Genomic DNA, 111,181 nt, shown 5'->3' on the forward strand with positions numbered 1-111,181 from the left:
TTTAGTGTGTGGAAACAGGGACAAAACCTGGATTAGCCAAGAGAAACAGGAGCAAATCCCCACCCCACGGGAAACAAAAGTTCTCGTGCCATAATCATTGGGTTTTTGAATGATGATGCTGCGTTAGGTATAATAAAGGCGTCGTTCCGCCTTTGATTGGCACCAAATGTCTCGGTGTAAAAAAGGTCCATTTCTCTTCTTCCTCGGGAGAAAATAAAAGTTAGATGGCAATGATGAAGATTTATTCGAAAGAGGCTTTTGATGTTTAGAAAAGTTCGAGGCCCCTCCAAGCAAAGACCGAACAATTTCTGATCTGGCGATGGAGTCCTCTTTTCCTTCTCCTTTTTTCCCCTCCCCATTTCTATTTTTCCTTTCTAAATGTAAGAACTCTATTTAGATCCGTGAGGAGAATACTTAACAGCATTTCTCTTGCGAAACGAGCAATTGAAAGCGCCACGCAGAAACTTCCACAGAAGAGACTATAGAAAATCAGGCTTAATAGAGCTTGAGATTAAGAGTGAATTTGGCTTTTGGAAGACCGTTCAAGACCCAAAATTCCACGCATAATGTAACATCATACAAAAGTTAGGCATATATGGGCTAGATAAATTCTTCAAGTTTAGCTAACTTCGGCATATAAGGCGACAACGACGGTGAACACGACAGCAAAATGGTCGGTTATTTTACAGAAAAGGGATTATTCGTTAAGAAGAACCGAGTCAGCAAATAAACAAATCGAAGGTGCCAAGTATGCAATCGCATGGCCAGTATTGATGATCGACGAGACAACAGTAGAAAAGTAAAAACAAAAGAGGTCGATTTGTATCGGACCACGTCACGCAGCATGCTGCACGGCGATGGGGACGCTCATATGGGCGAAAGAAAAAAAGGGGGGCAAAGCCAAAAGACGTGCATGCAAAAGCGCCTTTCTTTTTTTCCCCCTCAAAGCATATTCGAGGTCTATCCTTTTGTCTGAGAGCAAAATGGACCCACTGGAAATCGAGTGTAATAGAAACGGTCTTCGTAGATCTGTTGCTGGTTTTTATTTTATTTTTCCGAGGTTTTGCTTTTTGTGAATTGAGGTTGTTGTAATAGCGTTGCTCGACATGCTTGAATGAGTGAGTGTGCTTCAAATCAGCAAAGGCTTGTGTATGGTGCCATTCGCCCCTTGTTTCCGTTTTCTCTATGGAAGATTTATGTAGCATCGATCGATTAGAGAAATTCAAAATGACAAAAGTTTTGAAATCACTAATATGAAATTTCTACATTTCTCCTATTCTTTCTTCTTCTTCTTTTTCCGTCTCAATTCAGGTTTCCAACATGAGGTCCCACCAACAAGAATTGATGCCCCTTCAAAAATCAATTCATTAAGAAATTTGTGGCATCATTACCAACTATTCTTTCTAATTCTAACACTCACCTGGCTTCATTGTAGCTTTTATTTGAAGAGCGGGCGTTTGGACCACGCCTCTACAGTTTTCTCTTGAAGGAAGGAATCACTAGTTATCTAGGCGCTTTTCATCACTTGGACATGATAATTGGTTACGGGGTCCTAGAATAGAAACCTCTGCAATGCTTGTCCGAAAGTATTTCATACGCTCTTGTTTCCCCGTCTTCCACCCGCGAGTTCTTCCCTCGAGATTGACTGATGAGATGGTCCCGAGTCCCGAGTCTTCAACCCTCGTCTTGATCTCGAACACGTTGCGATCCACGAAGGAACCACGGGGTCCAGAACCGAGATGGACGACCCAAGTCAAATAGCGGGGCAGGGAAAACCATGTGGAAGCCCCAACGTTGACTAACAATTATATCGACCGCGAATTTCTCCCTGTCCTATTAAATATTCCGCCAACGCCACCGCCACCGCCACGGCCGATAAGCTTGACTTTCGAGTCAAAGAAATGGGGACCGAGTCAAAGTATGTAATGGGCACGTGCTGCGCACCACTAATGGAAGTACGCGTTCTTGAAATGATACCGTCAATGTACGAAACGCACTATCGGGTAGTGTTGAGCTGTCGAGAAGAAGAAAGGACAGTAACAGATCCGCTTCAGTTGCGTATTGCTATGCCACGTGATGATGCTGAACCCCCTTGGCATCTTCAGCAAGATCCCTGTATAAGATCTCGTCCGATCAGCCTTCGGACTATCGGGACGGGCAACGTGGAGAATGGAGAGAGACTTGAAATCAAAGAAATCAATTCAAAGGCTTTCGGGCTTATGTTCGGTGCATGTTTTTTTATATTTGTTTCAATCTTCAGTCACTCCATCGTCGACTTTGTCATTTACTGCCGCCATCGTCAGCCAAGCCACCACCATCAGCTGACGACCCACATCAACCCCATGAAACACTGGTCAGTCGGGTTTTTTCAAGGAATCAAGAATGCTTTCTTCATGTTGTCGAAAGATCCCTGACCAGAATAAAGAACGAAGTTCTTGAAAGATCACACCGGCACAGCTTCCCAATGGGAAGATAGTTGCTTGGGTAAATAAATGAGACGGAAGCTCCATTCAAGAGATAAAGACTCCATAAGTTTGAAGGCTCTGTTAATATAATGTTATCAGTAAACCATCTGGTCGACTAAAAGTGGCTAAGACACTCATGCAGTGAATCACAGGCAAATGGATACCCGTTTCAAGACCATTGCAACACCTTAGCATAACACATCAACGATTAAATCGTCATTGATCGAATCAGGCAATGGAATTGTCTAGATGATGAAAACACACGCCGTAAAGTACAGGAGTGTTTGCTTTATCCTTTCCAACTTCCGCTGTAAAGACCGAGCAATGGTTTCTCCCTTTCTTCAACTCTCCTTTTCGCAGCCTCCCTTGCTTTTAGTGCTGCTTCTTCCTCCTTCGATATGGCTTTGGGCTTCTCGTGTTGTCTCTTCCTCTTATTAACAGCAAGAGAAGAGGCGGCTCCTTTAACTGATCTCATGGGATTCAAGGATTTCGAAACCACTGGCCCAGGCGCTGGTGCATTTTGTGGTTTAGCCATACCTCCTCCTGAATCTTGAGTTCCCTTCGAAGATGACGCCAATTTCCCAGAGATAGGTTTCCCACGTTTGGGATTCCCTGAAGTTTGGACCGCCTTGTATGCCTCTTCCTGTGGCACCCAATTTCCTGCCACATTAAAAAGCAAAGTTTAACATCAGTGATCCAAACATCACTCGTGGTTAACTTCTCTTCTTAAACTCCCCTTTTTTCCATAATTAAATTTTCCCTTAAAATTGATTCGGTACCTATAGATTCAGAATAATAGAAGCCTGATTTAGGATCGTAGTAAAGCCCAGTGCTCTGGCTATAGTAATACCCCGAACTGCTGTCATGCTCCCATTCTGCAAAAGTTTAGAGAGGATTTTGATTGGAAAAGCAACAGTATTGGAGAAAGATAGATATCCAGATAGGACTATTTCATGCTTGAAATATAAACATCAGATGAATGCCAAAGCTCAGAGAGATTCATTAAGAAATTCTTGAACTATAAATAGATTTAGGCTCTAGACATCACATGCTCCAATTGCCTATTAGGTTAGCATGAAATTGAAAATGCATACAAATGAAAATGCCAAACAACTCGATAGACACTTTAGTCAGTACACAAAATCAAGTCTGAAATAATGGAAAAGCATATGGCTGAAAGTGTGATCACATGTCTAGAAAATTATTGATCTGAAGCTATTCGTGCTAACTTGGCCTGCTAAGAAAACTGTGCCAATAATAGTCTAGCTTGTTTCCCGCTTGTTTAGTTAATGAGATAACCCTTAAAGGATCACAGTGACCTCACTTTTCGCTTTGTGGGATCAAACTTCAACAACAATGTGACAATGCTTTGATTTCAAGCTATGACAATAGAATCAAGGTATAGACAGAAACTTCTCTGTCAAAAGATTGCAAAGAACACCATGGCCCAGAAATGCTCTGAGAGCATGAATTCCTCTCAAAAGGTTGAAAAAAGTCCAAGGGCAGGGGCATTCCCCACAAAAAAAGTGAAAGTGATCTTTAAAAAAACATTTGATTCATTCCTGCAGCTCTCAAGTTCTCAATACTTACCCTCTTCACCGCCTGCTTGAACATCTAGTACACGGGCACTAGTCTCCCTAGCCTCCTGAAGATTTTCAACATCCTTCTGGTAGCTACGCTTCGCTTTCTAGCATGAATTATAAACAGCAGATATTATTATAATAAATCAAGAAAACATTTTCTATGCATGTCATACAGCTCCAGGAGCCATCTTATCTCAACTAATTTTTTGTTACATCACAGTGGAAGTGGAACGACACCTTTAAAAAGTAAGAGTTAACCCTTGACCTGACCACAGGCAAAGCATAACCTCTTTATATGCCGAGTGCGGAAGAGAAGTCTTACCAACCAATACTTACTGCTTCAATTTGTTCGATGGCGCGAGCTGCTTCCTTCTGCTCCTTATCCTTGGCAGCCTTCTCCTTCCTCATGTCATTGAGCTTCTTGGCCACATTATCCTTGTGTCGCTGACCAAGTTCATGGTTTCTAATGGTAGATGGATTGTTTGATAGGAAGATTTTGCAGAAGTCGCACCATTTATTACCCTGGCTCACCCAATACTGGAAAAGAAAAGGAACGGAAAGAATGAATTCCCAAGATATAAAGATACCGAACAATCTGTTGCGAGATGAGGTATCCATAATTGTCTAGTTGAACGTGAGAAGTACAAAAACACATTAATACTTCAACCATCAGAAAGAATCGTGGCCATGAAAATACAGTCACAAGAATTCCAACAGATAAAAGAGGAGTTAGCCCAGATTGTGTCAGAACCAGATCCTAAAATTTGGACATGTTCCCTAATACGTAATTCATTCGGAAGAAAATGTGTCTATGAAGCGCCCAAGGGCAGTCAAAATACTTCAACCATCAGAAAGAATCGTGGCCATGAAAATATCAGAAGACAACGGGTCGAGTGAACTTGGATATCGAACGGAATTAGAATGTGAAAGAGAAATCCCATCCATGGCCCGGGAACCAGAGCTCATTTATTCTCTCTAGACTTGAAGGGAAGGAACGTGTAAGCTGATGACTTATAGAATAATTAAACTCTTCTGATTTATCATGAATCCGTAATGCATTACAACACCGGACACGGACCCACCGCTACTCTTCCGATTCAATTCACTCATAGTTAGTCGATGATACCTAAATGGCTACAACGACGGGCAGTTTCGTTCCGTCGACGAACAGATTCTATGACGCAATCGGCAAGCGAGTCATTAACAGGCCATATCGTAATCCAAAAAAATCATAACTTCCAGCTGAACCGCACATCGTTGTCCCGTAGAAGAAACCAAAGGGCTAAGAATTTCAATATTACCTCAGTCATGGCTGCGAATCGGGGTTTCTTGGCTTCCCGGTGGATGCAAAAGGGGCGAAATTGCAAGAATTAGTGAATCGCTTGATGAATTTGAGACGATGCTACAAAAAGTTGCTGAATCCGGAATCTGGAAAAGTAAGATTGTTTGAGAGCCCTAGTCGAAGGCGGGCGAGGTTTGCGATTTCTACGGGGTCTTCCACGGGCACGCCGGGGGGGGGGTGGGCGGGCGTGGACGGCGAAGCGTGGAGCGAGAGGCTTGCACCGGGCACCGGGGGTGGCGGAGGAGGCGGAGGGCCGTGACCGGGAGTCGGAGGGAGATGGACTGGGACTTGGGAGGGACGTTGGTGGGGTCGACGGCGGTGGTGGAGGGAGGTGGCGAATTGCGGGGACTCGGGGGCGGTGTCGTGTAGGGGAGGGGTTGCTATGGCCTTGACTGATGACCGTAAGGGACATATATACATATACACAACATATATATGGCAGGTAACAGGTTTTATTTTGGGCCCTATTTTCTTTTTTCTTATCGATTTTACTCTACTTCTACTCTAACATCACTTTTATCGTATCTTCTTAAAACATATAAGAGTCAAAATCCACACCTTTCTTATGGAGGTATAAGTAATCTTACTTTGGCAAAAATTGATATTTTCCAAGATGATTATCCTTTGGGAATTATATATTGTAAAGGTAATGAATTACGTTAGGTAATACTTGATACATCTTTATTAATAATCTTTATATGACTACAAAGAATGACAAACTTTCGCAAAAATTGATATTTTCCAAGATGATTATCCTTTGGGAATTATATATTGTAAAGGTAATGAATTACATTACAATGAATACTTGATACAGATTTATTAATAATCTTTATATGACTACAAAGAATGACAATCTCGTTTTATAATATGAATGAACAAATTTCATGATACAACCAAGTTATTAATAGGTCATATTATGAAAAATCTTTAATTTCATGCTAAATCCAAGATCATTGCTAGGCAATGAAGTTTCTTGGCCTCCCGGATGAATGTTAAAAGGGGGAGGTTGTAAGAAATTATAAATCGCATTGATATACTTGAATGATGTGATGAACACTTATTGAATTCAAAAAAGCATGATTATTTTAAGAGTTCTAGATGAAATTTGACCTATTTTATCACTTGTTGTGAGAAAGGTTGATCGTGTGCGTTTGCTCTTTATTGTGGTATCATAAGCAATTGAAAGCTATTATGATGTCATTTGAGGAAAGATCCACTTAGGCTCCGCATGCAAACGTTTCTTTTCTCATGGTTTCTGTTCTTTTGTTCCCCTAACAAAAAAAGAACAAAACCCGTTTTAACGCCACATTGTTTTTGTTCCCGAATGGTTTGGGAATAGAAAGAAGCAAAAAAAGTTATTTCTTCTTCAACAATTTCTAGAAATAAATGTTCGATTTTCTTTTTAATTTTCTTTTATTTCCTTTTCTTGTCGTGACCACCGTCAATCGCCCGGAGCCACCGCCGCCGCCGCCGTCGCCGCCGCCCAATGGCCGGCGGCGGCCGGCGGTCGTCGGCGGTGATGGGCCGTGAGCGGAGCTTGGACGTGAAGGATGGCGGCGGTCGTGCGGCGGCGATCGGCGAGCGGGCGGCGGCAACCGGCGGCCGGGCGGCGGCGGCGGCGATCGGCCGCAATCCATTAAAAAATGAATAAATACAAAAAAAAAAAAAAAAAATTGTTGCGTTATCAAACGCATTTCTATTCTTTTTCTATTCCAAGAGTAGAAATTTTGTGTCGTTATCAAACGGGTTCTTTTACTCGAAATTATTCCCCTGAGCAAAAATAAAAAGAACCATTTCTAAAAAAAAACTCTTCCCTAACAGAAGTGTTTGCATACGCAGCCTTATTTTGCTGACAATTACAAACCAACTGAAAAGCTGGAAATGCTCAATAAGGTTGAAGTACAACAAAAAAAAGGATTGGAGGACATGACCGTTGAGAAAGAGACCTTGGTCAAAGAGAGAGGCTGCTCTGAAAAAAGATTGAAGAGGGAGACCAAATTAACAGAGACTTGAGAAACTTGATTTATTATAAAAGGGATTCAAAAACCAGCTCTGGAGCTGCATCTAGAATTCGCGAAAGGCCACGTTTCAGGTATGAAAGACCATCAAGAATTAGCAGAACGGAAAATTGCAAATCCACTCCCTAGAAGTTACCTTGGAAGAGAACTAGGTCTCTAGCTTCTAAAACGTCCGAGCTTTCCTCATGACATTGAGAATGCGCACGAGCGAATTCAAGACAACATCCGTAATTCGGCAGAAAAGAAGATAACTGTGGATGGAAAGAAAGGGTCTTTTGGCTCTGACAGAAGTTCATCAACATCAAGTACGTCAGAATGATTCATCAACTTTGGAAGACTGCCAAGCACAAATAAACTGGAATTACTTGAAATACTGCAGACGAGTTTTTTTTTATTTTTTATTTATTTTTAGTGCAGACGAGTTGATGGAGAGGAAAACAACTGACTGAGAAAAACATACGGTTAAAAGCCGAAGCTGCAGAATTTGAAGAAATGTCAAAAGCCGGAGAAGTTGAAATTTCGGCTTCGGGGATAGTGAAAAGGAGTCACTCTCTAGGAAGAAGGATTTAATTTCATAGTTTGGAATCTTTACAAGCCCAAAAAGGTTTAAATTGGACGGACGAATTGTTTCGTACGTCGAGGGAGGATCTGGCCGAGTCTCTAAGATAATGGATCAGGTTGACGCGGTGCACATTGAACTTGGATTTTTAGGAAATCAGAAAACCGAATTGGAGCTGCAGCTTGAGAAATGTCTGAAGAGCTTTCAAGGAAAAATGGTTCGAACAAAAAGCTTGAAGTTTGAATTGTTCATGAGCCAAATCGAATGATTTAATGGGGTGAATTGTAAACTGGATAACACGTCTGAGCGGATTGAACCACGAAAGCCTGTGAAGTTGGATTAGTAAAGAAAATGGGAAATTTTCCAAAAAATAAAATTTAACTTAAACATACTTTCTCAAAAAAGCCTCAAAATGATGCCCGTCTCAAATGACTCTTCAAATCGAACCAATATGATCCAAATGACCCCTGCCTCACTACTAGCATAGAAGACACATTCCAATGACTAGGAACGTCAAAAACCGAACGGAAAACTGAACCAAACCAAAAAATTCGATTTTTTTGATTCGGTTCTCATTCGATTTGGATAATATTAAAAACCAATATCTTTTTAACCGGTTCGGTTAATTAAATCAAATCGATAAAATTTAAAATTTTAATTTTCGCTCTTTTCTTTCTTTGTTAATTTCAAAAGCAAATATACACGTTTAAGCTTGAAGTCCCCTGTTAAAAATTCAGTTTCATGTCTACAAGACAAAAAGGCTTATAATTTTTTACATTACTAATAAAAATGGGAAAAATTGTCCAAAGAATTATAAACTTATTTTACTATTGTCAATTTAGTTATAAACATTTCAACTTTATCAATTGAATCTTAAATAATTGAGTTCATTTAGTCAATTTTGATAGAAATTTGTTGACTTGGTTGTTGATACTAACATGGACAAATTTTATTGATTTTTTTTTATATATTTTTTCAAAATTTTAAGCTATTTTGTTATGTTTTAAATTTTTTTTTTTTTCTCTTTTGTTTTTATTTACTTCTTTTTTTTTTTTTTTTTTTTTTTTTTTTTTTTTTTTTCGTTGGCCGATTGTCAAGCCTTCAAAGCAATTGGCCGATGCCATGATCGGCAAGGGTCGGCCTTACCTAGTTCGGTGAGGTCGAGCCTCACCAACGGTTGGTGAGGGCCGGCCTCACGGGCTTTAAGCGAGGTCGCCCTTCGAGATCCGGCACCTCATGGGCCTTGAGTGAGCCTTGCTTGCGAGTAGCAAGCAGATCCCGATGAGGGCAACCTTGCCAGAGGCCAGTGAGGCCAACCCTCACCAATAGTGGCCTCTAGCTGGTTGTTAAAGGCCGAACAACTTGCTAGAGGAAGATAAGGGAAAATATAAAAGAAAAATATAAATTAAAATATAAAAAATAATTAAAAAGTCAAAAAATAATAAATTTTATCCACATCAATATTGGTTATGCCACGTAAAATGATTAATGTCCATACCAAGTGAATTCCAGCCAATTCTTAATTGGCAAAATGTTGAAAGATTTAAAAATCAATTAGTAAAATTGAAATGTTTAGAACTGAATTGGTAAAATATAATAGGTTTAGGACATTTTAGACAATTTTCCTTATAAAAATGTCACTATCACAATGCCGAGACAATCAATGAAATGTTCATTTGCTTGGGCTCTAACATTAGTTTCACTAATTTTAGACTGCTCCACCATTTTCATAATTTGTACATTCACAATTAGTAAATTACGATAGTATCAAATTTATTCATCTTTTTTGTAATTAAAATTAATGTATTGGTGCCATTGATATTTCTAATTATATCCACAAAGATATGCAAGACCAATTCTTCTCCAGGCCTATTATGCGAATTCATAATCCAAAGTATGCAAACATGGATTGTGTCCTTGCGCCTTCATTATCTAATACATGTATTGTACACCTAATATGTTACATTAGATTTCATGCAAAAAATAAGGATTTGGTGTCTTTTAAAGTGATTAAAAAATTAAGTAAAATGCTAATAATAAGGTAATTGAATCGCTATGGAATTTAATATTGCATTTTATTTATTTCCACATGGTAACATTCACAAAATTGTTTTCATTTAGAAAAGTAATAGTGGTATACTTAATTTATTTTTGCACCTAATTAAAATAAATGAAATTCTTATGAAAATCAATGAAGATTTTATCCTAGTGGGCAAAAGACAATTGATTGGAAAATTAATCTTATAATATATAATAGCCAAAAAAAAAAAAAAAAACCAAAAACCAAAAATAAAAGTGAAAACCAAAATATGAACTGAACCGAACCGAATTGAATCGGGTTTCCGTTTGGTTTCAAATCAAATCAGATTTTGGTTTAGTTAAATGAATTTCCTTATCACTTCCGTTTAATGAATCGAACCAAACCGAACCGAACCACTTACACCCCTACTGGTTAAGTAGCACCGACACTGACATGCAATACGTGATATAGCATGGTGACACGGCAACATTTCATGTTTCAAGAAATAGAGAATTCGACACGTTGGAACACGTTGTATATATTTTGATATATACATAATAAATTATCACTTTAATATTAATAAAAAAAAAGCCTAGAATGAATTTACAATAAAACCATTAATCCACAACTTATTAATATTATTCATTGTTTCAATTTGATGAATTCAACTCCATTACAATAATTCATAAAATTTGGAGAAAAAAAAAAGCAATTCACATTTTGAACTCGCGTGTCAAACGTGTTGAAAGAGCAAAGAAAAAAACTTGGGGGCGTGAATTGTGTATTGCGAGAAATAAGAATCAGAATAGAAGAGAAGACCATATATATATATATATATATTATTTCCCCATTTAATAATTTTATTACTATTCTTATTTTTTCATATATATTCATTTTACCCTCATTTATTAAAAATTTTAAAAATTAATTTCGTGTGGGGGTTTATGTGGCGGAGGAATTAGGATTTGGGAATTTTAAAGATTTTGTTTTAGTTTTTCTTTTGGGGGGGTGTTGGTGTTGGTTTTAATTGGGATGAAATGAATTTTCAGGAAAAATAAGGAACACGTGATCGGCACGTGGCCGTCGCGAGATACTTTTCTTCGTCGGCAGTAAGATAACGGGTCGTTTGAAATACGACGGTCCAATTTGGAAATTATTTGGGATAAATATTACTCGGAGAATCGTTTTTGAAAAAAATGCGTTCAATCTGGGACGCATCTCGTAGTTTTTCGAAAGAAAAAAAAATAGAAAAATAGAAAAAAAAGAGCTATCAAGGTGGGAGCGGGAGGCCCGTCCCGGGTCGGCCGTTCTTTAGCGCCGAATCGACCCGTCATCGAGAAAACATGAGAAAAAGCCTGCTGCCGTGCCCCCGGAGATCGCGAACGATAACCGCCGCGGTGCCGCCGCCCCCGCCCGCGGTGCCGCCGCCACAGCTATGTGACCGACGACCTCCTCGCCCCCATTTCAAAACCCTAGTCGAGCACCAGGATCAGTCGCAGAGCTCGAGAGACATGGATCAGTCGCTGCTGCTGGTGCTCTCCAACCTGCTCCACCTCCACAACCACCTCGACCCCACCACCTCCCTCCTCTCCACCACCTCCTCCTCCGCCGCCACCCCCTCCGCCAGCTCCCCGACCTCCCTCCTCTCCTCCTCCTCCGCCGCCCCGCTCCTCTTCTTCACCATCGCCTCCGTGCTCTCCTACGTCGCCTCCTCCTCCGCCGCCTCCGCAAACCCTAAGTCCAAGGGTAACCCTAATTCCGGTCCCTCGAAGGCCGGCCCGCCGTCCCCGTCCTCCGACTTCTCCGTCGCCGCCTTCCGCGCCCTCTCCACCGAGCACATCTGGTCCCTGGAGCCCCCGCTCCGCGACGCGCGGTGGCGCTCGCTGTTCGGCCTTTCGTACCCGGTCTTCACCACCGTCGTCGACAAGCTCCGCCCCTTCATCGCCGCCTCCAACCTCTCCCTCCCCTCCGATTACGCCGTCGCCATGGTCCTCTCCCGCCTCGCCCACGGCCATTCCGCGAAGGCGGTGGCGTCCCGCTGCTCCCTCGACCCGTTCCTCGTCTCCAAGATCACTAACATGGTCACGCGCCTCTTGGCGACGAAGCTGTACCCGGAATTTATCAAAATCCCGGTCAGCCGCCGCAGATTGGTCGAGGCGACTCAGGCCTTTGAAGAGCTCACCGCTTTGCCCAACGTTTGCGGGGCTGTTGATGGGAGCGCCATCAAGCTTCACCGACTTCCGCGAGACCGGGTTTCTTCAAGTTCTTATAGATGCAAATATGGTTATGATTCGGTTTTGCTACAGGTCGTGGCTGATCACAAGAAGATTTTCTGGGATGTTTGTGTTAAGGCACCTGGTGCGACTGAGGATGCTACTCATTTTAGAGATAGTTTGTTGTACAATAGGCTCACTTCAGGGGATATAGTCTGGGATAAGGTGATAAATATAAGGGGTCATCATGTTAGACCTTATATAGTTGGGGATTGGTGTTATCCCTTGATGTCTTTTATGATGACTCCCTTTAATTCGAAAGGGACGGGCACTCCGGCTCAGAATTTGTTCGATGGGATGCTGATGAAAGGGCGGTCTATGGTGGTGGAAGCCATTAGACTTCTGAAAGGGAGGTGGAGGATTCTTCAGGACTTGAATGTGGGTCTCAATCACGCACCACAGACTATTGTTGCTTGTTGCGTGTTGCATAATTTGTGTCAGATTGCTAGAGAACCGGAGCCGGATACTGCCAGGGAGCCTGATGAGATCGGTGCACCAGCTAGGGCGCTTGAAAGTGAGAAGTCGTTCTTCTATCATGGGCAAAACTTGAGGCAGGCGCTGGCCGATGAGTTACACCAGCGACTTTCGTCAAGATAAGGAGATCACTTGTCATCTTCTTTTGTGCTGCGAGAATAAGGTCTCTTAGTCCTATTAGCTTCAACCTGTTCCCGGTGATGGGTTTGTTTCTTACGTTTATTGACCTATCAGAGGGCATTAGAATATCTTTTGTGGAGAGTGGAACCTACATCTGGTGCAACCTCTTTGTATGTCGTTAGGATGCTGATGCTAACCTAGGAATGTACTTTAAAGATTGGTGATTGTATGTACTCTAGAATGCAGTAATTGCAACCATTTATCTGCACCTGAGAGTTCTTTCATCATTTTCAGAAGTTCTCTATGAGCTACTTGTTGACTTTTATGATGTTCTCTTACTGGCTAGAAAGAATGTTATTAGCTTCCCCCTTGTAAAGGAAAGGTTGTTGATGTGTTAAGTTGTTGTTAAATGCATGTGGTGAATAATAGTTTAGAATTTGGTCTTGGCAAAGTGGCCGTAATGATGATGCAAATATGGTATATTTCGCTTAGCCATTCCTACTTTGTCTGGGGTTGAATTAGCGATCGCTAGAGACTAGAGGTCTTAAGGGAAGGGAAGGCCATTTTTCCTCTTGCGGCCCTTTGGTTGTAATTGGAAGCATTTTATGGATTTGTGATATTTATTACATCTCCAGTTCTGCCTTGCTGGGTATTCATGAACTAATTATAGCTGGTCTCCTCGAGGATCTGGAATAGATGGAAGATTTATGTCCACAGAAAGCATTAAAAGGCTGTCTTTATTGCTCTCTGCTTGTCTCAGCAGGACCAACGAATGGGTTTTCACAGAAGCAGATCACTTATTTTGTGTGGAGATAGTTTCCTTTAAGACCCGTCTATGCCTTTCACTCCAACATCTTGGACACCTTGTTGAGCTGTTTACTTTGGCCAATTGGCCAAAATGGCTCATTTTTGCTATAACCTTCTTTTTGCAGTCTTAACAGGATGCCTAGCTTTCGTTTGTCGTGTGCATTTTAGTGCTATTGCCAAGTTTGGGAAAGGTTATGGACAGCAAAGATGACATTATCGAACGCATTCATCCTGGATACAGGGTAATATGGATCATAGCTTACTTAACCAAGGACTTTGTCGTCACCTGAAAAGATCATCTTCTAATGTGCCATTGATTTGTCATTGCAAACTCATGCATGGTAAATGCTAATAGTAGCATACACAAGGTGAGAATCTTCCAATGTGCCGCTGTAATCACATATTCACTCTTCAACTGTCATTGCATGCAATCCTCATTATTAGAAGCCTTCTCTGTAGAGCCATTCTAGAATATACACAAACATGGTTGTCTACCTTCTGCACGTGAGATCATATGCCTGTGAGCTGAGAAATTGACATTGCTCCCTTCCATCCCCGTAAAGCTGAAAAACAGGTAGCAAATATTTGCTTGCCTGAGGATATTGATAACAGTCCAGGATCCCATTCAAAATTTACGCATTACATAAACTTCCCCATCTAATTTTCTATGCCTAATAGGATTTCAAGAAATTTTTACAATCAGCATCTGCCTCAATGAAGAGCTCGTCAGTTATCTATGGGCAGCCGAACCGAACTAAAGAAGATAGTGTCCTTGCTTTCGCCGACAAAGGGCCTTTCTCAAGTTCCTCAAACATGAAAATTTTAAGAAATAACGCAGTCCACGGAGGATGAAGTACCTTTGGTAGAGCAATATTGTACTGTCTTTATAGGTCCAGTAGAAAGGGCAATTGAGACATCATGATTGGCCCATTCATTGTTTTGAAAGGTCTGGCTCACATGCGCCTGGATCTATCATGCAGAGCCATGATTCGTACCAATCAAATCATAAAAGTCCATGCCCATTGTGAACCAGTAGCCCTCTCTCTCTGTCAGCAATATCTCAATCTGCATAGCAGATTAGAACCACAAAGAGGAAGTTTACTCAACTCAACCATCGATCCAGCCACAACTAATGGAAACCCAAATTTTGTACCAGTGAATGGGGATGTTGTTCTGGTCATGGAAAGGTGGCCATTCCCTTGCATATTTTGAGGGTGAAGGATGTAGAAGTCACCTGTCTACTGAAAAACATGATTTTGATCAGCACAACTGCTACGCTGGGGAAGATCTGCAGAATCATTCTGACGCAATAAAAAGGGTAATTTAGAAGACATTATGATAACAAGAGATGATAAGCATGAGTCCAACAATATATGCACGTGACTCCTATGCTTCATGAATCACTAAACGATATTGTAGATCTGCTTCTCCATGAGCAGACACTGACAGAGCTAGGAGATGTCCAAAGGACATTGAGAAAATGGAACAGAGGAAAGATTCCATGGAACACTTCTCCACAATACTAAACATGAAGCTTCGCTGCTCTGCCACAAGGCATACCGCTTGTTGGTGATCACTTCAGAAAGTACATTAAACACTGCATTTGTAGTCCTTCCTTGTAATAATGTACATGCTTTCTCTAATGATCACTAATGAGTCAATTTTTAGATAAGAGTGTGCAATCAACAAAGTCTCCTTCAAATCGAACAATGAAGGAAACTTGCAGAAACTATTCATGAAGCTTTTTTCTCGCAAAGTCACAATCAAAGTCAGCAAATGAGAAACTTACAAAGTGCAAAACATGAAAATAAGTTCGGGAAGGATGTAAAATAAGGGATTTTTATAAAACAATTTTCACTTCAACTGTAGCTTGATGAGATTATGACAAATAGACAGAACAAGAACATGATCCTATCACGCTCATTTGGAACCAGAGTCCAGTGAATTTTACATCATACAGTCATGGATGGAAGAATATGCAGATTTATCAGAGAGGAATTTTAGACACGGTCAGACTGCAGAAACATTACTAATTTTTAGAACTCATTTGTTGATTTTTTGGTGACAGTATGTCAATAAATGGATCGGGTTTAACCAAAATCAAAATGAAATGCCAAAAGAGTATTGGAGAAGTGATAGTAGGTAGTTTCAAGACCAAGATGACTTTCATCCGCTTGGACTATGTGTCTGGGATTTTCTAGCGCAAGCTACTCACTCATTTCACTACAGCATCTAAACAACATACCCTAGAAGGAATCGAACTTACACGAGATGCCAGCTTCTTTTCTCACTGAATGCAACCGCTTGTGCAACATTTTCTTTTATGATCACAGCTAAAAATACAAATTTGACTTCTATGCTTCAAGAATCACTTCGTGAAAATTCTCTGATTCTCTGTGAGTAGATGCCAACAGAGCTAGGGGATGTATAAAGGACCATGAGGTAATGGAACAGAGGAAAGATTCCATGGTCCACTTGTCCAGAATTTTAAACATGAACCTTTGCTCCAAAATCATGGTCCTCTTCCACAATGCATACTGCTTGTTGGGGATTATCTCCCAGCAAATCATCCAGCATAGGCAGTTCTTCCACTATTCGGAAGGAGGCCATCCTTAGCCATTTCGGAAAGAACATTAAATACTGCATCCATATTCCCTTCCTTATGGTTGATATCAACAAGCACTTTAGCAACTTCTGCATCAGAAAGCTTGCAGCTCTTCATTGTATTGTGTATAACTTCACTCAACTTGTCATTCATCTCCCTCTCGTGAAGTGCTTTTATCAGGGCAGTGACAGTTACAGTATGAGGAACTAGGCCAGCCAGCATCATTTCTTTGTACAGATTGAATGCCTTTTGTATATTCCCACCTTTACAGTGCCCATGTATGATTACATTATAAACTGCTTCACTAGGCCTATGGTTCCTCTCAAGCATTGAATCTAGCACCTGATCTGCTTCCTTCATCAAACCCTTCATACAAAATCCCTTGAGAAGAGCCAATGCACTTTTAAAGTCAACATTAGTGCAAGTCTCTATAAGGGTATCGTAGGTAACATCACCCGGAACAGACTCATTGTAAAACAACTTGAGCAAAAGCCTCTTCGCTTCTCTGGTCCGAGCTTGTTTATTGAGTCCATTGATAAGAACGCTATAAGTAACCACATCTGGAAGAAAACCCTTTTGTATCATTTCGTCATGCAAATCAAAAGCAGTCTTAATATTTCCTTCTGCACATTGAGCGTCTATGAGGGTAGTGTAAGTAAACTCATCAGGAACCAGGCCCATCTGAGACATTTGTTGAAATAGTTCACAAGCTTCAGTCAATCTTCTTTGTCCGCAGAACCCCAAAATGAGTGATGTGTAAGTGATTGCATCTGGTTCTATGCCTCTCTCGATCATCTCTTGCTTCAATTCCAAAGCCCTCTCAAGATCTCCATGTTTGCAAAACCCAGATATGATGGTACTGTAACTGACCACATCTGGTGAAATCCCCTTATGCCCCATTTGTCGAATCAACCCTAAAGCCTCTTCCATTCTTCCCAGGAAACAGTGTCCATTAATTAGAGCATTATATGTCACTATCGTTGGTGAGAACCCCTTATGAGTCATCTCATCCAAGATCTTATATGCCTCTTTCAACAATCCCTGTTGAGAGAAGCCGTCGACTAACGTCGTGTACGTCATTTGATTAGGACAAAGCCCCCGAACATGCATTTGATCAAAAAACTCCATCGCTCTGTTCAAGTTCCTAGCTTTACACATACTATTTATCAAGGAAGTATAAGTGACAACATTTGGCGACAACCCGTTCCTCACCATTTCCGCATGCAACACAAGCGCCTGATGGAAGTTACCATCCTTGCAATAGCCATTTATGAGTGTATTATAGGTGACTTCATCAGGAACAAAACCCATTCTGCTCATCTCATTCAAAACCTCACTTGTCTCTTTCATTTGCCCTTCTCGGCACAGCCCATTAATGATCACATTATATGATATCACATTTGGTTCCAAACCCTTCAACGACATCGATCGTAACAACTCGTATGCTTCATCCATTCTTCCTGACTTACAATATGCATTGATCAATGTGTTATATGTAACCACGTTAGGCAGACAACCATGCTTCTCCATATCATGAAAGAAGTGCAATGCCATTTCCAAATTACCAGCCCCGCAAAAACCCCGCATCAGCACGTTGAAAGTAAACACGTTCGGCGAAACTCCACACTTGATCATATCGCCATACACCTCTTCGACTAATTTAACCGGTTGCCTACACCTAATCATGGCATCTAGGATCGAATTGTACGACAACACACCCGGCATGAAACCGTGCGACTTAGCGAAATTCACCATTCGCAGAGCTTTATCGGCCATATTGACATGCGAGTAAGACTTCGCCACCAGATCAAACACGGCGGAGCTAGAATTGCACTGATCGTGCGATTCTTTGAGGTAGGTGAAAACCAAATTACCGGTCTCATCATCGGTGCCGAGAGCGAGGTCCTCCGCGACCGCCTGGGCCGTTTTGTACAGCTTGAAGCGGGTCAAGATGTGAAGAGCGAGGCACTTGCACCGGGGGCCGAAGAACCCATGCGGTTTAGCCCAGCGGAGGAAATTCAGGACCGAAGTCCGGTCGTTCTGGCACTTGAGGAGCAGGTACGAAGCGGCTTGAGGAGTGAAGGCGGAGGAGAGGGAGTCGAGGTGACGAGGGTGGCGCCGGAGGAAGGTGAGCGCTTTCTCCGCGAGGACGGCGTCGGACGGCGAAGGAAGGGTAAGGGAGCGGACGGAGGACTTGGGGATTGAGAGTGGGCATTTGGGTTCTGCGAATTTCTTCTTCTTCTTCTTGCTCGAATCGGAGGGTTCTTGAGGGTTTAGCAGGGGCTGCTGCGGAGGTTGAAGACGGTGGAACCAGAATCTTGCGTCGTCCCCGTGAAGTCAGTAGCAATCCCCATTTATTACATCATCGTACAACGAAAGGAATGGCAAATTTAAGGTAAGTTTCATACAATTCCATATATTTCTCCCAAGTAATTTATATCCGTTTCATCCTGCAATACGTTTTAATTGTTTTGGTTAATTTTATGATTTATGTATTTCACAGAAAGATCATTTTGCTCGTTATTTTGATAACACAATATTATGTCTCAAATCCTTTACATGTCACATTAAGGTGAATATTTATACTGATTTCACCAATAGTACATTTTCAATTTCTTTTCCTCTTGATTATTCCAAGTGGGAAAGATGTTCGAAATCATTTTGGTGATATAAAATTATGCGGATTCCTCAAATTTTGAATTGCTCAAGACTAAAAATAACAATAAAATATGAAATATTAAAAGTAAAATTTTGAAAATATAACTTAGTATGTATCCATCAATAGTTGATGCCCCATGGATCATGAGCATATTTGTTAATATTTCATCTTCAAGTGAGCCGTTATATTTCACATAAAGAAAGGATGATGTGTTATTTCACACGGTAAGTATTAAGACGAGATGATGAAAAGTTTCTAAAGCGATCGATATTTTATGATATGCAAAATAACCTTTCAATATATCAATATTTAATAATTATTTAAACATTCAGAGTAATCAAAATTAAAATATTCGAATACTTGAGTTTGACAGAGATAGTTCCTCCACGCAATTAATTTCATTGAAAAATAAATATTAACGATTAATGTTACTAACCCTTTTTGTGATGCAATTAATCTTTATGTATCTCGTCGAAAGAAAGAAAAGGACTGGATGCCAGTACACAAATTTCACAAAAAAGAGTTTTTTTTTTTTGTCTAAAATCTACAAAGAGCATGCAATTTGATTTTTAGGAAAAAAATTTACTAATTAAAAATAAAGAGCAAATTCCACCAAACTCGTCCTAGAACTATTTTTTGGTTTTTTGTTTTCTGGAAGCGTTAAAACTAAAAATCACTGGCGATGAAACCTGCTCAACAAAACTAATAGCAAGAAAAAGGGAAACATTAGGTACGTTCCAAAGAAAATTTCCGTCACCAAAGAGCTCGTGTCACGACACGTGTCCCGGCCTCAGCTCGATCTGCTGGAACTTACTCCGTGAAGCAGCGAACTGTATCAAACTCACCGCCCCCGTGTCCGCCATGATCGAGAACCAGATGATCAGCCAAAACCCTAGCGAGAGAGGAAATCGCAGAGCTTAGAAAAAGGGAGGAGAGGGAGGAGAGGGAGGAGAGGGACAGCGGGGCGGAGGAGATGGATCTGGCGTCGGGGCGGGAAAGCGGCGATGGCGACCGGACGGACAGGGGGAAGCAAGATTCGCCGCCCGACGATGACGTGTGTCCCATCTGCTTCGGCGACTTCACCGTTCCCTGCAAGACCGTCTGCGGCCACTGGTACTGCGGTGAGTTCTCTGGCTCTCCTTCTCTCTTTTTCCGCGGACGAAGCGCGAGCAGAGTTGCTGAAGCAGGACACGCCGATTGCGTGAAATCCACGCCTCTGATGATGACCGCGTCGTAACGCGTCTCGAAAGCGTCGTGTTGCGTCGTTTCGATGCTATGTGAGGTCAAATTAGTTCCTTTTCGAACGGAAGCATGAATATAAACCCGCGGGGGCGGGGGTGGGGTGGGCAATGGCCCTTGGCGAAGTCCCTGTGATGCTGTCTCTGGATCGTACATTGCGAGGGCTCTTTCCGAGATACGGCTCGTGGTTACGGTTGATGGCTACAAGTTTTGTGCTTTTTTGTGAATGCAGGCAGTTGCATTTTGCAACTCTGGAATTACACCGCCACGTCGGCGCCTTGCAAGTGTCCCATGTGCTCTCGCAGCATTTATAAATTGACACCGCAGGAGTCGCTCCTTCATCGGCGCGAGGAGGAGATTGTTAAGGTTCTTACAGATGTTCATCGGTATAATCTCCTTTTCATTGGCGGGGCAATGGGCTTTGTCCAGGTTTGTATGAATCTATGAGCCTTCATTTGCATCTAGAATATGGTAATGTCTTAATCTGAGAAAAGATGTCTAGGAACCCCCTTCCCATTAAGAAATCAAGGGAGAAGGCTAACAAAAAGTGGAAGTAAAAGAAGGGTGACCTTTCTGAACCATACAAATTAGTAATTGGTGGATTTGAAACATGTTGGTGCATTACCTATACTAGTTTCTTGTTTGGCCACCGAGAACATCTCATGTAGCATTTTCTTAATGCCTTACTACATATCGAGAGGCCTTCTGACATTATTGTCCTCCTGCCCTTACAGAAAGTGTATCAGTTGCCATCGTATGTCAAGAGATACCTTCTAGCGATGCTGGATCCAGATAGGCCTCATCCCAGTGTTTCTGAAATTCGCCTTATAGCAGTAAGCCATCCTTCATTTTAAGCCCAATTTTCAGTCATGATATATATCTCCATTTTTGCTGCTGAATTTGGTCAAGGAGTGATGCCCTTGCTGCTCAAATGTACAGCATAGTTTTGTTGCTGATGCCTGTGCTTGTCTACCTTAAACTATATTTTTAAAGGAGCTACTTTTGGTATACCAATGTGCATATATCCAATATAATCGTGACTCATCATTTTGTATATTGACTTTTGCGTACCTTCTTTGTATGCATGGCTTTTCCATTTTGGAGAAGGGTGTAGGCGGTCTACTTTAGAGAGTGGGAAAGTGTTTGTCATGACTTGTCATTTTCCCTCTTACTGGCATTATCCATGAAATCTTTTGTTGTTTCATTGAATCTGGTGAACACATAGAATGCATGAGTAAATTCTCTCAGTGTTGTATCATTCAAGTAAGTGGTGATGACGCGACAGAGAAATGACAAATAGCTTTCTGAGTATGGCAATAATGAAGATTCTGTCTCATAGAAACATCGGCTTTTCTTTCCAATGCATGGAAAAGCAGTTGATTGCATATCTTCTTGGTGATGTAATCTATTTATTTGAGGAGACAAATTGTGGATACTTGTTTTGCCCTGACTTCAGGATTCACATAAAGCACCTCTTAAGCCTCTCCATGTGCTTTAGCAGTTGTTGAGTTTGTGTAAAGTCCATCAACTTGAAGCCTGTGATCATACTAGATTTCTTCTATTTAAAGCATATAGAAAAGTAAAAGGAAGTGATGCAGATATGAGCCCATATTGCTTTTTAACGCCAGTACGGCTCAGGACTTCGAAGACCAAAGGCAATAAAAAATAATATAACTATCGAGGGATGTTTATTCTCAGTTGGTCAGCAGTGAACAGTAGACTTAATACCAGTACAGCTGAGGGCTTGGAAGACAAAATACAATTAGGAGAAGATATTGCTAGTGATTGAGGTTTTATTTACAGTTGATTAGTGGTGAACAGTTGACTGATCATGGGAAACTCACTACCACAGGGCCTCCTAATGATAGGCCTTTCTGTAGGGCCTAGTTTAGATTGAGCAATGTAATTCTGAATCTGTGGAAAGTATTATAGAAGATGTGTCTGGATAGGTTGTGGGCTAAAAGGGAGTGCCACTTGTATAGACAGGGTTGCCCAGCTCTTTTATTTACCTTTCTTATAAATGGTTCTATGAGATAGTTTTAAACCATGTCCGTCAGTCTATCAGACCCGCTTCTCTTTCAGCCAATGATTGACTCATAATAAGTTATACTAGGAACATGCCAATAGGTAATCTTATGTAGGGGCCTTTCTTATGTAAATGAACATGCCAAATGGGTGTTCAAAGTCATCACGTTGCATAGCAATAAGCAACTGAAGTGGAACTCTTACTTTCATGTCTTCTTCTGAGTGGTTGGATACGTTGTATCATTCCAAGTTGTCAGAATTTGTTAGTCTGCCATCTTGCAGATGTAACTTAATATATATGTTCCTAAATAGTGTATTAGATGCATTCATGGCATCTAAAGCTGGTGCAGCCATGTTGGCAAATGTTTTTTTAGTTTGTATGAATATATTCAGGAACTTTTTATCAGCTAACTGTTTGAAATGAGCTCTTAGCATTTGGGCTTCTGTCTCATGATTTGCAGATGTTACTGAGTGCTCTGTATATGGCTACACCATTTGACTTCATTCCGACAGGTGAGTTTCCCTCACTTGAATGATGAACATCAGTGTCAGGTCATTCTTAACAAGACGCAGTAGATAGTTGACATCTTCTATGGTGGGAGACAAACTTCTTTGATACCTTTACTCCTTGATTATTTGATGCTCGTATGCCCTGCATACTGTGGTTGCAAACCTTGTCTGGTCATGTTACTTTTGCTCGTGGTGACTGGTTAGGAATTTTAATACAAGTTAACTGGAATGGGGTTCCAAAAACAGGAAAAAATGGACGAATTGCAAAGGCTTTGCTGACAAACCCTGCTCTTATCAGCAAAAATTATTGTGTGACCCATCTCTGTCATAGTTTAGTTGTACCCAGACATTGGGTGAAGATGTTCGTTTATTTTTCCCGGGTTCTGTTTTATTATAAGAGCTTTTTGAATTAAGAAATCAGCTGAACCTTGGAACTGGGAAGAGAAGGGGAAAGAAAAAAGGAAGGCGTAGTCTGTGGCGTGCTTCACTTTTTTCTTATGTATGGAGTAGACAACACTGCAACCGCATCTTTGATGGCCGTTCTTTTTCCTTCTTCATGTCAACGCCAATCTGCATCGAAGGTTTATACAGCCGTTCTTATCTAAGAAGATTTGCGATCTGATAACAGTCCATATTGCCTCTGTCGTACAGGTAGACTGGGTATTGTGAGAGTCTTTGACTACACTGCCGTTCTACTGTTTGTGATGCTACGTCTAGTCGGCTTTTTTCAGAGACGACGGCTTGCCCGTCGTGTGAGGGAGTTGGGCGACACCCAACTCAGACATGAGTAAACCGCGAGTGTTTTCCAGGTGGATTCTGCAGCTTCTTGGTAACCTGTACATGTGGTAAGAGTTGACACAAGTGTGGAGTCACTAGGATGGGGTCTGACATCCCGTGCTTTGTATATAAATACTATTACAGCGTATTTACCGCTTTACTTTCATCATGAATCGTTCCGTCGGTGCAAAATTTTTAGCTGTGATTCTGAAAGAGAATGTTGCCTAATTGGGTATATTCAACGAGAAAAGAAACTGGCGTCTCATGTAAGTTGGTGTCCCTTGCGGATGTTTCTAGTTCGATTCCTTGTGGGGGACGTCGTGCAGATGCTGGAGTGAAACGAGTGAGAAGTTCGCCCTAGAAAGTCTCGGACATGTAGTCTAAGTAGGGCCAACACATGATGCGATTTTTAAAAATGAAACGATTATATATATTTTTATTTATACATGACAAATTATTATTTTTATTATAAATTCGATCAAATTGTCATTTTTATGATTATTCGGCACGAGAGGGCTCAAGCGGATTGTTGAAGAAATGGGAGTTTTTGGATGGAAGAAGGGACTTTGTTGGTGTGAGAGATGGACGAGAACGAAGAGAAGGTCGTGAAGCACAAAGCCACCGATTAACTAGGTAACGCCAATCGATTACAAGAGCAAGGACGAGGCTGTGAGAGGGGGGGCCGGAGGCAAGGCACGACAGAGTTGAAGGCGTGGAGTGAGGGACAATCTGAGGCAAGGCATGATAGAAGACTGGGGTTTCTTCTTTTTTTCCAATTCCTTCTTTTCCTTTTTTGATGGATTTGCATTTTGATCCTTAATTCATTGAAAATATTTAAAATTGAGCTCTAGCATGTCGGGATGTCAGACTCACGTTTAGTTGATGTGTCCAAAGCGTTAATCCCATTGTCTTATACTTGTTGACCGTGTGTTAAACACTGACACGCTTCCAATGCCGACCGGAGGCCCTGGAAGAGCATTCGACACTATTTCCATATGAATTTAACATTTTTGATTGGCAAGATATATTTGACAACTCATGAATTCAAGAGTATGTTTTAATTCACAATTTTCACATGGATTTAACATTTCTAATTAGCACCATGAGTTTGAGTCAAATCTAATGTCTTTTTAGCATGAACATTCGAAAATTTATTAAATTGAGATGAATTGAGCATGTTGAGTAAATTGATTTTTTGACGCAAATCAACTTTTATGTCGCTATAGATAGAGGTATTTACTTAATTTTCTGAAAACTGTCTAAAAGGATTCACAATAGATGTAATTTGTGAAATGTAATTATATGACAAAAGATAATGAGTGAGACTTGTAATCTATCACATCATAATACAAATAATAATATAAATCTTTTTTCTCTTCTTAATAGTGACGGAGCATGACATAAAAAAAAAAATGCATACTGAAAATTTATCTGAATTGATTTTTACCTTTTTTAATTTTAATTAATCAAAATTTTGCGCCGCAAATAATTTACTGTTCCTTAAAATCTGAAATGCTTAAAAACTCTCACAAAATCCAAATATATAATTGTATATTCACGTAAAACTTTTCCATTTATCGCAGCTCCAACAAACAGAGGAGCGACGAGCAATCGTTTCGTTCAAACTTCAAATTCCCGATCCTCGAACCGGGAAAACTCCCACAACCCCTGCACGCATCGCGCAGCTTCGGCGGAGCTTGTAACTGTCGCAGAGCGGCGCATCCGCGATCGCCGCCGGAGAAGAAAGCTCTCCGGCGACCTCGATCCCTCCCCTCACTGTAGCGAACACCAGATCCGATCTTCAAGTCGAGCACGCGGTCGAAGAACAACTCCGGGAACAGTCGCTCGAGGAAGCTCGCGATTAGGGCGAAATGGGACCGCCGGGGGCCGTCCGCGCGATCTCGCAGGAGGCGTTCGATGATCTGGTGAGGGAGAACATGGAGGAACTCGGCATGGACCCCGCGGAGGCCGTCCAAGACGCCATCGAGACCCTCTCTCTTCAAGGCGTCGATCTATCGGGTCTCGATCTCTCAATCCCTCTGTTTGACGATCGATCCGCCATTCGTGATTTTGTTTTTCCTGTTTTTCTGCGTCAGGACGTTATCCTGTTTGGTTCTCGCGCTAGAACAGAGACGCTAGTAGTCGGTTGGCGCATTTAAGGATAATTGATTCTCAGTTGAGCGTTTTATCTCCTCGTTCCGCGTATGTACCGTAAGAAAACCTTACGCTGGTTGTGGATCCTGTCATCGAAGAATGTCGAGGGAAATCCTTCGTCCGATGTGTAAAATCTATCATGTTCTAGCACTGGTAGTAGTGCTCATCTTGAGTTCTGATTGTTGATGCTTTGAAGTATGTGCGTGTTCTCCACATTTTCTTGATAGTCAGACTGGGATAGTGGATTGGATAGGTTATTGACATTGTTCTCACTGAATGTGGCCGTAACTGAATGTCTCAGGGATTGTGACATGCGCACCAGGAGAGAGCGGTGCCAAGGATAATCCGGTGATACAGTGCTTGGATGGGTTGAAGTGCATTGATTCGGATTTTAAGATTCAAATTCACGATAAAGAGGTGCACAGTGAGTTGGTGGCATTATTTGATCAGCTAGCTCATTTGTGTGTTGAGGAATCCGGAAATGCAGCCATTGCCATGAGGAACGGTGGAGTAGAATTGGTCTGTTCGTTCTGTTCTAAGGTCCCAATTGAGTGCGACCGTGTTCTCCTTTCAAGTCTGAAGGCATTAACACCAATGCTTTACGGTAAAAGTGCTTAATCATTTGTTGTTCTTGTATATGCTTAATTTTAGCAAGTAGACCTTTATGTTGCAGTTTGTTGTAATTTCTTATAATATGATTTCTAGCTGGCCTAGCTTGATGCACATTGCATTCACAATCATACCACCCTTCAACCCTTCAATCCATTGTCTCTCTTCTGGTTCTGGCTCATTCAGGAAATGATCACGTAGGTTGCTCAAGAGCAGCTGCATTAGTGGATATTCTCTAATCTCTCTCCTCTCTATCCCCCCTCCCCAAATTGTCAAAATTACCCCCCTAGCTCCTAGTTAGCTTCTTAAGGTTTTAGGCACATGCAGATGATAATCCTTTCCTAGGAAACAATCAAGGCAGCATGGAATTATAAAACTGTCCCATGATCATTATGTTCCAACTTTTACATCTGTAGCAAAAACCTAGCCATCATTGTCCCTGATCAGTCTATAATAGTAAATGCTGGACAAAATAGACTAATTTTCTTGAGACTGTTGGTTTCAAAAAACTCTGATTATCTAAAATTGATAAATTTTGTTATTGGAGCATTTCTCTTTAGCAAAGCTTCTCTCACAATATCTTCTTAGCCGAAGAAGGCTCTGTTTTTACCATTCATGAGCCCTCAGACAAAATGCTGTTCTCTCGTAAAAGTTAGGCTTCCTTGTTAATTGAATACTTTGGCTAGTGTATGGTTTCTGTGAGCTTGGTTGATTGCTTTACACTTTCTTCTCTTTGACAAATGAAACAATGACTGAATTTTCTCCATTGCTAGGTATCTAGTGAGAGAAAACATCCAGAGCACCTTAAATTTTTTATGGCTATGAAATGAACAACTCTAATGAGAGAATGGAATAATTTGAGCAAGAAGAGATAAGACTTAGAATTAAAATTTTCTATACTCCAATGGGAAGAGCATCTTTGAGTCACGATCCTCATGTATTTCCAGTTTGGGAGTTTTACTTGTGCAGCCTTGGTCCAAGGGTTATTGCATAATTGATATGTCCCACTAACTTAGCCTTTCATTGGTTAAATTGCTTCATAATACATAGTGGTGTGAGCAATTGCAACTTTTACATGGCAGAACAAATGAAGTTGTCCGGATTGAACTGGTGTTTCAAATTTGAAATTAGGTGTGAGGGCATGATGTTGCAATCTTTTTTTTCTCTCCAAGAAAATGTTGTAATCAGTGTCTGCTTTTTCCTTTTGCTGTCATTGTTACATTACAAAGTCATTGCAGGTCTTATTCTTATCTAACATGGTAGGGTTTCCTACAGATATTCAGAGCACAGAAACATTTAAAAATAGTGATGGACCAAGAATTGTTGTGGATATTCTCAAAATCAGCAAAAATGTTGAGATCTTGGTTAATGGTTACGCGCCGTTGCTGCAGCTGCCACTGGGAATGAGGTCCTCAAGGAATCCTTCATGGAACTGAAAATTGATGAGCTTATTATGCAAACACTAAGCAGGCAGGGAGAAGCCTGCATCCAAAGTGTATATGACACCATACGTGCTTTATTAACGGCAGATGATAATCGTGTTGTGGCTTCTCAAGTGAGTGAAAAACTAGTTTATCTTATTTGTCTTTTCCTTTTTTGCCTTTTAATATTGTTCACATCATTAGGGTTGGACATAAAATGGGAAGTCTAGTGTATTGTAGAACTGCTAGGAAACTGGTAGCTCACCCGTCATGGAGTCTGTTTTTCATCCGTTGATAATAAGGATTTTTTTGTCAGTTTGATGATACTGTAACTTATGCCGATGCCGATTGGTTGTCCATTTTGCAATTTTCACAGTGTTTCATTTTTTGAGGTTATCAGTGTAATTAGTCTTTTGGTAAGTAATAGATTCACGGCCTTCTTCAAAATATACAAAAATCAGTAGAAAATTGCAATAATGCTTCGTACGTTATGTATAATCTTAATTCAAATAGGTGATAGCTAAGCTGAAACTGCCATAAGATTTTGTAGAGTGGTTTTTCTGATGCAACAAAATGCAGGTGTATGGTTATGCTCGAAAATTTGCAAAAGCTGGAATCGCAGGAGCCCTGGTAGACTCACTCCACGAAGGGATTACCTCACCCAGTCTAGTTTCAGCATGCATTGCCTTGAGGTCTATTGCTGTCAATGTATGTATCCACTGCTTGATCAATCCACTTAGTTGCTAGGGATATAAATAATTTTCATAGGTTTTGTCCATTCAGCTGCTTCTGTACTGCAGCTAAATTCTGAGGCTTAAAAATTAAGTATTTAATAGGATCTCTTCAAAGCGAAAGACTGGTTTTCCAACTCGGGATTATTTTGTCTTTCTGAATGGTGAAGGATGGTGAAAATTGCAGGATGAAATTTGTAAATATATTGCAGAAAATGGGGGCATTGATGCACTGCTCCGTTGCATTGATGACAGTGGAGAGCAAGGCAACAAATCTATAGCCAGAGTCTCCTGCTCTCTCTTGTCTAAGGTATTTAGCGCATCGACTCTTTTGAGGATTGGCATTTTATTTTATCGATTCACATGGTGGTGGAGAAGTGTGTTACTCATCTACACAGTAATGAGTATCACAGCAAACATATTTGAAAGGTTCCCAATTAATATTTTTTAATATTTTTCTGGTCATTTTAGTTACCTAATAATATTTAGAGACATATTTTTCAATATTTTTCTGGATGTTCTAGTTACCTAATAATATTCACAGATATCTACCGGCAGGCATGAAAGTCGGAATATTAAATTCAAGCTATTCTCAAAGAAGGAAGGGTCTAGAGAGAATGAGTTATTTTTATCCACGTGACAATCTTTTTGGCTTTTTTCGACCATCTCATGCTCTATTTCTCTTTCTGTGTGTCATTATAATTGGTCCTATTTGTAAATAGGAGTTCTATACATAGGTAGTGTTTGGACGAGTCAACATTCCCTGTGCTTTCCTGTACATGTCAGCTCAAGTCTTGTTTGTATAGAGTTTCCTGCGCTTAATTCTTGTCATTTTCTGGCTCGGGGATCAGTTTGAGTTGCCGGAGGTTTTTAGAGTAACCGGAACTGGAAAACTGTAACCTAAGAAGTGGCATAACAAAATGGAACCAAACAATCTGCTTCAGGTACTATGGAGGACCGCAGCTTTTTCTATATCCCTCATTAGGGTCTCTGAAGAGTACTGTTTGAGTGTAGTTGCAGCTCTGACAAACTGTTCGACTGTTCAGCTGTACCCTAGACTGGAGAAACTTTTCTACCAGAGTCCTGACTTTCTTGACTATTTTAAGTGAACTAATAGAAAACCAGATCGAATGCCTTAAAGTCTCCTATTAGATGAATATGATGAGTACTATTTATGTACTTGGCGCTTGTTGAAGGTTCTAAATTTAATTGTTCCATTAGTTGGCAGGAAGTGATGCAAACAAGAACGCCATCATCGAGAAGGGTGGATTTGATAGGCTCATCAGACTGTCTTCCCGATTTTCTGAGGATCCTTCAGTTCTGCAAGAGGCAAGAAAACTATAAGCTATTGTCTTTATAGCTATTCTGATAAATTCATCTATCCCTCACGCTGGTGCAACTTGATATCAGTAACATTTAAGATGATTTATATAAGAGCTTTAAGTTCAAGCATTAGCTTCATTTATACCCTAAATGCAGATGAGTTTTGCCCATTTAAAATTGCATTATCCAGTCATTTCAGTATCATAGAATGTCTTCTAACATAATACTCTTAATGGTGATTTAGGTTATGTCTATAATATCAGTGCTCTGCTTGAGATCTTCGGATAATGCAGCCCGTGCTATTGAAGCAGGAGCTGGAGATCTTGCTATGCAGTCCATGCAGAAATTTCCTTTAGCACAGCAATTGCAAAGGAGCTCCTGTCTCATGATCCGGAACCTTGTTGTTAGAAATGCGGAGAACAGGTAAGTCTCATGGTCTACTAGTTGTGTAAAGAAAATGTATAAATTTCCTTAAAGAGCGAGGGAATTACATATAAGAACAATAATAATCTGCAAGTATGACTTGTCAGAAATTATTCATGCCATGTATGAAGTGATGTTGAGGTTAACTTTGGCCTTGAGCAGGACTCTCTTGCTTAATAATGGTATCGAGAAGTATATAAGAAAAGCAAAGCAAAACCATGAAAGCTGCAGGGATGCTGCTACGGACGCACTCAGAGATTTGGGGCTTGATGACTACAACTTGTAGACCTTACACTGGTAATAGATTTTCGAAAGCATTTGCAAATCTCGATTGCCACTTCACTTTTATCTTGTTGATCTTAAGATGACCTGTTCCGAAAGTTTTGGTCAACTAGAGAGTCGCTTCGTTCATCTTATATGTTTCCCGAACGTAGTGTCCATATGCGCGGTTGTATTTCTGAAGCGCTTTGTTAAAGGCGAAGTTTCTATCTTAAAACCCGAGGAAGATCTCCAAATATGAACGTCGGAGAAGAGCTCAAGGGCTCTCTGGGCAGTACAAGCTTTTGGAACGGAATAATTCTGGAAGCTGTTCGACAAAGAGGGCATCTACATTGGGAATGCGCGCCACTACAAATTTCTTGGCGATGTTTTCTTTCTTTTATATCAGCCCTTTTTTAATGCTTTTGAAGGATTTTCTTTCAATCTGTTGTAATTTCCTAATTTGGAGGAATCTCTAGGCGTGTCAACAGCTTTAAGTAATCTTAGAAGAATTTGGTTCATAGTAAAGTCATCGTTCCTTTTGTGTTTTGGGTCCGAGCCTAAAATCCTCTTAGTAAGGCTCAATCCGGCCGGTGTAGGTCTGCTCAGTTTGGGCCGAGATCACCCTGACTCAATAGAGGCCCACATTCGCAAATTCGGGCCAGGTTCAAGCTCAATACGGCCCAGAACAGGACCCATGCGTCCACACTACGGACCCCATAAAGCCCCCAAATTGGGCCCGAGCATGAATCTATAAAGCCCAAAAGATGGCAAATAAGGCCCACGTTTGGCCTCGGTTGGCATAAGTACAGGCCCAATAAGACCCATCGATAAGCCCAAGCCTGGGCCACTCGACGCCCAATTTATCCAAAATAGGGCCCACACTAAAGCCCAAAGACCGATCCAGTAAGGTCCACGTTGCAACTAAGCCTCGGCCCGAAAAGGCCCAATTAGTCGCCTAATCCAAGCCCAATAAGGCCCAAAAAGGACCAAGTCGAGCCCACATTGAACCCATAAATGCAGAAAATAGTACCAAACCAGGGCCCATGAGGCCCAAATTCTGGTGTAACCTCAAGCGTGATAAGGCCCAACATATGGAAAACAATGGGCCCAAACCTGGGCCCCGCAGGACCCAAGCTGATGGTCCAATTTTAAATCCCATAAACCCCGACATTGGGCCCAATAAGGACCACCATTAGAACTCAAAGCCGGACATAACAAATTCCACGTCGGTCACAACCTGGGCTCTGTACGGCCCAATTTTGGTCCCAGTAAAGGCCACCGTGTGGCCCTAGCTATTGGCCTCACCCAAAAATGGCGCCCAATTTCGACCTCATCTATAGACCCCAATTCTGGCCCAACTTCCCCGACGGCGAATATAATAAAAGCCCACGAGCCCATATGGGTCCCAACCCAAACTCAACAAAACCCATCTTACAACATTAGCTGGGCTGACGGGATCTGGACCACAGGCTTCGCCCACTTGGGCCTCGAGCGTTGGGCCCAAGATTGTTCTTATTCTGGCCCGAGTCGTTTCTGGACCAATTTTGGGCAGCAGACCCACACGAGTGCCTCAATTAAATTCGGGTCTGAAAGATGCCTAAAGTTGGGCCGATAAAAGCCGAATAGCCCGGGCAGTAAAGAAGCCCAAATTCGGCCCAGATCAGCAAACAGGTTCAACTTCGTACCAGAATCGAATAATAGGCGACTCGAGCGCAAATATAGGCCCTTAAATCACCGAAGGGATCAGTTTATAGGGTCAGATCCAATGGATAGACCGGAAAGACGGCTATGGATTCCGATTCAATTCATGCTGGGGGGTCACACAAGTGGTCGACATCAATGGCTAAAGTATCCACCAGGAGAAAGGCCCTGAAACACCCAACGCCCCATTAGAGTTAAACCGAAACGACGTGGAGAAGTGACTAAAAATGTCCTGGTCATGCCATTTGGGCAACGACGATGGTCCCCCCCCGGGTGTAAAACAAAAACTCTTATCCTAATGAATTTCAACTCTATTTAACTGCAAATAAAAATCTTGATCTGATCCCTGCCTCCAATCTATACAGTTGGTTTGCCAAGAATCTTTGTGCTTTCCTCTGCAATAGTAGAGAATCTGCCAGCCAAAAAGAAAACAAAAGGGTGGAACTATTAGAGTACCAACCTGACTCAATAACTGCGTAAATAGCTCAACCACAATCCAAAATTCGGTTTCAAGAACTTTTCAGGAGGTTAATTTTTCCCAAGTCACAAGAAAATATTGCACGTTGACAGTGCATGTGCGTGTGGGCGGACGTAGAACAATATCGTCGACGGTGCATGTGCATGTGGGCGGGATGTAGAACAATGTCAACCCCAAAAATTGCGAAAACACAACCACAGGAACCGACATCACATCGTTACAGGAACAGGATTACTACTCACGTAAACATAAAACAGGGATCAAGTTCTTCTGGACATTCTCATTTTTAACTTGGAGGAGAAACGGACATCAATAAAGGTTCTTCCTGGAAACAGGGATAGGTATCACAGCAAAATCAATCTCTTCTCCACAACGTAAACTCAAAAAGCCGCCACTACATTTAGATATGCCCCCTCAATAGTGAAGGCTGCAGAGAGAAGCTTGCCATTGCCCAAAAAAAGAGCATGACGGAACAGTACAGTATTAGAAGACAGGTAGTAGCATGTATCCTATGAGACTCGGACACTTTCTGAATACCTGGGCCAATAGTTCACAGTGGAGTAGAGAGAAATTATAATGGGAGGTAATATGCAGACCTGCTATAGAAACATCTTCCGATATGCCCTCTTCTCCTGTTCGCGCCTCTCAAAAATCTGTCAAAAGATAAGGGGAAATGTCCAGTTCAATATGTAAGGGAAAAAGTTCAGTTTAATATGATTTGAAGCTCCTAGATATTGACTTTAGCAATTAAGAGCTAACCTTCTTCTTGGCAGCATTAAGCTCTTTCTTGATCCCAACTGGAAAAGGTGACAAATAGGAGGAAGAGTGAAAATGGGATGTCAACCAAAACCTCAACACCGCAATATATCATGATTTCAATAGTTAACATTTCATCATCTGATTAGCAAGCAAGTTTCTACTATTTCAATGTGTCCACCCTATTTCTCCCGTCAAGCACCATAAAATGAGACAAAGGGGCACTCGTACACATGTACCACTCCTGATAACCATGTTTGGCCAACACAATTACCAAACCCAAATTGGGTGATTAAAACAATTGTCTAACCACCACCAAAACAATGATACGAGAGACAAGACTACCTTGGTTTTCCACTTTTCCTTAAGCTTAGATAAACAGTCAGGGGGTCAGCTAGTTAAATATGGATTTGTATACTTTGGGGCTTGTGGTGAGCTGTAGCCTTCCCACTTGTTGGAAGTTAATGGTTACTTTTTCAAAACGAAAAAACGAAGAATTTACATAAATTGTAGTCCAAAATTGTTCCTTACCATCATTTGGCTCCAACTCCAACGCCTTAGAGAAGCTTTCCGCTGCAGCATCGATATCATTAAGTTCCATATGAGCCTGACAGATGAAAATTAAAAATATCATGTTAGATTGCAAATGCATCTGTATGCATTCATCCATGAGAACATAAACATAGCAGAAAATTTGGCACAGTTAGGAAGGTGCTATTTCAAATATCCAAAGAATACAAAAAACTTAGAAAAATTCATGGTCAGACAACGGCGGAGACACTGGGTCAAACTAGCTAGCACACAGAAGATACCCATGAAGTAGAATTGTGACAATCAGTAACTTCTCAGACACAAATTACCCAAATATTTGCCAGAACTAGCTACCACACCACCAACCTGTCCCTGTCGAAAATAAGCTTTTGCATTGTTTTCTCCATCACGAACAGCAAATTCTGCATCTAACAATGCTCCCTTGAGATCACGTAGTTTCAGTTTACAAGCCTGTTAGCAATATATAGAGCAACTATTATCAGACCGTACTTTTAAGGCCACTATTAAAGGAAGATCGAGCAGAAGCATGCATGAAATTCAACCAGTAGCATTCATGTCCTGATAACTCTGAGTAGAAAGAAACTACTCAGAGACACCGAAATAGCATCTCTAATATACTTGGATGCTTCTCCGAAGAAAAACCAAAGCAGTATACATAAACTAGCAGATGGTCATACAAAACCGTCTGTGAGAAAGAAACAACACATCCATGCATGCACAATCTTTGGAATATCAAATTTGTAACCTCCAAATGGAATCAGAATCCGAAGAAAATCGAGATGATTCACATAGAAATTGCAGAACAGAATTGAATTTTTATAAACTAGCAGATGGTCATACAAAACCGTCTGTGAGAAAGAAACAACACATCCATGCATGCACAATCATTTGGATCCAATAGATCAAATTCAACGATTGTAACCTCCAAATGGAATCAGAATGCTTCGATAGAAATCATCGAGATGATTCACATAGAAATTGCAGAACAGAATTGAATTTTTATGGTAGATACAACAATATAGAAAAATTAATTCAGCAGAAAATTTTTGCAAAGTATTATTCTCTTCAATATCCTGTCTGCTTTGTACACAAAGAATATTTTCATCTCAAACATCATTGATTAAAAAAACCTGCGATTATCATTTTTTTTTTTAAGCTAAAAACTAGTACAGGACAATGACCTAGTAGATCAACAGTAAAAAAATATAGAAACATGAGTTTTGCAACTTACAGAACTATTGGTGAATATCTGTGACTTTGTTTTCCTCAAAGATGAACTCTCAACTGCAAGATGCCCGAAATCTTGATCACTTCAGGATAGAGTGAACTAAATCAAACAATATACTATCAAGCAAGAAGACAATAACCTTCATCAATCCCTTCTTTCTCCCAGCAGATATCCAGATAGCGCAGGGCCTTTCGATACTTTCTGAGAGCCATTTTGTAATCTTGTTTCTGCTCGTATTAGATAAGCTCTCAGAATTAGCAGAGATGTAACAAGGACAAAAAACAATGTATCAAAGACCATATCAAGCAACACAAGAAAAAAAGATTGGTCATGGAGATATCCTAAAGATGAGCCTTGCACCACTCACTGAGCAGTAAATGAGTATTTAGAACACTTCACCTTCTAGAGAATATAGAGACATTTAATTGTGAATCTGACAATAATTTAGTTGCACCTATTACCTTATAACTTCCATTCCCGAATGCCTTGATAGAATCTACAGCATCCATCCACCAAGAAAGTTCAGCAGGACTCTCATCAAGATCTGCAGGCCAGTCTGGGTAAGTATCGCCATCCTTAAAAAAATTTCTAATGCCATCATCCGCCCCAGCAGGAATTTCTCCACAGTCAGCGATTACAACATCAACAGTTGGACAGTCACCAGCAGCAGTTGTAACATGCTCGACTGATCGGACCACTCCCATTCCTTTAACTACCCTCCCAAACACAACATGCTTTCCGTCCAGATGCGAAGTGCGGGTTGTTGTGATGAAGAACTGGGAGCCATTTGTGTTTGGGCCAGAGTTTGCCATTGATAACATTCCCTTCCTTTCATGCTTCAGATCAAAATTTTCATCCTCAAATTTCAAGCCATAGATAGATTCTCCCCCGGTACCATCACCAGCAGAGATATCTCCACCTTGCACCATGAATCCTTTGATAACACGATGAAAGCGAACCCCCTGCAATAGATCCAGAAGAAGCATTGGAAAGGGACTATAATCTCTTCATTTAGCCTTCCGAACAAGAAGAACCATTTAGTCACATTGTAAATGGTAGCGCAGGAGCACTTCATTGAATAAGGAAAATATGAAGTCAAATTAGGGAGTCAAAAAAAAATTCTACCCTTACAACAGGGAGCTTTCAGGAATATTAGCTGCTGTCGAGGTTCAACCAATGTACCATGAACTAAGATTTATAGATAGATCAAAGAATCTGTTGTCGAGGTTCAACCAATGTACTATGAATTAAGATTTATAAATAGATCGAAGAATCTTCTCTAATCCCACGATATGCAGAAATTAACCAAAATTACCTATAAATAAGTGGCAAGCAATAACAACTCTATTATCAGATTAATGAAATCTAATAAACAAAGTCTGAATCTGAAAAGAGAATAATTTAATGGCTTCATTTGCAAAGAAAACAGAGCTCTCATCAACTAACTCAAACCTATTGCTATCTCCATGAACACTTATATTTGCAGTCATCAATGATACCTCACCTTCTCTTCCCCACTACAGCAAAATTACAAGCACTTCTGAACAATTCCCCATCAGATAGCAGACCTTCAGTGACACATAGATTCAGAACGCCTCGAAACGCTTAGTCCCTGTCAAAGGCAGGAACATGTTCGTGCAGTGAAAGGTGAAGTTTCCACATCTAGTCAATCTTTCCGGACCAAATCACACATGCATTGAGCGCTATCTCCGCACATCAGCAATCGCCGATCATCAAACCAATCAGAGCCGCTCGCACAACATCACGACAACTCACTCACCCCTGCCGCGCAACACCAAAACAATCACACCGTCCGCAAGCATCAATCCCTCACGACCAAAACCAGAAACGCTCCTCGAATCCGCGACACCGCTCCGCGTCATCGAGCATCGAGAACCAGCTCCGTTCGAATCGAAACAACAACGAGGGACCAGCACTCCACGGCGCAACCGCGCGCGCGAACGCCGACGGACAGGCCTAGAGCGAACGGAGGGGGAAGAAGAAGACGACGACGACGACGACGACGACGACGACGACGACTCACCTTGTAGTGGAGGGGGGCGCCGGTGTGAGGGCCAATGCCCTTCTCGCCGGTGCAGAGGGCCCTGAAATTCTCGGCCGTCTTGGGGGCGACGTCGGTGTAGAGCTCGCCGACGATCCTGCCTTCGAGCTCCCCTCCGATGCTGATGTCCATGAAGCACCTCGGCTTCGCCATCTCCCTCTCTCTCTCTCTCTCTCTAGACTCTTCTCCTCCTCCACGGCGGGAAAGAAGGAAACAAACCAAAAAAATAAAAAACCCTAGCGAAGCAGCAGCAGCGATGGCAGCAGCTGCCCCCGTATTTATAGCCCGGCGCGGCGACTCAAAGCGAAATCGCTGCACAATGTCAGTCCCTCCCTCCCTCCCTCTCTCTCTCCTCCCTTCACTGCGAAATATTTAAATGCGTCGCTATCTCTCTCTTTCTCTCTCTTTCTCTAGACGCTGCCTCTCCGGCGCGTGAGCTGCGGGCTCGCGAATGGAATATGCAAGGGCTCTTATCAACTCTCTCTCTCTCTCTCTCTCCATCTCCATCTCGTCCTTTTTGCCCCCGCTTTTTTCTTGTCTGCTTGCGTCGACGATGCACCTCGTGACGCGTCTAGAACTTTCTCCCTCGAAGGCTCATTGGCCACGATGCCGCCGGGGTCAAGGCCGTTACATCGGAGGAGCTGGAGAGACTGTGCTGCTTCCTGTTCATACCCCACAATGATCCGTTGCTTCAGCGAGGCGCAATAAGTCGTCAGACATGTTGAATCAGATTGAAAATTAGCTATCCCATATTCACTCCTTTCAATGTTACATAAATTTCGCGATCCGTACTCGGCTTAATTCATATTAAACTCATACCTAACTTCAATTCATGTATTGATGTGAAAACGCAAGATTAGGTGAGGACAAGAGAAAGTGAAGAAATGTTATAAAGTAAAGTTGAATTCTATTATGTTATTTTTATCTTAACATTCTAAATTTGTTAAGAAACCCATTTCGATCGGTCTAACGCGAAGGCATCATTTTCATCACCAGTACAGGTTTTACATGCACTGCAGAGAAATCATGGAGGAGAGATAAGAGATTATATATCTGAGCAAGAGTCCAACGCCAGAATCATTTTGTACGATTTGAAAATAGAGACACCTACGTACCCCCCCTAGTCATGGGAGTTCCCATGATATTTACACCTGCTACCCGATATCTGGTTCAGCTTTTTCTTTTCGGCGGTTCAGAAAACCGAATCCCGGTCCACGCTTGGTCCGATAGACCTGAGTTTGGATCTTACGCGCATGCGTAGATACATTCGCACGCGCGCTCTCGAAGCCATCGAGGCGCTCGCACTGGGCGCTAAGAGAGGACAAGAAGAGAAAAGGGGGACCACGACGGGGGGACGAACCGGATCCACCGGAGGGATGGCGCTTTCGCCGGGGCTCTCTCGATGATTCCTAAGCGAGGTAGTTAAAAAGGGGCACGCTCCTTGTCTTTTGGGGTGCGGTAATTGAGTACACGCAGAGATGACTCGTCTCTCTTCTCGGATTGGCACCGGGCTCCGATGCTTTTCGCTTGCGGATCGGCGTCCTTCCATTGATCGTAGTGGGAAGGTAGGGGCCAATGCAACGCCAGTTTCATGTAGCTGATCGAGAGGCTCTTTAGAAAAATCGCGGACGACGCTAGTGGGGCGGAGCTCACGACCATAATCTTCGTTTGGAAGTGGGCTGCCCCCTGCCCAAAACAGGATTGAGCACCTAATTTCTGTGGGCTGTTTAATAAAACAAACGAAAACCCGGGAGTTACAGAGAAAAAAAGGTAAATTTAACCGGGAGTTCTCTCCAAAGAATAGAGTTAGATAAGTTAGGATACATGCATGAGTGAATCATAAAAGAGAGAATCCTACATCGAATAATAAATATTGTATATAGAATAATTAACATATCATAATTGGTTCATGACTCATTGACTTAAGTTTTTGAGTGAATATGAGTTCAATTAGATATTTTGATGGGCTTGGATTTGCTTGGCAATCTCCTCAAATAAAGGTATTGGACTTCTCTTACATGCTCCCAACAAAAATTATTTTTGAAAAATTTCACTCTTTTACTTTAAAGTCCTATGTTTCTTTCGACACCACTATTGTGTCATTCTAAACCAGTTCTCAAGTTGAAAGAAAGTTCAATTTTAACTTCCATAACGGTTCTAGATGCTCAGAGATATTTCTCTAAGATTCGTTTTGTTTTACGGAAAATGACTTCCGAGAAAACATTTTCCAAATTTTCCATCGTTCGTTTTACGGAAAATGAATTACTCAGAAAAATGTTTTCCATCATTAGAAAAAAACAACCTTTTAAAGTGAGGAAAACGTTTTCCACTTTTGAGAAGTGAAAACATTTTCCATAACTTCTTTCATCTTGCTTCTTTTTACTAATACATTTTGGTTTTATTTTTATGCTTTTTTTTTAATTGAGTTTTTTTTTTTATTTTTTTTCTTCTTTCTTTCCTTTTCATCTTCTTCTTTTGGTGGCGGCCGGCGGCCGGCCACAACCCCGCCAACTTAAGCCTCGCCCTAGGCTAGTAAGGCTCCACCTAGCCCACTTTGCCCACCTTTGACTAAGGTGTCAACGGTTTGGTTCGGTTTGGTTTTTTTGAAAAATCGAACTGAACCGAATCGAAAAAATTTAGTTACAGAATTGTTCGGTTTAATTCGGTTTTTTAGTTTTTCGGTTTTTGGTTTTTAACCTTTGGTTTTCAGTTTTTTTTTTTTTTTTGGTTATAATTTTATTTCTCCACTTTTATTTGTTGGTTTGGTTCGGTTCGGTTAACTAATAAAAACCGAATCAAACCAAAAATTTCGGCTTTTAATGAAAACCGAACCGAAAAAACGAATTTTTCGATTTGGTTTTCGATTCGGTTATTGACACCCCTACCTTTGACTTAATATATCATAATTGGTTAATGATTTATTGACTTAAGTTTTTTAGTGAAGAATAGATCCAATTAGATATGTTGATGGGTTGGGACTTGAACTCTCTTTTGGTGATGTCCTCAAATAAAGGGATTGGACTTCTCTTACACACTTTCGACAAAAACTAATTTTGAAAATTTTCACTCTAGTACCTAATTTCACTCTTTTGCTTTAAAGTCCTTTGTTTCTTTTGACATCACTATAGTGTCATCCTAAACCAGTTCTCAAGTTGAAAGAAAGTCCAATCTTAACATCCATAACGGTTCGAGAGACGCTCGGGGATACTTCTCTTAGCGTTTGAGTGGGGCTATGGAAGGTAGGAACTATCTTATCGTGGAGTTGAATTTTTATTTATTTTTTATTTTTTTGTGGGGTTGCAAACTAGGCTGCCGGAGCTACTCATAGTATCATGTGGGCCTTCTCCACTTCCTGAATTCATTCTTCACTTTTGGATTGGAGAGAGGAGGTGGAGCCGACGGAAGCTTTGATGATCCGGTACCGGGTACTGCAAATTACAAAGGCCCATCTAAGAAAGGAGAGAAGGCTTTCTGGGCCCAACACGATGCGATCGGGCCCACGAAGGGCTCTCGAAAGTACACGGCTCGTTCTGCTTTTTCTTGCTTCTGGTTGGATTTGAGGATGGATGATGGAAACGACCCGACTGGTCAAAAGGAGCTAATCGAGAGGTGGGGACGGACTGACAGCAGAGGCGGCCCTAGGGAGCGGAAGCGGTGGCCGGGACACGCAAAGCTGACTCCATCACATGGATTTTTCCTCCTCCAACAATAGTCCAATCCTTTCGTCCTTCCAAGCCTTTAGCTCCCACCAAACTCGGGTGCCCCGAGCCTGACCTACCAAAGCAGATCCTCGCGACCCCGTTTGTTCTCCCGTGATCAATCGATCGATGTCTCGAGTAGGAAGCGACTTCTCGCATCTTGCAATAACATAGAGAGCGGGCGCCATTAGAAATGATTACCGTGACTAGCTTGGGTGGTGGTACCACGCGCAATTCCGACTCGAAAGGCCATGTGATGCCAGACGCGTTCGCACCAAATACGGTCAATGGTAGCCAATGGCCGTGGCTTCTTTCTTCCTTCCACTGTGGCCGAAAAGGCGAGACAGATTTTCAAGCCGATGACCCCCCCACTTTGGCCCACCTTTTCGCTTTTCCTTTTCTCAGTCTTTGGCAGGTACCAATTTTCCCTCCCCGCATGACTTAATGGTCTCTTTATATTTCGCTCGAGAAATAGTAGCTCTTTTTTCTATAGCTTAAAATTCGTACGAACATATATAAATATATTTACGAATATATACTCGAATAGATATTCGCATTCGCGCGAAAAGCAAACCGCGTAGCTAGTAAAATCCTATTTGAAAAAGCTGTGCTCTGAATAAGTTAAAAGAACTCGGAAAAAGAAAGGAAGGACCGAACGCCCTTCTTTCAAAACGACGATTTGCGCAGGCCATCATTGCCCGTGTATTATTCAAAGGCTTGGAGAATCTAGAGCCCAAAAATGGCAATTAAGCTTATAAGACTCTGCCATTGTCTTTTATGCTAGAGTTAGAAAAGTTTCACAATGCCATGTGCAACTCAATGCAGATGGTCAGAATCCGCAGAGGCGAAGAGGCGAAGAATAATGAGTACATTCAAACATAGAACTAGAAGAGCTTGTTGACCTCTTACGCAGAAAGCAAAATATCAATCGTGCCACAACATTTTGCAGTAGCTGTGTCCTTGAGATGCCGGATGAATTCTTGAAAATGTTTACCTAAATTGGTCCTGCTGGTCCTGTGACTAATCTAACGTTAATGTTTAAGCAAAAGGAATTTCTAAAGGTGGCGGAAAACCCGAGTTCCTCAATGAGAGGAACCTCTCAGGATGTTAGAGATTAGAGAAATCGATCATTGAACATTTCCAGATCGCCGTCGCAGTAGCCCGGCTACAGTTTCTACCAAAAGAATGCAAATTTCTTAACTGAAGAAAACAATTAAGAACGCCACCAGCTATCAAATTCAAGAGAGATCCAGCTTTAAGAGAGAGTGGAAAGAACAAACTCCACAGGCGAATGAGATTGTCGAGACTTTAAGAAGTGCCATGTCCATGTTGTCTCCTCTGCAGCTGAGGCTCTTCCAACTCCTCCTCCTCCTCCTCCTCCTCTACCTTAATCTCCTCCACGGCCTCCTCCTGGGCCGCTTCCTCGGCGCCAACGCCAACGGCGGCCGCGGCTGCGGCGCCCACCGCCGGCCGCTGGGGAGGGGGGTCGACCCTGCCGTCGAGGCAGGCGGAGCACTTCCTCTCGATCCACCCTTCGAAGTCATACTGGCCGTGACCCATGATGGGCCTCCCGGAGCACAGCCTGCCGATCATGCCGGCTATCACTCCCAGCACCGTGATCACCGCGAGGACCGCAATGACCGGCCCGACCGAGCCGCGGCCGGCGTGGGAGGTGTAGGCCTGGGCCGTCACGGGCGTGGGCGGCGGTTGCTCGTACAGCGGCGTGGCGGTAGACATGCCAGTATCGACGGCAAGGCTACCGAGAGAGCAAAAGGACCCAGGGGTGTACTGGGTCGTCCTCAGGGAGAGAGTACAAACAACCTGCGAGGTTCTGAAAGGGTTTAAGAGGTTCGGCGCAAAGATGAAAACCTCGGAAGCGGTGGGCTTCGGCGGATTAGGGAGATGGAAATCTGCTCAGGTAGACATCATGGTTCATGGGGATTGGAAGTGCAGAAATTCTTTCACTGGGTTTCGGGGCTTTAGGGACAAAAAGTTGGGGAGAGAGAAGTCACCGCTCGGTGAAGAACTGATCGCAAAAGGGAAAACTTTTTTCCAAGGGCTCCTCAAATTTTTACTTTCTTCCCCTCTCCCTACATTTCCACCTCTCCTTTTGCTTTTCTTTCCTTGAAGAAAACAAAAATTATTGGGAAGAAGAGACCTAGTTGATCTGTGATGATCTAAGGGTGAAAGGTAAAGCGTGCACTGTGCACAGAGAGAGAGAGAGAGAGAATGGAGGAGGGGCAAAGCCCAAGAAACGTCCTTTCTTTTTTATTATTGTTTTTGATAAAATTATGGAATGTGGGAAGAGCTTTCTCAGGACCTTTTCTAGTAAGGGGGGGATTTATGACTTTAGGCTGCTTGAATATGGCATAACCATCAGCGGTGCTTCTTGTCTTTTGAGGTCATGCACCTGATCTGAAACGGAAAGAGCGTTATCTTTAATTCCCGAATTAAGGTATATATTCTTTGATAACGGAAAAGAAAAAAAGAAGGAAAGAACTTGCATTTGAAAATTGAGGTATCAGCCCTCTTTCACATTTTAATTAGACGTTCCCGGAACCTGAATTTTCCATTCTTGCGGGAGGGGATGTTATCGTTCCCGTTATTTTACTCTAAAGGATATGTTTTTTGGACATAAAGAAAGAGCAGTGAAATTTTTGGTGCCATTAGCCTCATCATATCTTATGACTCCTTGTCTCTATCATTTTTATTTGTCCCTTCTTCTCACGCGTAGCAATAACAGTGAAAGGAGCAGCAAGGCTGGGTACTGCCTGTCATACCCCTTTTCTCTTATCCACAATAAAATACGAGAAAAGAAAACGACAAGGACAAGACACGATGCGGTGTTACGGTATGATGTTGCAACGCGAAGAATCGATTTGAGCACCTGATATGATGAATCCCAGTCTCCTCTTGCGCTTCACTGCTTTGAAAATTGTTGAGACCCCTGATGAACGAGTCGTTCCAAACGAGAGTGACTTCCTACTTCCGATAGTCTCCAAGAGCAAGAGAGGGGAAGATGGTCCAATGGCGATATTTGCTGATCAGCTTTGAAATGGGCCCTGTTACCGCCCCGAGGACGGTGCAGATTTTGAAATTGGGGAGGACTGTTTATATGTTAGAAAGGCGGAGGCATGTTGACAGACGTCGGAGGCAGAGAAAGGCCAATAATCAATCTTCAGGGAGAATCTCGTCGCCAATCAGAGAATAATGTCTCTCTGGGTGACGATGTCGATCAGGACTCTTCTTTGATATTCAATTATTTGGGCAGATCCGGCTAGGTCAAAAGCTTGTATTCTATAGAAAGAGAGAGAGAGAGAGAGAGAGAGAGGGGATGGCTGGTCAGGCATCTACAGCTTTTCCCTTGTATGTCCTTGGAATCCAAGCACTTCCCTGTCGATCTCACCATCTTTTTAGATTTCGACAGCATTTATGCGATTTAAAAACTTTTTAAAACAGGAAGTCCATGCTTCAAAAGAAAGAGGAATATCTACATCTCAAATGTTCTCATTTGATCGTGTCTTTGCACATCTAGTGATGATGGGACAACCAACGCTTTAAGTTATCTACTCAACATAGGAACACCAAATCGATAATTTACGGATGTCACAACTTTGTTTTAAGGCAACAACATGTCCCATTTATTTCATTAGTCCACTTTAGTTCACGGAGCCACACTGCTTCCTAATCTGCCCACTCTGCCCAGTGAGAATTCCAACATTGCCTAACTTCAACATGGAAGCGGCGAAATCATTATAGAACAGCGTGGGGTTGGTGGTGTAGGAATCGACGAGTGGGGCGGCTCTCGCGTCAGCGATCAAGGCTTGATCCGATTCGAGTAGGCCCGAATTGTTCACCAGGTTGGCGTAGTAGTAGTTGTCGAATTTGTCCACAGTGGAGTCGAGAGGAGCGAGGTTGGTGTTGGAGGCGTCTTTATTGGGGCATGTGCTCTGGAGGCTCGATAAGAGGGAGGTGTCCAAGGTCGGGTCAGGCTTGCCGGACCCTTTGAAGTTGAAGAGCCTCCTCTTGAAGGTGAAACACTGGGCAAAGCCTATGGTGTGCCCTCCTAAAAGTGATTTTGAAAAAATGAGGACAACTCATTAGACTCGCTTCCTTTACATATACAGCGCTTCCAAACATACCTTGGTTATCTCGTATCAATGAAAAAGACATGGATTTCACGTCTTTCTTATTGTGATCGTGATCATTAATTCTGTCTATATTCTGTTAGACCAAAAATAGTTCATATGACTTTATTTCTCTGTGGTTATTGCTCTTCTGGCCTTGGTATTGCTCGGAGAAGTCTGCTTTTTGTTCACTACTATTGCATGCAGAGAAAATTAAGTACCTGAGAGGACCACAACATCCTTCAACTCCAGACCCTTTGAAGTGAACTTAGCAATGATGTTATCCAAAGGCTCAATAGGCGACGGTATCTGTTCATTGGCCGACTTGTCGCTAGCCGTGATTCCATCTCTTCTTCCCAATAGTACGGCCCAATAAGGTCCACCTGACTAAAACTCCATCAAGGCCAATTAGTTTTTCATTAAGTGCTTATTAGCTTAGGAGCCATGCTCAACTATTGTATTCGTGAAGAAGAGAACTGGGGTTTATTAAGGTACCATATAGACGGCTTCTCTTGCAGCTAGGGTGAGTATATCAGTGCACGAGACGGTGAAGGGGCAGAAATTCTCGAGGTCGGCTTTTATAGCGTCGATGACTTCAAAGCCTCGGAGAGAGTTGCGATTTGGCAAGGCGTTCTTCTCGCCCTTCATGTCTACGGTGTCATCAAGAAGCACGGATCCTTCGCAGCCCTAACATCGATGGTGTAGTGTTGTTCAGTGTCTAGGGATAACATAAGCCTCGAGTCCGGTCACATGCTTAACCATGTCACGATGTTAGGTAGCAATGCAAATGCGAAACATATGCCGTCAAGACTTTTCCTAATAAAACGTGCTGTACATGTCTCTGCTAAGTCGCCAAACCGAGAAGAAGCGACAGAACCTAAAATTATCATCGAGGAAAAGTGCACGCAAATAAGCTGCAATCATGACGACACTTGGATCGAATTACTTACATCGACGATGCAGTCATGAAAGTGTAATCGAAGAAGAGAGGCAGCAATCCTTGTATCTTTCTGGAAGGCTGCCCAAACGTTGGATCTGACGATCCATTGCAAGCGAGGGCACGATCCGTCATAATAATACGGAGAGAGCTGGCCTATCGGGCTATGAGCAGGGAAGCAAGAGACTGCTAAGATCAAGCTAATCAATGTGATTTGGAATAGCAAAAGGTGCTTGGAAGCCATGGCTTGCTTGACTTGGCTGTGTGTGACCAGCGAAAGAAGGGATGTGGGCTAATTTATAACCAACATTAGACGAAGTTCTATTGGCTGAAGATTAACCGTTGTGACTCCACTATAGTTGCTAAAACCTAGTGGCCACATCTACAACTCGAGTTTAATTAGCAGTATTGGCAGTCATGAGCCACTTTTGACATAATTTCTTTCTTCTCTTTTTGATGACGTGAAACTTCACCTTAAAGGTGATAAACTGAGTTCCCTAAATATCTTTTTTTTAGATGTATATGTAGTTGTATTAGAAAGTGTCACATCTAAAAACTGGTGTGATAAGCTGAACATTAGAACATTAGACTTTTAGGTGGGTCGCAGGCCACGCCGATGGAGATGGGCCCGACCTGTGGCTGAACGATCATGCCAACTTTAGGCAGGTCTTCATCGGCGGCAACAGCGCCGGGGGGAACATTTCGCACACGCTGGCCACCAGGGTTAGGTTGATGGGGATGTTGGCGGGCGTGAGGATGGTGGGGGTCATGCTCGTGCACCCATACTTCAGCACCGGGATCGACCAGATGTGGCTGTACATGTGCCCGACGTGCGGTGGGCTATCGGACCAAAGGCTGAAGCCGGCGGAGGAGGATCTGGTGAGGCTCAGGTGCGAGAAGGCGTTGGCGTTCGTGGCGGGGAAGGATCGCTTGGGGGAGGTTGGGATTGGGTACCTTGAGGAGTTGAAGAAGAGTGGGTGGAGAGGGAGTGCGGAGCTGGTGGAGAGCGTTGGGGAAGAGCATTGCTTTTTACCTGTTGGATCCGAAGAGCGAGAAGGCCGGCGAGTTGAGGGACAAGTTCGCCTCCTTCATCAAGCACAACTGATCCATCAGGTCGGGAAATTCGAATAATGTTTGATGTGTGGGATCGATTAGGTCTCGTTGTTTGGTTGTTTCAATAGCCTGTGTGTGATGAACCTGGATGAATGGATGTCAACAATCTTGTGAGTTTATCTAATAGTTTGACCGTCGTCAGCTTGATCTCAAACAGCATGGCCGCCTTGATCATAGAGCTTCAACTTGCGACCATACCGGCATTGTCAACAACCTATGAATCACCCTCTCTCTCGATTTTATGGTCGTTTAAGATTTGTGTTGCCCAATGTGGCATTTATTGAGTTAATACCACAAAAAACCCTAAACTAAAACACTTCTAAAAATTTTATCCAAAACTAATTTTTTTTATTATAAAAAAACTCCACACTGATATGTATGTGACAAATTTACTTAAAATTAATTTTTTTATAATAAAAAATCTCAAATTAATACACCTATAACAAATTGAAACAAGAGCCAAATTTTGAGCGGGGAGACCGCACATGAGATGCCCGCACTTGTTCTTCACTTCATAACGTGGAAAAGTCTGTTGCAGTCGATGCAGATCCGTATTCAACTAAGCAATTGGAAGCAGCTCCTTTACTTTCTCATTCAAAAGGAGCTGGAAAAAGCACTTGCTTGAGCATGCTTTTCGGTACGTCTCGTGCTTGTCCAATTACGTTTGTTTATACGAAGTGGAAGGTTAACTCAGCGATCACATTGCTTGCTTCGGCACTATAGATTTCATTGTCATTAAGCAGGGGATGACATACGAGGAATTTTCGCGCCTCGTGTTTGGATCTAAATTTCCTTGGAGATTTCATCAAAAAGGCTTCTCTTTTCTTGTCTTTCTTATCATTCTTCTTGTTCTTCTTCTTCTAGCTGGACAATTTCATCAAAAGGTTGAAAGGGTGACCAGCTGAACTTGAACAAGCACCTCAACGATCAACACATATCCCCTTCATTTTCTTTTTTATTGATTAAGACCCGACTCCAGAAAAACAAAAATCAGCTCATCTAATTAACCAAACCGACCCGACCGTTCTCTTTACAATCAAAGAAAAGCAAGAGATTTCTCACTTGTTCCCTTTTGGTGCGGGGGAAGAGAAATGGAGATTTCTCAGTTGACGCGATATTTGATGATGGCAAATCGATTTGGAAAGGTAGTGTGGAAACATTAAACAAAGCGCACGTGCCAAAAGGGTTCTGTTAAATGAGGTCTTATTTGGAGAGGGTCGGACCCTAATGACATCTTAAACAAAAAAAGTCAATGAGAAGATAAGGGATGAGGAGGAGGAGGAGGAGGAGGAGGAGTGATAGGAGGGTTTCATGTTGATGCCAGTGGAAGTACAGATGTCCACATAAGGCAGGCTAAGGATAGATACTTCAATCAGCACTTTGCATTATTTTCTAAAGTTAATTGGCACTCAATTTGTCTAGTGGATTGAACAATTGGAAAGACGAGACAAGAGGTGCACCACTTCAGTACGGGTGCTTAAATTCATTATTGCTTTATCAAGTTCCTTTTTCACTTAAAAAAAGAAAGAGATAAAGCGATTTAAAAGAAACTTTTTTGGCTGATAGTCATTTTGGCATGGTAAGTTAGTGCTCGCAAGTCAGAAGATTAGATTATTGTACTTTTCCAAAGTTTGCCCACTTTCAGTTTTTTTTTTCTTTTTTCTCTGTGATCTTACAATTTTTTATCTTGAAATTTGAAGAGTGACCTTTCAATGTTTGATCCTGAAATTTGAGGCTCATGCATTCTCTATTCATACATTTATGTTTGATGTCGACATTTGAGGATTGTGCATTCTCCATTCATACAGTTACTAGAAGCATACGTGTCTATTAGACTATTAAGAGTTTTTTTTTTTTTTTCATTCATGTGAACTTGGAATACGAACTTATTTTTGATGAAAAAATTTCGACAAATTGCATGTTGCTTCGCATGAATCTTCCTCTTTTCGATAACATGGGAAGGGCAGAATTCAAAGTTTATTTTATCCATCAATGTGAAAAATAGAAACTCAATAATAGTTAAAAAATTTCTAATTTCCGTTGTTATTTGATATAGGGAAATTTTGTATACACTCAACAAATTATTGCAATATTGGGAGAAGATAACAAAAATCTTTCAGGGAAATGCTTTATAGTAAGAGTGACAAAAAATGTTAAAATGTTCAGTCAATAGTTTGCAACATAAAAACTATTTTGTTATAAGAAATCCCATGGTGTTTAATGAGGCAAGTACAAATTCTCCTTGAAAACAAAATGAGTGGAAAATGTAAAATAAAATAAAATAAATACCCATTGTAAGGAGAATGATTGATTTATTACAAATTAAAATACCATATGTCCCTTATAGAAATAATCTTTAAAGAAGAGCTTTTCATTATGTAATTATAAAATATAGATGCTAGCAGTTATAGGGATACAAGATGGCTTTAAATGGAAGGCTGTTGTTTAAAGGGGCTCAGTGGTTTTGTGAAATGTAGTCAATTGATTAGTACAGCAGACGATGGACATAGTAGGTCGCATGAGCAGCATCTAGCTCCTCCCCTTACTCTAACTAAGTTTACTTCCTCATTGACATTTCTGTAACTTTAACTTGATTAACACCCTGTCGAGAGGTTCATCCATACAGGACTGATTTAGAGCCGACCTCCTTTCAAACGTTTCTTGTCCACGATCAATCCTGGGTACATTGAAATTCATAGCCTAGGATGTCTGGATTCTGAATGGGGAGGTAAAAGAAGGGCTGCAAAAACTAGCCGGTTGGGCTTTTTCGGGGTACTAAAACGTGGCCACCTATGATTGGCCCCCTCTCACTCGCCGCCCCATTCCATGCATAAAGCCCTATCCGTTAGCTTCTTCTTTTCCTGAGGTTGAACATAATATTACCTATTTATCCAAAAATATGGCGTATCGTCCGAAAGGACATATGGATGATTCTTGAGGTTCGGTGACAAGGATCCTCCAACCATGTTCGGTATTCCCACTGATGCGTCAGATACGTTAGTAATGAACATCACACCCACCCTTACAGGCAGATTAATCAATAGATTTGATGAATGAGAACCCCCCAAAAAAAAAAAAAAAAAAAAAAAAAAAAAAAAAAAGAAAACACGAATGGGCTACAGGATCTCTTCCTCAAGTTCATATAGTGTGAAAATACTGAATCCTTCCTGAAATGATGTGCTATGATGATAGAAGGAAATTGACATGTTGTGACGATAAAAGACGAGGCAGGACAATTCTAATGGCGTCTCCATCTATCTCGCCCCAGCAAGAAAGAAAGAAATCACTTTTCAGGGAGGAAGATTCCCAGACAATCCCTAAGAATGATGCACTGCCTTTCACACTTTCAACTAAATAAAGATAAGGATATGCTGGGAGCAGTGAAATTTAGGTCATTGCATGAGAAAAAATGCAGAATTACCATCATCGAGTCAAGAAACTAGAAGCTGTAGTGGAGAACTCACCTGCCATTCAATCTGATGAGTAATAGACTGCAAGTTCACCCATAAACTATTCTGGAGAAATGTCAATCATATCGAGAAACTCAATCAAGGCCTCGATGCTTCTATATACTTACATAGCAAGAAATGTATACAGGTATAAGGTCAGAATAAGATTGCCAAAATAAGCAGAAGAAAGGCACAATAAGAATTAAAAATTTCTGAGTGAAGAGAACTGATCCTGCAAAAATTGATAGCCTCTGATCCAACCTTGTACAGAAGTATGTATGTCTGGCATGTGTGATATGTAATTGTCATTTGCTCCTTTATGTATATACCTTTTTTTATCTGAAAAACTTGTGCTGTAAGAGTAGGAAAACTCATTTCTTAAGCGTATCAATTTTGCTCTTCAAGCTATGGATCTCGCAGTTCTCTATCTTCTTCCATGCTGTCACTGGCAGTGTGGGAGGTCAACCCGGGATTTCCCAATGTGAAATGAACTCTGAGGAGAAGGAGATTGGGGACCGGTCATCTTCAAGGAGTCACCAGAAATATCCATTGCCATCTGAAGAACCGTCTGAATGCCTGATTTTTGTGATCGGAAAGCTTTGATGGGATGTCTTTGATTATGAAGCCTATACTTCTGCAATCAGACAAACCAAGAATTGAGCTTAAAAGACTTATTTTAAAGAACAAACAAGTTATTCATTGGTTGCCCCTTCATAGAGATATTTTCACTCTCCCTAAAAGTCAATGAAACGCAAATAGAAGAGATGAGAGTTTCACAAACCCACTTGCAGATGACTTTTGACTTCATCATTAGTAAGGCCATCGACCTGCATCAGTTCTCTAATCTGCTTTGGAGTTGCAACTGCAGAAGTTAAGTGTAAATTATTAGCTGCTTACAAAGGAAGTGATCAAAGAGTCGAGCACCTTCTTGTAGTTATGTCACAACATTTGAGTTTCAAGGAAAAGAACAGATTGAGTCGAACGTCTATATTACAAGAACCAGCATATATCTCAACATCTTTCCATTGTTATGATGCGAACAGATATGATCGTACTAGTCTTCCGGAAAGGAAATTCCATTCTCTAGAAAACTCAAATATGTGCGAAAGTAGCAATCGGAAGTAGACTATGGATAAATTTGGAAAAGGAATTAAACTTCTTGCAATTTCGATTTGGAACAAGAAAAAACCCTTGCTAATCTCAAGGCATCCTCCTATGTGAGTTGGTGGTGTAGCTGAAAAAGTAAAGAACTTGGGAAAGGTTTCTTCCCTCTAACACGTTCAGAATAGATGAAAGATGTTTTTGGTTCCGCTAAAGAATAGATAAAGGATGTTGCAACTTGCAGGCCTGAGGACAATACACGTGTTAGTGTCCACGACCCACATGTTTGGATCGAAGGAAAACCCAATCACGCAAATAGGTTAGGCTCCTGAACCTCCTCTTAGACAGAAATGAGATCACGGTTAAAGCGACCAAAGCTGTTTAGCATCACAAATTCCTAACCTTGCGGGCCACCCAGTTGCTGCAACGCATCGAGGAAGCGCTGATGCAGCTCGGGAGACCAGGACCGCCTCCGCTTCTTGGCAGTCTGTTGGTTTCCGCCCCTCGAACTTGATGGAGCATTGCAGTCGACCGAGGAAATCGTCCTACTGCGACCACTCACTGTACCGGTAGAAGAAGATGATTCTTCGCTGGGGTTCTTGATCCCAACCCCGAGGGATAAAAACCCATGCAACGGAATCTCCGCCAGTTCACCTGAAGCCATAGCTGAAGGGAACAAGGGGTGCGATTGTCTTGCGTCTGCATTCCTGCTCTCACAGGTCCGGAATTGCGATTGATCTTCGCACGCGGCCAGCTTCTGCTCTTCAACAATCTAACGCAGCACAACATATGAATCGGACACTATCTAACCTCAATTCATCGATAAGCATAATTTGGACAAGGCATGTCGTTCCTGAAACCTCTTTCGGCTCTTGAAATACCTCAGTCTGGAGTTCTGCTTTAGGGTTTTCGTTTAAATCGAAGGAGGAGGAGGAGGAGGAGTTCTCCGCAGTGTCCACCAGCTTGGGAGAGCTCGTCGTGCATCTCCTCTCGTCTTTCGGCTTCTCTCCAACCCCTTCGCTCCCGCCAGCATCATTCTCCAACGGGATGAACTGCTCCAGAACCGGCCGAGCGCTCGGTGCACTCGGTCGCATTGACCCGTTCTTGAGAGCCTCGATCGCTGCAAGATAGAGAAAAAAACCAAACACCAGAAACCCCATTAGTAATTCCCCTCCGGGACTAAAAAAAATTCGATAACTCTCGCGGGCGGCGATGACTTCACTCGAGCTGACCGACCCTCGCTTAACAGGAGCATGCAGAGAGGGAGCTCGCGCTTGAACGCATCGATCTTGTCGAGCTCGCCCTCCAACCTCTCGACGAAGTCGTCGAGCCTGGAGGATCCGTCGCCCACGTCGGCGATCTCCGTGAGGAAGTGGCGGATGGTCCTGGGCACGAAGGGCGGGGGCGGGCTGGAGTCCGAAGCCGAACACATTTCCGGGCCACCGCGTCGATCGCCTCGCCGCCGCCGCCGCCGCCGCCGGGAGAGAGACTCGGTCAGATCTTGAGAACAGTGCGGTGATGGGGAGAGGCGGGGGAAGATTCTTGGTTCTTTTCGGGCAAGGAAGGGAGGAGGAGGGGAAAGAGGACACAGTCGTCGCGTTTTTTCTTCTTTTTTTCCCTTACGGAAAGATTCCTGCTCGGGTCGTCGCGTCCTATCCACCCAATTTGCCTCCTCCCCTCGGTTCTTTTGCTATAATTTATGTTTTCAAACTGGGCCATTCCCCCTTTTTGTTTCTCCGCCAAGTACAATGTATGTTACTTTCTATAGTTATTTTATTTTATTTTCTCATTATTCTATGATCGGATAAAATTTACCGGAAGATCGATTCTGTCCTGTCCTTTTTCCTTTTTCATTTTTCTTTTTCTTCTTTTCCGGGTTTCCGGTCGTTTTGCTGAAAGCAAGTCAATTTATAATGCAAATTCTATTTCTCTTAAAAGAATTTCTCTGTATATTTTTTATTCATGAAATAACGACTTTTAGAAAGTTGAGGCAATTCGTTTCCACCCACTTCAATTCCTTTGCATTTCCTGGGCCGGACACCACGCGGCATAGTTCGCAAGTTGATCCTTATTCCATTCCGTTTATACCGGCATCATTGACAAGTTTTAGGTGGGCGTGGGTCTATAATATCCTTTTTCCATGTTTCACACTCACATCTTTCTTTTCCTTCTTTCATAAGTCAATGCATATCTTGCCCCGATAACAGCAAGATTCGACCAACGTTCCTTAGATTCTAAGGGAAAAAGATCTTTCTACAAGAAAAATTCTTGTCCCAGTCTCTGTTCCATCCGAAGAGGAAATCGACCCTTTAAGGCCCCATGAGCCACGACGGAGAAATTCAAATTGGCTCTATTGAGTATTGATCCATTCTCGATCACATCACCAGCTCCCCCCTCCATCCACCCGACGGTGCAAAAGTCAAATCTGGCGACGACATGTACGGTACGTTGTTCTTTGAGCTGAACAAAAACTCGAAATTTGCATAATGTATACAGCTTTCGACGTGCGCACTAAAGGGCCGTTTCTTTCGACGATTTTAACCTAAAATCTAACTCGGTGAAAAAATTAATCTCTCTGAAAAATTATAAAAACAGCCATATCTGACCGCATGTAAATATTAGTATATTCTGAAAGGTTCAAAATATTTCGCGCTAACTAAAATTTCGGAAGATCCAAGTAAGAATAACAAGCGCTAGACCCTTGGGTGAGAAGAGTCCAGCATCCAAATGACATCTAGGAGTGCAGAAAAGCCCTTTCTTTCACCCAAATTTGTGGAAGTTCTCCCAACTAACCTAAGTGAATGAGACCATAAAAGATATCACCGCTAACCAGACAAACAAAGTTTGTAACGGACCTGAATATCCGAATAACCCATTATAGTTTAGGATAAACAACATAAGCCACATCCTCCTGAAAGAATGGAAATCGAACCTTTAAAACTGGGTCCGCAGCAAAATTGAAGAAAGAGTAACCATACATATCACCGTATTGTTCCCAAACTCAAGCAAACAGAGTGATCTCCAGACACTTCTGTTGTGACGTTTATGAAAATCAGATGAATAAAGGCACTGGCAGAGGTCAAGGAATAGAACAACAAAATGCCAAGGGCCATATATATTTTCAGTGAGGAAAATACAAGCTACTGGACTGTGATGAGAAATTTGTTGCTAAACAAAATTGCCCACCTCTTGCGGGCTTCAAATATGTACATTTCAAGTAGCCTTAGTCACCTGCCTTTGACAAAATGCGCCGTGAGAAGCTTTGAGACTGAGAACCCATTGAAAGAATCGACCTCTAAAAGTTCTCTCAGTTTCTCGTCACATATAACTCTCCTCTTATCCGATGGATCCTATGAGAGCAACAGAAAACTTTGTCAGAGCCAAAAAATAAAATATAATTTCTTCAAATCAATGTCGGATTACAATAACAGTACTAATATGTTCACAATTGAGAAAAATAAACACCTACTAAAACATTAACTGGACAAGTCATACACCACCCCCGTTAAGTTGTGGTTTATCACATGATGAATGTCACCTACTCAGCAATATCAAATCAAAAAGGAAAGATTCCGATATGTAATAGCCACCACATACCTGCAAATCATTTTGTTTTATATAATCCCACATTCGCTTTACGACGTCAGCTCGAGATAATGCACTTTCACCTGTGCCAAAGAACTTCACTAAAGCATCTGAGAGGGGTAGGGGGGCAGTAAAACCAGAACCTCTTTTCTTCTGCTTTTCATCTTTCTGCTCTTCTTCATCTGGACCGAGTAAATGAACATATAACTTTTCTAAATGACTAGAATTAGGCCGTTTCTTCTGTAGGGTTGCACAATTCAATAATACATGGAACCCAAGGGTGGTGAATAAACCACTAACCAAAATATTAATCATCTCAAACAGTTAAACTTTTCACCTCACCTTCATCTCTTGTTGCCTGACATCTCTCCTCCTTTAGAGAATTCTTCTCAGGAGCTGGCAATCAGAAGTAATGAAATAACCATCTTGTTACCATGAGATCAAGAAAGCATAAGACAACATTGCTATAGAGAAAGGCCACATGATTGTAAGAAAAAATTCAAGAAAACCATAATCTTTTCCACCTTCAATTTCATTTTGCATTCTTTACTTTTCACAACCATTATTTTGCACCCTGAACTTTGTAAATAGACTTCAAATTGCATCTAACATCAGATAACATAATTTCCATCAAATTGCATCTAACATCAGATAACATAATTGCCATTTTACTTTCAAAGAACCAGTCGCTTTTCTAAGCCATCCACAAAGAAAACCTCGACCAAAACCGTAACTGTAAACCACCGACTGCTGGACGCCTTGTCGCCTCTGACAATAGCGACACACCAGCAGCCTCTTGTCATCAGCCCCCATAGCAAGGCAGCCACGTACATGTGTCTCTTTCCCAACACCCTCTAGGCCTTCTTTGCAACTTTGTCACCTTGGATAGAAGACTATTGACCATTGCCACTCTCAACTCAGAGGGTGAATGATAGCCAGGATGTCAAGTACAATCCGGAGATTGCATAACCTCAATCAGCAATATCCAAGATCTGACAGAGCTTGCGAGCAGACAAGGTGAGAAAGGGGCGGGGGTCGCACATGAAGGTCATCTAGGCAAAGGCTGCTCTCCGAGAGAGAGAGAGAGAGACAAGGGGGTTGGGGGAGGAGAGAGAATAGCTTCAATGAGTGGAGGCGCCGGCAACTAGGTTATAGTTAGGGTGTTAGTGGGTTCTTGCTTGGGGACTTTGGGCTTCTTCTCCTGATTTCTAACAAAATTGAAGAGGAAACTAGTGGAACCATAGAACAAAATGGATATAACGTATATTGAGGCCATTCAATCTGTGTCTTTTAGATACCTCAAGTTAAAAGTCAATAAAATCTTCTCACATTATTATCTTTTCTTTTTCGCATGGTATCTCATGCTATTTCCAAAGCCCATGCTAAATTCACAACAAAGTGATTCCAATTTAATAGCATCATCTTTTCAAATTTCGCTCGCTAAATGGTTTCTCTATTTTACCACCACCAAACAGCCTAGTCAGACAAGCAAGTAGCAGAAACATGTTTACTCAGGTAAATTTTGATAAGCATTTTTTTCAGACAGACCAGAGACAAAGGCAACGAAATGAAAACGAAATATCATGTGAACATCTCCTTTGGTTGTTGCACATTATAATGAAACGAGTTAAAAAAATTACCTTCTCCACCATTTAATGGCCAAATATGCTTGGAAAGGGCTTTATTCATTTGAAACATGTTGATAGTATCCACACAAAAGAGGGACCGTAGTGATTCATCACAAACGATATTTTGCTTATTCTTTGGATCTTGCAAGTTATTTGCCCGGATGTATGCCCAAAGCCTCTTCACAACCTAAAACAATATATCATAATATTAATGTAACGTATTTTGGACCCTGCATTACTTTCCTTGGGTCAAGGATGTTTCATAACGAGATGGGAGGGTGTTTTCAGGCGAAAAGCCTATTGCAAGATTTTTCAAAAAGTACTAACGTTACCTCTGGTCTAGCCAGATCAGGCTCCCCAGTGACCACTTGAAGTTGGGGAGAGAGACTGCACAATTTATTAAACCCACCACCTCTTTTCTTAACTCCTTTGTCCTCTTTAGAAGACCTAACAGGTAAGAACACGAAGTTGTTAAGTAAAAGCACCACTAACCAGTCTACAGTTACCTATCACCACAACGACATCACTTATCCATAAGTACAAAACTGAAGTCATCCTAAAAAGAAGCCACAGATGTCTCCACTAAAAGAACAAACTAGAACACATATGTAAAGCTTGACTATAAACAGGCCTCAACCTATAAATTCCAGCAGCACAACATATATCACAAAATCCTGCACTACCATTTTAAGTTAAATTGCATGAACCGATCATGAGATTAGAAGCACCCTTTACCATTCATATAAGATACAAGAAAGCCTACTTGCCAAGGTCCCATATCTCCATTCTCAGTATAATATTGGAGTTGGGGGACTCTTTTGAACAAACAGAAAGTACGGAACCATGGTAAAAGTTGGTGCTTTGACTTAGAGGGCTTAATGCCAAGTAAAGCATAATAACTACCATCTGAAGCACCTCAGTACTTCAAATAAACGATCATTATAAAAGAAAGGACCCAGAAGGAAGGATCTCCAACTAATTCCTATCTGCAAACAGGTGACAGCAACTCACTGCCGCCACACTGCGAGTGAATTCTACCACTGGCAAAAGTCTTCTTTTTGTTAATAGAGTTAAATCTCATGCAGGATACATCTAATAATCATTAAGAAAGCTTAGAGTAGAAAAAAAAAAGAGAGCAATTTATCACCCAAAATCTAACTTCTTTTTATGACTAAGCTGAATTACTTAAGAAACTGGTTACAAGAATTGGGAAAACTCATTTATCTCACCACTGTGCCTCTGAACAAGATCAAAGAATGAAGCAGCTAGCCCTTTGATCAATTCGTTGGCACAGTTGTTAATATTGATGGGATGAATATTTCCAAAGCAGATACAACACACTACATTGCCCAGCTAATCAGCCTGCTTTACCATAAACCAAAAGGTCCTGGTATCAGTCCACCCAGCAGAATGCTAGAGCCTTGTTGCTTTTATTTTCAGACGGGATGCCCGTTATTATCCGGACCCCCAAAAACAGGCTAAGGTTCAGAAATAGAAAAAAATTTGGGTCCAAAATTAACTGAACCACCAGCACAATTCCCTGCTGAAACCCAATTCAGTAAATTTTTGCCTAAAGGTAATCCCGGGAACGATTAAAACCAGATGTAATAGGACAATCCCTGCCTAAAAAATGGTGTGACCATAGTTCCCTTAGAGGACATATACAATGTAATCCAATTTAAAGACTGATAAATAGTAAAACCATCCAAATCACTTCTTGTGGCAATTGCAGGCAAATCTTCACATGATAAAAAACCAAAAGACCAGGCTGCAAAGGAAGAACGGGAAAGTAGAAAGCCTCACCGTCCTTTCTTGCTTCTCCGTCCATTCATCTCTTCCTCTTCCTCATTTTCATTTTGTTCATCTTCTTCAGCTTCTTCCATAGCATTGCTGACTTCTCCATCTGAGTGAGAGTCAACAGACTCCTCATTCTTTGTCTTCTTTATTGCATTTTCTGGGTTTCACATTGATTATTTAGCCCATAAATCGAGTCATGATAACAGTGTCCCATCCAGGAGGGATAAAAAGCATATGAGAAGCATATTCCTCCACTTTGTGTTACCATATATATGACTGAAAGAACATGCAAAACGAAAGGCCACAAAGGTGCCTTGAAGGTGTCAATTGTTACATTGTCATTCTGTTTGCTATAAGAGATCATAGCTAGAGAAGAATAATCAAGACCACGTTGCACAGAAGAGAACGAACAATGCTTAAGCATCAAGAAGAGGGCATTTTGCCTGGCTGCACTATTTCAAACTGCCAACTGAAGGACACAATATCGGGAAGTTTCTAACTAATTCGCTTAAAAGTCCCAACTTGAGATGAATTTTTCAAAGTTAGGAGCTGCTTTCTTTTTTTTAATGATTTAGTGCAATTGAACCTGTCTTCGCATTACTCCAGAAAAAAAATCAAGTACTCCTCTGTCCTGCATTATTGAGGGGTTCCATGAACCAGAACACAGACAGCTTTCAAGTTGAATTCAACTTGTAGCTCTTCTCAACTCTCACCTCAGGAAATGGCTAAGGTTTCATCAAGGCCTTCACCCTGAAACTAAAGTAATGCCCATTCCCTCAGAATCCATTCAATCTGATCTGGATGGGAGGTAGTAGTGAAAGGACTGCTCGGAAGCCAATATGGAAAAAAAAAAAAATTCTGCAGTTCCTCGGATGCTTGACAAGACTGGCTCCTCCGCACACCACACAATGTGAAACTTCAACACGAAATTACCAGATAAGACTGGAGCCCCTTAGGGAGCAGGGCTTCTTTATTGAAGTAAGGGAATATGAACGAAGGACACTATCAAAGGCATGCCACTGATACGTCGAAGAATGATCATTTAGACATCAAAGTATGACTATTCTGGTAGCATGAATGACTATACATATGGCACCTGTACTACTTAAACTATACCACTGACAACTACTTCCAATCAGAATGAAACATTCAGAGCCCCCAAAAAGAAACTTGCAACTAACAAACGTTATAGACTCCTTCACCATAACTGATTCAGTTTTGACAGCCATAGAGGTGACACAGACCTAATATTTCTTTCTATAACTGAGGTCAAAAAAAAAAGGCAGGAAAGAGTCCCTCATATCATGTTCGACACCTCATAAAAAGGAACTAAGAGCGAAATAGAAGAGATCAGGCCAAAATCAAAAGGAAGCATGGTGGTTTATGTACCAAAAGCAGGAACCACTCATGTTATACAGTAAAGATAAAAACTAAAAGCAAAGAATGATATCTAGCCTCAAAGCCAAAGTTCAGCAGTAACTCAAAAAAGGATCAAACAAATACCATCATCGGCGTCTAATGGCCATATATGCTTGGCAAGGGCTTTATTCATCTGAAACATGTCAATAGAATTGACATGGAAAAGCTTGTGCAGTGATTCATCACACAATATTTTACGCCTATTGCTTGGATCTTGCAAATCTTTTTGTCGGATATGATTCCAGATTCTCTTCACAACCTAAATTAAGAAAGGAGAGCGTGAATATGAGGTGTATTATACTCTTCCGACAAATCACAATCCTTTTTACTGGATTTACCTCTGTTCTGGCCAATGTAGACTCTCCAACAAAACTTTGAAGCTGTGGAGAGAGGCTACACAGCTTATTGAATCCTCCTCTCCTCTTGTTTACTTTTTCCTTAGAGGCCGAACTAGAGAAATAACATTCACAGGGACTACCATTAGAATCATCGGCTTGAAGCTCAGAGACTGTAAGATCAGTGCCAGTGACATTCATCCATTACAATAAACAGGCATCTAAATGATTAGCCAAGTACTTCACAAAACCCCACAAAAGAAAAATCCATGAGTTTATTTAGACTTGAAATCAATAAGTACAATTAAGAGACTTCCCAAACTCTTACCTGAGAATCCTTTTTCATACCTGAATTTTCGAATGTTAACTTCAATTTCAAGCAAGTGGTAATGCATTTAAATGTTTCTAATGTTTTGGTAGCTTCATAAGAAACTGGATAATGTCAGCAGACAAATGGAAAGTTAACAATATTCAACTAGTCATTTGAGAAATAGGAAAAACCCACCAGAATACTGCTTTCGCCGATTTTATTAGCAAAGGAATGATCACCGACAGAGGTTATGATACAACTTCCTTCTCATATAGTTCAATCTCTAACTAGGAGTGATGCACTTCCAATCTGATAAGGAAGCTAATCGATACATGATTTGTCGATAGGCACATACCAAGAGTCCAAGAATATCCTATAACATCTGATTAAAGTGACCATTCATCTGGGTTAACCAGCATGCAACAATGGAACGTTATTGCAAGTCTAGAATGTTTAAAGCTGACCCCTAAATACCGACATAAACAGAGTAATCTCCACTCGACCATTGGCTCCAAGAAAAGATAGGAATGTAAAAAGTAGCACGTTGCGGAAGTCTTGGCCAAAAATAGGACCCCCAAATATCCAGCCTAGTTTCCAATGGCACTTGGAGAACAACAAAATCTCCAATGCACCTGCACATACAACAGCATTCTAACGGAAAGGCCACGTTTCAAATTTTGCTCACTTTCCCTGTCCGAACTCCCAAATAACTCGTAATCAAAGAACTACAGAGAATGACCAAACAGCATGAGGCATACTCTAGACAAAGGAAAGTGCAATACGGAATAAACACAAAAAATCGCACTGATTAATCTTGACCTTCACAGCACCAGAATCGGCAATCATCGTCTCCCTCGACCACACCCAAAACTACATCCACTGTCTCAACTTAAAAAAGGTGCCTTTTTTATCCACAAATAACCGTCACCGAAACGATACGCCATTCCGAAAACAGAAAATGCTCGAAAGAACCCCGAATCTTACCGCCTCTTTTTACTTTTCTTCCCCTCTTCTTCATCATCTCCTTCTTCTTCTTCCTCCTCCCCCTCTTCCTCTCCATCTTCCTCCACCTCCCCATCCTCTTCTCGCTTGACGTCGGGCCCGCTGCATTGGCCGTCGTCATTGGCGCCGTCCTCCGGATTCCCGATGGATTGGAGATACGCGTCGATTTGCTCCCTGATGAACGTCTTGCGGTCGGACAAATCGAGGCCGAAATCCGACTCCAGCTGCCGGCGGACGGAGCCGGCGGTGGCCTGGTCGAGGTCCGAATTCCGGAGGATCTCCCGGAGCCGGCTCGCGAGGTCCGATTCCGACACCATTTCTCACCTCCTTCCTCGTCGGGTCGGGTCGGGGCGACGACTGTTTCCGATGGAGAAGAGAAGAGAAGAGATTCTTCGGAGTTGGCGTCTCATGCAGAGTGCAATAGAGAGAAATTGAATCCAATTTGGGGACTTAAAAAGGCGACCGCGAAGACGGCCACAAGCGGGGTTAGGGGGGCGAGGGCATTTGCGGCATTGCGCCAACAAAAATCCGATTGGCCGGCCCTTGCTCTTTCGAAAGTGGAAGCTGTTCTCTAAAGTCGGACCGGTTTCCGCCAACTGGTTTGACCGGTCGACGTGATTGGAGCCTTGGAGGTTGGTCGGAACTGAACGGAACTTTATGAACCCGGGGGAGCAAAACGGGAATTGGGATTCGAATTTCTTTAATTGGGTTTGCCAGAGGAAAGCGAATAGCGTGAGGAGGGAAGGAAAGTCAGTGACGAAATTAGGTAAATGTATCCTTATCATTGAGTGCACCCTTGAATACTTGTGTGCAAAAAGAATAATGATTGCTTTTCCTATCGAATTAGGCATCATTCAGAATACCTACCCTTTCCAATTGGAGAAATCAAATATGTAAATGGGCAAGATAATAATACATTGTACAATGAAGAGATTTAATTCCCATTATAGATGAAGGAAGTACTAAATAGAACTACCCAATATCCATGCGCACTATATTTGTTCGATCTGTATTTTGTAAGACTATCGAAAATCGACTAGATCGTCATGTATAGCAATTACTAAGTAAAATAATTACAATGATAATTAAATATTTTCTATGTAATAAAATTTTATTTTTTTGCTGGAATTGGTCAACTCGTGAGGCTCATGACCTCAAAACTAAGAGTTCGAATCCTGTCCTCTCATAATTATCTGAAGCCACAGTCAACCTAAGATCCGTAAGTAACTCCCTTAAGGCTTAGGATTGTCCCTATTCGTGTGTATTAACTATTACCCAACCGGTTATCCGGCAACTGACTTGGAGGGACAATGGTGGAGGAATGGCACCTGGACCGTATGGACCGAAATGCCCCTGTGATCGTGCTTTTGTGGGGGACCTGGAGACAGACACCTGAACCTAATTGTTGGGACCGGTCACATGAGGCCCAAAAGACAGGCCTCATGGGCTCAATTGAAAAATTGCGAATAGGTGGAGCAGAGTCTTTAACATTGCCCGTTAAAACCAGAATTCAATTCCTTCTATAGTAAGATATCTACATTTCTCGGTAAGTTGGCCACTTGTGCTTTTGTTAGTGTGTGTATATATATATTTTTTATTATTTTATTATTTTATTATTTTATTATTTTTTATTATTTTACTCTATTCATACTCTAACTCTCACTCTCAGAATTTTGGTCTCTACCTCATTGCAGGACGTGGAAGTCGAAACCCAACACTTAAATTGTTAGTATATTAAGTGGCAAGAAAGTGATTTTGTTTCTTCACTACTTTTCTCCATAATACCAATATAATTTAGATCATATTTGTTTTACTGAAAATTTCATAATAAGGGAATATATATATATTTTTTTATTACTCTTAAATTCCCGTGCAGGTTAACGCCGGCCAACGGGGTAAACTCGGGCGAACTAGATCACCATCAAACCCAAACGGGTGAGTTGCACAATGGGAATGCGGGGTTTCGAACCCCTCTCCTCTCGGTGGGGGAGAAAGCTCTAACTATCACGGTTGTCGCGAGTGGTGGTAAATATATTTTTCATATAAATCCTTTTCTAAAAAACGGTTTATTTTTCATTTGATTGGAAATTAAGGGAAAGTAATTTCCTTTTTTCTTGGCCAATCTAAAAATTTGTTGCTTTTTCACGAAAAATGTTTTCCGTCTTTCAAATGAACTAATTTTATATTGTGAAAAAGAATACGTTGGATCACATAATTGACAAGTAATCAATGTCATCACCTGCAATTTCTTTTCCTCCGAAGCATCCGCGTCGTGATCTCCCTGACCACAAAAAGAGAGAGAGGCGTGTAGAGACTTTGATCCAAACTACTTTAAAATCGAATACCAAACAAAAATGTGTGACCCAGATTTTTTTTTTTTTTTGGTCAGTGTGTGACCCAGATTGAATAAACTTCAAAAATGAGGGGAGAAAATGGGAAAAAAAAGAAGAAGAAGCAAAAAGAGCCCATAGATTGGTGACAACGTCATAAAATGTAGGGTTGGTCGTTGCTATTTTCTCATGAAATTATTGAGAATACAAAATCATTTCCTCACTGACGCTGGCAATAGATAAATGAAGCTTTGAGACGAAGTTTAGCTCATTGGAATTGCCAAGTATATACCTTGCTTGATTTTCACGACCAGAATACTAAACAAAAATATTCAGAAAATCATCAGTTCAGCTGGCAGTAGCAGCACGCTTCCATTTGCAGCAGCTTCTTGAAGTAATGTGTACTCTTGCCCATTGTGTTAATACTAGGGATTTCTCTATTTTCAATTTTTCCCATTTTTTATATCTTATAATGTGAAAAATCATGTTATTTTTAATCAATTTAGTTCTAATACTCATGACACTGCACAAAACCGAGGGAATGAAACCTAGCCTACAATTTTTGTATAGTGCCATAAGGCATGCTAAGTTTGTTGTGGGATTTTCACCTACCTCTACTCACCCCAAGCGTGGGTGGTTATTATCCCAGCCTACTCAGTAGTAGCCACTTCCTGATGTAAAGTCTACCTTCCCCACTATAGGGTATCTTAATTTTCTGTCTATCTTTATCTTTCCAACAGAGAATGAATATGGAGGACAGCATAGGATCTCTCACCCCTGGGCAGTTCTCCCGCCTATTTCCTTCTTGAGTTTTTTAGGGACTTGCCCAAATCCAAAGTGACTATATCGTATTGTCTTGACCTTTTCAATAAGCCACGTCTTATTGTTTGTACCTTCTTCTTTTTTCGGTCGAATTATTGTTTGTACTTTTTTTGGTCAAATTTTTATTGTTTGTACTTGAATAGTCGAAGACAAGGCCATTTACAAAGATAGGGTCTTCAAGTATTATCACATGAATGAGTAAATTTATATGAAAAAGTTTATTTAACAAGTGCCCTCAAAGCACACTTTAACTTACCAAGCAAAGAAAAATTGTTTTTTCAAAGTGTTGGTTATATATAATATGAGATAGATTACATATTGAAAATAATAATCTTTTCCTATTTTGATATTTAACATGTACTCTATAGGCACTTATCGATAAAATCGCGTCGACATGGACTTTTGATATTCAACAATGGTAAAAGTCAACTCCTTGGTGATTAATCCTTCTATTATGCATGTGCATACATCAACAACCTAAGTTAATTCCCAAACCGTTTCATTTGAATTTTGGAACATTAAACATTGGGAGTATTCCCTCATAGGTGGGGAAAAAAACATCTGGTAACTCGGGAGACCTTGGGGGAAGGTAAACTTCCCTTATTTTCTTTGGAAGGGACTATCACCAAACAAGAGAATTTAATAGCCTCTTATATCTGAAATGAGAAGGTGAAGCTTTAATGGGCTCCTATTGGGTTAACATGCGCTTCGCACAATGTTATGTAATCTATTTATTGGTTCAATACTCATGATTATATGAATATGAGATATATTATATATTGAAAGTAACGATTTTCACTATACGTATCAAGTTATCAATGAACAGCTATTGAATAAATCATATCTACAAACACTCTTGCATATCATCGATGGCAAAAATAAACTCTTTGGTGATAAAGCGTTCCCGTAGTTATCTAGAACTGTTAATTAACGTAATAAAAGAAAAAAAAAGTGGAACTGATATTTTGTGTTTTTTTTTTAATTTTTGGGTCGAACTGATATTTTGTCTTCGGGTGTCGGAAAACAAGGGGAAGCAACAGTGCCGTCCTGTCCAGCTGTTTTCGGGCGGTTGCGGGCTTTTTTGTCCGAAGGTGGAAACAGAGCCAAGAAACGAGGGCACCTCGGAACCCGTGAATCCTTATCCGTTTGCTCCCCGGTAAGTAAAAGACCATAAATGCCCCCCCTCCCCCCTCTCTACTTTCCTTCTTCGAGGCATCGTCATCATCGTTCTTCCGTGCACAAACATGGCCTCGAAGACAAAATTCGAATCTCTGGAAATTCGAATTTAGATTCGAATTTGTCCATAGCATCGACCTTATTCCCGGGTCGGGCTCGGGACAAACTCGCTCCAAGTGGTGTGATTGTGAGCGGCTTGGTCGAAATGAACGGTAGCCGTGCCCGTGCTGGACAATGCCACGTGAGCTGCGAAATTCCTGATAACGCCTCGGTACTTGCCAAATCCTGGCGGCCCATTCCCAAAAAAGTGCTCCGTTATTGGCGAAGGGAAGGAGAGAGGCAACCGCTCGGGCTCTCCGTTTGCCCACATTTTTGCCCAATATCCGATTCCCTTTCCGCCCGAAAGCCAAGGGCATTTTCGTCAACTCAACCGCCCCCTAGGAACTTCGGTGACTCCGAGGTGGATCAGCTACAGGCTGGTCCGTATTAATCTCTTTATTTTTGTCAAAGCCAAGGATTGAATTCAGGCGGCGATTTTCACGTCAAATTGTGCTGGAGTGAAAGAAAACATTGTTTCTATTCGTACCAATTTATGAATCAATGTTATTTAAACCTTCAGAAGAGCACAATCGATTTAGAGGTTTTGGAAAATAGATGAAGAACATATATATAAATCAAATGGCTTGACTTAATTGAGTCATAAGAGTCATAAGATCATATGATACTTTATGAATTGTTAGATAGTTAGATTTTTATATTTAAATCCATAAATTTTAGTCATAAAATATATATGACCATATTAGTTTTTGAAAAAAAAACCGTCAACATTCAATTTAATAATTAACTGCAATTATAATTCGTGCTACTTGATTTCTTATACTCGCAAAATTTGTTTCTATAGTCCTTATTCAATAATTGGAACCCATTACGAAGCAATATAATAGAAATTTGTTTCTATAGTCCTTTATTCAATAATTGAAACTCATTACGAAGCAATATAATCAGAAAATGACATGCGCGTTGATTGAGCAAGTTATATATTTATTTATTTTCTCACACCAATAAACATTAGTGTTTGTTTTTTAAATTATGGGATAAGTGCATTGGAAGTCTTAAAATTTTTCATGAAAATGCAATTAAGTTCTAAATTTTTAAAAATGCAATTAAGTCATAAAACTTGTCACAAAGTGCAATTAAGTTCTAAAACTTTCAAAAAGTGCAATCAAGTCCTAAAACTTATCAAAATGGTTTAATCTAAGTCATTCTATTGATTACACTTTTTTGAAAGTTTTAGGACTCGATTGCACTTTCGAAACAAGTTTTAGGACTTTATTGAACATTTTGAAAGTTTTAGGACTTGATTGAACTTTTTGATAAGTTTTAGTTTAATAGGATTTTTGAAAGTTTTAGGACTCAATTGCATTTTCATGATAAGTTTTAGGACTTTTAATGCATTTATCCCTTAAATTATTGTTGGGATAGGCAAGACAAAAATTAAAGGAGGGCAAAGGCGATATGATGGAGATTTTTTATTTTTTGGTCAGAGACATGATGGAGATTAGAGAGTCAAATATTTGAAGGACAAAGAAAAGGTCTTAGATTTTTTTTCCTACCTGTATCTCTCTCTCCCCTCTCTGACGTCGAAGCTCTTTGGATAAGACGCATTAAAAAAGGAGAGATAAAAGCGAAAAATAAAATAAAATATGGAACTGCTGCGGCTGCTGCTGCTGCTGGCATGCTGCAGCTGCTTACCTAGAGAGAGAAACACCCAATCTTTTAGAGAGAGAGAGAGAGAGAGGGACGCCATTCACGAGCGATTCACCGACCCCCGCGACACTCCCCCGCGATCCGTCACCAAGAAATCCCACTTTAAACTTAAAAAAGAAGGGAGAACGACAGCCAGCGAGCAGCTCCTCCCTCCCTCACGGGTCGATCGATCTTCCCTCCGCCTTTTCCAGCACCCCCTGATCGAGCCACGTCACCCCCACGGGCCCCCCAACCGCCCCTCCCCCCTCCAGCCTCGATCCCCGATTCCGCCTTTTTTCTCCCTCTCGCATGGGGTGGCGTCGCTGGGAAGTGAGCTCGATCATGCGGAAGAAGCTCAGCGACTGACTGACTGACTGATCGAGGAGTCCGCGTAGGGTTTTTTGCGGAGGTTTTCCCGGGAGGCTTTTTCTCGGGCGTTCGGGTTCGGGGAGGGGGATTGCTTTTCTTTTGGCTTTCCGGCTATGGATCGGGCGGCGATCACCGTTGGGCCCGGGATGGACTTGCCGATCATGCACGACAACGATCGGTACGAGCTGGTGCGCGACATCGGATCGGGGAATTTCGGCGTCGCGCGGCTGATGCGGGACCGGCAGACCAATGAGCTCGTTGCTGTCAAGTACATCGAGAGAGGGGACAAGGTTCGCTGCCGTGATTCCTCTTGCCGCTCTGTCTCTCTGTCTACCGTTGTAATTTAAAGGACGTTTTTCGCGGTTCTTAAGATCGCGTTTTTTGACGAACCGTGAAGAAGTTCTTGAGAGCTGACGGCATTCTTTTGTTGAATTTCATTTTCAACCGTCCGTGGCCTGAACTCCGTTGTGGAGAATTTAATGCGAGATTTGGGATTCGCGAATCTCCTTATCTCGACTTGCTGAGACGTTTTTAAGTACGCTGGTGCATTCGTCTATTCGGATCCAAACAGAATCCGTTCGAGAGTTGCGCTTCATTTAGAGCTGCATATCTGGAGTCCAAATTTCGAAAGTGTATCCTCCTGTTCAAAAGTCATATGCTTCATTTACAGCTGCATATGTGGAGTCCAAATTTGGAAACTATATCCTCTTCCCACCCCAGCTCATGATGGTGGGGCATGGTTGAGTCCTCTGAAGTTTGTTCTTTTAGTCATGCTTTCATACATTGTTAGGAGGACTGACTTGCTGGTACCGTCAAAATTTGGTTCGAATTTGCTGCTTTTCTTGACTTACACGCTTGTAATCGTCATGTAAATTCTTAGATAATTGCCCCTAATAGCTGAGGGATTTATTCACTTGAATTCCTTGTAATTATTAAGTTCGCACGGGATCTTGATCATACGATGCGAATGTCGAGAGAATGGGTTTTAGACCCATATATTAGATTTTTGGCTGAAGAGCTGTAGCTTTTTCTATTTAATCGAGAAGTGACCTATGCTGCTATTTTGCGACAGATCGACGAAAATGTGCAAAGGGAAATCATTAATCACAGGTCACTAATACACCCCAACATCATACGATTTAGAGAGGTTTGTATCCAGTGAATTCCTTTTACAAGTGAGAATTTTCCTGCCATTCTTCCAATTGGGTTATGTCACCTCAGACCCTTGTTCTGCCATCTCTCTGTAGGTCATATTAACACCAACTCATCTAGCTATTGTCATGGAATATGCAGCTGGTGGTGAGCTCTTCGAGAGGATTTGTAATGCTGGCAGATTCAGTGAAGATGAGGTTTTTTATTTATTTTGTGCAAATCTTTTCTCCTTCTCCCTGCTATATATGCTGCTGAACAAGTAAATAGATACCTTCATTTGCTGCAGGCTCGGTTCTTTTTTCAACAGCTTATATCAGGAGTTAGCTATTGCCATACTATGGTATGCCAATCTCGGATTTTCTTTTCTATTTATCTCACTTGGACATGTTGTCCAGTTGTGAAGTCTGACCCCCTTTGTACTCATCATCCAGCAAATATGCCATCGTGATTTGAAACTGGAGAACACATTGCTGGATGGCAGTCCAGCTCCTCGTCTTAAGATCTGTGATTTCGGCTACTCTAAGGTCTGCTATGCTCACTTCAGTGAATTTCAGATTGGGATTCTTGTATTTGTTTAGGTTTGCTATGGATACAGAAGTTGATTGGCTCAATTTATCAATTTTATCAGGAGAGATGACAATTCATTATGTGTTATATGCGGCAGAGCTGTGTTCTTCTGTTAGCATCTCCTTAATGCTTCACCAAAAGCTTTTGTTTGCTTATCTTACCTGTCTCTTTGTTTTTTAATCATTGTCAGTCGTCCTTGCTGCATTCCCAACCGAAATCAACTGTTGGGACCCCTGCATATATTGCTCCTGAAGTTTTACTCAAGAAAGAATACGATGGCAAGGTAATTAATGTTCCATGCCTCTAGTGAATTCAGACTCTGGGGTTTTCTGGGGTATGACTGGTTGATGGTCCTTTCATGGTTGTCATTACTGCTATTGGCTCTTTTAAGTCTAATTCTCCTTAAAAAACATATTGACTGAGTAATCTTTTTAATCTAAATTCAACTATTTGCGGATGACTAATAATATATCATCGGAATCTTTGCAATATGACACTTTTGATTTGGTCTGTAACTGCCATCAGGTTGCAGATGTGTGGTCTTGTGGTGTGACCTTATATGTGATGTTGGTGGGTGCTTATCCTTTCGAGGACCCTGAGGATCCCAAGAACTTCCGGCGAACCATACAAGTAAATGATTGCTAAATTTAGCAAGTCACTTTTCTGATGTGTGGAACTGCTCATCTGATTTTTTTTCTTCATGCAGAGAATTTTGAATGTCCAGTACTCCATTCCTGACTATGTTCATATCTCTCCCGAGTGCCACCATCTGATTTCAAGGATTTTTGTGGCTGACCCCACAAAGGTTAGCTTACTGGCCCTTTTTCTTTTTCTTGTCCGGAGTCAGCATGATTGTAGCTGTCCGTTTGATGTCAGGCAAAGGGGAAGACTATGTTTGTGTCTAGTTTGAGCTGTACACCTTAGCTTGGACGGGTTTTCTGTTTTTGCTGTGTACTTTACTGAACTTCCCTAAGTCATAGTCAGGTTTTGTAAATAATCTCACATTAAATTCTCTTTCGGGCCTACTTGTGTGACATAATTATGTGCACTTATTAAGGCTGTGGATAGGATGCAGGATTGATACATAATTTATTCCTTCTGCCTTGAACAGACAGAAGATGTTGAGCACTGATTCGACATTCATGTTATATCCCTCCATTCATGTGTCATTTTATACATTTAGACTTGATGATTTTGTTTCTTTGTTTTGTGCTGACTTCATCTGATAAGACACAGACAAGGAACCTAATCTTGCAATTTCATCAAATCTTACATCATGTTATTTTGCTCCAGAGGATTACAATTCCTGAGATACGGAATCATGAGTGGTTTCTGAAAAATCTTCCAGTGGATCTCATGGATGAGAATACAAAGAACAATCAATTTCAGGAGCCAGATCAGCCTATGCAGAGCATGGAGGAAATCATGCGGATCATTTCTGAGGCCACCATACCTGCCGCTGGTACCAACAACCTCAACCAGTATCTGACCGGTAGCCTTGACATTGATGATGACATGGATGAAGACCTGGAATCAGATCCAGAACTTGACATAGACAGCAGTGGCGAAGTAATCTATGCAATGTAGTTGTGACAGTAAACTTTCATAAGATGATGGGGGTAATTGTATATCTTTCTGCAAATCAGAAGTCAGGTGGATGATGCTTCTTTGTGGTGTTCATGATGGTGAACTCTTGTGCTGTATGTTGTTTCATTTTGTCACAGATGCATCTTTAAACTTATAAATCTTGTATAATCTGATTTGGACCCCCTTGTTATATCTACTGCTTTTGAGGGAATGCAATTTGCTACTTGCATGCCTGGTAATTTCAGCGTGAGAAGTTTTTTGTGGAGCGTTGTTTTGGTAATGTGAAGGTGCATGATCTGATGGGTAAACTATAAATAAACTATCTCGCTTTATTAGATGTTTTGGTTGTACTCAAATCTTTTCTTTTTCCGTGACTAAGCTCTCCGAGACCGAACTTGTGATGGCAAATTGTGAAGAATAGCATAGCTCGGTATGTTTCCTACGGCTGAGCATCGGAGGCGGCCTTGTTTGTTACAACAATCCTTAATGAATAGGGGAACGGACACAAAGGTGCTAATGGCATTAATGCTGCAGGGGCAATCGCTGGTCTTATGGCCAGATCACTTCATTTCTAGGCAAGTAATGCAAGAAGAGAGGTTCAACAGTTTATCAAGACGATAAACGGTCTTTCTCGTGTTTGGAAGTGGCAAGAACTTCAGTACATTCTGCAGGTAACATCCTGTTCCACAAAGCTACAAGAAAGACATCAGAGACAGACGCCAGCTTAAGAGCATGTTCTATGGAGCAGGCTCGAAAACAAAGTGGAAAACCATCGCGCACCTTCCCTCTAGCAGGAGAGAATCGGTCCAAATCCAAATCACCCACTTGCTCAATCTGTTATAGTTCTTACCCTTATTCCATAATTTTAAAAACTTTTGCAGGACGTGCAGATAAATCTGCTCCTATCAGAACTCGAGCGCATCCAAATCTTCCAACCTTGAACCTGGCACGAATCGCTTTCTTTCCCCGGTTTCCCCTGCATTTAGGCCACCACAATCGTCAGCAGTGCCAGAAATGTCTGGAGAATTTGTTTTAATATATTCTAAAATGAACCTAGACACACACAAGCGTCTGGGTGGTGTAGTCGGTTATCACGCTAGTCTCACACACTAGAGGTCCCCGGTTCGAACCCGGGCTCAGACATTTTTACTTATGGACATCTGATTTTATCCTTCATTTTTACTTTATCATCATTCTGTCCTATGATGTCATAATAATGTCCGCCTGAGTCTATAAACACATGTCGCTAAGCTCTAGTTGATAAATACCTGGTGGGCTTTTATTTCTCGGATCCAAAAGAGCGAAGTGCAAAAATTTATATTCAACAAAGCTTCAGTGAGATTCTACAATCCTTCGTACTGCTTTATGCTTTGTTCTCTACTGCATCGGTTTAATGCAACGTCGTTTCCATTGTGGCAACGAATGAGACACCCCACAACATGAAGCTTAATGCAAAATTGGCCGGCTGTTTCAACGGAGCTTCTATTATCACCATAAGAAGAGGAGGAGGAAAAGATCACATGTCGAATAGTGAACAAATTATGCACGTACCCTTCTCCCCGATATTTGTGAAGCTTAACAAATGAATTGTTATTGCATTGTAAAAGCACAGCGCGCAATATATGAAATCGATGGCGATCGGCAATTAGTTTAAGACATATATGTATGGTTAGGAACTTCAATCTTTAGACAGTAAGATTGGGGGAAAAAAGAACTGTGCTTTAGGAAAAAAAAATCATGGAGGAAGAAACATAGAAGAGCAACAAAATCCGAACTCTACGGTTCCTGGGGAAGCATAGCTAGAGACTACAATTTCTGTATGATCCCCCGTCAGAAGAGAACTATTCAACCAAAAGAATGGGGGACTAAACCCACATAACGGCAAAATCGGTTGATTTAGCCGATATGCGGCATGCCATGCTCCTCCGCCTCCATTCAGCTTCCATCCGGCAGCTGACACTGACATGCCGACGCTTACTATGATGACATCAATAGTCAATTTCCTCATAGCAGTCATAACCTGCATCACAACCCAAGATGGACAATAAGGCGGTAAGACCATCGTTTCTGATGAAGGATGACAAAATAACTCAAAAGTGCTCGTTCTAAAAGGAGTGATCTTGGATTCTGCAGAGGTTCTAATACATAAACGAGGAAGCTGGAACATTGCGATCCATCACATTGCGATGCTAATGTGCAATAGCATCTGAGGACCACCTCATTGAGAATATATTAAATTTCTTAAATGACTTCAAATAAATAGAGTTGGGAAAATATAAGAAAATCCATTTTTCTCATTGTACTTATTTGAAGTGCAGTCGGATGGCTTTAGTGAATTACACATCAAGATGAAACACATATGAAATTCAGTAACAACGAATTGGCACTGCTGGGAGAAAGAAAACAGTTGCTACTGAAAAAGCTTCGGATTTTGAAATTATCGAGAGTTTTCCTATAAACAAGAAAAATCAGACAGTCCGACCAGCTAGTAGCAAAGTTTAAATGTGGAACTATGGGGGCGAAAAGGAATAGGTAACAACCAGAAGATTAAAGAAACGACTTCCATACCTCTGAAAGCAGCAGGACCACCATTCAGAAAATTTAGACCGATCCCTTCCGGGGCCTTCTATTCCATAAAAAAGCATACCACAAAATCCTCAATAGCCCTCCATTTGCAAAGTGAGGAATAAGTATGCGACCCCAGTAAGGGTAATAAGGTCCAGGCAATTTCAGCATTGTAAAAAAAACAGCAATGGCAATCAGATGCCATGGCACTTCTGCATCCTGCCAAGCAAGCAAAAGAACAAGCCAATAAACAACAGAACAAAGTGGTTCCCTCCCCCCGACAATACTCCGGATATGAATCATTACGCTAGAAAAAGATTCACCCTGCTAAATGGCAGAAGTCAAAATTTGCTGATCTGGCATTTTCTTGAAATTACGTGGAAGTGGAACAGAAAAATCTACCTTAAGCAGTGGAGATAATTCCAGTGCTGTCTCATTTAACACCCCAGCAAAAGCAACACCAACGAGAAGTGGCAAAGGCACAAGTTGCAAGCTTCTTTTCATGAGCACAATAGGACATCTCGCTTAGAGAAGATACAGCAAATAACGGTACACACAAGAACTTGAATACTGCCAAGACAAGATCAAGAATGAGTTGAATGAAATTCTCCAAAGCTCGGATCCACGGGAAGCTCTTGACTGGTTCTGGTGAACTGTCCCACAACTCCTTCCCCTTATCTAATAGATGATGAAAACTCATTCTTTCAGGATCGCCCGAGTGCCTTGCCGCCATTCCCATTACACACAAAAGAGGATGCCTACCATTCTGAACCACACTCATTTGTTCAATTCTGAAGTTTTTATATCCTTTACCATGCTGTGGCCAACCCAGCTGTGTCAGACACATAATTTCCATGGTCAGTTACATGTCTGAAAATTCCAACCAAACCCATATCCTACTAAACTGCATATCTATCATTTTATATCAGCTACTGGCCCAAAATTAGGAGAACTAAAAAGACAATAGTGAAATGATATCGTCAAAGCATCTTAACAAACATAACAATGGAGAACCAAGCCAAGAAATACAGAAATACTAATCAACACAGGAGTCTTGTTTAAACCTGGATATAGATTAAAAAACCAAGCCAAAAGCAGTATCTTCCAGGTTAAGAGGAAACAAGATTAAATAGTAAAAGATATGACCACTGATCTTATGAGATCAATGATACATTACACCTCCACCAATCTCATGATCATTGATGTTGAATCTAACTCAACCACTGAATTTAACAGTGATATAAAGTATCATCAGCATTTAAGAAGCCAAATTACCGACAATCATCAAGAACTTCAAAAAAAAATTCGTACCGAGAGCAAGCTCCTAAAAGGGCTCAAGAAATTAGCTTTACAACCTAAACGGTGCAATTCAAGGCAGACATTGGGCGAAAGAATTCCGTAAAGGAAATTATCCAGTTGTTTTCAGACAGAGGTTAAGTCTGATGCTAGCAGAAAAAGGAGCTCATATAGACAGCCCAAGAAGGAACGACTTTATCTAAATAACCAACATAAATTTCGCCGGAAAAAACCACACGGAGAAATTTACTTCCAGTTCACAGCGAAAGACCCAAAAGAAAGAATTCTGACAAAGGGGGAAAAAGAAAACGGGAGCGTCGAGAAAAAAAAATTAGAGATTTTGACGCTTACCCTGAATTGCCCAAGAGAAATGGGAGTAGGTGGAGGAGGATTCCCACAAAACAATTTAGAGGGCCTATCGATAGATGGAGACGAAGGGAAGATGGACGCCATTTCCAAGTCGCGTTCGAGCCCTTGCAAAATTCACATGCACTCAGCTTCTGCTGCTGCTGCTGCTGCTATGAGCGTGTGTGTGTGTATGAGATAAGGTGGTCTCCCGATTCTTCAATTCCTCTGAGTCGCTTCTGCTTCTGCTTTTGCACGTAAGGAGGGTTTGAGGGGGGCCAGACCGAACCGATTCTGCATCATAAATTGTGTCGCGCAGTTTTTGCCTTTCAATTTTATTTTTCCACTTTTTGCAAAGATGGGACGGATATGAGGTGAACTTGCAAATATAAAAAATGATATGAAATCTAATGCAAATATATATACAACATCAAGTGAAACATAACCTAATGCCCGGATCTCGACGCCACGCGTTGGGGATTCGAACACTAACACCGACGTCCTAGGTTTGGCCTTTGTGGACCCGGGCCTGGCCTAGATATGGGTATCAGAATCTCGAGCTTAGTTGCAGGAGGATGAACACACGAGCATCGGGGTGTCAAGCTGGCTTCTGTGGATCAAGGCTCCGCCTCCATGAATAGAGGCCCGAGCACAGGCGTAGGGTTCTCGAACCCAGCCTCCACAGAACTAGGCTTGGGTGCCGAGGAGCTTGGCACGGGCACCAGGGTCTTCAGCATGGCTTCTATGAAATAGAGACGGCGGTGGTCATGCCTAGGTCCATCGAGGTTGGGCTTGACACGTTAGTGTTTGTACTCGACTGTTTATGTCCAGATTAATAGTGCTCAAATAGTACATGTCTATTTAGGAAAATAAAAGTAGGTTTCATTTTCGATTAGTAAAAAATAATTATCAATTTATTTTTGGATTTCCATGTAATATCAGAAAATAATGTTAATTTTTTGGAAAATATTCTTTAGAAATGTCAAATTTCCGTGACATGTAGCACAACGAATGCGTAAAGACGACCAATAATTTTTTTTTTTTGCAAATTTGCTTTGGTGCTCACTGCTTGATGTGACGAACAAATGGCACCACGACCATGAGCGGACGCAGATTTGGACATCGATCAGTAGTTGGCTCGAGCCTTGAGGTCAGTGGTTCACTCATCGAGCCAACCCGATTCATTTCGGAGAGGCAATTTACTTTGTGGGTCGCATTCTTCGTCGAACGGCACTCTAATTTCGCAGTACTCTTTTCTTTCAGTGGAAAATATATCGACAAAGGGGATCGTTTTAAGAAGGACAAATCACATGGAAAACTATCAAATCTTGTAGTATTTCTGACTTTATTAATACATTCGCACATTGGTAGATAACTCTTTCGACAAAGTCCAAAGAACAGCTATAGCATAGAGCATGAGTAGTCACTAAACCAGAGACTAAAGGGTACATGATAAATCAAATTTTGTTTCAGAAATAATTTTTTTATTCAGACTGATAAAATTATTTCAAATAGATTTTTGTTTTAGAAATAAGTTTAGAATAAAAATCAGAAATAAAAATTTTCTAATTTTTCTACTTTTTTTTAAAATAAAAATGAAAATAAAAATTATTTTCATTATTTGTCCTACGAATCAGTTGTCCATCCATCATTGCCAACCACCTTCGCCGATGGTCGCCACTCCGCCGTCTCGCCGATCGCAATCATCGGTCCGCCGCCGTCCGAAAGGAGAAATTTTTGTCGTTATCAAACGAATTTTTATTTTTCAAGATGTATTTTTGCTTAAAAACTCATCTAGAAATATAAAAAAACTAATTTCTGGCCAGAATAATTATGATTCGCACCAGGCGCTAATGTCACTTTAGAAGTATGTTGGGGCGGCAACTTGCACGACAAGCCCAATGAAAAATGGACATGAACATGCGAGAGCACCGAGTCACAAGACACCTGAATGTTTGTACGCAATAGTTTCTTAACATCACAGAAAAAAATCCAACTCGGGCTGAAAATACAGAACGTTACAGAATGAAAACTCATATCAGAATAAGACAGGAACATATCTCATCTTACTAGAGGTCAACAACCCTAATGCAACTCTAGTTCCTCCACAACATCTTTTCCTGAACCCCTCACAACATGCTAAGATACACCAAAATAACTGTCTTAGAACATCAACTCTTAACTTATTCCAATGTCGTTCGCATCTTCGCGAGCTCTTTGAAGATAAGGTCATGCTGCCTGGTACCTGCCATGGCAAGTGAAACATAAGTTGTTCACATAGCAGAGCAGACCGGTCATATCATATTATCGGCACAGAATAAATGCATGTATTCAGACAGAAATTTCTACTATAAACCATGACATGATAGTTACTTCACAATAAACTAAAAGGAAAAGGAGCAATGTAAATAATGCAACATCTAAATTGAGTTTCAGCTCTTGACCCTAATGAAAAGGAAAACTTAATTTGCCCTTCTTTCTGGTTTGGGAAAGAGCACACGCACGTCAAGTGATTATTAATTACATGTTATGATGTGCATATGATATCAAGCACAGGAGTGTCGTATCTGCAGATAAGCCATTGGTTGTTTGTCAAGAAAAAGCAGGAAGGGCCTCACAAAAGACGAAAAAAGGATCATGTTACCCTTATGTAAAAACACAAAGAAAGAAAGGCATAACAGTTCAACAGAAGAATAAACAAAAGCTATAGCTCAGACACAACTCGTAGTTAAGTAAGCTTTCTTGAAAAAAATCTGCGCATGCTCTTTCACTCACAATAGTGCATCAGGGAAACAATGGCAGGTATTTAAGCCCCATATTCTCAGGTAATCCCATCATCACATTGAGATTCTGCACAGCCTGACCAGAAGCTCCCTTGACAAGATTGTCAATCTGCAAAAACAGGTTTAGACAGCTTAGCATGATAAGATGACTTCATGTTACAGGAAAAGTAAGCATTTAATATGAAAATGGACACTTGGGGAACATACAACAGAGATTAGTATTGCTCGTCCAGGAATTCGATCAGGAAAGACATTCATTAGACAATAATTGGATCCTCGAACATGTCGAGTATGAGGAACATTTCCTTTTCCTAATAAAACAACGAATTCCTCATCCTGCAAGATAAGATGAATTAAGTGATCAAATGGTATGAAGTATGTGGGAATCAATCTCCAAACACACTTGATAATACAAAAAGTTGCAGAACAACAAGTCTACTACATGACTGACTGAACAAGATCCATAAAAAAAAATTTACTTCGATTAAGCCTAACATGAGCACTGAAAACAAGTACCACAGCAAACACAAACTAAAGTCAATACTTAGAACATTAAGCCATTAAATGCCAAGCATTAATAGGCCAGATAAAGGTTACCTGGTAAGCAACTTTAAGCTGCTCATATAGATCATCTACCGTTACACCCGAAGGCATTTCAACATAAATAGTTGATTGCATTCCTCGGCTCTACATAAATAGATGAAGAAAACTAAAAATTATTGCCAGAGAAGCAGAATTTCAACTTTAATAATGGGAATACATCAACATTGTAACTATGACCATTGGCATCAAATGTGGGGTAAAGCTGACAGTGATCTTTGATCGTGCAGCTTCAGATAATCCCTGCTCAATCTCTGGAACTGCAGGAAAGGAAATCACAAAAGGGAGCAATCCAGATTATTGCACTTGCTTTAATGAATTCATCCATGAGTTAGAGTCATCAAACCCCAGACCAGCTCAAAAGAAAAAAAGAATGGAAAAAGAATGTCATCAGCTCGCCAAACAAGAACTCAAGAATGTAAATGCATAATTGGCAGATATTACACTGGGAAGCTCATTTCATCCAGACACAAATGAGGAATCTGGTGGAATTCCATTGGAAGAAATTCCAAGTAGAATAGTTCTAGAGTAACATCAATCCTAGAATGCTAACCAAACAGAATGCTAACTAATGAAACAAACAAACTCCTAGAAAAATTACATTAGGATATCATTTTTTTTTTTTTTTTTCTGACCAATATAATGCTTCTTTTATGAGGCAACCCTTTAAGCAACATAGATCTTATTCATGCAGACAACTTCTAGAGGATATCAAGAAATGCACCAGCAGTATGATATAAGTTTTCTCCCACCACCTGTCATGATAGCTTAATTTAAGCATATAAAGACACCACAATGAAATGAATTTTCAGAATTAAGACTGACCATGACGATGTTTCGTAATGCCATAAGAATGTATGCCTTCGGCTATTTCAGTGTACAAGTTAGCTTCCTTAGCACCACGTCCTGCACAAAATTTTCAATTTTATATATAAGAAATGCTAAAGTAAAGAGAGCTTTCATGGCTACTTTATATTTGGATGTGGCAGGAGAGAGACCCTTGGGAAGGGGAACGGAGGGGTTGGGGAAAAGCAAGAGAGAGGGAGAGAGGCTAACCTGCACCGCTGACACCAGATTTAGAATCTATAATGATATTTTTTAATTGAATAAGATTAGCCTGCAATTCAATGATAATGATTGAATCAAAAAGTGGCAAAAGAATGGTCTCAGGGTGTTTCATTTCATTATTTAGCTAGACACCTGAACCTTTTATTGCTAAAACCTGCTTGCAGAAACATAAGAGAAAAAGGTGCCAAAGTTGTCCACATAAAAGAAAGACTTTTTCTAATTTACTACAATGACATAACACCACAATGTGTTACTTCTAGTTATAACTGTTGCTCGACTTCTCAAGGAAATGTCCAGAATGGTTTAAACTTTTCACCAGCATCATATCACATACTTATTTTCCCTAACAATCCTCTAAATAATATTTGATGGTTAACTCAATTACTCTAAGCTACCAAACATTTTAGTAGCTAATTACCAGGCATCGCAATATACTGAAAACATATCATCAACATTCACTGTTGTACGAAGGACTTGGAAATTTTTAGTGCTCCTAGAACACCCAGAAAGCCTAGAAAAGCTCAAAAACAGGAATCAAGCTTCCTAAGAAACCAATCAAATGTAGCACAATAAAGTACTTCCATTGTATTTGAGTGTCAAGAATGGACAAATTAAAAATGGTAGGACATACCCTTATCAAGGGAACAAGGGGGAGTTGAATTGAAGTTGGGTAGCAACCAGGATTAGCAACTAGATGAGCATGTCTTATATCCTCTCTTGAAATCTCTGTTAGACCATATACAGCTTCTTTCTGGATAATGGTAACAAAGAAGTTAAAGTGGTGGAGAATAAAGCCCACACAGTAAAGTAAAATGAAAATTGCCAGCGATACATGTAATATCATGGTCCTGTTCTGCAGCATGGAAATAACGTTTTCACCATCCAGTAAATCAATAAACTCTGACAAAGTTGCATAGATGACATGATTTAGTTTACAACTTTACTTATGCATGCAAGTTGTGACTAGCAAGTTAAACACATGGCATTACTTCATCAGAAACTTGTTTTCACAAAGGAAATATTATTGAGGACATACAGAAGCACACTCTCAGGCTCTTCACATCCCAATGAATGAAAATGTGAGGAGTAAGATAGGAGAAACTAGATACCTGCAACTCTGGAGCTTGGTGTGGTTGACCATACCACTCTTCATATTCTAAAATGTCTCGCAGCCGAAAATCCTGAAAACTTGTAAAAAGAATCGCAACTGTTCATATTTACTGCAAGAGGAGTGTAAAGAAGTTGTGACAATGTTAAGACAGTAAAAAAAGAGCTTGAGAGAAGCATACTGCAGAAAGATCAACAATCTTCAAGTTTTTGGGAAGACCTTTGATTATCTCCTGTAATAAACGTAGGAGATAACATAGTCAACATTCACATTGTAGACAAGGAACTTCATCTGCCGTCATTTTCAAGGCAAAAGGTGATTGATACATGAATACCAACCTGTGTCGTTCCATGTGGCAAACAGCAAAATACAGCGTCCACTTCAGAAAAATCTGCATCTTTGACAGCAACCATATCCGGTAAATCCTGCAAACATATTGGACGGTCAGCTTATAATGTGCTAATCATGAAGGAATTGTGAGTATGGCTAGGCCATTAAGAAAGAAGGGAAAAAAGACTTCTGCTTTTAATCCTCTCTTTTTCTGTAAAACTCATAACAGGATCACTGGCTTTATAACAATAGAATCAGATGCGCGTGACCATTGATTGGTAGAACACTAACAAAGGCATAACTTCTTTTCCTAATTACACAAAGTGAGGATTTTATCACAAATGGAGTTGTGACCCATTGACCCCATCATATCTCCACATGTAGAGCTATAATTGCTGACTTCTGTAGGAAGTGCATCCAACAACCCTCTTATTTTACCCAATTAATGACATGAAGAGGACTAACAAGATAATCATTTGAATGCTGGATCAGCTAGTTAGAATGATAACGATACGTCTTTTAAAATTCCACACCCTCCAAGAAACAGCTCTCTACCAGGCAACTTTAGTTCATAGTCGAGACAAGAACAGGACTAGAACAGCTCATATAAGAAGAATAAAAAGCGTCTTAGAAAATGAGAAAAAGTCCTACTTGAGTGATCAGGTGGGGGAAGACAGATCCCAGTGACTGCCCCGCCTTTCTGTCCGCCGTCATTAGAGTAATGCCGAAGTGAGGATGGTTTGCGAGGAGTCTCACGATCTGCCAGCAAATGATCAAACAGTGACATCTCATAACACAAATTTCCCGACACAAGACGTGCAATGTCCTACCTCCGAACCAGTGTAGCCGCTGGCTCCAAGAACGGCGACTCGCACATCCTTCTGGAGCTTCTCACTTTTCTTCCATGCAATTTGTGGAGACGGTGCTATAGATGCTCTTACAAGCAGCCGCTTATTGCTCCACATATCGGATTTCGCAATCTTTCCCTCCTAAAATTCATACAGAGTTTCTGCATTACCTCACTCTATCGATTCAAAATATTCACAACATTCAAAACTTTCCAAGAGGCCTCTGTCCAGGTCACCACGGTTCAGCTTGCAATTGAGGAAATTCAATGTGAAACAATCTTCTGCAACTGAGCATTTCCGTGATAATATTCTCACGGATGCAGCACCGAAGAGATTACAGGTACAGACCTTCCAAAAGCATCCCGAATCCAAACGAGCGGCACTGAAAATCGACGAGCTCATCCTCAAATCCCCGAGCTGCAAGACGAGAAAACCCACGAACTCGTGAAACCTCGTAAGAGAAGTAGCGCATGAAGGGGAGTTAGAGCGAGATTATTCAAGTTAATCGAGGCCGGACAGCGTAAAAGGAACCGACCGCTTGCCGGAGCAACCACCGACGGTTGGATATTGGCACGAGCTCCTACGGTGGCGGAGATGGAGATGGAGATGGAGATGGAGGCGGCGGCGCGACCGAGAGGAAACGTGAATGAACACTGTTCGGATGCTCGTATGGAAGGACGCAAAATCTCCAGTCATAATTTTTAAAAGGTTTACAGGACACGAAGACAGCATTTTTTTTTTTTCAAATAAGAATAAGAAGTGAATATTATTTTAAATAAAAGTCAAAAATACTTTTATTTTTTAAATTTTTTTAAAATAAAAATTTGAAATGAATTTTATTTCTGAAGTGCTCCTACCAATCTCAAAAATGGACTTGAATTCACTGGCCCTGAAAGGCTATTTAGTCTTTTAAAAATTTAAATTTTTCTTTTTTTCTTTCTTAGAAAAAAAGAAAACATAGCTGCCTATGGTTGCCTCCCCATTGTCGCTGGGGCGGCGGCCAAGGCTGGCAACCCACGCCAGAAGCAAGAGAAGATGACGACCCTCTACTAAATTTGGGCAAAAGGGTTGTCGGCCCTCATGCAAACCTGGTGGCCCTTGCCCAATGCCTCCAGACCTCAGTGATGGGGTGGTGGCCTCAGTCAAGAGCTTTCACTCACCTCTGTGTGTGTGTGTTTTTTCTAAAATTTAATTTAGTTTAAATTTAACTTATGCTTGGACAAAATTATTCTTGATCACCCATAGCCGGCTAGGCTATGCCTTTATTTGAAACAAGCATAACTATTTCAAGCCTTTATTTAGAATTGATATGTCTATTTCAAATACTTATTTGAGAAAAATGAGAACACTTTATACCCTTAATTGAAATTTTCCTTTTAATAAAATTTTGAAATAAATTAATATATACTTTACATGTCCAAGAGATTGAATTGAACTTAAATCTTATAGTCAATTTATTTCGCAGAAAATGAATAATCTCAAAAATATTTTCTTAAAGATGATCATTTATATTGTTTATAAAAATGAATGAATGTTTTTCATTGACTAATTATTTAAAAAAAAAATTTCTAGATTTTTATGTTCCACTAGACAAATAGAATCCGCATCATGGAAAGTAAATTTTCGAAAAATCCCAATTTGGATTTTTTAAAGGGAAAATGACATAAATGGTTCTTGAATTTAGTCTAATGTGCAATGTGTATCTAAACTTTTAATTTGTTTGATATGGTTTTTGAATTAGTAATAAATGTTCAATCTAATTCTTACACTATATATTGTCCTTTTGTTCATTTTAGTTCACAAAATTTGCTAACGTAGCTTCCAATTTGTTAAGTTAAAATTGTGAACAAAAAAAAAGTTACACATAGATTTTGTAAAATTTTCATCTCAAGTCAAGACGTAATAATTCATATCATCCAATAATAATGGACATAGTAATGCCCTAATTTATTTTTCTTTTTTTAGCATAGGACATGGTGACAATGATCATTTTTAAGCATCTAAGTCAGCATATAATTATTTATGTTAGATTAGAGCAAAATTGACTATATTGAATATTTATCAATAGTATAAGGACTACATTGAATAAATTAAAGATTCAAAAATGATATTACACATTGAATGAAAGTTTATAGACCATTTTTGTTATTTTCACTAATTTTTAAACTAACTTTTCTGGTAAGATTGTCATTCTTGCCCTTTACATTCTTTTATTCTTCCAAATTTTTTACTTTTCTTCATTAAAAAACATAAGAACATAACTTTTTTCTTTTTTCGTTTTCGAATATTTTTTCTATATAGTAATGAAGCTCAATTTGACCGAGAAGTGATGCTGTAGTGAGGCCATGCCATCCGTTGAGATGCCTTAACAAGGGCATTCTCACCGGTGGCGACACTTGGCCTTGTCATGGTCGGCACATGAGTGCAAGCCCGTGTCGAGCATGTCCCGAGCAACGACCCACATTGAGCACTGGAATCTTCCTCCATGTCGATGCGCCATCCATCCCGTACAGTCTCGACTATGTTAGAAAGCTCTATTAAAAAGACAAACCTGAAGATTTTATACAGCACATGGATTTCTCTTTGGTGGAACAATGGATCGTTAAGAGTACACCCTCAATCATTTACATCTCGAAATGACTATATACATATAAATGTACAGACACCGAGAAGAATCGAGTGTACACGTATTGAAAACGAATAATGAAACCGCCTTCTTAAATTTCTGCAGCTGAATGATGTAATGTACAGATGCTGCAGCTAATGTGTTGGGTCGTGAAGAGACCGCTCACTATCGATCCAAGGTAGAAAGAAATGGAGTTCTGGACGCCCGCCTTGAACTCCTGTAGGTCTCGTCTGGTCGTCGGTTTCTGGGTGAATGCTCTTCTTGTTGTGGCACAAGCTCAGACAACCTAGCTCTTTCGTTGTCAATTCTATTCTGCAAAAGGGTGTTTCTATCTGTTAACGAGTCGTATCCATTTGAAGTTGATTCATCGGAACAAGTACATTGTCTGAAAAGTGAGAAATACGAGTTTGCAAAATGGTGATGGCAGAGCCCAACGGGGGTGGGCGAGATTCACCTTAATTTTAAGATCATGCAGTTCACTCTCCATTGAAGTGATTCTGTCTTTCAGTTGCTCGAGAGCCTCTTCAGCAACGGAGGGGCAAATTTCTGAATGTGGTTTGCGAAATCCAGCAACCTGGAAGAAGGAAAATCACATGTATTTTCAGTTGAGGACATGAGAGATGTTGACCAGCACTACCCCTGGGAAAGAGAGGGAGTAACACTTTCTATTTGCATACCTTCAAGATCCTGGTACACAAGCCCAATAGCTTCTGTGCTAATTGCAACTTCTCCTCCTCAGCTTCCTGCAGTAGATTCACCCGACCGTCAGCCATGTCTCTCTTTCTCACACACATGCGCATGTGCAAAAGAAATCCACACCAACCTTAAACTTGTCGCTCCACCTTTGTTCCTCGTCAAAATTTATGTACGGAGCCTTCCCAGCAGAAGCACGATGGCGGGCGAGCTCTTCCTTGACACGTGAAAGAATAACCTCAGCTCGCCGTAGTTTAGTGGCCAGTTCTTCATTTTGAGTCTTCAACATGTTATTCTCTTCCTGTTGCATCACATGAATATCATAAATGTTTAGCTTGGGATTAGGTTAAAAATATCTGGTATATAAAGAAGTCATATAAAGCCTGCCTTGATTTTGGCATGATGATGAATGCGCTGCTGGAGGTTCTGCTGGCCACTTAGCTTTAGAATTTCATCTTGAAGCTCTGTGATCTTCTTCTTGCACTTCACATTCTCAGTCTGATATAAGTTGAAGATGTGAGCGGCAGAGTTTCTATAAACAAAAAGCACATTCCTATCATATGCAGAGCCTATTCGGTTTCAACCTTAAGTACTTCTTTTCAGTACTGAGCAGCTGCTCTTGTTGGCGATGCTTCTCCAATGCAATTTGGGCAGCGACCAATTCAGCCTGCCTTCTGTCAATTTCCTCTAGCCATCTGAAGGATTCAAACAACACTTGAGAAAAACAGAAGGATGCAAAAGAAACTCCCTGTTGTAGAATGACAAAGGAAAAGAAATTGTGTGGCTCACCCTTTCCTTTCATCAACAAATTCATCGAGCTCTTTCTTTAGCTTCATTACCTCCTGATCCTGATCCAGGAATGACTCAATGAGATATCAAATAAATCCATGTACGCTAATTTATCCTAAATGATTAAGTACCTCCGACTGAGATTCTGATTTTTGCAAAAGAGGCTTCTCGTTTACCTTCTCCACTTGTTGATTATGCCACAATGACTAGCAATTGAAGATTAAAAGTAATGGTAATCAGCCAGGTAAATAGGCAGAGATGAACTTTTAGCAAACCAATCTACCTGTGTGTGTGTGCGCGCACGATAAAAGTGAATTAGTTCAATCATAATGCAGTAAAAGATTCCTGAAAATGCTGAGCATGATATGAAATATCAATCTACCAGTTCATGTAATTATCTTAAGGTGAAGAGGACTGACAGAAGAATAATGCAAAGTTAAATTACCGCATAAGAGGTCATGTCCAACTTGACTCCAAGCAAGTCTCTAATTACATCGTGTGTCATGCTCTCAGCACCAGCTAGTTTAGCGTTCAAGGAGAATATCTGTAAAGGACAAAGATTGAGGATTATAGGACACATATAATGTCGGGATAACTTAAAAGAACTTGAGCCATTAAATATATCAGATGCTGATGGTACCTCTTTTTGCTTGCTGACAACTAATGATTCAAGCTCAGCAATCTGTAGCTTTGCAGCAGTTAGTTCCTCAACGTTCTCAGATTTCACCTGCTGTGCCAAGCCCAATCCAATGCATTTGAAAGGGGATCCTGAGCCCCTAGGCCTGGGGGTATTTTTCTCTGATTTGTAGGACAACTGATTTGCGTTTTGGGTGAAAGAGCCCTCAGGCTTTACTTGGTCTGCCATTGCTTCCAGTGCCTTGAACTGCTTTCAAATTTTAGTAACACGTTAACAGAACATTACCTGAAATCACCCAAAAGTCTATGTACTCCAATAAAATTGAGATAGAAGAACTCGAAAACTGCTCCACATTACCTTTTGCTTGTACTCACTTGCCTGTGCTTCAGCATGCAAATTTAGCTCAGTGATATGTGCTTTAAGTTGTACATTCTGTTGATATATGCAAGAAAATTAGCCTTAGGTTGTAGATAGTCCAACTTGTTGAGGACAGTATTCAGTCTGTAGTACAAACAAGGTATGGGATTGAAAGGACAACTCCATTACCTCTGCATCCTTTTCTGCAATTTCCCTCTCCAACATCTGGACTTGTTTTAGGGATTTCTCGAGGTCTGCTTTTTTCTCATCTAGATGCCTATAATTCAAAACAGTTAAATGACAAAAGTTAGAGGCAACGTTTTCTGATCTTCATCGAGTGAAACACTCTCATCTAATGCAGACAAATGTCTAAGAGCAATTGCTCAGACCTTTTAATGTCAGCATCAGCATTTTGAACATTCTGCATCTGACTTTTTATGGAATGAAGCTCCAATTCCAACTCTTCTCTCAATAAACGTTGACGTTCAGCTTCTCCTTTAACTATGTCAACCTGCCAAAGAACAATTTTTTTACATGGTGTGAAACCAAGTGTATCCTTGAAGATAACAAGATAATATTGGAGACCAATAACATAGTGTACTTGAAATAGGGGTGGTTTTAACTTGGTTTAAAACTCACTTTGTTTTCCAGCACGTTTATAGTATGTTCAAGCTCTTCCACCGACCTCTCCAGCAACTTAACTTCCTCTTCCTTGTCAAGAGCATAGGTCTCTCTTTCTTCAGCCCTCTGAGATTGACATGGGAAGCTGTGGTTAGCTGATATGAGCACATGAAAACTGGAAAAAGAAAAACTGAGACTCTAGAAAATCAGTACCCTTTTTGCCTCTCTAGCAACTGCTTCGTTTTTGTGAGCTGTGGCCCAGGCCTTCTCAAGTTTCTCTTGTAGTGTAAGCACCTCAGCCTGGAACTGATCCCTCTCAAAATTAAGTTCGTCTAAGTTGCTTTTCAAGTACTCCATCGAGTCATTCATTTGATCAATAGCATTGCCCATAGCTGAAAGCTCCATCTCCAAACTCTCAATTTCTTTGCTTCTCTCAACTAGGTCCTCCTCAGCAGAACCTTTTTCTGCCAAAGCTTTTTGTAAACAGGCTTTCAGATCCAAATTTTCCTTTGAAAGAGAATCTGCCTTCTCACATTCTTTGGATATATCCAATTCAAGAATAGAGATGGCATGCACTTTTTCCTGCAATTCAGCCTCAAGCTTTTGACTGTGAGCAATGGCCTCATCAAGCTCATCTACTTTTCCAGCAAGTTCATTCTCTAGAGACTCCAAATTAGCTGTCATTTCTTCAATTTCATCCTTCTGATCAATTGTATTAGAAGCAGACTCCTGCAACAAGCTGAGATCAAACAACAGTCCCTTTAGAATGTCGTCCTTCCTCAGCAGCTCAGTCCGGAGAGTCAAGTTTTCAGACATCAACTCTTTAACATGGTGCTCGAAGCCCTCGATCTGTTCTATGAACTTAGATACTTGTTCTGCTTCTTCATGTGTCTGCTCCAACATATTGCCCATACTCTTAAAAGCACTGCCTGCGATTTCATCATATAATCTGCCATTGGAGATATCAATTGTATTGACAAGCTCCGCACAAATTTCAGATTCCAAGCCAGATGCAATGAGTAATTCAATGCCTTTTTCAGTAACTTGAAGCTTATTCCTCAAAAGCTTATTCTCGTTCTCCAAATTACTTAAAGAATAAGTATATCGCTGAAGTTCTTCCCCTTTCAGCGACAAGTCCTCCAAGAGCAAAGATCTAGAATGCTGGATTTCATGCAGCTGAGCATTTTTCTCCTCCAAATCAGTCTTTAGACTGACAATGTTAGTCTCCAATAAAATAATCTGATCATTCAACCTGATGTTCTCCTTACTGAACGTGTCTATGCCGCTTAATGATGATTTGCATTCTGACTTTTCTTTGCCAAATCTTGGAGAACTAATGTTTTTTCGTTTTTCAACTTACTCATCTCCATGTTAAGCAACTCATATGCCTCACTCAGCCCCACCATTCTGCTCAGCTCCTGATTCTTCTGATCCAACTCATTTTGGAACACCTGCAATGAAGCTTTCAGTGAGCAAACGTCCCCCTGCAACTTCTGATTATGCTGATCCAGGGACGACATCTGATTGGATGAGCAGTCTAATGCTGTCTCCTTTGTTCTTAGATTCTCTGCAATTTTCTCTCGATCAGCTTCAAGTGATTCAATCTGGTTCAAAAGCCTCGATTCAGTAGTTTTAGTTTCTGAAAGTTCAGCTTTTAACAAACTGTTTGCATGATCGACTTCCTTTAGTAGCTGAAGATCTTGTTCAAGAGCTCTAGTAACACCATCCATCTGTAAAATCCTTGAGTTGCTTTCACCGAGCTTAGTAGACAAATCCAGTCTATTACTCTCTGCTTCCTCAACTTCTTTCTTTAGAAGAGAAATCTGAATCTCATTGTCTAACAATACCTGCTCTTTTAACTCTCCATCGACTTTGGATATAATGATTTCCCTTGTCAGATTCTGTAAAGCTGCAAAGGAATTGACGTTCTTGCTGCTTAGATTAGCCTTTTGGAGAGCAATCTCTTCAATCTCCTTCTGCAAGATAAGCAACATCAAGTCTTTTGAGAACGAGTCTAGGGTAAGGAGCTCCAGCTTAGAATGCAAAGCCTCTTCTTCTGCTCTCATCAGCTTCTCCTGTTCCAGAAGTGAATTGATGGCATTTGAGTTAGTCCAGTCCAACTCCTTCATCAAAATAGCAAGTTGAGATCCCATATGATTAGACCTTTCTAACATTAACTCCTCCTGATACTGTAGGTCTAATATCTTTTTCTCAAAACCGGTTACCTTATTTCTCATATCCCCAGCTTCCTCTTCTTTCCTCGAGATGCGATCGAAGCTGTTCTTGATGTCAGCTAGCAATTTTCCCTTGAGGATTCTGAATACTTCCAGCTCCTTTTTTGACTTAAGATTGTGCTCTCTTAGATCAGTGAGGAGAGAATTTTTTTGATGTAGACCATGCTGGAGTAGACCATTCTCAGCATTCAGTCCAGTTACCGTTTCCAACATAATTCCTATGTGACAAAGGTGCAAGCTTGACACAGCACAATCCCTAACAATTATCTCAGACCAGATGTCTTCAAGCCATGACTTCACTAGCTTTGTGGAGTTCGAGACTTGAAACTTCATGCTGTTGAAGTCGTTGGCTAGCGATGAGAACTGTTCTTCAAAAGTGCTCTGGAACTCTCCAGCAATTCCCTGCAGTCCTGCAAGCATATCTCTGGTTTCTGCCATGTGCAAGCTAATATGCTCTTCAAGGCTGTCAATCTGCTCACACTTTTGAGAGCTGATGGATTGCAAGTTTTGAACCTCATTCAATAGCACGTCCCTCTCATTCATCAATGACCCTACATTTTTTTCCAGCTTACCGATATCGAGTTTCATTACTTCATTTGCCATCACTAGTTCATTGATTATGATATCAGCTTCTTTCAGGGTATCCTGAGCCTCTTCAAATTTAGCTAGAATAAGAGAAGCCTCCGCAGACTTTTGTGCTGCAACTATCTCAGCCTCGCCAACTTCACATTCAAGCAACTGTCGTATTAGGGAATTGTCAATAGATAATTCAATAGAAATATAGATAAACTGGTCGACAAAATGCTGCCACCATGCCCTGATATGCAAATTTAGATGCTTTATGGAAAAAGAAGAGAGAGAGAGAAGAAAAATTATGACTTCAGATTGCATCATGATGTTCACATTCTATAATTTTTGGCATTTTAAACCATTGACAAAATTGTTTCGACAATCTTCGAAGAAAAGAGGTCTAAAGACACTGAACCAGATATTGTACAACAGACATAGGTTCAACTGAGAAATCTCACAATCAAATAAGAAATTCGGAGTGTACTACAAAAAAGTTTACATGGTAGAAACAGAACACTGAGTTATATGGAGGTTTACCTCTTTTGTCTTGCACCAATCTGTGCTTGCACTCTTCACAGTTTGGCTAACAGTCTGCATCTTAAGATTAAGAGCTTCTATCTTAAGTTGTGATTGCTCTTCAAAGTTCTTCATAACTCCTTCCAGGGAGAGCAGTTGATTTGTGAGCCATTTTGTTCTGTCCCTGCCCCTCTCCTCAGACAACAATCTCTCTTCTTTCTCCTTGTAAAGTTGGGCCATCTCGGTTTGCACTTGTTTCAAACTTTCCAAGGCACATTCTATCTCTTTTCTCAGAAGACTGATTGTGATATCTCTGGCATAAGAATGTGGAGGCATGGTATTCCCCACCAGAAAAGAACAGGAAGTATCATCACCACTCGGACCCTTGACAGCTCTTAAATTTAAGCTCTTTTCTGTAGATGTTTCAGAATTTATCTGCAATAACATTCAGAAAAGGTGAGTTACAAATCAAACGAGCATTTCAGGCTTATTAAATGCAGAAAGGGGACTGCCCTCAAAGTTTTGGTCACCAAACAAGAGGCGGGAAAGTTAGCTTACCGGTCTTTCAACCTTGTTGCTGGAAGATGCATAAAATAATTGTTCATCAGTTCCTTGAGGACTCTCATCATGCTCTAAGTAATCACTCATGCAAGACCTGAGCATGGATACGCCAGTTTTGAGCTCGTCTAATTTATATCTTGCCTTCATAATATGACTCTCTTCCATCTGTTCTAGCTTTTGCTCCATAACAAAGAGATGTTGTTGCTCCTCTAAGCGCTCCTTTCTTAGTTCTGTACAAGCATTTTCCAAATGTACTAGATCCTTTTGTAGAGAGTCGATCTGCTTCTTCGATTCCTCAATAGTTGCAGCCTGTTCGCTGAGAAAGATATCCTTCTTCATGTTCATATCTGCTGACTCACGTAGAAGATATCTTTTTGCTCCAATTCTGTGAGATAATTGTGATTTACTTCGGAAAATCTATTCACAACTACAAAAGCAGCGGTTGCCATAGTTGATGCATTTTTTATGGCATCTTCAGCAAATTTAGCTCTCTCCTCCAACTTGCATAGTTCATGTGCTGTTGCCTCTAATTGTGAGGTCAACAAGACAATTTCTCTCTCTTTTTCACTACACTCCTGCTGGTGTGCTTCAGTAATGGCCAGGGTGGCTCCTCTCAAAGACTTCAACATGCAATCCAAATCATTTCTTTTCTTGTTTGCATCTTCTAAATATTTACTGAGTTCTTCAATCATCAGATCCTTCTCAGATATAGTCCGAATCATCTGACTGAAATGCTCAGCAATCCAAATCCTTTTCTGAGGGAAAGAGTTGGAAATGTAGCCCAGCTCATCAGAGGCAACTGCAAGTGATTCATTCCCGTTGGCAAGTACTTCTTCAATCTCACAAGTCAAAAGTTTCCATTCCTCTGACAATGTCTGGAGTTCTCTGTCTCTGTCTTCGAGCAGACCAATGAGCTGTGTGTTATTTTCAGTAACAAGATCAAGTTTTTCCTGGAGATCCTTTAGTTCAGTTTGAAGCATTGCTGTACTTTGTTTGGTCTCCATCTCTCTCACCTGACTATCAAGAACCTGCTGCTGAAGAATGGTAAGTTCTTCCTCCAAGCAGACAATCACCTCCGCAGTTTCAGCTTCAGCTTGCTTGCGAACTTTATCCATTTCTTCTTCATTAGACTCTTGAAATGCATGGTCATTCTGGTACCACATATTCAGCTGCTTAGCCTTCTCAAGAGAATCTTGCATCTTCTTCAACCTTGCCTGCATGGGCGAGTCCTCACTTCCTGCACCATTACTGGGTTCCTGATCTCTAAACCTTTTGCTTGAAAGTTGCTTCTTTAGTGCTACAATTTCTATCTTTTTCAAGCTCAAAAGTTTCATATAATTACTGTTACTGCTCTGAAGATCCTCCATCTCATTGAGGGAAAGAATTTGTTGAGACTCAAGAGCTTCAATAACAGACTTTGCTTCTTTCAATTCACTGGTAACATCTTCGCATCTTTTGGAAGTTGATAAAAGTTTTTCCATTGCCAGCTCAAGATCTTTATCCAAGCAGATGATTCTCTCCTCCAGTTCGCCTCGTGATGTTCTCTCTTCTTTGAGAATTATCTTGAAAATGTCCAACTCCAGCTGCAAATCCATGATTTCTTCCGCCCGTTCATTCCCCAGAATTGTGTGCTTCCATTGTGGCCCTTGAGAACATTCGTCTCTTAAATCCTGAAATAAAGTTAAATAATTTTGATTGCTTTACATGCTTATAGTAACTGGAAGAATGTGAGAAGTTAAAGTGACATTGACATCTCAACACATAATACGCTGTCCCTTTACTTTCCACAGAATCTATAATACTCATAAGCTTTTAACATTCTGGAATATGAACCAACATTCTACACAGTGATACTAGCAAAAAGGAGTACGCCACAAACCACCTCAAACCAATACAGAATATTTTCCAAATGACAAGTGATTATGGATACTACCAAACAAGTACCTTTTTGGAATTGCCATCTCCATTGTCGTCTTGGGAATTGAGACTATCTAACTTGCAACTTAGATGATGTATTTCTCTGCAAAAGTGAAAGAAGTAACGTGAGCATTTTGTGAAGCTAGTGCACCCTGAGAATCCTTTGAATTCCCAATTAATGTGGTAACAGAGCTAAGTACTTTACAAACTAGATATCATGACTTGAGGCCACGTGATGCATTATAAATAAGTCCATTGAGTCCTTTTGTGCAGTCAATGCGTTGACTTTGTAAGCTTGAGAAGCTGATATTTTGGAACATGAAAAGTGTAATTTTGGACCAACAACGTATTCCAGCATGAGTCATTCATTGTTTCAGAAACTTCTTTTTTACTACAAATTATCTTGAAGCATTGAAAATAGACTAAAAGACTTCAATACAGGAGATATGATCACTTTACCTGCTAAGCTTAGCATTTTCCTCTAGGCAAGAGGTTAGATTCCGTCTGCATTCCTCCAGTTCTTTGGACGTGTTCCTCAACTAATTATAATGCAAAATAGGAGATTAATACAGGGACTATATATAGATAGAAAAGTTAGAAAGTTGAAGAATAAAGAAACCTCTAATTGGAGTGTAGCATGTTCTTTGCCTGCCTGCATGGCTTCCTGTATCAGAGAAAGAAATTTCAAGGTTAAAAGTCAAGAACCATACGAAGATGCAAGGAGAAGAATGAGAGGAAATTTCACTCTACATAGGTGTAAATCCAAGCGCCATAGAGAAAGTAAGACTAAATACGTTGTCACTAAAAACCATTTACAATAATAACAATGTTTTGATGAACATGACCAACCTGAGGTTGGATGCCTGAACTCAAATGGTTGGGCTGTTCAGAGTTTCCGTCCATGAATTGCAGCAGCTGTGAATAAAACAACAAACTCTAATTAATACCAGCTACCAATCACAAAGAAGAGAAATCAGCAATATACTTGCGTGGTCTCTGCTAGTACCTGATCTCGCAGCTTAGTTACTTCTGCCAGTAGCAGTTCCCTCTCCCCTTCTTCATAGAACTCTTGGAACCTGAAAGGGCAATCAGTTTGAGTGGCTAAGGAATATCAAACTAGAATAAGACGTGTCCAAAATCTCACCTCCTTAGTTGATCCAAGAGCCTTATATTCTCCAAAGCGAAGCGAGTTACTTCAGGGTTCCGATCAACTTTGGCTTGAAGCAACTGAATCTCTTCAGAAAGTGTTTTGTTCTCCTCATGCAAGTATACCTCTGCAGTGATTGAACCAATATGGAGAGATTCCATCCTTTGGATTTTGTCTTCCCTAAACCTGAGCATCATCTTGGTGCACCTGGTGTCTTCCTCTCTTTGTCGTACCTATGGAAGAAAGAGAGTCAGCATGATTGCACACAGCTCATGCTGTGAAGAAAATGACAGAAAAAATGCAGAAAGTACCAAACGGTTCAACTGCTCAATCTCTGCTTCAAGTTGCCTGATGGTTAATTCAGCCATTTGCTCCCTTCTTAGAGCACCAGCAAGTGTCGTCTCCAAGGATTTAAGCTGATTCACATTCACAAATATTTTAGGCTCATATGAGGGCGGTGATGCTAAAAACGATGACATTTTATAAGACTTCTTTCAAGTCAGTCAATGTGATCTTGGGTAATCACATGGTAGGGCAAGACAGGTACAGAGTCTTCTAATCATATGAGCAAATGTGCTTGCAAAGGTTCTAAAACGCAGAGTAGGCTTTCGTTGTTGCCTAAATGGCAAGCATAGCATATAAACTGACGATGTGATTAAATAAGAGCAAACCATTTTGACTGACACTTAAGAGTAAAATGTGCAGATTACTCATACTTCTCCTCGAAGAGTATCTTCCATTTATCCAGTCCCTTGAATTCCCATCCTAGACCCAAGCCACCATACCTGTTTATTGGACATTCTGACAACACCGCTGGGATCAAAGTGCAGAGAATTATCCACCTCCTGCTTATCACCATCACTTTTATCACCAGCCCCCACAATGGAAGTTGAACCAAATGATAAAGATCTGGAGATGTTATGGCGTTTAAGTGCAGCAAGCTCCTCCTGATAGAAATCCATTTTCCACTAGTTAATAATGAATAAGCTAGAATGACAAATACTTGCTCGAAGTTATGAAATCTGTGGGAAGTATTTTAGCCATAGATCAGCAGACAAGGAAGTTGTTCAGAAAACTTCAGTCCACCTTTAAGAGGCGTATCTGATTTTGCAGAACGATTACATCACCAGTAGAATCTTCATTCACCACAGCCTGTTCCAGAAAGGAGGAAGTCATTTACTGCCATAAAGTTGTTAAAAGTCAACAGAATTTAATACTGTTATTGGACCAATGAACCAAGCTTACATTATTCTGTATGAGTTTTGCTCTCTGAGCAAATTTCAAAGTGTTCAATGTCTCTGCAGAGGAGCTGTAGAAGACAATATTAATTATCTCTATAGAAAAGATACTTATTAAGGATGCAAGTTGATACGTTGGAGGGTTCATAATCAAAGAACACATAAAGAATCATTGTACCTTATTGAAGGACTAATGTTAGCAATAATGATGGTTTTTGAGTTTCCGCCAAGAGAATCCTGCATTTAGTTTAGAAAACAGAATAAAACAAACTGATGGCGGCAAACATGAGCCTCATGAATTTTCCAGAGAGGAGATGGTTCTGACCTGGAGTAGAAAGGATAGCCTTGAATCTCTATAAGGAATATGTCTCGGTTTCCCATTTGCCACATCGACCAAAACCATAATTACATGACTGCAGTCCAATTGTGTGATATTATTGCCAACAAGACCAAAAAACAAAGACATGAAAGAGAAATATTACATAAACCTTTACAAATGAAGTACCCTAGAGTTGACAGTGATTTGTTGATGTTAGCAGCTTCCTTTAGGCGATCTCCTTCTGCACCAGATGTCTTCTGCCTATTGGAGGATAAGATGGTCAAACAGATAGAATTATGCTAAATGTGTATATATAGTTCAATAACATTGCATCTTATGGCCCACCTCTCAGAACCAGCAAGATCAACCAGGTTTAATCTCGCAAATCTTAGGTTCGCTGTGGAATCTTTTTCCCACCTACTCTCTATCACACATGTGAAGACACAGTGAGAGCGGCTACTTTCTCTATTCATATTTGTTGCTGCAACTTTCCGATTTGAGGAACCCTGAATGCAACAAAGCAGGATTTTGGTTGCTGTGTGCTAATAAATTTGAGAGAGAGAGACGGAAGCAATGACTCCTAACCTCAGCCAGTAGCTTTAGAATGTCAGTCACTGTCCTTACTTCAAATTCAGAGAGATTTTCTACATAGACGCCGTTTTTGACATCCTCCCGCAACTGCATTTGAATAAACATTGTTAAAAGTTCTTTGGCTTCTAAGAAGTAAGAAGTTTGCATCTTAGACAACTGACTCACCGATAAATTTGTAGATGAAGGATCAAGGAGATCCATAATTTGTTCATTGTAAATTTCTAAGAACGAGCACTTGCAATTGTACGTTAATTTCTCATCCCTTCGGCTTTCTTCTTCCTACAACATTAAATATCATAAGAAGCAGCATATACAAAAGAAAATTTACCCCACGTAATTTATATGGTTAGTTCAAATTACAGCTTGAATCCTTGCAAACAAGAACTCAAAAATGCGCGGTGTCATTCCTCGATGAGGACTAGGCTTCAGTTCTAGGTCTTCAATCTCACCAAGCATTGTATAAGTCTTCCCACTTCCTGTCTGCAAAATCAGATGCAATCTTTGGATTAAATTCAGTGAGACAGTGAAGGAAAAGCACAATTAACAAAACTGACTAATGGTTCGGATGCTAGTCATGAGTTGTGAACACCAAGAGCACATAAAATGATGTTCGCTAATAATTTAAAGGAGTACCTGCCCATAAGCAAACATGCAGCTGTTATACCCAGACAAACAATTCTCCACCATTGGAAGACCAACCATTCTAAAGAGCATTTCCTGCAAAGTTGGATATTGAGATAAAATCACGACCAAAATAGAAAAGGCCATCAACATGAAAAACTATATGAATGATGGAATTGGTATTCCCATATTTACTTTTGTCTGGAAATACCTGGTCTACAGTTTCACAGGCTACGTGATCAAAAGTAAATCGAGTTTCAGGTTGGCCAATCCAAGTGATGCTCTGAGAACTTTCTTGTTTCAAGCACCTGTTGTAACCATATGTGCTCCGTTCCATGTTATTGAGAGGACGGACGCGGATAAGAACCTAGACGAGATTTCCAACATCAACATAAACAGCCAAAGAAAAAAAAAATCATATACATGACTCAAAATTTCTCTCAACTGTCAGGGCAAAGATGAGGAAGCATTCCCAATATTGGTCTTCACCTGATAGTGTCACATACAGCTCAGAAAAGAGGAGAATATCAGATAATTTCCATACCTGTACATTGTGTTCCATCCAGAATGATGGATCTTCCTTGAGGTCGAAGTGAGGCACTTCAACTGTGTTAACCACCGTCGTGGGACCAATAGAGCTTGGGATCCCTTTGTACAATGCAGCAAAATTTCCCCAGCGGCCGCCACCATTGCCATCCATCTTGCCTCGGAGACCAACACTGGGAGGCTTGTTGACACTCTTAGTCGGTGTACTTTGCGTGGAAGTACTCTCGGAGTAATTTGAATTCGCTCTTCCGACCGTCCTAGTCGTCCTCGGAGTCGCGAAATTTCCTACACCGATCCCCCGACTAATTTGAGTCGAAAAGTTCTTTTCGTCAGTCCTGGAATCATCATTCGCGTCGGCGGTAACCGAACCGCCCTCATTTTTGGCCCACCCGAACCGGTTCTTGGATGAAAGACCCAAGTTATGCTTTTCCGGGGTTCGAAGAGGCAACGGGGGATCTGCATTTCTGACCTTGGGCTTACCTGGGGTTCTATCAACCCTGCCTTTAGCGCTGACTTCTGCCTCAGGTCTAGGGTTTTGGGTAGGTTCTTGAATAGCGTTTAACGGCGCCCGGGAGGAGTCCCAAGCGGCTTGAACTGCGGATGAACTAGTAGGCTGTAAGGGTAAATTCTCGACTTCCTCGTGCTTGCCGGAATTCCGACGGAGGAACTTCAAATCTCTCAACATTCTGACATCGGAAGAGAGAAAATCTCAGCAGAGAACGACAGCTCATTCCCCTAATACGAAACGGGGCAATGCGAGACCAGAGGCTATCGAACCGTAGGAAAACGACACGGCAACTCAAAGAACGTAGAAGAAGGTCGAGGAAATGCGTACCTGAACGAAGAATTGAAGAAGAGAATGCCTAATGCCCTCGACCCTGAAATTTTTCAGCTGAATTCGAAGCTCAGATAAGCTGAAAAACCTTTCTTTCCTTCCGCGCTATGCAAAAAAATCCTCGACGAGAGCCAAGACAAGAAGGGACAGAACAACGTCTGTCAGAGACGGAGCGAAGTCACCGAGTCATCGATCGAAGGAAGCATCCTAGTTCTACTCTCTCTCTCTCTCTCTCTCTCTCTCTCTCTCGCATGTCCGTTGTCTGCAACTTTGAACTGGACAAGAACTCTTGTGGAGTTCAAAATTTCGAAATCGGAGGGGTTGAAGGTTAGGGGACCGTTCCAGGTAGATGGACGGTGGAGATGGGATCTGGATTTTTGAAATCGACGCCTCCTAAGCGCCTGTGGGATTTGAAAATTTTGGGGGGTGGGGGCTTCTTTCGTAAAAAGCGAAAGGGTGGGCATAATAATCCCCAAAGTGTAAAATTCTCCAACGGCTCAGATACGAATGATTGAACCTCGTCTTGAGGGTGTGGGGCCTACTTTGAAGATTTGGATTCAAATTCGAGCCCGAGATTGGGAAATTCCCTTTTCCTTCCGAAAATAAACCGAAACTACGGAATCTTTTTCGATTAATAGGGGCTCGTGATTCGATATGACGAGGATTTACCCACGTCTAATTCATTCACATATTGCGACTCATGATTCACAAGATACTATGATTATTGTCAATCTTATATAACTGATTATTGATGTAATATCATCCATATTTATATGCATATTAGACACATTGCTCATGACAATCATTTTTTTTTATATTTTGAGAAGTTGCCAAAATAGTTTCAATAACATTTATGGACTGATACTTGAAGTTCACACAAAAACCCCGAAAGAGAAAATTGATCTTTATCCATTTCTCTTACCACTACTGTCACCACAGTCGTATGGGCTGCCATAGTCCATTTTCGGTGGCATTGTGCCCCGACCATCAAGTCAAGCCACGCCATAATGGTCCATTGTGCCTCAACCATCAAGCCGCGGCCTTGGTATCCATTTGTTGATGGCAGCAAGGTCTGAGGAAGGAGCCTCACCAATTTGGTTGTCCCTGTTGTCTCTACCAAGGTCTGGCGATGGGGCACAATCTCATGGCGGTGTGCTAGGTTCCCGATGAAGTGGCATCTTTATGCCACGGCCGATGGATATGTTTAATTGCGAATTATTTTAAAATTTAAAATTTTTAGATGAATACGTTATTTAATATTTAAAGTATTATATTACTCATTCACGCTTAGTTTGATCTTTTTACCTAGTACTAAAAGTGAAAATATTTCTTGGAAAGACATAGGGGTTTGGAAGAGTTTTGAACTTAAAATCTCCTACTCTAATACCATGAAAGATTTTATGGGTTACCTGCCAACTTTTTAAAGAATTAAATTTTTAAATGAAGATGTAATTTAATATTTAGATGTTCCAAGACTCCCCCTACGATTAGTCTAATTTTTTTGCCTAGTATTAAGTATAAAAATATTTCACTAGGGAGGCAACAAATAGGGGCCTAAGGGTCTTGATAGATTCAAATTCGGAACCTCTTGTACTGATACCATGTTGGGTTTTGATGGGACTATTATTAACTATTATAAAAGTTTAAGTTTTTACATGAATGTATGGTTTGATAGTTGAAGATTTTATCATGGACAAAGAGATGGAGGAAGAAGAGAGTGACTATAAGATCATGTGTCTGTCGTGGGTCGATTGATCTAACATTTCTCAACTTGTGTGGTCTTATGAATTTCTTCCTAAGTTAGTCTTACTCACACGGGATCATAGATAAAAGGTCTAGAGAGAGAAGCTATTTTTGTATTTTACTCATGAATAAGATAATACAATTTAAGGGGAAGAGCTCCTATATAAATACAAGTACGGAATTAACCATAACTGTTGATCTTTTCTTTGATCTAACGGTGGGGTTTAAATTTCCTACAACCATTGTAATCATTACATAGATTTACAATCACTGCATTGCCACCTTTCGACAAGGGTTCTAAAACACCTTATGACTTCAGGAAGCTAGAGGGTCGCTTGCTCATAGATGGGCCACGGTCCTTTGTTTGGGAAACTTTTGGAATGCATCAAGTAATATGGTAGTGACATTTGAGCCGTGACATGTTGCTATGGGGTATAGTTGAAACTTACTCTTGAAATTACTATCTCAGTCCCCATAACTTTTGCAAACGGGTAGATAAACTTAGTACTTGTGGTAACAGCTGCTCAAATCACCAACATAATGGATTACAAGTTTTCGGGAAACTTTTTATGATAATGGCAATAACATGTGCCAATTCGCATGTGGGGCCACTATCCAAACGCAACATATTTTCGAACGAGTTCTAAAGTTACCATACCTAAAAGCACGTTACTAACTTCTCTCGTTTGAAAGGTCCAATCTACTAGGAGAAATAAATCAAATAACGTGACGAAATTTACAAAACCCCCATTATTTTAATTTAGACGGGTGAGTCAGTATTTTCGAGATTAATGAATTTGCGATAATAGTGTGGTAGAAGTGATGATATCACATACAGTCACGTGTCTACAAATGTCTGACGAATTTAGTATTAGCCTATGAAATTAGATGTTGGTGAATATCATGTGAATTCACTAATGGATTAAACTTATTAGTAACTATCTTTCTGATTTCTTATCGATAACTTTGGAGAGAAGTTGATTACTTTCCATTTTGTGGAGTAAATAATAGCATTAGCATATATATAGTTTCAGAAAAGCTTGGAGCTTATGCTACCCCTTTATTTATTCAAGCATCGACAATTTTAATTCAACTGAGCTTTTCTTGCACGAATAAACCATAATATTTGACCGAAATCGTGACGCGATCGTCAACTTTATTTGTTTGAGCCAACTATTACTTAGAAAAAATAATGACGTACATGTCTACTTTAAAATGATTTGAGTAGCTGACATTTGAGACGCCGAAGTCATTGATATCTAATAATAAAATAAATTATCTTGGAATTTTAAAAGGGCTATTTTTTTTTTTTTTTTTTTATCTCTCTCGAGGTCTTCTAGGGTCCTAAACAATGCTAAAATATTTCCCAACAAGCGAGGCACACTTATTAGGAAAATCACCAAAAAATTCTTAAGCTAGAAACTATTGACATGGATATTGACCTCTTTATGTGGCACAATAATACTAATGTGAATAGTATTTACAATTTTTTTTAAAAAGATTCGAATTTTTTTAGTATTTTATTTTATCCTTTTCTTTTTCCTTCTTTTGCTACTAGTCATTGGGTCTTGATGATAGCCGACAACCAGCCACAAGAGAGGGCTGGGCTTACAAGATCCCGACAAGGTCAATCTCACCCAAGGACGGCAAAGCTCCAGCTTGCTGGGTCTTAGGGTGCGTTTGGTTGACTTTGGGGAAAGTCTTTGGGAAAATGCAAAGGACTTTGAGGTTAAGGGGTTTTCTAAAATGCAAATTGCGTTTGGTGAATTGTAATCTAAAAGTCTCTTGTAAAGTACCTTTAAGCAAAATGGTATTTGGAAAAATTTACATTTACAAAGGACTTTTATAAAAAAAAATTAAAAAGAAAAAATAAATGGTTGGCCGACAAAGGGTAGGGACTGCCGGCGATCGAAATTGTCACCGGCGGCCGAGGTCTCAAGTTGCAAGACCTCACGCGGCCGCCGAGACCACAAGTCCTCCTTCATCTTCCGCTCCATCCACCGCCGCAAGTCTCACCCCGCCCCCGCCTCACCGACGCCACCCTCACCGTCGTCGTCGTCGCTAAAACTGCGGAACGCCTTCCTCTCCTCGACCTCTCTGGACTCGGACGACCCAGATCCGGTTTGCCGGAGGTCGGGCAACCCGATCCGAGTCGCGCCACTCGCACAACCCAGATCCGGGTCTCGGTGACTTAGGCGACCCAGCCTCGAGGTCACATGACCTCACCGTGACCGAGATCCGGGTCGCCCGAGTCGCCGCAACCCGGATCTGGGTCGCGCGACCTCCGACGACCCAGATCTGTGTCGCCGGAGGTTACGCGAACTCGCCGCGACCTTTAGGTCGCGGCGACACGACTCCCGGGGTCACCGAGGTCATGCCACCGGGGCTGGCGACGGTTGCCGTGACCACACCGGCCTCACGCCGACCTCCGTCGAGCCCGTCATCGAGCGCGCCGCCCCTCGCAATCTCACTCGCCAATCTCAACGAAGAAGAAGGTGAACAGATTACGAGGGCAAAACCGAAAAACGAAATGTTAATAAGGATATTTATGGAAGAAAATTTATCACTTATTGGCCTCAAGCATTTTGAGAAGGCTGAATGCCCAAGGCAGCCTCCTACCTACCTTGGGCTTTCAGCCTTCCAAAGGTATGCTTTGCCTCAATCATCTTTGCAAAATAATTTCCCAAACACCGAATTTTAGCCTAAAGGGCTTTGAGTGCCCAAAGTGGCTTGGCAAAGCCACTCCCAAATGCACCCTTAGTATGTTCGAGCCTTCACCTTGCCAAATCTTGACAAGCTTGAGCCTTACCCAAAGCTAGCGAGGTTGGCCAATGCCATGGGTGGTGGTTGGTGGATGAAGAAGGTAAAAGAAAAGGAAAAAGAAAAAAGGACAAATTTTTTAAAAATATTTGATTTCTTTTAATTTGTTAAAATTGTATTTGTTAGGATCAATCATATCACATAAGATGGTTATTGTCCACTTCAACAATTTTTGGTCAGAATTGGTCAAAGTGTCAAATTGACAAATTGTCAAGATGTTTAGAATTTAATTGTCACAATTAAAATGTTTAGGATTGAATTGACATAAAGATAAAAAAAATTCTGACTTTTTAATAATTTCTCCCCAGTAAATGGTATGTCCCTTAAAAGCATTATTGAAGCCAAATGCAACATGGCACTGGATAAGCATGACACTTCGCTTGTCCCTTAGAAGCATTATTGAAGCCAAATGCAACATGGAACTGGATAAGCATGACACCTCGCTTGTGCAATCTCCAGGAAATATCTCGCATTGGATAAAAATATCTTCTTAATTGACTCGACAGCAAAATATTTCACATAGAAATATTTGCCGACGATCTACTTCCTTTTCAGTTGAAGGTTAGTATTTATGCTTAGGAACCAAAAACAATTCTGTTTAAAACATGCTGCCCTCTCGAAACGTGCTTTTGTCCAATTTTCAAACTGTATTGATAAGCGTTCATTTTTTTTTTTTTTTGTGATTTTGATTAGATCGGTACGGATACTTATTAACAATATCTTTTTAATTAACCTGAGTAATGTCCAAGGACACTTGTTAACAGGACCCATAATTATAGTATTTATAATTTATAATGGTTTTTTTTTACATCTTAAGTTTGGTGAATTTAAATCATCAGCTTTAGCCAAAAGTATTTCCTATAACCATGAGAGTGAGAGAGAGAGAGAGAGAGATTTGTCCGTTGGCCTCTCCAAGAGCCGGATTTGATCGAGCTCCGGATCTTTCTGAGTCACTCCTCACGCATAAAAACGAACTCTCAACCAACAACGGCCATTAATGGTGCGTTTGTTTGCGTTTCGTTTAAAAATTGTTTCGCGAACGAAATAGAAAAAGTGTTTCGCTCTGAACAATTTCTGAACAAAAAAAACGCGTTTGGTAAACTTGTTCTAAACAAAAATAAATAGAAACACGTTTGGTAAATTTGTATAATTTTTTTATTTCTTTTATTTTTCTATTTTTTCTTATTTTTCTATTTTTCTTTTTCTTTTTCCTTTTTCTTTTTTTCTTTTTTGGCCGGTCGCCGGCCGGCCATGGCCGGCGACCGGCCGACGAGGGCCGGCGGCCTCGCCTAGGCACGGCGAGGCCGAGCCTCGCCGCCGCCGGGCGAGCTCGGCCTCGCCGGGATCTGGGCGAGCTCGAGCTCGCCGCCCCGCGAGGCCGACCCTCGCCCGGCTACTTGGCGAGGCTCGGCCTCGCCGGGGCCGGCGAGCCTCACCGTGCCCGGGCGAGGCCGCCGGCCCTCGTCGGCGGCCGCCAGCCATGGCCGAGGCCGGCGACCGGCGAAAGAAAAAAAGAAAGAAAATAAGAAGAAAAAGAAGAAAATTTCAAAAGTGTTTCGATTTGTGTTTCGAAACAAGAAACACAAAATTTGTGTTTCTTGTTTCTGTTTCTTTTGTTCCTGGGAACAAAAGAACAAAAAACAGAAAAAGTGTTTAAAAACAAAAAAAAGAAATACAAACAAACGCAGCCTGTGTCGAGACTCCAGACGTTAGAGAGCCTGCTAATTGACGAGGAAAAAGAGAAAAAAAACGGGAGAAGAGGAGAAAGACCACCTTAACCAAAACCCAAACACGTTTTCATGCTCTCCGACATCGGGATGATGCTTGTGTCGAGACTCCAGATGTTAGAGAGCCTGCTAAATCTGGCCCTCGATTTCGTCCTCGTCGCTGCACAAGCTCTCAGCGCGGTAGTCCCCCATGAAAGGCGGCTTCCGCGGCTCGCCTACTCCTCTTTCGCATCCGCTCCGTCTGTGCCCCTCGCTGGTCTCTTTGCCTGAAATTCTTTCTTATCGCTGGGTCTCAATGCACTTTACAGGGCACTGATGGGGAGAGACGTCAGTTCGTTCGTTGTGTATTATGTTAGGTCTGATCTCCATCAGGAGAAGAAGTAGCACTGTGTTAGCGGCAATTCTTGCTGGCGTTGTTCAACTACTGTTTGCACCATGTGAAAAGTTCGACGTATACAAGGGCCAGAATTTTCATTCTTGAAGCTTGAATTCTTGATCACTAGATCTTCAAGTTCAGAGACTCCGTTTCAGCTAAGTAATCTTTTTCTGGGGCATAGAATCGTCGTCTTTTGCTCGCCAATGGATGAGAAAATTCTCATATTGAGATGGGATTTTTTCCTTTTGGATTCTTCTCTGCGTTGTTCTGGATAAGTTCTTGCTCGCCCCATGCACAGCGCATGGGAGAGAATGCGTGGCAATGAATATATTTTATGTCTCTCTTGTCAGAAGAATTATCAATCTACTTTATTAGAGAATGTTGATTGCGCAGAACTTTCAAGAGGAAAAAGCGTATTTGGTTTTCTCTACATTTTTTTATGAGAAGCAGCTTGGACTCATGTTTCGTGGCTGCTTCTGGTGCGTTGCGAGGTTTGACATTTCGGGCGAATCTGCACGTAAGATCGGATAATTATCAACTTAGCACAGTCTATACAGAACTATAATCCTCCAACTTGAATATGCTGTTTAAAGATACCCTCTTGGTTTTTGAATTAGAACAGACGAAGACCATGGAATGAACACCGTAAAAAGCAGTCATTAACCATGAAGATTTTGAACCGAAGCTTGATTTCTTTATGCGTGTGCGCATATATATATTGTCCAGCGAGACATGGTTTGGCTGCTTTGTTTGGTTCACAAAACGAAAGATAAAAAGACAGGAAGACGAGGCGGACGAGCTAAAAGGAAAGTGAGATAATACTGTTTTCGTATTTTATTGGTATGAAAAACATTAGATGGTCTCTCTTTTTTTCTATATCACGGGGCTTATAATATGAATAATGTGCAAATACTGGGTCAAACTATTTGCTTTACCCCGTTTTATTAATAAGATAGGATCCAAAATGGAGTTGAATTGACACTAATCATGGAACACAACTTTTGACCCTTGCGAGCGACCATTGGAAGTCCCTATCTTCGTCTCCACTTCTCATCTCAGCAATACTTGCTGGCAGTTTTCTGGAGAATTGCCCCTAATTCTGCAGGCTTCGACATCATGACCATGTGATCCGATCCTTTCACCTTCAATACTTCATCTGGGGATTGTGCCTGATCATCCACTCCACAAGATCCTTTGGAACGAGCTTATCTTCCTCAGAAAGCACAACGATCCTGCGCACAGAACCATAGTTCTTCTGGGACAATGTTATTTGCCTTGACATGTCCTCGTCGCTGAACAAACGCAGTGGCCTGAGCAACATGTTTGCCAATGTCAAATCCTACAAAATGAGAAAAGAATAATGAAGAAAAAGAGGGAGAGCTTTGATTGATCCGAGACATGTTTGGCCGAGTTTACGTTATCAAACATCCAGCAAAATTGGAACTTATGCAATGCAGAGAAGATTAGCATGGGGTGGAGTTTCCAATTCTTTTCTTAGTTTTACCTCGATCGGGCTGAGCTGATAAACCGTTGATGCCAAGAAAGTCGGGCCGAAACTGAAGGTGGTCGGAGGGTTGTTCGGCCCATTGTCGTAGGTGTAGTGGCTGTCCAGAACAGGTGGAGATCTTCTGAGAGACTTCACTTGCAAAATACAAGCAGTTTCATTACAACCAATACAGAAAAGAAATGCTTCTAAGAATACTTTTAGCTATTCCTCTTAGCGTTTTCTTTTAATTATGGTTCACGAATAAGAAATTCCTGGCTAAGAATGGAGTGGAAATTCGCTGGCAATAAATTGAACGCACCTCTTGATTGACGGTAGAAACATTGAGTTCAGGACCTGGCATTAAGGCAGAGACAAAAACAGCAAGGGCAATCTGTTAGGGAAATCCCTTATGATGTTTTGAAGATGACAAAATAAATCAAAGGCTACTAACATGTTTGATGGTTGAGTAATAGACCATGCAGATGTTAGAACATGTAGAGGATATTATTAAAGTCGAAGACTGGCTAGACTCGAGACTCAAAGTCCGAAGACCGCTGACTCGAGACTCAAAGTCCGAAGACCGCCGACTCAAGACTCAAAGTCTGGAAGACAGACTCTATGCAGAAGCGAACCGGGTACACCCGGATTGTAAAGTCTCAAGACTCATATCGTAAAGTCTCAAGACTCGGACTTTACATCCAGATTCGATGAATCGTAACTCAAGCCCAATCATACAACGGCTAGTGATCTGGTTTGGATTCCACATCAAGATTGATTTGATTGAAGATAAGATCTTTCTATACGAAGAAGCTTTACTTATGGAAACCAAGATTTCGTTTGTATGGGCGATCGGAATCAATTTGGGATTTTACCTTTGTCACTCAACGGCTACCAAATCTTCTAAGATACAGAGCTGTCCAATGGGTATATTGGAAGACGATTCTCCGGGATACTGTCCAACGGTAGTTTGGAAGTGGAGGAGTATTTAAGGAGATCATGGACCGATGAGCAAGTAAGAGACGGAGCGTAGAATTTATAATTCCAAAGTCTAAGCGACTTTAGATCATATACTTGTCTCTTGAGAGCTTAAACGTTTGTAATCGTGAGAGAAATACCAAGAGAGTGACTTAGTGAGATAGTGTGATCTACTAAGTGTTTGCACTCGGAGTTGTAATCTCTTGTTGATTGCATAGTGGAATCCAGCCAAGAAGGCTGTTATCGTGGGAGAGTGGACGTAGGCTTGGATTAAGCCGAACCACTATAATTTTTTGTGTTCTTATTCTCTTCCCTAACTCCTTTATTTTGAACATACTAGCACTCTCAATTGGTATCGAGCCAAGTGCTCGGTTTATAAAAGTGTTTTTACTTTTGAGCTAAAGATTCTTTATGGCTAGTATGTTGGCACCAGACTTATGGAAGGGCAAAGCAACACAAGGTCACCATATTTCGATGGAAGAAAATACAAGCAGAATGGCCAGAAAAGAACAATGAAAGAAGATGATGAGCAAAGAAATCTATGCTTGATGGCACATTCAGAATCTGAGTCTAACTCGACAGAGACTCGGAATTAGAGTCCGATTCAACCAGACACTCGAATCTAATGAGGAAATCAAGGGGAGAAATCGAATCCAAAAGAAAAGGAAAAGAATCGTGATCACCTCAAAAGGCAACAAATTGAGGGGGAGCTTTGATTAATTATGGAAAAATCTTTTTTGATTGATCGTGATCTTATTATGGATGGAAGGAAAGGTAATTGTGTCAGAATTTATTCTACAAAATCCGGTTAGTGCATCTCTTATTACCTTTTGTCATTAACAAATCTCATATTGATATTATCATATTATTATGACAAAAATGGTACGTGAATTTTATGATGCATCCGTGATTTTTATTGGATATTTACTGATATGATCGAAGTGAGTTATATTGCATATCTTTAATATTCGATAAAAGCTGATTTGTGGAAATTGTGATTCATGCAAGATATTTGTTATCATTCTCTACGTGAATCCATTATCGCTTTTTGATTATGACAAAAAGGGGGAGAAGATATGAATATGCATATGTGCTGATTGGTTGATATTATTTATTGCATAATATTGAGCTGCGATTATTTTCTAAATATTATTATGCTCAATCTATTTGTTATCTTCTGATATCCTTTGATTTAAATGTTTAAAAGCATGTTTACAAATCTGCATATTCAGAGATTGTTTTGTCATCATCAAAAAGGGGGAGATTGTTAGGGAAATCCCTTATGATGTTTTGAAGATGACAAAATAAATCAAAGGCTACTAACATGTTTGATGGTTGAGTAATAGACCATGCAGATGTTAGAACATGTAGAGGATATTATTAAAGTCCAAGACTGCTGACTCGAGACTCAAAGTCCGAAGACCGCGACTCGAGACTCAAAGTCTCAAGACCGTCGACTCAAGACTCAAAGTCTGAAGACAGACTCTATGTCGAAGCCGAACCGGGCATGCACTCCGCATTGTAAAGTCTCAAGACTCATATCGTAAAGTCTCAAGACTCGGACTTTACATCCAGATTCGATGAATCGTAACTCAAGCCCAATCATACAACGGCTAGTGATCTGGTTTGGATTCCACATCAAGATTGATTTGATTGAAGACAAGATCTTTCTATACGAAGAAGCTTTACTTATGGAAACCAAGATTTCGTTTGTATGGGCGATCGGAATCAATTTGGGATTTTACCTTTGTCACTCAACGGCTACCAAATCTTCTAAGATACGAGCTGTCCAATGGGTATATTGGAAGACGATTCTCCGGGATACTGTCCAACGGTAGTTTGGAAGTGGAGGAGTATTTAAGGAGATCATGGACCGATGAGCAAGTAAGAGACGGAGCGTAGAATTTATAATTCCAAAGTCTAAGCGACTTTAGATCATATACTTGTCTCTTGAGAGCTTAAACGTTTGTAATCGTGAGAGAAATACCAAGAGAGTGACTTAGTGAGATAGTGTGATCTACTAAGTGTTTGCACTCGGAGTTGTAATCTCTTGTTGATTGCATAGTGGAATCCAGCCAAGAAGGCTGTTATCGTGGGAGAGTGGACGTAGGCTTGGATTAAGCCGAACCACTATAATTTCTGTGTTCTTATTCTCTTCCCTAACTCCTTTATTTTGAACATACTAGCACTCTCACAATCCTCTCGGGGAATTTCTCCATCACCTGAGAAAGGGCCAACCCGCCCAAGCTGTGACCGACGAGGATCACTCTCTCATGTGAAGCTAGACCTTCCATGACATCTCTCAGGGGCTTGAAGTACTCGGAGATCGATTGCAGAGACTTGGCCTGAAGCAGGTCAATCCCGGAAGCCGCCAGGTCGGTGCAGTGACCCTGTGACCGGCTGATCTTAGCAATGTGGCGATCTTGTACCAACACCATGCACCGTGGCCTGACCCATGAACCAGCACAAAGTGCTTGCTTTCAAATGATGCCTCATTCTGCTCGAAGCAGAAGAGGAAGAGGATGAGGAAGGCAAGTGACGCAAGGTTCAGGTTCTTGTCCATTTGCCTCTTGCTTGATGTTTTTTCTTACCCAAAACTGGGCCTCTGCAAGAGGGGGAGCGATGGGTTTTATTCAGCAAGATCGTTTGGGGTTGACTAAAGCTAGCGAAGGGGAGAACCTTCATTAGTCAGCAATTACGAATTCAATGGTGTTGACTATTCTTGTTATATCCCATACTTTCCTCCCTTTTGAATTGAAATTGTGTACCTACTCAAATAAATAAGGATGGCTAACAACAGAAGAAAATGAACAACACAGGCACTATATTAAAATTGCTTTGCTTAGCTCCATTATTTATTTAGGTGAA

At 41.0% G+C, this 111,181-nt stretch overlaps 13 protein-coding genes, 1 non-coding gene and 2 pseudogenes across 16 annotated transcripts; 5 read left to right on the forward strand and 11 right to left on the reverse strand.

Moving 5' to 3' along the window:
- Nucleotides 1-2,505: 2,505 nt before the first annotated feature.
- Nucleotides 2,506-5,779, reverse strand: LOC104418755 (zinc finger protein ZOP1). The gene is made up of 5 exons (XM_010030192.3): nucleotides 5,350-5,779; nucleotides 4,385-4,585; nucleotides 4,056-4,152; nucleotides 3,245-3,340; nucleotides 2,506-3,125 (listed from the first exon to the last, which is right to left on the reverse strand). The coding sequence occupies exons 1-5, from the start codon at nucleotides 5,356-5,358 to the stop codon at nucleotides 2,755-2,757; spliced, it is 774 nt and encodes a 257-aa protein (XP_010028494.2). The 5' UTR covers nucleotides 5,359-5,779; the 3' UTR covers nucleotides 2,506-2,754.
- A 5,494-nt stretch (nucleotides 5,780-11,273) lies between these two features.
- LOC104418757 lies at nucleotides 11,274-13,230 on the forward strand. Its single transcript, XM_010030193.3, has one exon. It carries the CDS (start codon nucleotides 11,331-11,333, stop codon nucleotides 12,855-12,857), a length of 1,527 nt encoding a protein of 508 aa, XP_010028495.2. The 5' UTR covers nucleotides 11,274-11,330; the 3' UTR covers nucleotides 12,858-13,230.
- A 752-nt stretch (nucleotides 13,231-13,982) lies between these two features.
- Nucleotides 13,983-18,603, reverse strand: LOC104418758 (pentatricopeptide repeat-containing protein At5g39710; the record flags this gene model as incomplete). Its single annotated transcript, XM_010030194.3, has 2 exons — nucleotides 13,983-14,962; nucleotides 15,928-18,603. A coding segment is annotated over one exon (2,376 nt), but the record flags the coding sequence as incomplete, so codon positions are not given.
- A 1,036-nt stretch (nucleotides 18,604-19,639) lies between these two features.
- Nucleotides 19,640-30,923, forward strand: LOC104418759 (armadillo repeat-containing protein 6). The gene is given in 14 exon segments (XM_010030201.3): nucleotides 19,640-20,046; nucleotides 20,397-20,593; nucleotides 20,899-20,997; nucleotides 22,651-22,702; nucleotides 23,351-23,451; nucleotides 25,342-25,495; nucleotides 25,932-26,234; nucleotides 27,515-27,616; nucleotides 27,619-27,794; nucleotides 28,240-28,368; nucleotides 28,579-28,701; nucleotides 29,613-29,720; nucleotides 29,959-30,137; nucleotides 30,300-30,923. Coding segments are annotated over 14 exon segments (1,995 nt in total). The 5' UTR covers nucleotides 19,640-19,898; the 3' UTR covers nucleotides 30,424-30,923.
- Nucleotides 30,924-32,127: 1,204 nt separating this feature from the next.
- LOC104418760 (peptidyl-prolyl cis-trans isomerase CYP40) lies at nucleotides 32,128-37,538 on the reverse strand. Of its 2 annotated transcripts, none has more exons than XM_010030202.3 (9): nucleotides 37,158-37,538; nucleotides 35,575-36,075; nucleotides 35,253-35,340; nucleotides 35,117-35,169; nucleotides 34,231-34,335; nucleotides 33,865-33,940; nucleotides 33,337-33,374; nucleotides 33,174-33,230; nucleotides 32,128-32,511 (listed from the first exon to the last, which is right to left on the reverse strand). In XM_010030202.3, the coding sequence occupies exons 1-8, from the start codon at nucleotides 37,326-37,328 to the stop codon at nucleotides 33,177-33,179; spliced, it is 1,086 nt and encodes a 361-aa protein (XP_010028504.1). In that variant the 5' UTR covers nucleotides 37,329-37,538; the 3' UTR covers nucleotides 32,128-32,511; nucleotides 33,174-33,176. The 2 variants fall into 2 exon arrangements, with proteins under 2 accessions (XP_010028504.1, XP_039158055.1); XM_039302121.1 differs by lacking the exon at nucleotides 37,158-37,538 and adding an exon at nucleotides 36,618-37,066.
- A 4,108-nt stretch (nucleotides 37,539-41,646) lies between these two features.
- LOC104418761 lies at nucleotides 41,647-43,319 on the reverse strand. The gene has a single exon (XM_039301391.1). The coding sequence runs from the start codon at nucleotides 42,608-42,610 to the stop codon at nucleotides 42,182-42,184; it is 429 nt and encodes a 142-aa protein (XP_039157325.1). The 5' UTR covers nucleotides 42,611-43,319; the 3' UTR covers nucleotides 41,647-42,181.
- A 1,024-nt stretch (nucleotides 43,320-44,343) lies between these two features.
- Nucleotides 44,344-46,206, reverse strand: LOC104418762 (peroxidase 10). Its single transcript, XM_010030204.3, has 4 exons — nucleotides 45,951-46,206; nucleotides 45,496-45,687; nucleotides 45,222-45,387; nucleotides 44,344-44,939 (listed from the first exon to the last, which is right to left on the reverse strand). The coding sequence occupies exons 1-4, from the start codon at nucleotides 46,179-46,181 to the stop codon at nucleotides 44,533-44,535; spliced, it is 996 nt and encodes a 331-aa protein (XP_010028506.2). The 5' UTR covers nucleotides 46,182-46,206; the 3' UTR covers nucleotides 44,344-44,532.
- On the forward strand, nucleotides 46,180-47,147 carry LOC104420522 (annotated as a pseudogene).
- A 3,401-nt stretch (nucleotides 47,148-50,548) lies between these two features.
- Nucleotides 50,549-53,273, reverse strand: LOC104418763 (transcription factor HHO2). Its single transcript, XM_010030205.3, has 5 exons — nucleotides 52,837-53,273; nucleotides 52,482-52,720; nucleotides 52,003-52,372; nucleotides 51,285-51,361; nucleotides 50,549-51,133 (listed from the first exon to the last, which is right to left on the reverse strand). Exons 1-5 carry the CDS (start codon nucleotides 53,030-53,032, stop codon nucleotides 50,942-50,944), a joined length of 1,074 nt encoding a protein of 357 aa, XP_010028507.2. The 5' UTR covers nucleotides 53,033-53,273; the 3' UTR covers nucleotides 50,549-50,941.
- Nucleotides 53,274-54,512: 1,239 nt separating this feature from the next.
- Nucleotides 54,513-62,112, reverse strand: LOC104418765 (DNA ligase 1). The gene is made up of 9 exons (XM_010030206.3): nucleotides 61,659-62,112; nucleotides 60,368-60,479; nucleotides 60,114-60,288; nucleotides 58,617-58,767; nucleotides 57,146-57,260; nucleotides 56,826-57,000; nucleotides 55,528-55,581; nucleotides 55,198-55,367; nucleotides 54,513-54,950 (listed from the first exon to the last, which is right to left on the reverse strand). Exons 1-9 carry the CDS (start codon nucleotides 61,991-61,993, stop codon nucleotides 54,828-54,830), a joined length of 1,410 nt encoding a protein of 469 aa, XP_010028508.1. The 5' UTR covers nucleotides 61,994-62,112; the 3' UTR covers nucleotides 54,513-54,827.
- A 5,629-nt stretch (nucleotides 62,113-67,741) lies between these two features.
- Nucleotides 67,742-71,648, forward strand: LOC104418766 (serine/threonine-protein kinase SRK2E). Its single transcript, XM_010030207.3, has 9 exons — nucleotides 67,742-68,409; nucleotides 69,192-69,266; nucleotides 69,367-69,468; nucleotides 69,558-69,611; nucleotides 69,703-69,795; nucleotides 70,029-70,121; nucleotides 70,364-70,468; nucleotides 70,545-70,643; nucleotides 71,132-71,648. Exons 1-9 carry the CDS (start codon nucleotides 68,233-68,235, stop codon nucleotides 71,423-71,425), a joined length of 1,092 nt encoding a protein of 363 aa, XP_010028509.1. The 5' UTR covers nucleotides 67,742-68,232; the 3' UTR covers nucleotides 71,426-71,648.
- Nucleotides 71,649-72,494: 846 nt separating this feature from the next.
- TRNAV-CAC lies at nucleotides 72,495-72,568 on the forward strand. The gene has a single exon. It is a non-coding gene; the product is annotated as a tRNA-Val (tRNA).
- A 432-nt stretch (nucleotides 72,569-73,000) lies between these two features.
- Nucleotides 73,001-76,023, reverse strand: LOC104418767 (annotated as a pseudogene). Its single transcript, XR_005546323.1, has 4 exons — nucleotides 75,638-76,023; nucleotides 74,393-74,822; nucleotides 73,994-74,209; nucleotides 73,001-73,445 (listed from the first exon to the last, which is right to left on the reverse strand). The product of XR_005546323.1 is annotated as an uncharacterized LOC104418767 (transcript).
- A 1,560-nt stretch (nucleotides 76,024-77,583) lies between these two features.
- On the reverse strand, nucleotides 77,584-83,059 carry LOC104418768 (probable N-acetyl-gamma-glutamyl-phosphate reductase, chloroplastic). Its single transcript, XM_010030210.3, has 15 exons — nucleotides 82,904-83,059; nucleotides 82,717-82,785; nucleotides 82,351-82,509; nucleotides 82,172-82,279; nucleotides 81,529-81,615; nucleotides 81,372-81,422; nucleotides 81,192-81,263; nucleotides 80,714-80,833; nucleotides 80,071-80,131; nucleotides 79,840-79,920; nucleotides 79,195-79,274; nucleotides 79,012-79,101; nucleotides 78,622-78,750; nucleotides 78,407-78,523; nucleotides 77,584-77,876 (listed from the first exon to the last, which is right to left on the reverse strand). The coding sequence occupies exons 2-14, from the start codon at nucleotides 82,768-82,770 to the stop codon at nucleotides 78,416-78,418; spliced, it is 1,200 nt and encodes a 399-aa protein (XP_010028512.2). The 5' UTR covers nucleotides 82,771-82,785; nucleotides 82,904-83,059; the 3' UTR covers nucleotides 77,584-77,876; nucleotides 78,407-78,415.
- Nucleotides 83,060-84,890: 1,831 nt separating this feature from the next.
- On the reverse strand, nucleotides 84,891-99,489 carry LOC104418769 (kinesin-like protein KIN-12D). The gene is given in 39 exon segments (XM_039302180.1): nucleotides 84,891-85,306; nucleotides 85,449-85,568; nucleotides 85,672-85,737; nucleotides 85,818-85,988; nucleotides 86,075-86,187; nucleotides 86,273-86,382; nucleotides 86,477-86,535; nucleotides 86,922-87,020; nucleotides 87,117-87,359; nucleotides 87,471-87,545; nucleotides 87,660-87,747; nucleotides 87,860-87,981; nucleotides 88,110-88,217; nucleotides 88,305-89,401; nucleotides 89,404-91,063; nucleotides 91,433-91,846; nucleotides 91,970-92,337; nucleotides 92,340-93,642; nucleotides 93,917-93,992; nucleotides 94,349-94,428; nucleotides 94,509-94,553; nucleotides 94,739-94,804; nucleotides 94,896-94,965; nucleotides 95,034-95,269; nucleotides 95,348-95,452; nucleotides 95,822-95,983; nucleotides 96,123-96,188; nucleotides 96,282-96,345; nucleotides 96,453-96,511; nucleotides 96,600-96,687; nucleotides 96,780-96,854; nucleotides 96,939-97,099; nucleotides 97,179-97,271; nucleotides 97,350-97,463; nucleotides 97,545-97,664; nucleotides 97,818-97,901; nucleotides 98,017-98,172; nucleotides 98,350-99,037; nucleotides 99,187-99,489. Coding segments are annotated over 38 exon segments (8,970 nt in total). The 5' UTR covers nucleotide 99,037; nucleotides 99,187-99,489; the 3' UTR covers nucleotides 84,891-85,159.
- Nucleotides 99,490-106,762: 7,273 nt separating this feature from the next.
- LOC104430491 (salicylic acid-binding protein 2) lies at nucleotides 106,763-110,932 on the reverse strand. Its single transcript, XM_039301518.1, has 4 exons — nucleotides 110,512-110,932; nucleotides 107,658-107,729; nucleotides 107,357-107,488; nucleotides 106,763-107,191 (listed from the first exon to the last, which is right to left on the reverse strand). The coding sequence occupies exons 1-4, from the start codon at nucleotides 110,749-110,751 to the stop codon at nucleotides 106,997-106,999; spliced, it is 639 nt and encodes a 212-aa protein (XP_039157452.1). The 5' UTR covers nucleotides 110,752-110,932; the 3' UTR covers nucleotides 106,763-106,996.
- Nucleotides 110,933-111,181: the final 249 nt, after the last annotated feature.

Source organism: Eucalyptus grandis, chromosome 9 (genome assembly GCF_016545825.1).
Source record: "Eucalyptus grandis isolate ANBG69807.140 chromosome 9, ASM1654582v1, whole genome shotgun sequence".
Taxonomy (NCBI): domain Eukaryota; kingdom Viridiplantae; phylum Streptophyta; class Magnoliopsida; order Myrtales; family Myrtaceae; genus Eucalyptus; species Eucalyptus grandis.

Bases quoted from the DNA above. Each gene is read 5' to 3' on its own strand.
- LOC104418755 (XM_010030192.3), bottom strand. The intron at 4,153-4,384 runs GTAAGTATTGGT...AATTCATGCTAG, and splicing joins CCATCGAACAAATTGAAGCA to AAAGCGAAGCGTAGCTACCA. The intron at 3,341-4,055 runs GTAAGTATTGAG...AAACTTTTGCAG, and splicing joins TCAAGCAGGCGGTGAAGAGG to AATGGGAGCATGACAGCAGT.
- LOC104418757 (XM_010030193.3), top strand. From the start codon at position 11,331: ATGAGAAAAAGCCTGCTGCCGTGCCCCCGGAGATCGCGAACGATAACC.
- LOC104418760 (XM_010030202.3), bottom strand. From the start codon at position 37,328: ATGGCGAAGCCGAGGTGCTTCATGGACATCAGCATCGGAGGGGAGCTC. The intron at 36,076-37,157 runs GTGAGTCGTCGT...GATCTATTGCAG, and splicing joins GCGCCCCCCTCCACTACAAG to GGGGTTCGCTTTCATCGTGT. The intron at 33,375-33,864 runs GTAAGGAACAAT...CACCTTTTCCAG, and splicing joins GGAGTTGGAGCCAAATGATG to TTGGGATCAAGAAAGAGCTT.
- LOC104418761 (XM_039301391.1), bottom strand. From the start codon at position 42,610: ATGTCTACCGCCACGCCGCTGTACGAGCAACCGCCGCCCACGCCCGTG.
- LOC104418762 (XM_010030204.3), bottom strand. From the start codon at position 46,181: ATGGCTTCCAAGCACCTTTTGCTATTCCAAATCACATTGATTAGCTTG. The intron at 45,388-45,495 runs GTACCTTAATAA...ATGGAGTTTTAG, and splicing joins CAAGAGAAGCCGTCTATATG to TCAGGTGGACCTTATTGGGC. The intron at 44,940-45,221 runs GTACTTAATTTT...AATCACTTTTAG, and splicing joins GGATGTTGTGGTCCTCTCAG to GAGGGCACACCATAGGCTTT.
- LOC104418763 (XM_010030205.3), bottom strand. From the start codon at position 53,032: ATGTGTTCGGCTTCGGACTCCAGCCCGCCCCCGCCCTTCGTGCCCAGG. The intron at 52,373-52,481 runs GTATTTCAAGAG...GTGCTGCGTTAG, and splicing joins AAGCAGAACTCCAGACTGAG to ATTGTTGAAGAGCAGAAGCT. The intron at 51,134-51,284 runs GTGGGTTTGTGA...GTCTGATTGCAG, and splicing joins AAGTCAAAAGTCATCTGCAA to AAGTATAGGCTTCATAATCA.
- LOC104418765 (XM_010030206.3), bottom strand. From the start codon at position 61,993: ATGGTGTCGGAATCGGACCTCGCGAGCCGGCTCCGGGAGATCCTCCGG. The intron at 57,261-58,616 runs GTGAGGCTTTCT...CTTACCTGTTAG, and splicing joins CGGAGAAGCAAGAAAGGACG to GTCTTCTAAAGAGGACAAAG. The intron at 54,951-55,197 runs GTATGTGGTGGC...TTGCTCTCATAG, and splicing joins TAAAACAAAATGATTTGCAG to GATCCATCGGATAAGAGGAG.
- LOC104418766 (XM_010030207.3), top strand. From the start codon at position 68,233: ATGGATCGGGCGGCGATCACCGTTGGGCCCGGGATGGACTTGCCGATC. The intron at 69,796-70,028 runs GTCTGCTATGCT...AATCATTGTCAG, and splicing joins GTGATTTCGGCTACTCTAAG to TCGTCCTTGCTGCATTCCCA. The intron at 70,469-70,544 runs GTAAATGATTGC...TTCTTCATGCAG, and splicing joins ACTTCCGGCGAACCATACAA to AGAATTTTGAATGTCCAGTA.
- LOC104418768 (XM_010030210.3), bottom strand. From the start codon at position 82,770: ATGAGCTCGTCGATTTTCAGTGCCGCTCGTTTGGATTCGGGATGCTTT. The intron at 79,102-79,194 runs GTCATAGTTACA...CTATTTATGTAG, and splicing joins CCCCACATTTGATGCCAATG to AGCCGAGGAATGCAATCAAC. The intron at 78,751-79,011 runs GTAACCTTTATC...CTTATCTTGCAG, and splicing joins AGCTTAAAGTTGCTTACCAG to GATGAGGAATTCGTTGTTTT.
- LOC104430491 (XM_039301518.1), bottom strand. From the start codon at position 110,751: ATGGTGTTGGTACAAGATCGCCACATTGCTAAGATCAGCCGGTCACAG. The intron at 107,730-110,511 runs ATTGTGAGAGTG...TTTCCCTAACAG, and splicing joins TGGAGAAATTCCCCGAGAGG to ATTGCCCTTGCTGTTTTTGT. The intron at 107,489-107,657 runs GTGCGTTCAATT...TTGCAAGTGAAG, and splicing joins TTTCTACCGTCAATCAAGAG to TCTCTCAGAAGATCTCCACC.